This window comes from Chrysoperla carnea, chromosome 2, assembly GCF_905475395.1.
Source record: "Chrysoperla carnea chromosome 2, inChrCarn1.1, whole genome shotgun sequence".
Lineage (NCBI taxonomy): Eukaryota > Metazoa > Arthropoda > Insecta > Neuroptera > Chrysopidae > Chrysoperla > Chrysoperla carnea.
The window spans coordinates 40,684,709-40,812,504 of NC_058338.1; the positions used below are offsets into that span (position 1 = coordinate 40,684,709).

The window sequence follows — 127,796 nt, forward strand, 5'->3', positions numbered from 1 at the left end:
TTTACTGCAGATATAAAAAGACACTCAATACCATTTGTTTATACCTATAAACGGTAGGTATAAACAGTAGGTTCCCTTATACCTACATGTTGTTAACTCATTATTTTGTATGTGAAAATCAATGATAATTAACAATAATTAAAATTTATTTTAAGTAGATTATACAATTTGTATGTTGTGTTGGTAGTATGCTGTTCACACGTATATTGTAATTCGTTACATACACGTATCATGTCATGTTACTATGTATGAGCTACATACAGCACGTTATACAAAATCAATCTACAGTACTATTCTCAAATCAAACAAGCTCCTGTGAGTGCTACCCTCATGATCCATAGATTTAACTTCCCAGATGATGATAATTTTACCAAACTGTCTAGCATACAGCAATGTTATTAGTCCATTTTACCCGAGATATGTTGCTTAGAAGTTAAATATGCGCTTTCTAAGTAAGAGGTGGGAAAATATTTTTTTCAAGTTTTACAAATTCTTAATATAAAATATCGTAAATATTTAAGTAAATATCAGTTTAAGAAAACAAAAGTTAATACAAAAAATTATTTTTTAATTTACTTTACTACGAAAATAGATAGTTGTTCCTTATAGAATAGCCAAACACTATTGTAGGAAACCTTTTAAATTAGCTTGGTATGTATTTATGTAACGGAATCATTGAAAGGGATTTTCATCCGCTTCAAATCGTTGGATTGAATTGAAACTTCACAAATTTATCAAAGATGACCATACAATAATTAATAGACCGTTGGGTAGAAAGGGTGCTTTGTAAATTGATTAATACATACTTGAAATTTCGTGAGTGGTTTCCTATTGGTCAGTTTGCAAATGAGCACAATGAAAAATATTTAAGCTATCGGTCTTAAAAAAACACAGCAAGAAATTAAGCAAGTCGGACACTATGATCACTTGATAATATGAATAATTATTAAACAACTTTATTAGAATTGGTTCCTGAACAAATACCTCACTTGATACATAGAAAAATAATTAGCAGTTTTGCTACTTACAATCATTTTATTCATTGATTAGACATTATTTCATTCTCAATTCAATAAAGGTACTAATAAGTTAATAATTTTATTTTTCTGTAACCATACAAGAAGCATTAGAGGAAATAATATTCTCATTTCTTCAATGGACTTATTTTTTTTTTTTTTTAAATATTTTCTGACGTACCTTTTTTAATGTTATGTTGCGTTAAGTACTTATATTGCAAGAACAATGAAAAATATTATTTTATCCAAAGTTGTTTAATAACTCCAAAATTGTTCGTTATTTATCGATGTGCCTCCTGAGACAATTGTTTTCACAATTTAGTTGGAAGGTAATTCCCATAAGGTTTGTGTTGTGTTCATTTCTGTTTTTACTAGAAACATAGAGAAACCTAAAGGTTTTTGTTCACCTGTATATCTACATAATGATAATTATATTCCCATATTATGGTTAATATTATAACAAAGAATAATCACAGTTTTTATTTATGAAGCTTGGTGTTTGTGATTTGTTATAGCTAATACTTGTTTTAATAACTAATATTCATTATTTAATCTAAATTTGTTACGTAAATGTAATAGGATTGTATGAGTTAATCTCTTTGTACTGATTATAAACATAATAACAGGCTTGGATTATAGTTCATTCTTTGAAAAATGGTTTATGTTATTATTGACTATGGAAAAAGCCATCGGGAGTTGATACGTTGTCTAAATTAACTCATTGCAACTTGTTTGAATTTCGCTTTGAAGAAACTAATACGTGGCCGCCTGTTTTGATACTAATGCAATATTTGTGTTTTACAATCAGTGGCTTTTCATGTTTGGAAAAAAAGTGTTGAACCATTGACAATTAATTAAAAAAATGTTCTTAAGCGGAACAAAAAAAGACTGGTTACATGTGTTTCTTTTTTTTTTTTGAACTTGGAATAGTCAATCATTAAAAAAACTAATATTCGGTCAATTTAAGGGATGGTATAAAATGTATAAAGTATCAAGAAAGCAAAAGAAAAAAAAATTAATAGAAACTAATTACATTAGACCTGCAAGGTAGCGTACCACTTAACTAATATTTATAATTAATTACTAAAATAGTGATTTGTATAAAAAGAACATAGTTCCCACCGGGTGTCACGACTCCTCTCGTTCTTTTTGGTATTTGTAGGAGTTGGAAATTTTGTATCTGTATAAAATGTTCTATAGTCAAACCAATAACAAAAATGTTTATTAGGCAAAAAATTAGCATGGAACCAAAATTATACTGAGAATGACCCAGACCTTGAAATTCAATCGCATTAAATTACAACCAATACCAAAATTTATAGGGTGGTTACTTTAAAACAGAAAACAGAGTAAATAACAAAATACCTGTAGACCAAAGAAATTTATTAATTTCTTAAATGGATATATTTACTTCCAACATATCATTGTATATACAATACTTGTATATACAATGTACAATATATTGTAACTTGGGAACTTTGACAGATCATTTATAAATCCTGATGTTATCTGTCTACCTTTACCCATTTATACGTTTAAGTATCTACAACAGAAATCAATTACTCAGAAAAATAATTTAAAAAAAGAAAAAAAACCCAATTGAAAAAAAAAATTGACTGAGTTAATTGTAGCGATACCCTATATGGACAGCATTATTGGTTTTAAAAAAAGTATAAAATAATAAATAGTCGTATAAAAGCGAGCAAACTATCATTTATTTTGTATTTTTTAGTTTGGATAGCTAAAAAATCGTGTTTTGTTAGTTTTTGAGACTACTATTTACTAATATTATGGAATGTTATCTGCGCTTCCACCAGTGAAGATACCGATTTGGATAATCGGATAAACTTATTCCCGGTGGTTGATAAGTGTGCGAAATTTCAATTCAATGGAAAGTTTTAAAATTGGTGAAATTTACGCTCATTTTATTCCGTAACTAAGATATATACCAGGCTGGCAAAGGCGTGTTAAAAACGATTCATGTAGGATAAAACGGCTGCCATTTTTCTCCAGTTTGTCACTTGTTTTTATTTTTCACCCGTAAATAATTGAACCCTTTGATCCTTTAATGTAACCAGCTCATGCGGTACATTACCCACAAATTTTCAAATCTCTTTCTTATATAATTTTTGCGAAAGTAGAAAATTGAACCCTTAGGGAAAAATAAACATATTTATTTTTATCAGAAATATTTTTTACATTTATACTATTATTATATCTTTACGGTTTATAAGAAGGGTCCTATGGATCCAAGAGCCACTTGACCCTTTTGCTCATTTACAATCTCAAACTGATTTTTTAAATCCTGATTGATGAAACACCTATACCAAATTTTATTTTTGGCATCAATATTTCTAAGCGCTACAAACTGGAAACTAAAATTAATATACTCTGATATATTTCATTTATAGAGTATAAAAAATATATATTGATTATTTATATACCTAGTCTTTTATTTCATTAAAAATAAATAAACAAAAAAAAAACACAGTCAATGATTTTTTTTTACGTGAGGATGAGTAAAAGTATACATTTCACATCCAGTTTAAATGTAATGACTGTATAGATGATGATTCAGTACTTTGGTTACAAATTATTGTGTTTACCCAAAATATAGTCTGTTTTATCCTTGAAAAGTCTATACAGCGACTATTACACAATCAATAAAAAATATTGTCAATAGTGCTTAAAAGAGCATCAAATAAACGATCTTCATAATTTGGTATTCTATTAAATTTGAAAAAATACTTCAAATTGTTGATTTTGCTTATAAAAAGATACCAAAAATTTATTTCGAAAAAATACACATGCTTTCTTGCCAAAAACTTAAATTAAATTTTAAACTTTTTTTAAATTGTCAAAAACGCGGGCATCCAATTTGGTGGCGTAATATCGGTATCATTATACGAAATAACACAGATAAGTTTGACAGATATATTCATAGACAACTAATTATAATAAATATAAATATTTATTATCTATGAATATATTATACCCAGCTGTCTACACTGAACTAACTGATGGTCTATGGTTCCTACCGAAATGACATCACATCAGGGTTTACCTGCGTTTTAGGTCACGTGATATACAGTTTAAAAATTACGATTTTTAAATTTAAAATTATAAAAGAAAAATGTGCTTTTATGACTCGAAATCAGAATATTTAAGTTCAATATCAAATTTCATAATTTATTTTTCACTACCGAAAGTACCCTATTATATTGTCAATAAAAGTTGGTCCATTTATTATTTATTATTGGCAAAAGGCATTCGTGTGTACTTATGAAATGAATCGTTGAAGTAAGATTGTCAATATTTTTCTCAGACGTTCAATTTTTACCGTCAATGTACGAATTATTTTTGGTTTGCATTGGTGATGTTTTTATGTTGGCATATTTTTCACGGAGTCCATATTGGTAGTCTGGAATGTTCTGTGAATGATTTAAATAGTGACTAATAAACGTCTAAACCTATATGTAAAAGTCAATAAACTTATGAACACAACAATGATAATATTTTGTATTCAGTTATATCATTGCATTAAATATTATTACCATTCTTCGTACAACAATAGGTAAATAGTAACATAACAATGGGAACACTACACTGTCAACTGTTTGTTTATTGTATTCTTATGAAACAAGGAGAATATTATTCGTGTTCGCCACAATAGAAAAAGATAGTGTATATAAAATATAGTGTATATAATATATATATATATATATAGTTGAATATTTGTTACAAATATAAAAGAAAGTACTAAATAGCATTTGATTTGAAGAATTTTGCGACATGATAAAAATATTAAAAATCTGACAAGTATTCGGTTATGTATTAAATTTAATCTGACATTTACTTTTTTAAATTTTTACAGAAATCTTTAATTTATGTTTTATAATAATGAGCATAGATGGAGCAAAATGATCAATGGTCACCTTTTCTGACATACTCAATCAATTATGCCTATTTTACAGTTTAAAAAATTGAAAGTGGTGTATATCTTTTATCTGCGTAAAATTATCCCTTCAAGTGTTATGGAGGGAGGATAAATGAGATAAAAAGTGGTGGAGGCTATAAAGCGGTGGTTTTTACTTTTAAGTCCAGTGAAGCGGGCGGGTATCAAGCTAGTTTCTTTATATATGTATGTTTAAATGTAGTTTTGTTGCTGTAGAGTAAGGGTACATTCAAGCCACTAAAGTTGCAAATGTTATCAATTGTTACTTTTTCCATTTTTATCTTTTTCAGTTGCGAGGCTGCAATAATCTTTTTTTTTTTCAAATACAGACCTCGATTGATTTATCAATTTTATGCTTATTACGCAATTAAAAACTTTTTGTGCACCTGTGAGAGCAGTCTTCAGTTTTTATTCTGACACCGAAGAAAAAAAGTTGAATAATTGCTTGCAACCTTCGTGAATTCTACCTCTCTTAACCTTGATAGCAGCCTCTCAAATTTATTTCCTTAGTAAAAAGAAACAGAGCTTTCTTAAGATACAGAGGCTAAAGACGCTGTAGGATTAGGATCCGTAATATGATTGAAATCAGATGATTATAATATGAATGTTATCAAGTATATTAATATGTATTATTATTTAAACGTTTGTCTAAGTTAACGAATTGAATTGAACAGATAACGTTTTAGTGTTCGTTTTGTTGTTTCATTTACACAACGAAATTCAAATGCAGGTAACGTACAAACATCATCTATCCATCTATCTATACCTCCTCTTGCATCCCTTACTTACATCATCGTACCGAACCAAACAACAAACGACTCTGTGCTACTGTATGTCTCAGAAAATGAGTGCTACACTTTGATGGTCGGTTCAAACGACAATATTAAGTTTTTCACTTTAGTCTAAGTGTTAAAAATGGAGACGTTCACCAAATACTGACTCTCAGACTTTTTAAAAATTGAACTTTGGTTAAAAAAAATGTTTCCAGTTGTCTGATTTAATGGTTATATAACTATTTGGTAGTAAAAAGGAATCCTTTAAATCTTAATTAATTTTTAACGTTTTTATATTTAATTTTCATACATTTGTTTATGAATGGATTTTTGACGAGCTTCGGCATACACACTTGTTTTAAACTTCTATATTTTATCTGTTTTTGGATGAACATGATTAAATATGCTACAAATATCGAAAATAATTGTTTCGAAAATATTAATTCACTCGCATTTCAATATTATTAATAGTATGTAAAGATCGTTACTGGTTCTTGTCCCAAGAAAGAACTATGCATCGACTATTGTAGAGATGTTTATATTATGTTATATTTTTTATTTGATATTTTAATAATATTTCAATATTTTGTGCTAAAAAAGTTTACTTGGTTATAAGATCCAGTAATATAAGAATGCGCTTCCAAAGAAAAATATTCTCTAGCTGTACTTAAGACAAAAGCTAAGAATTGTTTAACAATCACATTTCATTTTTAATAACCAATCTGCTGACAAGCTACAAAACTGTTTTACCCTTACGAAATTTATAGGTTGTCCTTTATGGACGATATATTCTTGGAAACGAATATTGAAAGTTTTTAATAAGTATTAACCGCTTTGTTTTTATTTGGTACATCTTGTATATATACCAATACTATTTAACTTTGAAAAAAGTATTTTAGTATTTTTAGATTTTTCATTCTCCAACACTCTTCGTGAATATTTAATTATCTTTTATGGTTGTGAGTTGGTTTTTTTTTATGGTTTGTACACAAAAATTATGAACCACAACATCTCGTATCCCTTCAAATGTATACTTGTAACGATATTTCTTCATCATTTTCAAATTGTCCAATAAGAAAAGTGTCGGCATGGGATTTTTATTCCTTTTCAGTTTTACTTCCTTTATTGTCTTGGTTAGTACACGTTTTACATGTTTCATTACAGGTTTCATAATAATTTTGTTGCTACGTGATAGTGTATGGATTCTTCCCGACATTACTTGTCGATTTTTCTTATTTATAAATAAAAAATGGCATTGGTGTTGGTTAATACTTCAGTTTATGAGTACGCAATGTGACTTTCCTACTTCTACAAGGTAGACAGAACAACTTATTGCCTTATTAAAAATTACTCCTGAATAGATATTAAAGTTAATTATGGACTTTTATCAATTATTGCTCACATAATTTCTTATATAATATTTGCTGTTTACTTTGTTTATTTTCGATTCATATTCTTAATCTCATGTGGTTAAAAGTGTAATAAATATAGTTTTGTATCTATTTAAAGTAAATATGTCCTTATTAAAACATCAACCTGTATAAACATTCTTTGCCAGTGAGCAACCGAGGAAGGAAAGGTTGTTACACTCGGATAATTAATGATAAATTGCCAAATCAAAATGTATCTTTAATGTTTTGGTTGTGGTTTTTAAGTAAGTAGCCCGGAAAATTATTTTGAGCCACAATCCTTAAGTAAATGAATATTCGTTTTATTTAATTGATACATTCCTTTTGTGGCATGTTGAATAAAATGACTTTTGTATTTGTATATAAATTAAGCTTCAATTGCTCAGTGTTATTGGACTACACACGCCTACATATTTTTGATTTGTTTCCAATAATTCCTAAAAAAAATTATTTTTTTAGGCGTATTGAAAAATGTTTAATAAGTGTTTTTCATTGAAATGAACGAATAAATAACAAAGATTATTGGAATTTCAATTATATAAATACAACGTAATATTTATTCAACAAAGTTATTTAATATATGAATCAAATCAAGTTTCAATCTCAACATCTATTTTAAGAAATAGTATTCTTAAGAATCAAAGAGATAAAGTTAAATTGAAAATACAATCATAAAATAATACACACATTGTACTCAAGTGAATATATGTTATGCAATATTTTTTGTAGAGGAATATAATACGACCTTTCGTGAAATATGGTTCATGCTGCTTTTCCATTGCCAATTTTTAAACAAAAATACGTTGTAGAAACAAAATTGTAGAAACGAAAGTTGTTGCGAAAAGTAGACTCGTTGAAATTTACATCAGTCAACTCGTTGATAGCACCTTCAATGAGAAAACGATAAGTGGCTACCAGATTGAAATAACGACATGATTTTACAATATATTTTCTGTGTTTGCATTTATCTGCCAATACAAAAAATGAAAGTAGGTAGAAATTATGGGGCCGAAAATGGAAAATGCAACTTTTGATGTTGTTATTCACATGATGCATCAAAATGTGCTACTTTTTTATGATCTAAAGAAGGACACAAAGTCAGATTTAAGACCATATTATGTCTCTTACTTTATGAAAAAAGGAAACAGAAACTTTTGCTTGAAACATTTCACTGTATTCTTACTCCTAACATACTTTTCATTCAAAAATGGCTTTCCAGACAGGCATACTTTTTATAGTAAATACATAAAATTCATATTGGACAAGTCGTAACTAATTCAATTCACTGAAAAATTCTAGTTTTTACTCCATCTTCCTCTCTCGCTCTAAACTGATTGACTTACTTCAAACTGTTTGACACACAATAACAAAGGCAATTCTTTGACCGCTCCCAAGAATATAACTTAATTGGGTATAAAATTATGCCTTAATTGAATATAGCAACGTTGCAATTGAAGTTACAGCTTGAAAGAAACTTCTTTATAATGTGGCCAATAAAGTTGCTATGATTATTTATCTAATTTTGAAATGATACTAAAATTGGTTTACAACAAGCTGTTCATGTGAGTGCGACCCTATGTTACCCACATTGAACTACCAAGATGATGAAAATTATTTTCCCGATCTGCTTAAAACACCGCAATATCAATTATTATATTGGAACATAGAAAAAAAACCGAGATGACTATTTTCTTTCAGTTACGAGAAATCATGAACGGAAAAATTCCCCTCATCACAAACATTCACATGCGAACACACAGACATCAAACTTAAAGGGCCTTATTACAAGAACTTCACTATACTGGGATCCTAAAAATACCAAAATTTCAATTTGATACAACCGGTATACTTTCATTTCAAGTATTCGTAATAAACATTGTCTCTTATATATACATACATCGATAAAGACTGGTTAATATTTGTTTTAAAGTGAGAATAAAACAATTATTATAGAAGGCATTTCAATAGAAAATGAATATCTATTCAGAAATTAATTAACTCTTAGAAGTAAACGTCAATAATAATACGTTATTCGTTAGCTAACACATACAACGAACGATTGTTTCTCATCATAATCTTATACATGAATACATAGTATTATTATTCTAGGTACATGAATAATGTGTTTATGAGGGTGGGTGCACAAACGCAACGCATGAATATTGTACCTTATATTTGATGAAATATGCCTGATCTTTAATACTTATTGTTTCAAGGATAATATGAATGAAGAGCTGGGAAACCAAATTTTGTAACACACTTGTTAGTAAAATTGTTTAAAAAAAATAAAAAACACGCATTTGTAACTAGTTGAACTAAAAAGTACCAAATAATTTTTATAAGTTCAAAAACAAAAATAGTGAAATGGAAAAAAAGGTTCTTGATAAGTGTGTGAAATTTAATTGACTATGACGTTTTATAGCAGAGAAAACCACGTTCATAGAAACCGCCACGTAGCTACAAACCAAGCTAATCAAAAATTTATGACATTTCAGGACTTTTTTATGACTACTAGCTTGATACTTGCCGGTTAGCTGGGCTTAAAATTAAAGTCCTTGCTCTTACTTATCTCCCTTCCATAATATAAGATATAATGGTGGGGATTGAATTTCCGAAGTAAATGGAGCTATTGCTTTTGTACTAATGATTTCATCGATCCTACCTAATATATGTCAAAAATGACATTCGCTAAAATTTATATATATATATATATACATATATATATATATATAAGCTTTTACCCGTGGATTCTCTAGTGATAATGATTCATTTCAATGTATTACATAAATGATTCATTTAAAGAATCAATTTTAAAGACCCACATGATAGCCTTGAACCCGCTTTTTCTCGCTTAGCCCACCCTCTAAACATCAACGTTACTTACATCCCCTTGAAAAATATTCGTGTTATTCGACCATGGAAATTTCTATGCTCCTTTTAAGAATAAAATAAATCTATATGTTTAATATAGTATAATAAGAGTGTTTTTTTAGTTTTGGACACTAAAAAGTCCAAAATAACATCATTAAAATAATCAAAAACTATACTGCGTTAAATAAAATGTGAAAAGAAAGAAACAAGTCCAGTAGTTTACATAGCGACTTGAACATTCGGGGTCCATTAAAACCTACACCCTCTCAAATCTTCCCAATATTGGACCCCAGCTGTTATTGTTAGTCTGTGGAGTACTAGACTTGTTCCCCTGTTTTGAGATTTTATTTTACCCAGCCCGGTTTTTGATTGTTTTTATTAAATATTTTATCATTTTATTCAGTTTTGATCCAGATAAGTTTAGTGTTAAAGAAAATTGAAAGAATTTTTAATGTGTTTGAAAATATAGGCTTATTGTATATTAATATAACGGTTTTAAACAAGAAACCACGAATGACGATAAGGCATGAGGGTATACACTTCACATATATGAAAAAGGAATGAAAAATAGGCAATTAAAGTATACAAATAATAAGACATTGTGGTATGATACTACATTCTTCATCCTATAATTTGTGTGGTTTTGTATGCATCAAAATTTGTTTATATGGGAAAGTTGTCGAAGGCTTCCATACTTGCAAATTAGAAGACTTATCAGTAAACTTGCAAAATTCTAGCTAAAACGAAATATTTTTCTGTCGAAAATAGATTGGACCAAGATCGCAAGAATAAACGGCATGTTAAAAATGTAAAATTGATTTATGATACTGATATTTGATGATAATAATTCATCTAATAATTTGCTGCAATGATGGGTAAATTCGAGAGAGATTCGAAAGAATATAATCGCCGCTAGGAGTTCGTAACAGATATTAGGACTTTACCGTTACTCTTGAGATTCCTCATGGTCAAAATAGTGTTTCAAAATTTACCATAATACAATGAATTCGCTCGCTATTCTGTTTTTCGAAAACTTTTAAAATTTTAGTGACAAGCAAAAAAAAGTTACATTTACGGAAATATAAAAACAAACGAACTTCACATAGATGATTGAAAATTAAAAATAATTGCGGTGGGCCTACATAGTCGGCGGACTAACCTAGGAAACTCTCCCGTATATATCCATTATATTATCATTCAAGAATTACAAACAAGCAATTATCATTACTAAAATAGTATATTAAATAATAATAATTGATTTAATTTAATATTATGATTATAATTTAAATTATTATAAAATATATTAAAGCATAATTCTATTGTTTGAAATATAATCTGCTTATATTATAGGAATACATTATTATAGATATGTATATCATATTGTATATAAAATATATAAATCTATGATTAATGTATTTGTTAACTTTATAAATTAATATTAATATTTAATCATATTTTACAATATAGAAATCAAAGTTTTTAATTAAATTAGTTAAATAACTTAAATTGTATGTTTTATTATGTATAACTGTATTGCAGAGGGTGTTTCGAAGGTTGATTTGATTCTAACAGGCTTGCAAACCAAAAGAGAAGGTTAAGTACCTAGAGTAAAGATTTACATTTGTGTGTTTTTTAAAGCTTTGTATTAAAAAGTAATTCCTCAAATATTATATTTTTTTGAGAATTTAAAAAATAAGCAACCATCGCGGTTTCGATAAAAACGAGGGAACCAAAGTACATGATGTGAGAACCATGATCAAGTCATAATGTACCATAGCTCACACCGTAATCTACTACCTAGTTCTTGCAGCAGATTTGGCTCGTGTGAGTAGAATAGTACCTAGAATCTCCTTCAAGGTATCCCTCACCTGAACGATCTCTTCAACATGTAATCGTTTCAGTTCACTTTAAGACACAGTATCATATAATGTAATGTGATTGAACTATAGGAATCCAAAACTTTAATTAATACCAATACCTGCCGAGAAACACAGGCTTACAAAGTAAATTTAAATCAAGGTAATACATCTTACCCTACAAAGAAATGCTTATAATACTTCAATAAATGAAATTTGAAAACAAAGGTATAATAAAGTTCAATTTTCTGTAACTTCGAGGAGAAAAAGCAGGTAAATAAACTTATTTGTCTCATCTGATAAAAATTGCTGCGACACATGAAAAAATCAAAATATGTTAATAACTGGAAGCCCTTTTAATTGCAGTCTATAATAATATTTTTAAAATAATAAATTGTTAGATAAATTATTAATGTTAACGGCAGCAGAGCTATCCTGGTAAAGAATACATTCCTAAATTGCTTACCTATTAATCAACCTATTGAATGCTATTTTCATCGATCAACAGGTAAGGGGATACATTTTTAATACCGAATTGTTGAAAAACAAAAATAAATATCAGTTCGGCTCAGATTGAAAAAAATTATTGCTACAAGAGAATAATGAACACAAATACATATATTCCTCGTATACCTTTTGTATGAAATAATAATAAGAAGTAAAATCGTTTGAAGGAGTCATTGTGGCAGTTTTATAAACAAGTAAAAACACTCAACGGCTATTTAATGAAATACAAAAAATATATAAGATGAAAGAAACAGATGCTTTATTTATAATTTTTAAACAATGTTATTAAAAAATTGTCATTTACAAAGCAAGTACACACTTACAATGATGGTTGGCATAAACAGATATTTTGCAGCCATGTTGTCAAAACTCGACGTACAATAAAAATACTAATCATCACTACATAGTATAAAATAAAGAGGCCTTCCGCTATTATATGCTTAGATCTTAAAAACTACGCAATGGATGTATATGGGGTTTTTAATAGATAGAGTGATTCAAGAGGATGGTTTATGTATAATACATGCATAACATAGTAGAGAAACACTAATAATTTTAGTATTTTCTCTAATATGATGTCATAAATAATCATAAATAAACACATTTTTGTATATAAAGACATTCTGAAGTATTGCACTCGTGCGAATCCGTGGCGGGTCGCGAGTTCAATAATGAATACTTAAATTATTTTTTAAAAAAATACAAGTTGTTTATTAAACTCATGTAATCAAAATGGTATTCCAAGTAAAATTGGATTTCGAAACTAATTGCCCTGTTTATGGCTCTGTGCTGCGAAACAGTGGAGAAGAAATTAATGAAAGAGCAAGGAACATCAACAAACCGTTTTGAGAATAGAGATTATATATTTTAACAAGTATATCTTAAGTTCTCTTTTCGTAGAAATAGTTTAGAAAATTTAGCTAATTAAATTCCATAAAGCCGAAGTATGAACGATTGTACCAAAAATGTTACAATATTCATCTTGCTTTCCACAGAATTTTAATTTTTTCTAACCGCCATCGAGAAAAAGACCGCTAATGGAGAAAAGGGGTAATACCATTAGGAAACTAATTGAAAATTAAAGAATTTTTAATAATTATGTTACAAATTGTAAAATAAATAAAAGTATCTTACCTCTAAATATCACTAGGTTTAGCGCTCCAAGTTTCGATTTATTTACTAAGGATTGGAATGAAATAGTGTAGATATGTAAAGCTCTACAGAAGTAAACTTTTCCTTACCTTCATATTTTTTAACGATACTTAATTTTAATTTAAAATACAATAAGTATCCTTCATTTACTTACTACCCTTATTCCCTGACCCTCCATGATCTCCAGATCTTTCCTTGATCCTCAAGTCAAATGTAAACATTATGAAAGTATATTGCCCAGCAAAATATATTAAGGGAAAAAGAGGTTTTAAAAAAATATAAATATTTCCTTAAAAAACAATACATTTTTGGTGTATCTTTTATGACGTTTCAGTAAGTATTGTATATAATTACTCTTATGTTAATAATGCAAGACATTTCCTTTGATTGTTGCAACTTATATATCCTAACCATTTCCCATTTAGCATCATTTTTACCTGGATAGAGTGACTATCTCTCAGAACAATATATCTAAATTAATTGAAAATATTTCTTCAACAAAAAAAAATGAAAAAAAATACAAAAAACTTTTATCACAAAAGTGTTTTAATAATTATGTTTTTACGTTTCTCCTTACAACATTCGAGAGGGATGAATGCTGTCATCCTCGTATCCATCATCATCCTAAGCCTCTTTCCAAAGTTAAATGAGGAATTATTAAAATGTTAGATAATAATTATTAATTTATTTCAAATTTACATAGGACATAATTTTTAGTCATATTTTAACCGAAAATATAGACTTATGTTGTGTATCGAAGGTAGCTGGAAAAGAGTGGAAGTGTGTAATAAATCTGTTTTTTACAACCCCTTACAACACAATTTTTGATATTTTCTTTATGGCAAAATATCAAGTTCTTTGCGTTTTTAAGGCTTTGCACACCACCAGATCTCTTCAAAATTGAGAAAAAGTATTTAAAATTTACATATTTTTTATGGCAATATACTTTCCCGCTACTTTATGCATTTACAAAGGCATCTTTTCATCATAAAAATTGAAATTCGGAATCTTTTGTGCCTCGGCATATTTTATCGCGGTTTTAGGCTTTGCGTGCCCCAACATTCTGTCTAAATTAAGTTTGGGTTATTTTTATGTGTCTTTTAGTTTTGTTAACTCTCCCTCTCTTTTCCACCCCTTCATCTATATATTTTATGTTTTCAAACAACACAAAACAATAAATACCATTTTAATAACAATCATACAATAATAAAAAACTTTTATTAGGGGAAAGTTTAATCTTAGTGATGGAGTACTACGGATCGCGAATTTTTTTTCTTTTCTTAACAAAAGTTTTTAATTAAATATGAATATTGTTTTAAATGTTGAAGTGAGACAATTTAAAATTTAACATAAATCTGAAATCATAAAACTTTTATACAAAAACCTACTCAACTTTAAAAAAATAAATATTATATCTTGTTACGTTCTCTAGGTATATGTTTTAACAAGTGATTTACGTTGGTTTGCTTATATTCAAATTAATTACTGACCGCTTTATAAAAATATCACAAACTTGTTTAAGGTAGACAGTACACTCTTCAAAATCGTAAGATTCGTTATCTCATAAGTTACGTGGACATAAAAGTTTCCGTTATTATATAGCTTTCCTACAATCCAGTTATATAGAGGATAGATACTTAAATAAAAAGATTGCGGTAGTGGGACCTCCGTTAGGCACAAAGTTTCTTACGAAGCTGGACAAAAACAAATGTAAACGTTAAAAAAATACATACACGTAATTTGTTTGTGATTGCTCACCTAAATATAGTTAGTTATTAACTAATTAGTTATTATAATAAAAAAAATAATTAACACTTATAAATTGATGTTCGTTTGACAGCAAACAGAATAGCAATAGAGTTGGTTAGTAGATAGTGATCTTAGACGCACATAATAACAGTAGAAGAATTTTGCCATTTTTGTAATATTTCTTAGCCTTATTGTGGTTAAAGTTCATTAAAACGTAAAGAAAATACTAGGTTTGAGAAAAATTGTTCTTTTTACGCGTTTACCTCAATCAATTTTCTGTTTTCACTATATATGGATACGATATTAGCTTTAGTATAAACGTATTATATCAATGATTGACCCTTATTTTAAAACTCTTTAAAGAGTGCATTCTTTTCATCAACATATTTTTCTAGACGAAATATAGATAATATATTATTTCTATGTAATAAAGATAACATGACAGCAAGAATATGACAAAAAGTAACATTTTTTAATTTCTAAATGGAAACTATAATAACATTTTTGTACTCTGAGAATAGAAAAATGACAATATAAATAAAATATTATTGAAAAGATTATGTATAATTATTAATAATATTTTTTTGTTCCAGGTACCTATGGTTTAATTTTAAGTTTTAAAATTATATACATATACTCAAAGAGAAAATGGAGTAAGATTATTTGTTCATTCCTTAACTTGAATTTTGAATTAGTAATTGATACCATAATAATAAAAAAACAGCGGGAGGTGTCGTGGGACACCTAGTAGGAACTATATTACTTGTACCTCAGTACATTATAAATTTAGCGCTTACTTTTTTTATTAACAAAATAATTTTCTGAAAAATTAGGGTATAAATTTTAGAAGCCAAATACTTGTTTGATTCTTTAAAGAATTTGATTTTAAAGCTACTTTCAGTTTTTATTGTATGAATTCATTGTAGTATTAGTTTAAAAAAGACTATATATTTATATGGCATAACATAAACATCTCATTGTACTTACTTTTAAATTATCTCTGTAAGCTTTAACTGGTGATAAGTCACAAATCAATTTTTTTAAATGATAAAACATAAAATTTTGAGAAAAAAATGAAAATTGACAGTTATAAAAATATTTTGGTATTCTCTCTAAATTCATGGGAATCGATGAGAATAGTCACTTTTATGTCGTTTTGTTTTTGTTTCACTTTTTTGGTTTTACCTGTCCACGATCATAGGAAAAAGCACATTATGCTCACATATGCTAAACTTTCCGCACATGTTTTTTATCAAACCCACCTTAAATGGTTTTAATTATGTTATATTTATTATTTATGTATTTACTCATTCTATTAAAAGTAAGTAATGTCGCTCTTATATTCTCAAATTAGGCTTTTAGCATGTTATTTTAATTTTATGTATGTATTTTATTTCAACATACATATAAATAAGTACAAGTTGGCTCGAAATTTAAATTTATTTCTCTTACCAATTTAAAATCGTAACTACGCAAATACGCTCTCAATAATAAGCTCTACTAGGTATTCAAACAAAATTATGAAATCATGGTTCCACTTCAGAACACTTTTCCCATTTTCATAACATTATTTGGTAACCGAAAATTAAATGGACTTCAAACAAAAAAAGACTTCAAAAGCTTCTTATATCGAACACTTTTTATTTGCTTTTTAGAAACTTTGAAATTCGTACTTAAATATTGATTTAAAATAGACTTCTTTATGTAACAAAATAGTCTTCATAAAATTACTTATGTTTAATGATTTCAAATTAGATTTGAGTTATACATGGCAATGTCTTATATCTCATATTATATCCAGTGCTATAAAACGCGTTGCTATACATACATTCTTACAGTTATACTTTGCTAAGGACATTCGAAGCAAACCCCTCTCTCATCCTCCCGTTTTTAACATAAAAATTATATTATCATAAAAATTATTAGGCACTTTGAATCGCATACCTAGTAAATACAAATTTTGATTTCAAACTTATAAAACTTTATTTTTAAGTAAACCTCTTGTCAAATTTTTATACCACATATATATGAAATACTAGATTGATACCCGCCCGTTTCACTAGGCTTAAAAGTAGAAAACACCACTTTACAGCCTGCATCTCTCTTGGTGTGCACAGTTTTTATTTTTTTTTTTAATGTAAAGCCATAATTTATTGAGTTTATCAGTTTGGCCATGAATGGTTAGACATTTACTATTTTAAATTTTTACAGGATACTTTAATTTATGGTTGAAAATGATGATTTTAATCTGCTCCATCTATAATCATCTGCAAAATAGTATATTAAACTAATTTTTTTATTTTTTAATATTATAAATCATAGCTCATGTGTTATCCCGAAGTATGAACTATATTGCTGTACAGTTTCATTGTAAACTATTCGCTAGTTTTAGCGTGAAAGCGTATATCAAGATCAAGGTATCAGGATGTCAAGATATAAAGATATCAGATATAATGACATCAAGATAGACTGATTTTAGTCCCAAGTTTTTAACGCTTAAAAATATTGATGCCACCAACAAAATTTTAATTTTCAAGCAAAATTCACATACAGAAAACAATCGGTATAACACTTAAAGTGTAGTATCTTACCATATTTTACTTGATAATATTATTACTTATTAAAACAGAAATTATAAGTGCAAAACATTAAAATTGTATACAATATAGAACTAACCGTACAAACATACGATACCATTCATATATAAACTCCAGATAAATGTAAAACGAAATTTAATATTATGCTTCTGTAACATATTTAGGTGTAAATTTTCTATATCTAATTAAAGGGTGATTCAATTTGAGATTTCATACAATGATATTTTTATCGTCAATCGTAATTTTTTTTTCAATGATACAATTTTTATATTTATGGCAGAAAAAAAATTTTTTGAAGATTGTTATAATGAGTTACATAGGAAATTGCAAACCAGTTTTTTTAAGTAGAGCGTTTTTTTTTTAACTGAAAAAATAATATTAATCGGGAAAAATGCTTTGAACTAAAAATTAATACATACTATAGCATCTTATGTGTGCCCTTGTGAGTAAACAGTGATGTTTCCAAAAAAATGTTTCAAACAAAAGTTGTTAATTTTTTGATAAGGAATATTTTTTACATTTAAAATTTTGTTCTATCTCTAACGGTTTACAAAATGGGGCGTACGGACCCAAGACCCAATTGACCTCTGAAAATTTCAGCTTGATATCTTTTTTCGTTTTTGAGTTATCGTGTTCACAGACGGATGGACGAGCGAACGGGCAATGGACTAATTAGATGATTCTATGAACACCTATTCCAAATTTTTTTTCTTAGCATCAATATTTTTAATCGTTTCAAACTTGGAACTAAACTTAATATACTATGTATATTTCATATATACATGGTATAAAAATGGTCTTTATAGAAAACTTATGAAGTAGGGTACGATTTTCAAGTCCAGGTCAAATTTAATGTCTGTGTAAGATGTACAAGTATGAACTTTAAAATTTTCGTACAAATTATTTATCTCGATAAAAGCTAATCCAATTTAAAAAAATACCTAAATAATATAGTTGTGTAATTGTAAATATCGATGTAGTTCAATAAATGAAGATAAAAAAATAATGATGTGGGTGGACTCTGTTATAGGTGTACTTGCGAGAGAAACGGAGGTTAAACCCCATTATTATATGAGGTAATTATCTTTAATGTGTGCATCAAAATTTTATATTACGTTGAGATAGAATCGAAATATCAAATCAAATATTTTCCGTTGTATTGTTTATAAATTACATAAAAATTGCAGGGCTTTAAACGTTTATCGTAGACTTTACTCTTTAATCATCTCTTGGAATGGATGCAGATATTAATTATTTCATTGTTATTTTTAAAATACCCGTATGTCATAGAAAACTGACATTGAATCACCCGTTATAATAGTACCTATGCGGCTGGCGTTCGTTGTCTGTACCACAATCATACATATTAAGTGTATATGGTTAGAGTAATGTGGGTGTCAGACATAATTAAAATATTTATAAACTCAAATAATATCATACACCTACATTAGTGCAACCAGTAACCATTATCAATTCAAACTAAGTGTGAGGATGGGGTTAAATACATAAACCATAAACCAAACATCAAATCAAAAATTAAAAAAATTATTTCCATCATAATATAATCAATTTTTCATTGATTTCATGTTAATTTACAATTTTTCAGACATCATAATTATGCAAAAAATGTAGCAAGATTCATTTGCGTTAGGTAGCCTAAATATGGTAGTCTAATGGCTATAGCCTATCACTTTGTGACTTATAATATGTTACATCGCAAAATTCAACTAGTAATCCAAACCGTTTCCGATTACGTGATAGTAGCTACAAAATTTCAAATTTGTTTTCAATAATAAAAAATTATATTTTATTTTTATCAGATTACAGTGAATCAATTAAAAAATATAATGCATACATATACCATTAATTTGAACAATATTGTTTTTGCTATAAAATGCCTACTGTACAAATATATTTATTTCTCCTTTTTTCTGTGGATTCTTCCTTTTTCTTCTATAAATTTGCAATATTTTATCTTGATTTTAAAACTTTTCGTTCTAGCTAAAGACTAAAATTAAATCCACAGTCTTAAAATATACCGTATCGATTTGATAACTCAGATAATTTTGTTCTGTTTGTAATTCGTATATCATATCTGTAGTTAAATTGCCTATATTATATAAAAGAATCAATTACTGTTGATATTTGTATGATTTGGTTATAGCACTTCCGCACGAGTAAATTAGTTCTTGTTATTTATACAAATTTTTGTTTAAGTAACTTAATATAGACTTATGTTTCAAAAAGAAATTTCTAGTTGGCTAAGTTATAAAATGTGTGCTAAAAAAGTATCAATATTCAAAATTAAAAATAATTGTTAAATCAGCTAGATTTTTTACGGAACCCTAAGCTCGCACTTTAAATGTAGCTAAAAACACTCTCCATTAAATTACTTTCAAACGGCACAACAAAAATCAAAATAGATTCATCTCTTTTGGCGCAATGACGTCACAGACAGACAGACAGATACAGACAACCTATGTTTTGGTTCGAAGGTTACAAATAGCGCCAATAGTTTAAATCACTCCCTTTAAAATGCTTTTTGAATTTTTTTTATCTCTTAAAATAGTTTTACTATTTTAAATATTAAGTTGATTCCAGGAAATTTTACTAAGGGGATTTCGCATTCGCATGTGCTTGAATGAGCAAAAATTACACGATCTTAAAATTGGCATATCTCGTTTTATTTTCAAGCTAGAGAGTTAAATATAAAACGAAAATGTGCACATTAACTTGAGCCGAAATCTTTCAATGGAATTGTTTATTAGTTACATAGTTTTTGTGGTAATTTGCAAAAAACTAATTTTTTTTAATACCCGAAAAAAGATTTCAGTCCCCTTTCTAAGTATTGAATTGTTCGGTACGTAGCTGTTACAACCAAATAAACTACCTTTAACCATGATTTTTTAAATGATTTGATGGCACTAGGCATAAAATTTGAGAAAATGGAAGTAAAAGTACTTACCCCAAATCAATACTGAGTAAAAAAGTGGTCGCATGTATATAATTGAAAACTATTACCTGTTTTGATATAAATTACGTATAAAAGTCAATACATGTCATTGTCCTTTCCTCTCTCTTCTTTCCCTTTAAAAACCAGTAATATATATTTGAAAGCAAAATTGAAATACAAATTGCTAATACAATTATTTATTGGCTATTTTTAAAGCTTTTAGTGTTTATTTTAAATGATTTATTGAACATGTACTTAGAGAGGTGTGTCTTTATTTGCACCCTAATGATTAGTACTGATATTTCATGTCAGACTTATGCTTCCAGATAAATTAGTTGTGCATACCTTAAACTTTAATGAAATGTTAATTGTTAACGGTTTTTCCGTCTACAGGTACGGTTTTCATTACTGGTTAATCGTGTAATCATGTTATCAAAACTTATTCAGAGAATATAATAACCTACACGCAGTAATGGATCTACCATAACGCTGAGATGTCCGAGGCCTTGGCTAGCAGGTTTCAGAAATGGCGATGACACTATGTCTCATTTACTCGCTTTAGGGGTTGAATTGCGAAATATATGTTCATACTATAACAGTGTATATAAGCAATCTATACATTTGCCAGTTTTGAAATTTGTACATATATATCTTTAGAAACATCGTTTCCAATTTTTCGTATAATGATAAAATATACTGTCCAAAAGAATATATATTTTCAATTTTAAATTTATACAAACTACATAATATATTTATTTTTAAAATATTACTGTACCACGATTTGCGATATTGGATAAAATATGTAATTAACTTTTTTCGATTTATAAAGAAACATTCCTATCATAATGCTTGTGAGAAAAATAATTATAATTCTGTTTTGTTAATGTTATAAATCCCATGAAGTTAAGAAAACACTTTCAACAACATTGACATTTTAGCAAATATTGATCCTTATTTATCCATAATATTATTTATATGGGGCTTCTATGTACAAACTATCATTCCTTTTTTCACCACCTTAGACGTAGGAGGCGAAAAATACCTTACGATCGATTTTCATACCTAACGAATGTACAAAAACATTTCACTAAAATCGGTCAAGTCGTTTCGGAGTAGTCTATATACTAACACCATGACAGAAATTTTGTATATATTCGATTTACATTCGAGAACTTTTGAAGTTCAAGGTGAGTTTTTTATCAATTGCCTGAACTAAAAATTAAATAGTGTAGGACGTATACATGCCTATGGGTAATGTGTTTTGTTCCCTATAAAATATCTTAAAATATTTATATATAGATAGTATAACGAACATAAAAGAGGGTATAATAAGAATTTGATAATAAGTGATTATTGAACATGAATTTTCACTTATTTCATTGAAATATAATAAACATTTCTGGCCAACAGGAACCAACCCGTTTATTAAAATATTCAATTCCCCTTGGAAATTTCCTTGTTACATAAACATTATCGTGCACATTATGAATAGGTAGGTATATTATATAAAATGATGCCTTTATGATCTAATATATTTTATTTCTTTTTACTTTATAAAATATAATTAAATTATATTAAAAATTTCAATAATATATTTATTTAAATTAGAAATTAAAGCCGTCAGCAAAATATCCTAGATTCAAGTCATTAAGATTTAGTTGGTTTGAGTTTCAAATGGCAGCAATTTTGAGGTCTTAAGTAAGGTAAAATTATACTCCATTTGCCTGACTAATAGGTGTTCTTATTGTAATTTTTAAGAAAATTGAGAAATATTGAACAAAATAAAAATCAAAAAGCGCCTTTATTTGTAGGTTGTTTGATGCATACAAAATTATGTTCTATTTTTCTATTTGGTTTGGAATATAATTAAAATTGCGTTGGCATAAACTTTTTCAAGAAATTATTGACGCTCAAGTTATAGAGATTAACAAAAGTATTATTTGAAAATAAAATTATCTTAGAATTCCATTACCTACCTATTCTAAATAATCAAATTGCACAAATCACATAGGCCATAATAATTATTATAATAAGGTACGTAATTTTAATTACTCTACAATAAAGCAACTTTTATTATGATGAGACCGAATCTTATGAAAAAAACACAGTTTTGTTTAAATATAAGGGAAATGTTTGTTTACCAATGTTGAAACTATTGGAAATATATTCCTTATCGCGTAAAATAGTATTCTCAATGATGGCATGATCTTGGGGTTATGGTGGATGCGGAAGGTCGTCATTCCACGTCAATGGATTATGTCTTAAATTTTGAATTAAGACACACATACATACGTAAACACAGCCATCAATATTAAAATTGTGTTAAAACATTGCCCTAACCTTGAAACATAAGGATATGCTAAAAATTTGGATTTAATTTTCGGGTCCATTACAAGAAATTTCCTATTTTGGGAAATTAATAAATAGTTATTAGCTTATTTAAATTATTGATATTTATAAATTATAAATATTAATGAATTAATTTGAATTCGATTTATGTTTTGTATATCATTTCAAAATAATCTCATTAACTTTCAATATCAGATCAAAAAGCATAAACTAACGCTAATGAATCAAATACAAAATCCTATAAAATTACAAAATAAAACAGAGAGTCAATCCTGTGTACAATCCTGTATAAATAAATTACTCTTGAGTTTTTGTTTGTATATTTATTCATGCAAATAACTTCACGTATGACACTTGTTAATTAATTAATCTCAAAATAAATAATTATTTGATACATTTTATATGATGGAGAAACATTTTTTTTTTTACTTTTAAATGTAGATATATTTCATATTTACCAACTGCTTTTATATAAAAAAACAAATACCGACAATGAAATTATATAACAAGCACTGACTACTTATGTGTACATATTTTATTTAATTGCATAATATATAAACTTGTACACGTTGTTAGAAAAGTTTCTCTTGTTTAGAAAAGTAAGTATGTAGGTAATACAAATATTTAAAAAAAAATATTTTCTCTACATCGGATATATTTGAATCTAAAAAGTATGTATATATGACCAATTGTTTGCAAACTTTATTACCCCGTATTTTCCAAACGGCTCGGTGGATTTTGACCGTTAAGATACCATTATATACGTCCTATTAAGAACTCAAAGTCTACCGGAACACTACAAAATCTAAAATAAAATTAAAATTTAAAAAATCTTAAACCCGACTGCATTAAATAAAATATGAAAAGAAAGAAGTAAGTTCAGTAGTATACATACTTTAACACTCAGGGTACATTAAAATCTAGATCAGCTCAAATGCGTCCCACTGTTAAAGTCGGTATGTAACTACTAGACTTGTTTCTTTATCTTCAGATTTTATTTAACGCAGTCGGATTTTTGGTACAATTTTTTTTCTCCAGCTACGACATCATCTTGATATTTGCAATGCCCTATCTTTTGCTTAGATCTTGGTATCTGAAATAATTATCCTTTTAATTGTAGGTTGGTAGGTTGGTTACTATCACGTTTTTCATAAAAATTTCCGTGGCAATACTTGAGCTTTTACTGAAATAAACTATTTTTTTTTTGTAGTGGCAGTTTTTTTTAAGGCCTTTGAAAAACCCGAGTACGTAAAAACTAAGTCGTTAATCAAAATCTTCCGCGTTTTAAATCGTGGGAGATTGGCAAAATGATTGTTTGAAATGTTTGAAAATTTTATCAGTTTTTTATGAATGAAAGATTTTAATATCACTGGTAGTAAAAATTTTCTTTCGCTTCCATAATAAAAGTAAACAGTTTCAGTTCCCGACTCATTTCCGCGCTATAACACAAAGTGTCAGAAATCCTTTTTTTAAACTAATCTTTGTTCTGGTAGTTGATATATATACCTTAAAAAAGGGGGAAATAATATAATTTTGTCTATGAAAAACATAAATATTTTTTTGCATTTCTTGATTACGTGGATTTATTATGACTTCCTGTTTTAACAATTGTTCATTTACAGTCAATTTAAATTTTTTTTATAGAAAATAAATTACAAAGCTTTGAGAAGAAGTTTATCTATCATAAACTCTATATTAGCATCCTTTTTTTAAAACAACAAAGAATAAATTTTTTTGATAATCTTTTCTTTGTTTTTGTTAATATTTATTTTACAAATTCCATCTAAACACTAAATATATTTAGACTTTTTTATTTACCAGAAGTAAAACTTTTCCATTTTTATCCTTTTTTAATTTGTGTAATGTATCAAAATGTACATTTTATTGTATATGGCGTGTCTACTGGTAAAGTTCATGATATAGTATCTAAAAGTTTCGCAATAAATTTTTAAAAAGCAGTAGTGACTATTTTTATAAACAACTTCATGATAATAGAAAGCCATAAGGTATAAATATCTCAAAATTTCGGAATCCAGGGCACAGTAAATGAATCTTTAAGAAAACTGTTACATTGTTTAAAGCCTACTTAAAGAAGAACTTTGTGCGATCTTGCCCAGAGGATTGAAAAATTTATGTTAAAAATGACAACGGGAATCGATAGAAGAATGGATTCTAAGCAAAAGAAGTCATTCAAGCATATTTCCAAAAGTCAATACTTTCCGAGCGATTGAAATTCGTAGTATTTAAAAATTGCTCATACCTTCCTTTTGATGTTTTATTCAGCATCAAAACTGATGAATTTACCACCGTATTTTCCTAAACTTCAATTTTTTATCGATTTTTCCTTAGTAAATTTTCGAATTATTCAAAAATTAATATGCAATTTGTTTCATTCTACGCAGGATTGTGCTTTAAACTTCAAAACTCACCCAAAGTTTCAGACACAGCAATTATATTTACACAGTTGAAGTATAGTAGGTTGAGTAGGCTCACGTCGCTATAACAGTTACTGTCGTTAGGTTGAATTATATGAAGTGGAACCCATACAATTATTTTATTATTACTCTTATACCACTAGTTCGATTTACATCTGGGCATATAAATATCACGAGTATGACAGAATACATGCGTTAAGCAATGCATTCAAATGAGAGGTATTAAATATATGTGTTAACCCCCACTCCTTGCAGGCACACAACAGAAGAACTGTTTATAGCTTAAAAGACATCGAAGTCACTATATAAGTCACTTTTTCAATTTCATATAACATCTATAATACCTCTAGATGCAATGCTTAACGCATGTACTCTGTCATACTCGTGATAGTTATATGCCTAGATGTAAATCGAACGAATGGTATGCATATATGCACATATTCGAAATGTTTTTACAAAGGCATTGTTGCACAATTGATAATAAAGTTAAGTACGAGAACCTATTTATAGTTATAATTACGATTGTATTCTGTATCTTATGGTTACGTATATCTATGTGCCATGCGAGTATAATGAAATCATACGGTATACCGGATTTCAGTAAATAGAAAATATTGATGGGGCTTCTTTTATCTCCTAATACCTATAGAAACAAAAAGACACACCTACAAAAAAAGTGATTGCAAATTTTTGTAACATTATGAAATTCAACTTGAGAAAATATTAAAGTAAAAAGTATTTTTCTCGAGCGTATATCCTCGTTAACAGCCTATTTTTGAAGCCTGGGTTGTTTTCCGCAATATGTCATCACTGAATATCCTTACCTTTATTTAACACACTAACACCAATGTGTTTTACAAAGATAATCAAATACAGCTAACTATTAATATATTACTGAAAAATAAATCCTGTATTACCCTGTATTGATATATCAATTTTAGATAATTTTATTTATATTTTTCTTTAGTTTCCCGATAATGGCCAGCACGTAAGCAAATTGTTCAATCAAGGCAAAGTAATTCAACTTCCACACTGTCAACTGTTAATTGTATACATTGTCTGAATACCGCATCCTTTGGCTGATTCAATCCCATTCCCATTCATCCTTGGATGAGATTCATTTTTCGATTTCTGAATTTAATCTTTGATTAAGTTTTTGATCGAATATTTTCCTGACGTCATAGATCATCTTTTATGTAAGCGTATGATATCTAACATTATAATGAAATGTATAAAAAGTTAGATGAGACGAGAGTATAAACTCACTTTCGACAATATGAGTAGCAAACACAAGACAATATGATGAAGACAAAAATGAAATGAAGGCAACCACCATCAACCAACCAACCAAACAACAACAACAAAGAATGCAAGTCATGGTGCATATGCCTTTGGACAGGCAAACAACTTTCTGATTTACCAATTTTAGTCATATTTTGACAATAGTATTGCGTCATTTTTTAGTAGATTATTTAGTCATATTTTGAATAAATTATATTGATAAATTATATTAAAATTTATTTTCTACATCTTCATGCTACTTCAACCGAGATATTCATTCGATTTTCCAAATTGAATAATATAAAAAAATTAAGATTAATAAATAACTAGGCAAATGAAATATTAAGTATTTCGATTGCCCAGTAAATAATTCTAATATTTTTTAAATAACATGCTGTTATTGTACTATAAAGTAGAAAATAATTCTTTTTGGGAGTCACTAGTATATAACTATTCGTAAAAGCTTGAGACGTTGAATATAAAATTGAGTTGCAAGATTTCAACCGAACAAACATAGTTACATACAAACATTGAGGTGCTTCGAATCATTGTTGATATTTTATGTTGAGCACCTCAAGCTTTTACTGAGAGTCAGATATGATTCCTCAAAAAAATTTATTTTCTATTTTTAGTACCATAAAAGCTTGTGCTTTAAAAAGTTTTTATTTAAATTTTTAATTGAAGACTAAAAATTGCATGTATATCTATGGTGGAAGCGATGGGAAAACCATTCACCTCATTATGCATTGTCACTAAATGTGTACGCAAAATTTCAGCTCAATCGGATGAGGATAACTGCTTCAAAATTGAGTTGCAGGATTCCACCCGGACAAACATACATACTCATGGAAAGTTAAATAAATGCTTGTAATAAAATATTACTTTGTTGTACGTGAATGTGTATACGGTTTCCCGACGCGTAAATAAGCTACTTACAGGTGCGTGTGTATGGTGAAGACAAGTAGAACCCAACTCCAAATTTTTACATTCAATTTTTGGATTAATAACCTTTCTAGGTGTCCACAGAGCATTACAAAATTGTTATGTTATACATTTTTTTGTAACTGCTTTTCTTTGATTTTTGTATTAATTTCAATTTTAATGTTCAGATGGTAGAAACCTAAAAACGTAAAAACAACATAAAATTTTCGATTTCGTTTATCACGATGAAAACAATAATTTTTTGTCAGATTTTATGTCTATAATATGTGCGCAGAGAGCACAAGCACAAGCAAACTGATAATAATACTCGTTAGTTTTACTACTATTGTCATAAATTATTTTTACTCATTAAAGTGTATACCGAATGAAAATAAAGAACTGAAGCAATAATAACAAACTAAGAACAAAAATACGTTATGTATATTTAACATTTGTACATAATAAAATTGTTTTATTCATTATAAGTGTACTGAAACTTAAATAAGGGATGAATGGATCACTTCTTATCTCTTATCTGTCATTTTCTTATACATTATGAATATTTAGGTGCTAATCTTGGAAGAATGGTATATTCTTAATATGCATACATAAGTTTGCTTTCTTTCTTGGAATTTCGCTAAAAGATTACGGCAGGTACTTATGCTCCAATTCCTTAATTATTAAAAACATTTGGTTAATATGTAACTGGAAATTGTTACATTTGATTTGTTTTCATTTTCAATCAAAGGTGGCAAAGGTGATTATACAGGCTATTTGTAATGGTAAATAAATAATGGAAAACAATAAAAAAAACCCGACTGCATTAAATAAAATCTTAAAAGAAAGAAACAAGTTCAATAGGTTACAAACTGACTATAACAGTCGGGGCTCATTAAAATCTAGATTGGTTCAAATCTTCCAATGATGGACCCCGACTGTTTAAGTTGATTTGTAAACTACTGGGCTTGCTTTTTCGTTTCAGATTTTACTTAATGCAGTCGAGTTTTTTGATATTTTTAATTATTTATTTTATTTAAGAATTTTTAGTGTCCCAGACCAAAAACCCACTTATTATACTAAATTAAAACTTTTTAAAGCTATGATACTATAATACATGGTTTGCTAAATTATATCTATAATTATTTATTGGCGATCCCACCATAAAACCGCCAGTGTGTCAATATTATAAAACCGTTTTTCCATTTCCATTTAAATCGAATAAAAGATAATTTTTTATTTCGTACTCACTAATAGTATGACGCACACATATATACATACATACATACATACAAACTGTTATTCATTTGTTTAACTCTATCTTTTGTTCCTTGTTATTTTTCGTTTTTTTATGTTTTTGTTATTTTCAAGATCGTATTCATTCATTCATCCTGACTGACTCCTCACTCACTGAGCAAAGTGAGTTATTTTATTGTTTGTGAATGATGTGACAGACAAAGAAGACAATATCTTTATCTACCATACATACAAAAATACAGACTGCGTCGAAAGAAGAATGTCATACTGATTGTGCAGTTTTACTGTCATTCTAAATTTAAAACTACTTATGTCCCTCGTACGGCATAAATTTTAAAAATTATTGGGCACTGAATTATTTGAGCTGGTATATAAAATCTCCTTAAGGATCTATGCATATTTTACCAGAAAATTAGGTAAAATACGTATTTTATATAACTGAACAAGCAATACTTTGTCTTAACCCGTACGGTAAACATTTTTTAACAAAACAAAATTGGAGTGAACTATGTAGGACTATATTTCTCTTGCATAAATATCATTGGTCATTATAAAATTTTATTTTTATATCGGTTTAGAGAACAAAACGATTCTGACTTTTGATTAATTGCATCCAGTCAAATATTTTGGGAAATACGGAAAATTCTGAAACAAAATATATCAGAAAGTTAGTTTTTTTTCTACAAAGTCTAATGAAATTGACAGTAATACTCGCATCATTCAATAATCGCTTTCAGTTTTCCAATGTTTTTGCTATAAAAAATCATACAAGATATTATTACGTGATATTAAAAAAATACAACGCCCAATTACTTGGTGAACAATTTTGGAAAAATTTTGAAATGTGCGAGGAAACAAATTAAATTTTTAATTTAATTAAACGCGTTATAACTTCATAAAATTAATTTTAGAAAATTTTCTTGTTTAAACAAATATTAGAAGACATATCGGTCAAATAGTCAATAAGTAAATCGTCATAATCGTATTTAACGGTTAGTGAAACAAAAAAAAATTATTTTACAAAAAAAAAGGTAGATAATTTAATTATCTACAATAAAGATCATTACCAATTTTTGGTCTAAAGTGTACGGTTATGAAGATATGGCATACAACGGTTTTCCTTAAAATGGAGGCACTTCCCCGCCTATTTTTATAAGGATTTTGTGCATTTACATTCAGTACATGATATGGAACCTATTTAAATAATAAAAAAACTCCTGTAATTTAGTGCATTTTGGACAAGAGTAACTAGCTTCTATATAACCTGAAAATACACGTTTTCAATTTGAAGTTTACGGAACACTCTATATATATACTAACATGTTGTTTTGTGTTCAGAGCAATAGACTTTTAGTTAGAATCATTGTAGAAGGCTTTATCTACCTTAGTTTACGTATATATGTGAAAAGTAATAAAGAAATATATATTTCATATTGAATGATTCATTTCACTTCATATATTTTAAACAATACAAATAGCAATTCACACAAGCATAAATTTTTATGATACAATAGATTCGAAAATCAATACAAAGAACATGTGTCCAATTCAAAATAGATGGACAAAATGAAAGCTTCTATGGAAAAAGTAAGCGAAAACAGTATCTATAAATATTGAAAAGTCATTTTAGTGATTTACCAAAAATATACTACATTATGTATAATATATCTATTTATGGTAACAAATTCAGATATTATTTTTATTTTTAAAAATTAAAGAAAAAAAGATCGAGAGGTGTTGTGGGAGACGTAGCAGGAACTGTATTCTTTCGTTCATTGGTACATTGGACCAAATTGAAATGAGACTACTCCGGAAACACCAGCTTTCAAATAGAATTAGTGAAAACAAACAATTGACTGAGTTAATTATTAAAATGACATTTATAGACAGTGTTTATTACACTGTCACATTACACATACATACATGTCACACATATATAACTGATATTCCCATATAATTTGCGCCTAATTTGCGCTATCCGGGTAAACAGTGATGTTAACGAAAAAATGTTTCAAATAGATTTTTGTTCTATCGGTTTACAAGATGGGCACCACGGCCCAAGACCCAGTTGACCTATGTTGCTCATTTACGAACTTGACTCACATTTTATGTCCGAAGCACGCTATAAAAATTTCAGATGGATATTTCTTTTCGTTTTTGAGAAATCGTGATGACAGACGGACAGGCACACGACAGACAGACAACATGCAGAGGACAGACAAATAACCGGAAATGGACAAATTAGGTGATTTTATGAACACCTATACCAAAATTTTTTTCGTAGCATCAATATTTTTAAGCTTGGGACTAAACTTACAATGTATAAATGTATAAACTATACAATGTATATTTCATATATACATAATATGACATAAAACTGATTCATCCAAATTTAAAAATATTATCGAAAATTTTATCCATCCAATTGGAGCTCAGGGTACACCCAAACAATTGTGTTGAGCAAATAATTGTTTGCGTTATTCGTACAATATGCGGTTACTTTTGTGCAAGTGAATTAGCATATTTATATAACTTCTATACAATATATTCGATCAACTGTTACTATCGCTATATGATGCATATACACATACATGTGTGTAAGAAAATAAGGGATGATTAGGGTTTGAATTGGTATGACGATACTTAAGGGAAAAATGTCAACGAATATCGTGAATAGTGAATGCATGTTTAATGGACCAAATAGTTTGTGAAATATATTATTCAGAGTTGAGGATTGTTTTAATATTGTGTACATTATAGTACAGAGAGTAAATGTGATATTCTTATGTTGTGATGACGGAAATGAAAATAATAATAATAAGGGCTGTTATTATATACTCTTTGTTTTGTACAGTAGATGATGAAAAAAAACACACGAGGTGTGGTAGATATGATAATTGGAAGAGAGTCCAATAAGTTTCTAATTCATGAATCTGTTGTTTCGGAAACAAATGCTTCACTCATGTTTCTTTATTTTTAACCCCCGAACTAAAAAAAGGGGTGTTATAAGTTTGACCGCTATATATGTGTCTGTCTGTCTGTGGCATCGTAGTACCTAAACGGACCATCTGATTTTAATTTTTTTTGGTTTCGTTTAAAAGGTAATTTCACGAAGAGTGTTTTTAGCTATGTTTCAAGTGCGAATTAAGGGTTCCATCCCCGAATAAAAAAACAAAAATTGGCACCGATCTACAAAATGTTTAAATAAAAAAAAATTTAATTGAGAGTGTTCTTATATATGTTTCAAGTACGAGTTCAGGGTTCCGTTCCAGAAAAATTTGTCGGGGGTTTTTAAAATTTTGTAAATTTCACAAAGGAAGGCAGATTTGCGAACTTTAGGCCTACAAGTTGCATTTTGGTCTTTCTTTGATAATCAGGAAATCATTGGTATAAAAGGTCACTTTTGAAAACTGACTATAGCATTTAAATGAAAATTGACTATAGCTTCTAAAACCCATATACTGATATGAACATAAATAGGCGTAAAAAATGAGCCCCGAGATAACTTATATAATCTTTAAGTACTTTTAAAAAATTTTTTATTTTGTAAATGATCGATTACCATTTTAAGCAATTTTAAACTTATTAGTTTTCATATTTTTGAACAAAAAAATTAAGATTGGTTAAAAGTATTTGGGTTTCTATTACAAAAAATTAAATTTTATTATTTATTATGAAGTTTTCTACTAAAACCTGATATCGGGACTGAATTTTCCCATACAAATTGTACGAAATAGTTCTTAAAAGAAGAAGTTGAGATTTTTCAAACATTAAGATATCATTTTCGGTAGTAGAACAATTTCTTCCTACCTTAAAGTTACCAGAAAATATACACATGAAGCTTTACTTATTCACCATATATTTTCGATTCTCACAATGCAATGGTGTCGTTAACCTTTTATATTAAAGATGGGAATATGAAAAAAAATGCTTGGACCAATGTTAGGTGGATGATTATCGTATGAATTTTCCCTAGCACATTATAATTAATGGAGCATTTAATTGAATAAACTGAAACAGGGAGAATAAAACAGGTGAAATACAGGCATGACCTGCGGATATTCCTAAAAGGCAATTGAAATTTAAAAAAGTTTACTCGTAAAAACTATTAAACGATTTTATATCCATATGTGCTTAATCAGTGATAAATGAGATTGACTTTTAACTTTGTATATACCCTTATTAAAACTTTGTATTTAATGGTAACATGGCCACCAGAGAAAGCTCTTGTGAAGTTGACGTATTTAAAATAAATTAAAATTTTGAAGAGTCCCCAGTAAAAGAGGTCGTCTTGATTTAAAAAGGTTGGATAAAATTTGTACTTTGATTAAATATTTAACCAGTAAGATTACACTCATTTTTGCTTGTATTTTTTTTTTGGGCTACAAATCTTTAGGTTTTTCTTTTATTGTGAGATCCTAGTTATAAACGACGAACACTTTGGTAATATGTAAATTCTCAATTTAATTACACTTCTTTAAATTATTGCTTACATTTTTGAGATTCAAAACTGAGTAATTAAAATAAAAGCACAAAGTTAAAACCTCTTTTATGATCGAAAGTCAAAAGCCACGTACCTATGTAAATACAATATTAGATGAAAAAAAAAACCCTAAGCTATTTTTTATACATTAAACGAAAGAAAATCATGTTAGGGTAGAATAACAAGTATATAATGATTTATTAATCCCAATACTTTCGTAATTTTACACTTGCTCTGCCGTCTCTCATTTTTTTTTTCATAATCGTTTATCAATGAACTAACCCCTATTTTAAATATATTGCATGAATATTTCACCACGAGAACTGAACTAAGTGCTTTTCACTTATATAACTATATTTTCCCCTATCTTTCAAAGGTGGTTCTGTACTAATGACAGGGTGTTTTAGAGAAAACGATTACATATGTCATGGGATCATGAGGATGTAAAAATTAATTAAAGGAAGCGTATTAGGAGTTAAAAGCTGGTATCCAAATTGTTTAAATTAGCTAAAGGTGTAAGGATATTATTGTTAAATTAATAGAGCTTTTCCCTTATCATATAAAAGAAACTGTTCGAAACCTTCTACTTTTTATTATCTACTCCTTTTTAATGAAAACTATTTTAGACACGAACTTCTAGATTTCAATATTTACAATTTACAAGTTACTAATATTTTATAATTGTCTCCTTATTAAGCGACTTGTTATTTAAGTTTATTATTTAGGAAGAGATTTAAAAATGTACCTCTTTCAACTTCACCTTCGATAGTGCATTGATAATCTGATAAAAATAGGAAGACAATTTGCTTAGATTGATTGTCCAACTGACTGGATGGTTCTACCAAAAAGTAAAAATAAAAACTATTTTTGTTTTTGTCCTTATTTTTTCAAAACGTTTCAAATGGCCTGCCATAATATTAATATGCCTATTAAATTACATACCCATATGCGAGGTATTATATTAACTGTTTTATAAAATATTATAAAAATTAAAATAAACGTTTGTCTAAATAACTAATGCAAGGAAAATTTTAAATGTATAAAAAGGTCGTATTTGTTACTGACTCCTAATAAACTTAATTACGTACGTACTTAATTACGTACGTTAACTAAAAAAAGTTGTGAATCTGGTAGAGAGAAAATCGTTCGAAAAAAATTAAGAAGAATGATATAAATTTATTGAGTAAGTTTTTCGTAAGGAAGCATGTAAGTATTGCGTAGCAAATTTTCGGTGATTTCAAGCCGCCACCCTATCTATACCGAAGAATTTTTTTATATAAATCATCAAAATTTAAATTTAAAACATCAAAGTTTTTTACACAATAAATTTATACCATTCATTTTCGTACTTTAGTAAAAGAAAATTAGCAGTTTAATAAGTAACTTTTTTACTATAACCTTAAAAATGCTTTGATATTTTAAATTTAAGTTTTTGAGTTTCATAAAAGTTGAAAAAATTCCTACGTCTTATCATACGACAAACGGAATAATCTTTTAACTTAATTTTTGCTCATCTGAGAGACGAAGTTTTTGTACATGTTAGCGTGATTAAAGTTATTGCCGCCTCAGTAATCACGTTACGGATAATGAATGGTCGATTTCACATACTTACTTCAGCTGGATAAAAACCATGAATAGTACAAGGTACATTGAATTACCTGAACCATTTTGTAATTTAAAATAATAAATTTCCTATAGAGTTGAATGCATGTTGCATGTAATTAAAAAGATGAAAAGATATTTATCACGCATGAATAATAAGTTTTCTTTTTGCCAGAAAAACCTTTTGTGTTTGTTGTTGTGTAGGTACGTTCGTATTTACAGCAACATCATACCGTATCAATAATTATTATTGCAGTATACACTATACTCATGTAATATTTTATGTGCTTTCAAAAAATCCCTTATATTTATAATATTAATGGGGGTTTTGTGTGCTCACAAAAGTGTATTAACAACGATGCGATGGTCGTGTTACAATGCATTTTCTAGTAATGATGTTTGAAAAAAAATCATTATATTTGTGTTGAGAGCAGAAAAAAATACACATAAAAACATAAAAATTTGAGCTAGTATGGTTTTTAATCCTTTAATGCATTATTGAAAATTGAGGTCGGTAAAAAAATACGTTTAGATTGTCGGCAAACCGTGCAAGCTTTTGTACAGTACCGAATAAAATGAAAATAATTCATTTCAATCCCCAATATCAAAAAATGTATTGAGACAATCCAATTTCATCATTGGTGTTTCTTGTCGTGCTTCAATACTCGTTTCTGAATATACATTGGAATGATTTTTATCTAAAATTTGATAATAGGTTCAGTATTATGAGCTGAATTTAAATGCATAAATTAATACATATTCGAAGGGCAGAAATGCCGCTACTTTGAGAAAAGCCGATTTGACCTATACCTACGTAACCGTGCACTTTAGGCCAAAAATGATAATAATTTTTACTCTAGATAATTGAATATTTACGCTTCTAACGCGTTATAACGCTTTCAATTGCACTACCGGATACAATAATAATATAAACGAGGTATGCATCGTTTAATGATAAAAATTCAATTAATGTGTAAAAAATATTAATGGCTAGCGGACCCGACAGAAGTTGTCCTGTAGAAACGTAACTTAAATTCATTAATTAGCCCGTTAGCTCATCCCAACAGGCCAACTAAACCCAAATTTTACTCTTATCTATTACCTCTTTTCTATCCCGCTAAACCCCAACCCATCAGCCTTCGGCCTAGCTGGAGCCTTTAGTAGTGTAGCTCGCTGCTAAAAATGCATAGTACATAGTTAGTTGTAATAAAAAAGTAATTTTGATATTAAACAACACCTCAATAATAATAAAAATGCATAGTATACAGTAAGTCGCAATAATAATGAAATATATTATTTATATGCGCTCCCACCATTTAATGAAATTTAGTTTCTTTGGTGCGGAACCCACAAAAACAATTGTAGCGGACCTAATGGTGAATCTAAACCATCCTCGAATCCCCTTGAACACACACACAAAATATCATCAAAATCGGTCCAGCCGTTTTTGAGTTTTAGCGAGACTAACGCACAGCAATTTATTTTTATATATACAGAATAATGTCATAATTAGCAACAAATAATCTTACCTGCAAAAAACAGCAAATACACGTTGAAATTAAATCGTACTTTACTTCGAATCGCCCCTCGATTATTATCCAATAATTAATACAGGATGTTCTATAATTAATTGACCATAGATCCGAATAAGGTCAAGATCAATGACATAGCTCTTTACCAAATTTTATATTATATAAAAAATATAGGAAATTTACTTATTTACAATAAATAATATTAACGTTTTTGGAAAAGAGTGCACGGTTACAGACATATAACAGAAGTTATTGCTCTCGTTATTTTGAATGCCACTGTTACACCAGTGAGCATGTATCCCTTGGCAAAAGCAAATAGCGACCTTATAAAACCTTTGTTCCAAGAGGCATTTTTTAACTTCATCTATAAAGTCAAAACAGTTTCATAATATTAATGTTTAAAAATAAAAAAATGAAATCATAAGATTTATGCAATAAATAAAACTGTAAAATGCATCCACTGAACGTCCCACTGCTGACTGAGTCCTGAACAAGCTACAATTTAAAGTATCCAACAGTCAGCCACCTAGTTGTTACTTATAGTACGTAGCACTACAAAAATAATTGCATATTATTCACCTACGCTAGCAAGCTACACTACGCTACGCTAGACTACAACACAATACATAATAATAATAACAGTACAGTTAAAAGTGATAATAAAATTTATATACGTGTGAAATATGATCACAATTTACATATTAAATTTGATATTTAAGTGCTCTTTTAAAACAGTAATTTAACATTTAATATGTCAAACTTGAAAATTTGTTATACGTGCTTTGGTAACTACTACCTACCAGTAGTTCTATGACTATCCTATTATATAATATACTGGATGATTATTTAAAAAGTTTCTAGTAAATTTCTTTAAAAATGAATCTGAACATTAACAAGTGAAATTTACAAAATTTAAAAAACCTCCGACAACTTTTTCGGTTCCGGAACCCTAAACTCGCACTTGAAACATATATAAGAACACTCTCCATTAAATTACCTTTGTTCTTAAAGACTTTTAAAGATCGTCGCCACTTTTTTTAATTTTGTTCGGGTACGGAACCCTAAACTCGCACTTGCAAAAAAATTAAAATCGGTTCATTCGTTTAGGCGCTACGATGCCACAGACAGACAAACACACAGAAACACACACATAGCGGTCAAACTTATAACATCCCTTTTTTTAATTGGGGGGCTAAACAACTGGAATTTGAATTTTAAAAAGGAGTAAAATACTGGATTGATTTTTTTAGTAAGGAATGAAAATATTCTGGCTTTATAATTCGAAGGGGTTTTACATATAAACGATGCTCAACTTTGTTTTTTTAAATGGAACTATTTATTACAAAAAGCAATTTTGGTAAACCTACAGTAAAAACCGCGGTAAAATCAGATATTCGAAATTAAGGTGTAGGAAAAAAATTTCACTGACAAAGTTTGCTATTTTTGTTGCAAAGAATCAGAATCTTCTTTAAAAAACAAATTTGTTCATTTGAACTTAAAAAACTTCTCAAAAAATAATACTTGACACTTTTCTTACAGTCCAATCAGTTTTTTATTATTCTTTTTAATTAGCTGGAAACTTTTTAAAAGTCACACTGTGTAGTATACAATGTACTTTGAATATCAATATTATATTATACAGTCACCTTTCTAAGTTAAATTTGTATCATAGATCTTTCGTTTCACAGCCGAAGAATACCATTATACTCTTAGGGTAGATACTTGTTCACTCTCTAGATTTGGTCTAGCTAGAGAATAAGATTAGATTCAGCCCTATTTAGAGCATTATTGTGATAAAATGAATATACGTAAATATTTTTAAATATACGTAGTATATCTAGATACAATCTGGAATATTTTATGGAATTTATGCAGTTTCAATATGATTGTTTGGAAACTGTTTTTCGTCATTGTTTCAATTTTCGGTTTATTAATTAACTTGTAGGTATGCAATGTAGCTAGGTCTAGCTAGAACAGAAAAAACTACAGAGTGCAAATATCCTTAAGACACCTTCTAGCTAATCGGAACGCTAATCCGACCAGAAACTCTGTAGCTGTAGCAAATTACATACGACCAATCTATAGTTTCCCATTAAAAAACCCACCCTTATTTGACAACCTATTTTTGCAATGGCAAATGAAATTTGAATAATTATTTTCAAGACCGTCCTTAATCAAAATATGATTTTGAATTTTTTAGAGTGTGAATGCAAAATTCTCCACTTTGGTAAAGATAAATCCCACAAGAAAGCAGAACTGACTTACGTAAATTAACCACCTTTACTATTACAACTGTATATAAAAAGAAAGTTTTTTTTCGCTTCCGTTTTGGATTACTTATAGAAAAATGTATGTTTTGAAGAAGTCTTTTGAAAAATAAAAATTTTCGTTTGGCTCTTGGATGCAGATTTTCTCCCAAAATATTAATATTATTATATAATATATTTATTACCTTACTCTTCAACTGGAATCGAATTTCCGATTTGTTTACATATCAATCTTTCAAAAAGGTACGAAAAATTTTTTTCAAACATGTGCTTGTTTGGTTTGACAAAAACTTGTGATCGAAGCAGTATCATGTTTTTTCATAAAAATGTGGGTATTTTTCCATTAATAGTCTCACAACACAAATAAGGTATCACTTGGAGAATGTATTCATTATTTTCATGCTTAGTTCTAAACTAAGAGAACTCTTGTTAGACAACTACTACCTTTGGATACTTGCTCTTGACAGTAGATTGAACAAGTTGTAGTAGTAGTGATCTTTACTAGAAACTATCTGAATGTTGTGAATTCATCTTAGTTTTCTGCTATATAGCAGAGTTGTTTGTTGATTCGTTCTAGGTGTTGTGATGCCTCACAATTTCTTGATACAAAGTACTTTCATTACTAACAAAATACAAATATTAAACTATAGAAAAATATTATGTAATTTTGAAAGATATTCTTTTGCAATGGAATAACGAAGAAATATGTAAGTTACATGCTAACATATTGAAATCAATGGAAGATATGTTTTTTAATTCAAAAAGTAAAATTACAAAATCCACTTTTTTGTTTTGCAAATATCAATTTTTCAAAAAATTATGCAATAAATTATTGTGCTAATAACTAGAATTTTTGATGCTAATAATGGTTAAAAAAGTCTAATTTTGAAAAGTTGATGAGTTTTTGCCCTACTGGGTTTTATACTTGAACCTCTCTGTCCCATCGTGCAAAGTCAAATATATCATGTATTTATGATAGCAAAATGGCAACTATCAGTTTAACTTGTAGAAAAGTATTTCAATAACTTTTGGATAGCCGAAATTTTGGTTTTGAATATCAGTAAGTCATAAATAGTTTACATAAGCTATTTAATAAACATACGTTTTGTGTTGTCGCAAATAAACGAAACTAAACTGAACAGTCATCGATTCGAATTTAGGTGAACTATATTTTACTTAACTAACTAGTTAACAAACTACACACATTGGTAATAAGGTGAAACTATGTGTACATACCTTTTGTATACATAATTCAGTAGACAAAGTTTATCAAAAAAATGTTACTCCATCTATTATATTGAAAATTTAAGGCCGATAAAGTTACTATTTAGAACATACAAAATATATTTAATGTACTCCTGTACTGTTGATAACATATAATTGATGCTTCAGGGAGAGATCGAATCGTTGAAACCCAATTGCGCCGAAATAAATTGGTAATATTTGCCAGTTTGGCGATAAATGAAGTCAGTTTGGCGGTCATACTTTGAAGTAATCAAAAATGTTTGGTTTTTGTAAATAAATCTTCGAAAATGCTCATTTAAAAAACGAACCATGTAACAAAGAAAATATAAATCTTGATAAAGTTCGTCCGGCGAATAAAAATGTACTTCGAATCAAAAAATTAAAAACGAACTTCATACAATTTTTACTTGCCAACACACTCTTAAAATTTGGCATTTTATGAGGGTCATTTTAAATTTTTGTTAAAATTGCGCATAAATTTTTATTTTAAAATAAAAATCACAGCAATTTGTTTATTTCTATTTATCCATCAATATGTTCGCTAATTCTATAACAGCAACACGAAAAGGCAGCAAGCAGAAAATTTAACATCACCCGTGATCTCAGACAAATAAATATGTTAGTTATTTTTTTAACTCATGCATTTGTAAAATATAATTTCTATATTATAAAAAGTAATTCTACAATATGTTTAAGCTCTTATTGAATTACTAAATTTACAACAAAGAGAAAAAGTGGAAAATTTATTTAATACACCCAATCTGAGTACATTTTATAATGCCAGATATAATATTGTACAGCATAGAAATTTTATGATACATAATGGAAGTTTTATATGTATTAGTGTAAGTTTATGTAGATGTGTTTATGTATGTATGTATGTATTTATGTATGTAATTATGTATATGTGTGTAAGTTGTATGTATTGTATGTGTATGTGTGTATAATCTTTTACAGTGTTTAAAACTAACGAAGTTACTATCAGACATCATATATACATTATATCTTTATTAGAATACATAAAAACTAGGGTTGTACAAATACAATTCTAGCTATCAATTGAGAATTTCAAAAATGTTTACCTATATTAAGTACAAAGTATATGTAGTTTTTACGTTGAAGTAATATAATCAAACAATTATCTCAAAAATTCTGGTGAAGATCTGGCGAGAAAAAAGTTATTTAAGAATATAGACTTAAAGTCATTTGGATCAAATTTGGAAGTCATTCGTTACAATGTGTCAACCTATATTGACTTCCGTAATTATTGAATTGGGGCGGGGTCGAAAGGTGATTTAAATATTTTATTACCTGCAATATTTTATTTCATGCAAGTTAATGTTCTTCAACTAATCAATACTTTCCATTCCATTCCATTATAATTTTCAAACTCGAAAAACTTTCTTCGAAATAGTAAATAAAAACAATAAAAGTATGCCATGATTATATATAGCAAAGAAAATTATGCCTGAAATTAATCTTCTAAATTGTGCTTCGATCTTTGACGACCAGAGATATGGCCATCGTTTTTCTTTCAATCATTACGTAATTCAATCTATTAACAAGCAAATACTCAAAAAATTTACTTTTATAGCTACTTTCAGTTTTTACTGTATGAATTAATTGTAGTATTAGCTTATAAAAGACATTACGTTTGAATTTATCAGGATATTTACTATGACATAACATAAAAATTTCATTGTACTTACTTAAAATTATCTCTGTTATCTTTAACTTCTGATAACTTTCACCACTCATTTTTTTAAAATGATAAAACATAAAATTTTGACAAAAGATACAAATTGACTTACTTTATTTGGTTTTACTCCTCAACCTGCAAGCAAAGCAAAACAATTAAGAGCGATAAGGAACATATTTCCAAAAAAAAAAAAAAACGCAACAAATACAATCGATATATAAATATTGTCAAGTCCTATCTTCCAAGTTTTCTTTTTCTTAACAAAGTTTCTGCATGAAAAACAAACCTGTAAAACGTTTCGTTTGTATATCACTATGTTTTTCAATGCAAAAAAAATTTTTGTTTAAAAGGGCTATACTCATGTATATTTTGGGCCATAATAACAAATGAACTTAAATATATGTATAATTGACTCAGATACACAGTTATTGTTACATACATTTTCACTTTCAATATCTAAACAAGATGCTAAACCCTAATTTAATGCCTTATATTACATATTTTTTTAAAATATTAAAAAAACTTTAAATATACATTTACTATTTATTAACATAACATAAGCTTCTACTGCTAAACCAATTACAAAAGTGTGTAAAAAAAATAGTGCATATATTAACCTCGATGTATTCTATTTTCAAATTGAAGGAAAAAATAGCGTACAAAGAAAAAAACTGTGAATAAAATGCTTCAAGCGTTCAATATAAACTTTACTCATTTTGCTTCCTTTTTTTATATTTTATTATAATCATTCAAATAATAATGCTTGGCCATTTTTATTAAGCTCACTCCTTTTAAGTTTTTTAACTTCATTAAGTAATATAATATAAAAACTTTTTAAGTTTATTTTTATAGAAAATTTTTCATAGAAAATAAAATATTTTCCATAATTATTTTTATGAAATTAAAATGTGTTGCTTAATGCTTATAATATTAATTGTGATTTAAATACATGCAGTAGTTATATAGGGTGTCCAATCTTTATCTCCATAGATGAACATTCCTTCAACGGAACGCTTTTTGAAAAAAATATACCTATATGATAGAGTTGTTTTACTAGGAGGTTAAAAATTTTTTCACCCTGGCCTGGAATTTTTTCTTCGCTTGCAAAGTGTCTTATTAATTAATTTATGTTCGTGACTGATTAGAGATAGAAGAGAAGACAAAAAATTTAGAAGGTTATTTTTCATAAAAGTTTCATAAAAGTTGACGTTTAAGAGAAGTCTCTGCATCGTAGGATTTTATGCAAGAAATCAGCCTTCTAACATTTTACGAACTATCTTAAAAATAATGGCTGAGTAACAAAATGAAATATTAACCAAAATAATGACTTTTCTTTTTATCTGATTCCTAATTTCATATAATTTCTAATTACATCATAGTTCATTAGCAATTATGAATGTGCCTGAAGTTACTTTAACACGCCAATCGATATATTTTTTTTCATTTCTTTATTTTTAATAAAGTAGTTTATTAGTTGAAATTATATTAGGTTTTTGGAAGTACATGCTATATTATAATAAATAATTAAAATAATAAAAAATAATTTTATTATTAGTCTATGACTACAAGTTTTTTTATTTTATCTCAAAATATTTCGATCTTGCGTTCATTCTCAAGAAATTCCACCTTGAGATTGTTTTTTAACTAATTTTTTTAATACCTTGGGATGAATAACATTCCCTTTTGCGTTTAAACTTCGCTTACTTGTACCTGAAAATCTATAAAATAAAAAACGACTAACGCACTGTAATAACCAATGATTTCCGTTGAATATGATTTATAAAATAATATTCAATTGTCAAGTTATAAATTTGTTACTCTGCTCGCAAAAAATTTTTCATAATATTCGGCAATAAAATTACATTAACAATCAGTCATTAGCCAATTTACATTCCCACAATATAACCTCATTTCAATAAACATGCTGCCTAGTAAAAAATATTAAATGCACAAGTTTAATCGTCCCATACAATTGATAATTTCAACGTGAGAATTAAACTTTGCGCAATTAATTAACAATGTGCGGTTTATCGTTGTAGGAAATATCGGGTACAAAGAGTGTGCAAAGAGGAAACTTACCCATAAATAAATTAAACTGACCAACTTGCAATGAAATTTAAACTGACTAATGCAATTTTCTATCAAGTTTTGTACAAAAGAAATAAACATAAATTTAGTAGAGTTAATTATAGAATTATACTTTCTAACAAGTTTTTTCTTTTATTTTTACAGGAAAATTGGACAATCACGGATGAAACAGTATTTTGAAGAAACGTAGAAATTTATATACATATAACAAATAGCATACAAATATTTTGCAAGAATGTTGACAGAAGATTCAAATGTATAGAAAATTACAAACATACAGAAAGGCGAACGAACAAATATATAACAACTTTTGAAAGATAATTCTCAGAACATCCTCATTAGCATCAACCGGAAAATCTATTGGTAGCTGAAGATATATTCTCTTGTGTAGATATATCCTGTCACATAAGCACAACACATAGACACATTGTACTATATATCCTGTCCACGTTTCCGGTTTAAGTACAATAAAGGAAAGAGACACAGACAACTCACACACACAAAGAGAGTGAGACACTGTGGAGGGTTTTTCATTCTGTATGGAACGAAAATCTATTTATACAAATAACAATAATAATACAAATTAGAAATAAATATTTTTTGATAAATAACATTTTATCTTTGTGTGAGCAACGCAAAATATTATTTCATATTTAAATTCATTACCGTTTCATTCAAAATGTTGATTAATAAAATGTTTCCACTACGGCCGCTTTTCATCGCAGCATTTTTGGTGCTTGTTTCATTCAAAGGTAAGGGACAAATTTATAATTTTCTTCTATTTATTTTGTATGATATGCAAACAATATGTATACACAATCGATGACTAGATTGTCTTATCGTTAAAATTTGAATAAAATTTAGTTTTGTTTCGAAGATAATTCCTTGGCAACTCATCATTTGGTTGAACAATTTTTAGATATTCACTAAAGCCCAGGATACAATTAATGTGTAGGTACGTGATATATATAAAAAGTATCGAAATATCCTACTCATGAAAATACTATCAAAAATATCTCCATAAATTTACAAAAAATATCTTAAAAATTCTAAAAACCGGCTACTTACATCGGTTCACTATACCGGATTCAATTAGCCATTGCCATTCAAGAGGCTAATCTATGTTCTAAGTGCATGTAAAACAGAAGAAAAGTTAAGAAACACCATATCTGCCCCATTTAAACCACTTTCGCATCGTGAAAATCTAGTTTTTGGTAAATACAATCAATTTATCATCAGATTGCATCATATATTGTTAGAAGAAAGAAGATATTCAGATATTGTAAGATCTACAATAAAGATTTTTTTCTACGATAAAAAACTCAAAATTAAAAAAATTATTTCAGAGTGTTCTTAAAATCAGAATGCTTATAATTTGGTCAAAAAATAGGCGTTTCACATGACATTCCTTATATACTAAAATTAGTACAATTTCTAAATGGTTTACTACTCAAAAAAACCGACGTTTTTGAAAACGCTATCAAATAATTAAATCATTTGTAATCGCAAATGGTTAACAACTAAAAACTAAAAATTATGTCATTAATATGAAAGCTCGAAATAGCACGTTTGTAAATTTATAACATGTTAAATTTAAATTTGATATTTAATTCCATTTTAGATATAATTATTAAATTTATTTGCATTAATATCTTACAAAGTTATTATTAGCAGACTACTAATTTGGTTTGTATATTTTATTAGACTACTATCAAATATGTGTTTATATAATAAGATATATATAAGCTTGTCTGCCTATTCTAACTATAATTGTGTTACTAATTTAGATATGGTGTCTGTTATATCTTGGAAAACTATAGACACTTGGAAGTAGTCGGATATATCTAGTGTAGTGTATGTACTTACTACATCGATGCATCGAGTCAGTGTGGATAGGCTTAAACGTATTTCATTAGCTTTGGCTGCAAACATTTCTTGTATAGTTCGCCCTTTTTATTTGAAGCTGTTTGAAAAGTTGTCTCAAAACGTAATTTCGAGCTTAGCCCACTAAAATGTAGATATTAGTTAAACAGTTTTATTGCTTCTAAATTTTACACGTAGTTTTTTAACCAAAATAATTGAATTGAAATTTACCATTATCAAATATTTGACATTTTAGTTTATATCAAAAAATACAGATAAACATCCGTATTTTTTGGTTATATTTACCAGTATAATATCATCTTAAAAGTTGTTAATAATTATTAGTACTAGTCGAATTAATTTATATAAATTAATTTTTTTATTTTATTTCTTAAATAGCTATTTGATTCAATTTATAAATAATTAATATGAGAAAAATTATAGAAAAGATTGATATGGCTTCGATACTGCCATACTACCTGAATTCACAAATTTAATGTCAAGTTCAATAGTATTTATCCTTGGAAAACAATATCCTTCAAATATTCATCGCATCTAATCTCTCACAGAGTTTAATTTGAGTAATTATTTCAGGCATAAAAGTTTATTTGAACCGTTCATACCAACTTTACTTTTCAGATAAACGAGAAAAATATTTCAGTCATTACATATTACATTTAATGATGGCTTAAACCAAAAGTCGCAGAATAAAATACAATAAATACAAAAAGTTACGAAGCCTGTCGTCCTATTACCTCAGTTGGTTGTGGCGTAACCTATTCCGTCCGCGGTATGCTTAGGGTAGTTGGTTCGATTCCCACCGAAAACAAAATTAATATAATTAATAGTTGTGACGGGCTGGTGTAGTGCATGGTATATGCATGGAGGAGGTGCACTCAGCCTCTGAAATTGAGGAGCTGATAAAAATGAGACTATCAGCGGAAAGGTAGTAAAACACATATATGGTATCACAATGGGCTGTATGGGCAAAGTGTGTCCTTCGTGGATAGCCAATATAACCTAACCTAACCTACGAAGCCTGTAAAATAGAAGCACTTACTGGATATAACTATTTGCCCCCCTTTCGGATACTAACATCCGTTTTATTAACGTAGGTATTTTCAGTAAACATTCAAATCATTTTATTTTGTTGTTAAAACGAATATTTGCAACATATTCATGTTAGTTCATAGACAACAAAGTACTATGGTCGGTCTACACCAGTGTCAAAATAATCGTATATTTTGTGTGTTTACAAGTAATATCTTCATTGTTCAAGTCTTATAAATATAGGGTATCTACCATGTTTATAGATAGAATGACTATTAAAACATTTTTCATTTTTATGTAGATAATTCATAAAACTTGGCAATAAATACATTTTATCGAATCTTATCTTAAATAACATTACATAAGCAACCTTCAATGAAACCAATTCCGTAAATTTAACAAATGAATGTTTGAACCTTGGTCGCCTATGTATCAAAAACTGTTATTTTTCAAACACTGTATTTGTGAAGACTTTTGATCTATCATACTCAACAAGGATTACTAGAATTCACAGTTTTTGAAAACTTGACCGAAAGTCACTCTCCATAAGCGAAAAACAGAAAATACTTTTTGTTTTATATATGCTCAAGCAGCTTATATACTTTCCATTTAACAGTATATTTTGGTTGGTAAGACGTCATGTTTGTGCCAAAAATTATGATAACTGTGCAGTTCAGACAGATAATTACGCAATTATCAGAGAAAACACAGTTTCCTCCGTTTTTATTCTTTCAAAAATGCTAGTAAAACAAAGAACCAAAAAAATTTCTTACCAATAATCTTTAAAGTGTTTTTAGGGTTCAGTGTCACTACAAAAGCCACAAAGTTGAATGAGAAAAATAGTGGAGCTCTACTTCATTTCGTTAATTAATTTGATTTTCTGTCAGTGATATTAGGCAAGGTGTAACAGCTCAGTGAGAGACACTCAGGCCATAAAGCCTGCTATGAACTGAAGAAAAATCAGAAGAAATTATATTCCTCGAACAGATTGGATCTGTCCAAGAATAACAAAAGAGAATTTCACGTCCACAGATTCAAGCTCCAAATGTTCTTCAAAATCTTGCCTTTCCATTACCAAACCTAGGTAGTGACAGAGAAGATCATTGTCTTCTTTCTCCCATCCACTGCTTTGTTAACTCAAAAAGCTCATTAACGTATAACGACTTGGTGATTCTTATTTCTTTTTGATCTTATACAAGATGAATGAGATCTGTGGTTACCATCTCGCATATGTTACTTTGGTTACACTAAAAACCAAAATATGTGTTGCCTGTGCTACATCGAGTAGAGAAATTTTAAATCAGCCTGTATAAGAAAAACATATGATAGATATATGCAGTTGACATATTAAGATGAATTAAACAGCTTACATATTATGTTATATGGAAGGATATATGTGTGTTGTGATATACATATTATATTGTTGGTTAGTTATTATCTGATTTATATTAATAACAAATTATTATAAATTGTTATGATTATATTAATGGAACTTTAGGTTAAATTAATTAGTTTATGTATGTATGTATGTATAATGTATATGAGTGTGTTTAGCACACGGATTGTATTGCTTTGCTATTATACAGATTGTATTGTAAAATATTTAGTTTAGGTATTATTAGCCAAGAGGCTGTACTATTGTCTAAAGATTGCAATTTACCAATTATATTAATATATACTTTCTTAAATTTATTTTTAAAGGAGTACAATAAAAAGGCTTCGAAATACTTGAATATATCTGTGAGAGAACAGTTTCTCATAACTATTTCAAAATATTAGTTCTTTTCAAGTGGATATTAAAATGTAAATGTTTTAAAGCGATTGGGGGCACTTAAGGGCACAGAAATTTTCAGATAATTTCTTATATGCCTAAAAGTTTTAGCTAGCTTGATACTCGCCTACTTCTCTGGGTTTAAAATCAAAGACAATCGCGTTATAGCCTCCATATCTATTGATCTCACGCATGCCTCTTCACGCATAAAATTCAAAATAGGGATATTGATTGTTTTACACAGATAAAATATATGTACCGACTGCAATTATATTTAAATGTAATATAGTCTTGATTCATTGAAATTATCAGAACAGGTGGCCAAGAACTGTTAACTATTTTTACAGAAGTCTTCAAATTACGGTTCAAAATGATGCTCATAGAAAGCGAAGGGAAATGTCATAGACCAAAATTAATTTTTTAATTTATTATTACTATTTTCATTTGATTTTTTACTATATATTATTACACAACTTCATTCAAATCCGTTCCTTAATTTTAAATCTACTCAGTTGTCCGACAGAAATATTTCAAGAACCTGATTAAAGTCTCCTTTATGTAACTTTGTAAAATAGTTCTGATTCATTATTTAGTAGCTATTTGTGAGGTCACTTTTATAAACTAAATATGAACTTTTTTGTAAATGTTTTTTCTGACTTCGTGAGAACTAGTAAACAAAATTTAGGATTTTGGAAATTTTGAAAGTTGAAATAAAATTCTGGGTCATCTGCATATTCTAAATGTTGAATTGAGAAAATGCCTATTGAGTGTTACCATTTCTACATGAAATTCTTCGCATCTATCCTCAAATGATTCTGTTTACTTACTGTATGCGGTGTGTAGTATATAATTTATAATATTGTAAAATATAATGAATTGCTTTAAATTTGTGAACAAATGTTTGTTATTGTTATTATAACATATGAAATTGTTATTAATAATATATACAGCAGGGATTCAAATTTAACCAAAATAAACGAATGGAGCTTATCATAGCGAAGAATGATGGGATCCACCATGCAAAACGCACTTTAAAGATCAGGCATTGCAACTTTTCTAAAATATAAATATTTTCTCTTATCTTATATCATTTAACTCACAAAACTAACTGGTCGCTTGTTATTTTGGTTCAGTCATATTTGCAAACTTTGGAAAATTTTGCAACAATATTATAAATTTAGCTCAAAAAATTTCGATCATCATATACGAAGTAAGCGGAGTATTATTGTAAAAAATTCAGCGTAAAATGCCAAGCTTGACTCATAAAAAAACATTATAAAATCCGTTCATCAGATCTAACGGGGAGTTAGTATTTAGTGGTAGGTTTTCAGGTTAATTCGTTAATTGTTTAAAAGTTACAATTTACTTGTATCAAGGAAAGTTCAATACTTCTACTCTAAAGCAGAATAGTCAACTATTAAAACTTGAATTAAGGGACTGTAGTTTAAATTTTACTTCGAATGTAAAATTGAAGAATCAACCTCATAGATACCATTTCACATAAAATGTAAGATATGTTTGGAAAACATTATTAGTCATTTGGTCTGACATGATTCATGCAAATATTTTGCCCGTTTGTAACTGTCGAGTATGTATTACATATATTTGTTATGTATCTATTTATCTTAGATTCTAGTATACTTGGAACATTGCTACTAAAATATATCAAATATTTTGATGGTAGTATTCAAAAATACTCAAATTCGTACCTACTAAACTTCCATTGTATCTCTGCGTCACAAAATCTGCACAGGTTTTACCATTCTAAGTGATATAGCTATATGTACTGTAATAGTAATATCAATTAGAATTTTAAAAACCGTGCAAATTTTGTGACGATGAGTATACAGTAGACTTCTTCTATTAGTGCATTTCTCTTTATTATAATTAACATTCTTTTCAATTAATTGCTAGAAGTTTCTGAGTTAATCGTTGGGTTAAAATTTTATAGAGTAAGTTCATTATGTATAACCATACCAAGTGGTATCTTGATCGCTGTTTAAAAAAATGTAAGTGTTGATATCATTATTACACCATATTTTATTTAAATAGTTATACTTACACTTTTAAATTAAATTGTAAAACTGCATTATGTGACCGGTAATTTCATGCACGTCTGCGGCCAGGAAATACAAGTGAAATTCAAAAAATTTAAGAAACCTCCCGACTAATGTTTCTGATACGTAACCCTAAACTCGCAGTTGAAACATAGGTAAGAACACTCCCCATTAAATTACCTTTCAATCAAAACAAGAAAATCAAAATCGGTTCCTACGTTAAGGCGTTACGATACCACAGACGACAGACCGCCTCTTTTGACTCTGGGGTTTAAAAATCAATATTGTTAATCAAGCAATTGTTCTATTTGGATATTTTCAAAGTATGCCTCTTATCAAATGCTATTTTGTTCGAACTAGCCGGCTGAATGATATTAATTCCATTTTTAATCGCTAATTATACTACCGCCTGAAACATTATTATCATACCGGCTTTTTATCATCAAATATATAATCAATTTATATAGCCAATGAAATTTTGTCGTTGTTATCAACAAATATTGGTCACATATATTTATACTTCAAACTATCAATATTTAGATACTGACAATCTTTTTAGTAACGGAAACAAACTGCTTGTACAGCTTACTTGTATAGCTTACTGGTGATCAAACGTTCAACTTTTTCTGTTCAATATGAATATATTTTACTTTTCTTCAAACTAACCTAACAATATTTTACCTTTTAATAATCTATTAATACGTACCACGCTCAATAATATTGCCAATACACCAATATTTCAATGCATATTAGTCGTGTGAGTGGCGTTCAATATAGAAATTTTAATGTTGGAAGTTCAGAGCATAATGAAACTTGATTTTATGAACACTATAAATTCCGTTCATGAGAGTTTAAATGAAAAACTTATATTATTTTTTATTAAATTTGATAATTATTCATATGCAATGCATATTCAATATTTTTTAATGATGATGTATTTGTTTCATAAAATATTTTAAATTATCAATGTTTATAAACCAATAACCAATAAATGTAAGCTTCGATAATAATTAGTCAAAAATTACAAACATTCAATCACACAATGAATAGTTTACTCTAGAGTATTATTATTACATATCACATCCACATCACACACAACTAGCCAATATTTTGCAATAAATATACGTTAACTAGCATGATATCCGCCCGTTTCGCTAGATTTAAAAGTAGAGTCCATCGCGTTGTAGCCTTCACCTCTCTTGTTGTCACTTATCTTCCTTACATAGCACTCAAAATACGGGCAAGAATTCAGATATATGAGAACTATATTATTGTAAAGTATTATTAACGTCCTCTGAGTAGTTTTTACTTTAAAATCGTAACAAACAAACAAACTTACTTTCACATTATAACATAAAGGGATAGAGATGTATGTTGTATTCCCATAGTTTCAAAACTTTGATATTTTCCACAAATAATTTATATTTTAACATTTATGGAATATTTATGTAAATATATTATATTATTAAATATCAATACAGTCTAGTACAGTCAAAATCTGAAACAATAACTGTCCTAATTACCAAAAAGGTTAAAATCAGTCGTTCAGCAGTCAAATACTCGTTTTATTGAATTAAGTATTGAGATCGTTGACTAAAGAAATCTTTACTTGTAATAAGAAAAATTAACAGATAAATAAGCTTAGTAGTTTTCTTAAAAGCTATAGCTGTAGAGGAAACATATTCCTCATACACAACACGCAGAATTACAATTGTACACCAAAGCGCGTACGTTTATCTCTCAGACAATTTTTAGAATTTTTTTACTTGCTCGTTTAGAATAAATTAACCTATGAAATTTCCTGTTCTTTTAGAATTTAATTTCAAACTACGAATGAAGAATCGCTAGAAATAATACATGGCCAATGAAATTAATATCTTTCACTATTCTAAGCGCCTCAACATTTAAACATATATAAAATTCGTTTACAACTAATGGGCTTACAATCTAAGGTCTTGATTGAATTTTAGGTCTTTATCCTTTGAGATCTTGGCGGATCATTTCAAAATGGGATTAATTAAATTTATATTTCTCTTCAAAGTAATTCTTTATATCGTTGAAGTTAAAAGTTACATATTCCTTCAAAGCAATTCTTTGTATCGTTGAACTGAATAGTTTTGTTGATGCAAAAGAGACAATTACATTCAGATAACTCCAAAGTAATTACTTTTAGGACAGATTGTATTTTATTTATCAAACAATAACGACTATAGGTTTATATACATATTATATAATTTAAATAAATTGACATACATAAAATGGTATACTGGATTTGATTTAGTACCTATACTCATTTTATAAAAATATAATCATCCATTTTGTTATATTGTTATATACACCATATAGGTTTTCCAATAAAAATTTTAAACTCCAATTATAGATCACTGTTTATTTTCATCCCAAAATTGTTTTAAATTTTACATTTAAAATGAATTTTCGTCAAGTACCAACCAAATCAACTTAAATTATACAAGTTGTGTATGATAGATATACCTTGAAAATTTTGAGTTATTTCAACGAAGTATTTCATGCCCCTTTTTGTGATATACGACATTAATTAAAACATACCCATGGTTTCTCTGGAAAACGCTTCTTCTAAAAATACAATTATTAAAGTGAACCGCAAAGATCGATTGTAAAAAAAATTGTTTACAAAAAAAAAATAACAACGATCTAAAATAATAAAAGTAATAATAATAATAGGGGATCTGGAGGCGTCGCCCTCTACCAGAAGTTTTATGCGGAGCATATTATAATCATAATTGTAATATTAATAATAATTAAAATAATAATAAAATAAAAAATATTAAACTATATGAAATTTTTTAATCCTTTCCACTTTGAAGTTAGTCGTGTGGACCTTTCGGGTCGCACCCAGACCGCTTTTATGGAATTTTTAATTAGGTAAATACATCTGATGCAAAACTAAAGTGTAAATAATGAATAATATATTAATTAATCAATTGGTTTGTGCTTTTAATATTTGAACACCGCAATACAATAATTAAAAGCACATCGTTTATCAAAAATTTGGTATTTTCATAAAAATTGATTAAAACAATACCTAACCCAAGTTTAATTCATAATATTTTAGTAAATGAATAACCATACTTCGCTGAATCAATTAAATTTAATGAAATTTACATGGAATTACTATGTTTTTCATGATTGTTAATTTTTAGTTAAAATTTTATGCTTAATATAATGTTTAACAATTTGTTACAATTAAAGAATAATTATTTACGGTGCCTAAACATTTCATAAATATATATATCGGTAGTAAATGTGTAATGTATACATTTCTCTAATTATGTTTTATACATATACAATTATATTTGGATATATTTTAATCAAATTTGTTTGCAAATTAATTGTTTTAATTATTAATATTTGTATTTATATATTTTGTTATATTAGTATGATTTTATTCATATTATTAAATTTACAAATATAATCAAATAATTCATTCATTAATAAGACAGCTCAGAAGTATGCAAGAATTATTGCGAAAGTATTACATACTAGATTGATACGCGCCCGCTTCATTGGGCATAAAAGTAAAAACCATCGCTTTATAGCCTCCACCTTCTCTTGATATACACAGTTTTCAATTTTGTTAAATGTAAAATAGTCATAATTCATTAAGTATATCAGAAAAGTTATCCATGAATGGTTTGATATTAAGTATTTAAAATTTTTACAGAATTCTTTAATTTATGGTTCAAAATGATGATCACAAAAGTATTTTTGTTTGTTTTAAGTTGATCAAAAACTACGAGATATTTTTTAATTTAAAAAAATTCAAAATTTTTTTATCGCCCATCCCTTGTTTATTTTTCGATTTTTCTCATTAACGAACTTTCCTTCTTGATACCAAATTTTATTCAAATCAGACTTAAATTGCGGCCGCTAGAGAGTTGCATACATATATAATATTAACAAAGTTTCTACACTAAATCAAAAAGAAATTTTTAACGATAACTAAGATAATAGACATATACAGCTCAATTTATCTTCGAGCTTAAAGAGCTCTTTGTGGAGCTTGTACCTATCAAATTTTAGGCTTGTAACTTTCAAATTAATTATTTCAAGCTTATGTATTACTGCATCATTGAATACCAATATTAATCCACCCTTAATTAGGCTACCAATAAGATTTATTCATATTGCTTCAATTCAGCCGTAACACGTAATATACATTCACAAATGATTGAAGTACATTCTAATAGCTATATGAATAACATATCTATACCTATGTATCTATAGATATGTTATTCAGTCAAAGGACTTAGAGAAAACAATAGACTGCATAATTTATAAATTACCTGCGTCTTTCTGTAAGGGAAGATGGGGCACCGCCGTAAAATTTTTAATTTTTAATCGACTTCATACAAAAAAGGAGGAGGTTATCAATTCGAATGTATTTTTTTTAAATGTGTGTTACCTCATAACTTTCGACTAGGTGAACCGATTTTGATGATTCTTTATTTATTTGAAAGCTGGTGCTTATCTTGTGGTTCCATTTCTGGTCTAGTTCTGACAACGGCATCCATTAGAAAACCAGTTTAAGAAAACCATCCATTACAAAACCAAATTAAGTTTGCACGACAAGAGGACGAATAACTCAATATCACGCCATATTTTTCGATGATTCTTTTTTTAGTGACAAATTAGACAATGTACTTTTCACTAAAAATCACAAAATAAAAAAAAAACTTTAAAAAAAAAGAAAACCGACTTCAAAAGAAAAACTTTTCTAAAAGAAATAAATATGCTCTAAAAAGTAAAAAAAGAATAACGATAATATAAGGTAGTTAAAATTATTGTTATTTTTGGAGTTGGTGTCAGCCAAGCTAATGTAGTAAACTGTTCTGTCAGAGTCGTTTCCTTGGCTGACACTGACTCCAAACATAACAACAATTTTACATTAATTTGTTTTGGAAAAGTTTTTCTTTTGAAGTCGGTTTTCTTTTTGTTAAAAGTTTTTTTTGAAGGATAAAATTATAAACTGCATGCTAAATTCATTTCTGTTAAGTACCCTAAATAGACAGTATATTAATCTTTTTAAGTAGTGTTGGTAAAAGAAGGCAAAACAGAAATTTTCTATGAATATGGGCACATAATTACAGCTACATTTCGTGCAACAATATTTGGTACATTCATTTAAGTTAGGGGTACATTCATAATGTCAAATATACGTCATGAGTGAGATTGTACTAAATACATACAATGCGCCCCCATACGAACGAATATGCCACATTGTGTCATCAAAGTTATAATCTGACAATTCGTAAAACAATAATCGTCAGCGTGTATGACAGTCTAGATAAAGTTAGTGAACGTATGTGCCCAACTTTCTCCTATTTGATTATCATAATTAAGAGAGTCAAATAATTGATATAGTATGTCAAATTTGTTCTTAAAAGCCTCATCTACTTTGTGCATAGAATAGAGCAATGAGTATACAGTGTGCTTCACTTTGAATGTAACCGCTACCTTATGTTAGAGTAGAGAGAACAATTTGAATGGTTTTTTGTAGCAATATAAACTACTCAAGGAGGCGTATAATTATTGGGCTGAGCTATCATTGGATAGCCTTATGCAATTCAAATTGCATCGCATAATACAGAACGTATATATAGGCATTGTATTTATTTAGAAAATTGAAAGCATAAACTGTTTTTGTATGTTTGTGCAAATATAGCCACCCACAGATATCAAGTTTCATACAAAAATTATATACCGTGTGTTACTTAAATTTGTTGTTAATTTGGGGATAAGTCTAAAAAAACAGACTATAAGTATTAAAAACTGACGTAAAATTAGTTGCTAAGATAGGTACTCAAAAATTATTCTAGCAATATTCAAGAGGGTCTAATCGAATTATTGGAATATTAATTGGAATTTTATAAAAGGTTTGATATTTCCAAGACTTTCTGTAAACCCTTTGCAAATTGCTTGAATAATGTTCGCGAATTTTAACAAAACAATATAAGACCAACAATTCGTTTTTTTGCATTAAACTTCTGAATAGCAAGAACGGTTATTCAAAATATTAGTTTTCTATGTGTATAATTTATTCAAGGAAAGAATAATTTTTCTCTCAATTCGTACACGATATGATACTTAGCCCGCTAACGAATTAACGTTAAACATTATTTTTGAAAATTTTCTCCATAACCTTATTTACAGTATAGTTCTTAGTTCTTCTGTCTATTTCCGCCTGCTATGAATTTCATGTCCAATATTTGAAAAAATCGATTCTCTCTTGTAGTGAATTGATCACTGTTGCCCTTATTCATTTAAATTTTGAAAGTCGCTTTAAATATAACGAAAGTTTTTGAGTCACTAAATGACTTCTTATTTTTCCATGTATAATATAAAAATTGAATTAATAAATAATTATCGATATAAAAGTGTATACTAGAAAATATTGTATTTATTTGATCAAAAGAAAAACGATATTTTTTCACCACTTAAACACGTTTATTCTGGAGTTAATACAATTTACATATATAAAAAACTCTCGTTTGACATTATCATTAAATTCCATGCAGACATAAAATATTTTTCTATTGAATAAATGCATATATTTTTATTTTTATGATAAATAATATCCTTATTATTATTCTCCAATTAATAAAATTTTGTTATGTATAAAAAAAAGTTATTTATTGCTTTTCTAAGTCACTTGAGACATGTAAATGAACTATTGACTTTAAAGACCGCTATTAAGCATGAAAAATTAATCGGGATTTCGATACTAACGCAACTATTTATGAAATATTATACATCAAAGAGGCTTCATATATAGAAACAGGATATCGAGTATAAGGGAAACTTAGTATATTGCTTACTGGTCTATTTTTGTCTATCCGATTTCTGCATTTAATTTGATTATTATTATAAACTGCCTTTATTTATAAAACGTTTACCTACCTCCATTTAAATACAGTCAGTCACAGTAGTCAGTCTCAACACAAAGCTAGAACTTGAATTTGGGAATTTTTTAAGTTTTATAATTTTACTATTGTAACAATGTTATTACATTAAAACATAATATTTTTGTTTTAAAATGGAAGTTTAAAATAATTGGCATAACAACTTCCAACCCTTAGTAAATCTTTATCGTCAGGATATAACTTTCTGGTCTAGGGTCGTTATATACCATTTATTTTCTAGCTTAAATATTTGCAGTCTGTTTCTCAATGACATTTTAGAACTATAATGTATTTTCTAGTTAATTTAATGAAAACTTTGACTCAGCTATTATTCTCCGTTTTTTGTTTTTCACTCTCAATAAAAATTTTTATTTTATTAGAGTAGAAATTTGTAATAAAAATTTTTTTTGAATTGATTTATTTGTTTTCTTTTGTTCTTTATTTAAAAAAAAAAACTTTTATTGATAGAAAATCAATTAAATATAATTTTAAGTGAACTTTTTATCGTTTGTTTTTAATTTTTGTTTTTGTAATTCGTTTTATTTGTATCCAGTTTGTTTTAATAGAAATACAGTGACTCTTTTTAGTACAACATTTAAAAAAAAATCATTTCAACATCATTGTTACATTTAACTTATGAAAGAGAAAAGTAATTTCGAAATTAGTTAAGTCTTTTGATATTATATTGTCGATATTAAATTTCAGACAATTCGCTACCACTACCACTACTTCATTTCATACCATGTTTATGAAATATACCAAGGTATACTAAGTTAGTCCTAAGTTTGTAACGCTTAAAAATATTGATACTATGAACAAAATTTTTGGTAAAGGTGTCCATAAAATCACCTAATTAGTCCATTTACGGTTGTCTGCCTGTCTGTCGTCTGTCTGTCCGTCTGTTATCACGATTACTCAAAAACGAGAAGAGATATCAAGCTGAAGTTTAGCGTACTGAGGACGTACAAATTGAGTCTTGGGTCTGTAGGATCTATCTTGTAAACCGTTAGAGATAGAACAAAAGTTTAAATGTAAAAAATATTCGTTATAAAAAATTAAACAACTTCTGTTTCAAAAATTTTTTTCGAAAACATCACTGTTTACCCGTGAGAGCGCAAATTGTATAGTTTGTATTATATGGAAATATCAGTATATATGTGTGACATGTATATATGTGTAATGTGACATAATCAACACTGTCTGTACATGGTATTTCAACAATAAACTCAGTCGTTTGTTTGTTTTGACTTGTTTTATTATGACATGAGTTTGATATCTATTCAATATAAAGGCTGTAAATTTTAGAAAGCACAAATGTACTGATGTCTATCTGGTAATATATAATGTAAAATTGGCCCGTCTGAGTTTTTACATTAATCAAATTGTCTCTCTGAGCTTTACGATAAAACCCTCTCTCAAGTACACCAATATTATTTATATGAATGTACATGTTTATATATTGTCAAAAAATAATTGACAAGGATGTTTTCACAATGTAAGGGTGAGGTTGAATGAATATAAATAAATTGATCGTATATTGGTACATTGTGTCCAATTTTAGATCATTACATTCGTCTTTGTAAAACATACCTTATCGTTTTATTTATATAGAGTTTTTGACAACATTTGGAAAAATATCAGTGCAATTTTTTTGGTAATCAAATACATTTATAATAGGTTTATTTATTTATTTATTTTTTTTTTTTAATATATACAAAAGAAAAGAAAAATAGTCCCGTCATCCTTTAGAAGAACCAAAAACAAATAAAACAAGTCGTGGGTAGGATCAAATACGACCATTGAAAACTACACGAATAACTTCCTGGCATAGAAATAGTTTAAAAAATAAATCAAATAAAAAACTCAACCGAATCGAAACGAATCAACTAAATATTATGAAATTCGTATCATATTACCGTTAGTATGCTTCGATCGACACCTCAACAAAGGCGATATGATTTTTTGATTGCGCGTTATCGATCAAGGAAAAACCTTGTCCTGAAAACGTAAAACTATGTTGAAAATTTTGATTTCGCAAATCGGATCTATTACGATAACTTCCTATAATGGGAAGTAAATAAACTTTTAGTTCAACTTTTTATAAGCAATAGCAGTTAATAATAGAGGCGTGGTAAATTGCGGTTACTAATCGTTAATTATAGAAAAGTTATACGTTTAAAAATTGGTTGGTATTCAACGCCTAAAAATTCAAGAAGTTTTCCAAGTTAATATTAATTGATAGGTTTATGTTTTAGCTTTTAGCTGTAAAATTCTTTGCTCAAATGTATTTTATACGCTGTGAAAATATCAATTTGTATAAACATCATAGCAACAGACTATGGATGCACAGAATACCAATTCTCATTTTTGCTGAAGCATCTTTAGGCTCTTAGCTGCTGACGGTATTTATCCGGGCGTACCATTTTCAGCGAATTTCCGTAGGACCACTGCTTTTGTACTGATAATGGAATTTTGAAAAAATTTCTTCTAATGTTCATCGTACCTTCCTCATCATTAATTAACGATGGTCATATATTAGGTATGCTTTTGAGGATATTTTAATGTTTACACGGTTAAAACGATTTTTCCAACGAAATATTGTTAAGGGATGGATCTTTATAGACCCGAAATTTCCTGTATGAGTTTTGAGATACAGTAGAACTCCAATTATCCGAATTAATGGGGACCGGGACCCATTCGGATAATCAAATATTCGGATAATCGGAGTTTTTTTTAAAAAATTGCCATTGGAGAGAAAAAAAGCTACGTTTTGATATTGCACTATTTTTTTATTGAATTAAATGAAAGAAACATGATATTTTCACATGTTTTAAATATAAATAAAATGTACTTATGTACAAGTTTAGAAATAAAAATCATTGTTTTTTAAACATCTCCGTCAATGTAAGCTGTTTTGCGGTCTTCAGACTTTTTTTGGACAAATTTTTTTCTGAAAGTGATTCGGATAATCGGCGATTCGGATAGTCGGAGTTCGGATAATTATAGTTCTACTGTAAATTGAAATCGTCCACTTGGTACTTTATTGAAATAAAATTCTCGTAATACTAATTTTTCTAAGTGAACTCTGTGTATACAATAAGGATTATTTATTTCCCTCTATTTTATTTATCAAAATTCAATGTAATTCATATGTAAACATACATAAAAATAATTTCTGTATAAATAATCATCATTTGTAGCCGGTCCCCTTCATAACTACAACAACGGAAAAAAAAATTAAATAAATCCTTAAAATAATTTTTTTTTCTATATTGTACAGCCCATTAATTTTTATTGCCTAATTTATTTGCAAGGACATGTGTCATTATTTTTATCTTAATTGTTAATATATTTTCAGTGGATAAGAAATAATGATGTCGATAATAAATTACAAATTGTATTTCTAAATTAAGTTATTTTCATCTCCGTGTAAAAAGTTATCAAATTGGGGATGAAAATTTAAAGAATCAATTCACAAATATTTTTAAATTTTATGATACGGGGCAGTATGATCTTCATTTTAAGATAAATATAGTGTATTTTATTTATTACCTTAAATTGAAATAAAACAAAAAAAAAGAAAGTATTTTTAATATGAATGAAATTGGCTTAATTAGACAGATAATTTTATGTTATATTTTATATACCTACCCACCTTCGTTTAGCGTAATTCATTAAATTTTGTTTTAATTTTTTTTTGAAGGATATCCGGTTTTAAAAAGTTAAAAATTTAACTTTAATAAAAAATTTTTTATTTCTATTGTCATATATGCATGCTCTTAAATCTAAACTAGTAATTATGCTATGAGTTTTTACAATAAAAAAACCAAAGTTTTATATGTCCGTTTACTTATGCATGATTTATATCAAGCATGCTTAAGATAGAAATAAAAAATTTATTTCAAACTATCCCAAATCTGTAAAATTTCTAATAACTATTTATAATCAAAACATATTAGGCTTTCGGAATTCAACATAGTAAGCTAAATATTTGAAGAAACCTTTATTTTGATAGTACAAATTTTGTCTCAAATTTCACATGTGGTCACGTGTGCGCGTCTTTAAATATTGTAGGTCGCAGGACTCAAAAAACTTTTTTGATAATACTTATATCGTTTCCTTTGCCTTCAATCGTCATCCTTTCCCATTTCAATAACAGTCTCTATTCCAGTATAGCTTAACTAATCCCTAATCTTTTTCAAACATTGTAAAAGGTATCTCATTTCTGTAAAAAAATTTATACGAAAAAAAAAAAACAGAATCCATTGCTTAATAAATTGATTTTCTGCTTCAAATATTTTTGTCAGATTATACTTATTTTAGTGAGTACTACTGTTTATGTAATTAAATCAAGGATTTATGTCCCTAAAGTATAATATAGAAAAAAAAAGAATTATACATTTAAATTATTGTATATATGCATTGAAATTTTAGGGTCGAATAAATTTTTATACATAAATATTAGGGTGAGTTCGCAGATAGATTGTTATATATTAATATTCCCGAATGACAAATCATGATATTCAAACTGGTATCATCAAATCTGATTAGATAAAACTATTTTTTATATTCACCCCTATACATGTATATGTATTTTATATGTTAAATATAATCCATTCAATTTAAAATTGGATTTTGAATACAATCAATCGATTGGACTGTATGAAGGGATAAAAAAAGATTCGTTTGTTTGTAAGTTTCAAAAAAACATTGGTACCTACATCGAAAATTTTACCGTGCGTTGAATCAACAATGAAGCGATAACTTCAGACGTAGCCAACTGATGAAATAAGTTCAAATTCAAAGGAAAGAAATTCAGGTTATCGAAGTTATGAATCGATGTAATGAATCTCTATATATTATAAATGCGAAAGTAAGCATGTTTGTTTGTTTGTTTCTTACGCTTTCACGCTAAAACTAGCGAATGGTTTGTAATGAAAGTGTATAGCAATATAGCTGATATATCAGAATAACACATGAGATATAATTTATAAAGATATATTAATAAAAAAATAAAAAAAATTTAAAAATTAATTTAATTTGACATTACCATAAATTACAGATTTCTGTAAAAGTAGTCATTTGACATTACCATAAATTATAGATTTCTGTAAAAATAGTCTATATAAAATATTTCACGGCCATCTTTCTGATATACTCAATGAATAATTACTATTATATATTTAAAAAAAAGAAAACCAGAAATATATTTTACCTGTTTAAAACAATCCTTACCATTATTTCGAGGGTTATAGAAAGGAGATAAGCGAGAGCAATTTTTATCAATCTTTACTTTTAAACCCAGCGAAGCGGGTGGGTATCACTCTAGTTACTAAATAATTTTAAGAAAGCGACAGCAAAGAAACCAAAATAAAGCTTATAAACAGATAGCATACAGCTAGGCCAAAAGTCAACCGATAAAACATTTTTTCTTTTTGGTAATTCGAAACAACCACCTTGTTTCAAATAATTATTGATACAATCCTGAACGATGTTTAAGGAATTTTGGCATAACATATTGTTTTACAATAGAGAAACTCTAAAGCTCGAAGGTAACTTTAGTCAAAAATCTTACAAAATTCGCATACTGGTTTAAACTTATAAAACTTCTTTTTTTTATTGGTCACAAAACAATTATTTTTAAAAATAATTTATTACCATTCATTAATATAACCTCTTGGTCGAAAGAAATGGGTTGAAAAATTCTTTATTGAAATGAATTAAAATTGTTTAAAATAAAATAATTTTGAAGAATAAAATGTTATTTATTTATAAAATTTAATTTTTGGTATGTCACAAATAAATTTATTATCTGTACTAATGTCAAATAATAATAATGAAATATCATAATAAATTAAATTAAATTTATTTACTTTATATATGGTATAAATTCTACAGTGATGGCAAAACATGTTGTTTTTGGAATCTCTTAAGGTTGTTGTCGCGATATTTGAGTAGCGTCAGAAAATACTTAATTTTTGTGTACTTACTAAAGACATGATTATACAATTACCCTTCAAATTTGAATCTGTTTGACCGTCTAGAATCTGAGATAAATTTAATTAAAAGTTCGATATTTAACATGTATGGTATACACTCTTTACACTTTTGCATCAGTTATTAATTTATAAAAAACAAACTGTCAGATATTTTCCAAAAACTAACAGTCTATTAATTGATTTGTTTGGATTCTAAAAAAAAAATAAAAATAGTTATTTTTAAAAAATGGTTTAAAGTTCAACAATTTATAAGCAAGTATACATAGTAGCGAGTCAGACAGAAAGAAGTAGTAGCAAGTATAATATTGTATGTGTAACGTCTCCACGAGAACAGGCTTAGCTACAAGCTCGTATACTTTTACAGTGCGCATATTCCATTATATTTATATATATATATATATATATATATATATATATATATATATATATATATATATATATATATATATTATATGAAATCATGGATATTAAAATATAGATTCCGACAAACACCACTCACGCAGCGCTCTTAGAGCAAGTAGGGGCAAAAGAGTACGTATTTTTAATTGGAAAAGGAATTCTAGTTCTAGATATCTTGTTTCGGCTATGAGACATTCACGTGAGTTTTTTTTTCGATAATTATTCAATTTTTATTATAGATAATTAATTTTTACATTATTTATTGACTTTGCGTCTGCTTTTTTGCGATTAATATATCATAAATCTTATAACAGACCTATTCTATATCATGTATGCTCTAGAAAGAATGTCTCAGCGAGTTTTTTTTAAATATTTTGTTTTTGTCATGAAGAGGTCTTGATAATTATCTGACTCTTCGTTTCATTTAAAAAAGAAAAAAAAGAAAAGAATAATATAGTATTATGATAGTCTCTTTGAACTAAAAATTTCAGTTCTTTATCGCCAATCGAAATTAATTTAATGGTTGCCGAACTTTTTTCCCATGACTGTACATAGACATAGTACATACACTAAATATATACAGGATCTGACGAAAGATAATCACATAATTAAGGAAACGTACAAGTTGTGAGTATTTTAATCAATCAATAAATTGTTGAATTTTATTTTATTTTATATATTTTTTTGTTTTTATATGAATGCCATAATGACTTTTTATTAATCATATGAAAATACTTTCTTAGTGCTCTTGTTATTTTGGTAAGTTTGAACAAAAAGTGCATGTGATCGGGCGTTAAAATACTTTGAAAATGCTCGTTCACTAATTAAGACTAAAGCAATATAAAAGCAAATAATTATTTTTGAAACTGAAAGTTTGCCGAACATAATTTGATATTCATACTGTAGTTAAATTTAATTAATGGTTACAGTTATATATATATATATATATATATATATATATATATATATATATATATATATATATATATGAAATGTCATTCATTTAACAATGTAATACCTACTCCTGTTTTTGAAGTTATCAGAATTAAACCCTTATTGTCTGTTATCCTTGCTCAAAAATAACAATATGACTACAGATAATATAATATTAGCATTGTTATCAGTAATAATGAATGATGTTTTATGGTTGCCAATATCCTCAAGGAAATAACGAACCAGAGAATGTAAATTAAAAAAATTGAAAATATTTCAATATCTCTTACTCATACTTGTTTACGCATTATTTACATATTTTTAAATTTTTGTTGGTATAGTTTTTTGGTACTTAACTTGTAGCTCATATATATACAACTTGTTTTTTCTTTGGTGGAATGTTTTTTTGATAAATGTTTCAAACGTGGTAACCCTATTTATTTAGGAATACTGAGATGACATCGTATTCCTGGTCGGTTTAATAATAATGTCACGGTCATTGTATGTATGATCAAATATCAACAATATGTTATTTTATATCATTTCATTTATTAGATGGTTCAACAATTATTTTTGTTCCACACAATAAAAATAAGAAACTATTCATCTTCTTTTATTAATTGAAGTAAGAAATTGCGATTTATTCGAATTTATTATTTTTCAATTTTGAGGAAACCATACTTATTTTATAAATATGAAAGGTTATACGTTTGTGTATTTGCTTAGTTTTATCGTTCTAATATTTGGATCGATTTAAGTCCGTATCTCAAAAAACTATTTGTGAGAAATTATTAACATGGGTTTCCCATATACGAAATTCACATCAAATTTTAAAAACCTTAGGGGAGGAATTTCCAAAAATGCCTTCTTCTAGACCCCACGGTTTGATCTGTGCGTTGATAGATCAGATATCTCAAATCGGTGTGTCTTTTGACAGAGGCCTCCTCCAACTGTCTCCACTGTTTTCTGTCTCCTACTCCCATCTTCTTATTGGGCGACCATGCCTTCTTTTACTGTCTCTTGGGTACCATATAGTAGCCTGTTTGCTCCACTTATTTTTATTACACCGTAGTATATGGCCGATCCAACCCCAATTTTGGTGATCAATGCGGTAGAATGTATCGGTTACTTTTGTTCTGTTCCTTATTTCAGATTCTGTCTTTGAGCCTTAATCCAGACATACTTCTCTCCATAGCTCGTTGGCATCATGAGCTTCAAGCGATGCTTTTCAGTGTTCAGTGTCACTAAAAACATTACCTACAGCAATATTTAAAAAAAATATTTTATATCATTGTGTATTATTATTGTATGAATATAATAATAACATTCATATTTATAGTGATATTGAATTTTAATTTGACAAACATAATAATTATATTTGTTTTCTATATTAGTTAGTTTATTCTCTAAATAATATTTTACATATATTTCATTATTATTAAAATATTATATGCACAGTTGATTATCAAATAATTAAATCATAAATTAATTCCTACCATAATTAATCTGATTTTAAATAATATTATCTATGTAACAAATTCATATTTAAATACATAAATAAATGTAAATGCATCTTTAATATGTATTGTGCAGCAAAATAAAAATTACATACATTAAGAAAATAATATTTGTTGCAAACAAATAGCCCTCGTATGAGTGCAACCCTTATGGTCCACTCTTTTAACTTCCCATATTATGAAATGATTATTAATTATTTAACTGGCACAAAAATAAATAGCTTTGACCCGAAACACACGCTTTTAAGCAAGGCAAACCGCTTTTATTTAGACTATATAAATTCATAAAATTAATTATCGTAATAGTACAAGAGATAATAAGGTCGATCTTCACCCATCTGATAACCAGTTGAGACATATTGTTTATGAAATTTTATTAATTTTTAAACATGTCTATCATATTTTTTCTATTAAAAAGTGTTCATGGATATTTATAATTTAATTTATTTTTTCCACGAACGGCTTTTTTCAAGCAAGTCTATACCATTATTTTCGTTATAAAATTATCTTTCTTCCGATACCAATTTCGATTGGGTTACAGATCGGTGAAGCTTCTTATATTGATTTATCTGTTCATACCTGATGAGATAACTTCACCTATCTGTTAACTAATCGAAATTAGTATCATGAGAAAGATCATTTAATTACGAAATTAATGGTATAAGCTTTCCTAAAAAAAACCGTTCCTGGAAAAAAATAATTAAAATTTATTAAATTAAAAATATCCATGAACACTTTTCGATCGAAAAACTATGATAGGCATACTTCATAAAAAATATGTCTCATCTGGTTAACAGACGGGTAAAGATCGACCTAATAATGTCTCTTAGACCATAAATATTTCTATAAATGTTACTTTTACAGAAAAAGTGATGAGAGTATAAAATGATTTTCATAAATTTTATTATTTTTTAAATATTTATTTTCTACAAATGCCAATATTATAAAAGTTTTAAATTAATCCAAAAAGCATTGATACTATAGTTGAATATATTTTTCGATGTATCAATAAATACTTTAAATCCTTTGAAACATACTAATGAACACAATAATTAAAAATATTTAAAAAATCATGTGAGAAGCCATTATAGTGCTTCATAAAATTCATTTGATATGTGCCATACAAGGGCCTGGCTATATGTAAAATATTTTTAATAAAATGTAAAAAAGTAGTAAATTCCAATTTCAATTTATTCATTTTAAAATGATTTTATTTCAAACTGACAGATATTTTTTATTGCCTCACTTCAATCGATCATGAAAACAAGTTAGTGACGTAAAATTTAGAAATGAATTCATATTTATCTGTAAAAAAATGTAAAAATATATAAAAGTAATTTGTACCCTTTTTAACGTTGACATTCATATGCATACAAAAGTCTGTGGTACTTGTAAAAGAGAAAAAAAAAGTAATATACTCAAATAATTATTTACGGGTAAAAGAAACAATTTTTTATTTCATAATTTTAAATCGGGTTTATTAATTAAAACTACTTTATTAATTTGTTTGTTGAAATTAAATAAGTCAAGAGCCTACACTTGAGTAGTTTAAAATAAAAGTTACATATCACAAATCTGTGCTTTTTTTCAGTGCATACTTTGCTAAGTTCTTAAAATCGGTTTGTTTTTCATTTCTTTACAGAATAAAAAGTTTAAAAACGCGCATAATTGGCTATGAAAATGTTGAACTGAAAAACAAAAATTAAAATAATGACAACTCATCCCGAAGTTGGCCGTTTCATATTGATCAATAGTAATGCATATGTAGCTGGTTCAAATCTAATTTCTTTTAAATAAACCTATAAGCAGGTACAAAGCTTTTTTTTAAATAAAAGGTTTATACCTGTTCATGCAGTTGGGATATTCACATAAGTGTTTTATTATAATATTTATAAGTGGTAGAAACAATCAAAAAAATAAAAATTTAAAACTATGTTGCATTTCAAAACAACAATATTTGAAATTTGCTAGACAGTACGTATAGTAATTTCATACAAACAACTCATGCGTTTGTGTCAACTTTACCACTCAACGGTAGTTGTATCACATTCGTGGCACCATTCGCCATATTTGACTTCGCAATGAGGTTGAGACAACCTCATATCTGTTGGTTTTAAGAATTTTTTCAGTGTAAAGTTTTGTTTTTGAAAAAAATTACTTTAATTCACCTAGGATTCATCATTAAGATTATAGATCCTTCGAACAGGTGGCTTGAATGAAATACATTTGAAAACACGCAATATGCTGGTTTCGAGAAATTTTTATATGCAATAGCCAAGACAAATTCTAGTTTTTACGTGAATTAAAAATAATATTCGAGACACCTAATCGATAATGAAAATTACTTGTAAGCCGGTATATAGTATAAATAAAACGTTTGGTGAACACTATACTATTATACAGCAGTTGTTACGAAAGTATTTTTTTGTTATTTAAATGTCAAACTATCTATAATTAAAAATGATTTTTCCACACATTGAAATCATACCTACTCTTTTGCAATGTACTGATGTTTGTCAGTACTGGACATAATTGACATCTAAAAAATAGAACTATTAAAACTATTTGGAATGAATAGAGAACCTATTGTCGAACTGTAAATTCCATTAAAGTGCATTTATTGTAATATCTAACTGGCTTCAAAGAATGATAATTACTCTATTTCCAACAATTTTGTATTGATTTTGTATTCGTTGTAAGCAAAGTATATTGAGGGAACAACTCAATCGATTTTTGAAATGTTTACATGTAATTGGCATAGAAGTTATAGAATAAAAATTATTGAATAATAACAATTAATTAAGGTTTAAGTAAGACAATGTGAAAATAAAAGACGAAATTGCATAAATATTGTTTTTAAAATGTAAATTATAATACTTAATAACTTATTTAAATTGGTTTGAAAATAGTATTCAATTTTCAATTTAAACAATATATACAAACCATAGACTTATATGCCCATCTATAAAATTATATTAATAAAGTAGTATGTCGTTACCATAGAAACTACTGAAATAAAAGGACGGTGCAAATAGTCACTATCAACGACCAAATCAATTTTCATTACGTTTTATTGACTTTCAAACATTTCACGACTTGTAACAGAAGGCGTATTTATGAATCGATACAACTCTTAAAATTTTTATCATTCTTTTAGTTTGGTCTCGAAACGCTTGAATTGATGAATTCTTTTTATGATGAATAAATATTCTTTTTTGAATTTAAATATGAACAATCATCATGAATAATCAATGTGAAAAAAAATCAACTTAAAATAAATAAAAAGAAGTATAAACAAACAATTGACTGAGTTAATTGTTGAAGTATCATGTATAGACAGTGTTGATGATACAATCGTTTAATTTTTGACGTCACGTAAGTGACGTCATCTGAGCATAGCCCATATAAGCACTTGACCTTTTCGGAAGGATCGCAAGCATATTTATCATTTACTTGTCCAATACAATTTATACGAGTATTTGCGCAGTTACGTACCACAAACCATAAAATTTTAAGAATCGTTATTAACAACCTAAGCTACACTATTGATCAAGAAACTAATTGCTCCCTCTGCAGCTTAAACGAAAAAGAGAGTCTTGCTCATTTGCTTTGTATCTGCCCGGTTTATAATTACGAGCGTTTCATCTTTTTTCAAAAAGCTAGCTGCAACCAAACTGATCTGGAAAAGATGTTACATGACATGAGCATCGGACATATAAAAAGAGTTTTCTGGCTTGTTAGAACAATATTGTTGATACGTTCCTTCCTACTAGATCAATAGCGATTCCATCGATAACTTCTGGGCTGATCATGTTTTTCTTTTGCTTGTAGAAATTAAATAGTTAATTTTCGTTTTTCCCTCCTTCTTTTTAACATTGAGTTTATTTTTTTCTTATTTCTAAAACTTGAATTTCCTTTATAAAGAATTGTAATATTCTAAATAAAGTATTATTATTATTATTATTATTAATTATAGTAAAGAAAGATATACACTCTTAGATAGCTACACATTCATAACTGATATTCCCATATAATACATACTATAAAGTTTGCACCTAATTTTCGCCCTCGCGGTGAAAAAGGGAAGTTTACAAAAAAATAATTCAAACAAAAGTTGTTAATTTTTTATAAGGAACATTTTTTATACTTAAACTTTTGTTCTATCTCTAAGGGTTCAAAAGCTGGATCCTACGGATCCAAGACCCACTTGACCTATATTGCTCATTTACGAACTCGGCCTCACTTTTACGTCCTGAGTACGTTTTAAAATTTTATCGTGATATATCTTTTCGTTTTTGAGTTATCGTAAAGACAGGCGGACACACAGATAACCGAAAATGGATTAATTAGGTGATTTTATGAGCACCTATACCAAAATTTTGTTTATAGCATCAATATTTTTAAGCGTTACAAACTTGAGACTAAACTTAGTATACCTTGGTATATTTCATAAACATGGTTTAATAAGAAATATAGAAAGATAGTATTATAAATAGAACAAAAAATAAAACATATAGGTATATTTTTAGAACATTATATAATTTAAAAATGAATATCATGATATTTTTCAAACTATGTGAATTTAACAATATATCGTACGCAACAGACTTACCTCTCCCACACTTATACATATCATCATGAATATGAACTTTACAAAAATTTTGTTAAAAGTATACACACAAAACAGTCAAAAACACATCAATAAATGAAGCGAACAACAAAAAGGCGGATATTATATAGAGGTACATTCAAAAAAAGTGACTAATAAATACATAAAATACTGTTCCTTCCATCTGTTTATTGAATTTGTTTTATTTATTTTGATTTTTTTTTATTTATTTAGTTGGTCTTAGTACTCATTTTTTAGTTTTGTTTAAAATATACAAATTTCTGTCTGGAAAAATGAAGAATGAATAAATTGTAGTTAAATAACCACAGATTTGTTTCTTTCAAAATATTTTATTTATTACTTTTTTTTTTTGTTTACTTAAAATCATGTATACGATATTTATTTACATCATGGGCTCTCGATTATAATATATGATTTTTAATATGATACATACAGCGTAAACTAAATATTGATAAATATATTGTCTAATAATCTTGATTAAAGAGAATTGAAAAAATAATAAGTGAATAAAGTAAAATAAAAATTCAATGAGTTGAAAAAATTGCACTCTGTGTTTAGAACTCGAATGGCCAAATTGGTAGGGCGCTTGACATGAATCCAAGAAGTCTGGTTTCGAATCCTGATTCGAGTCCTGGTCGAATTTTTTCAAGCCCTTTTAATGAAATATCATTTAATTTCTATTGATACATTTAATAAAATTTGAAGCGAAGAGCTCTTCATATTCTTCTTGTAGAAATACTCGAATTGATTCTCTGTACGGTGCTAATACAGAATTTGTCTGACCTTCTAAAAATTTTCATAAATGATCACAAACAAACGTTTTTTTTTTAAAATCTTCCAACGGAGTACTGAATCGATCGCAATTCACACATCGATTTAGAGAAAAATATTCGAGAAGTACTTTAGAAATGCAACACATACCTAGAATATGGTTGGAAAAAAGTAGTAAGCGACGACTTTTTATGTTTTATGTGGTTTCTTCCGATTTTTAATAACAAGCAGCGGCTTTAATAGAAGGCGAAAAAATTCTAACTAAGTTTGTGAATTCCAATACAAGAACTTTTGTAACGATCATTTTTTTATTCCTAATCACTGTATCTAGTGGAAAAATTGGCCATTTCGATATTTTTTAGTAGTTTTGAGGATACTTCTATAAATTCTTGAGTAGCTGAATCATGCATGCCTACTACATTTTCCCTAAGTAAATAATTGAAAGCTTAGTGTACGTAATTCCCAACCTGTTTGTTATTGGTAAAGGAAAGTTGTTTTGTTATTCCAAAACATTCGATAAAACGGTTCTGTCCATAATCTCAATGATTTTTCTTTTATTATGATATCTTCCTATTACAAGATTTTTCATTTTCCAAAAGGATGGTGATTGTTATAACCTTGGCAGCTATACTAAAGGGCCTAAAATGTTATAACTGCCAAAGTTGATTTGCCAAAGTTCATTTTGTGGATCGCCTGTTAGACATTCACGTTTTGTTGTGAATAATCCTGTACACTAAATGCACAAAAACATTTCGTCTTTTTGTAATATGGAATTGTTGTGAGTTCATTTTTGTTCAGCAATATTGCTGGTTGAGTTAAACTACACTATCATACAAACATGTATTATATACAATAATAATAAATATATAGTTGATGTTGTTATTATTATTGTGTTATTTGTAAACAAAATGTTTTTTGGTGGTTATTTTTCTATTGTTATTGCTGTTGTTGTTGTTGTTGTATTATGTATTCGTATACAGTAGTTTACGTATTCATAATATCAAAAAAAGTTTTTTTTTTTTAATACTATTATGCAGGGTCGTATTTATAGGAAGGAAGACTGGTCAAGTAGTTCCCCTTTGTCCCTTTTGGTTTCTTTAATCATTAAAATGTTTCAAAAAAATTATTGTTTTCTTTTTTTTGTGAAAATGTTTTAGTCTATGAATTGATATAAAATATGGGGTAATAAATTATCATGAAAAATTTGATAAAACATACTTATTTCAATATTTAAATTAGCAAAAAACTCAAAAATTTATTTTTCAACAATCCACTTTCGAATAAAAAACTCAAGTTCATTATGTTCATTTCTTAGCAAATTTCTAAATACGCCACTGCTGTTATGCCTTTTTAATGATTTTTAAATATGAATAACTATAAAGAATGACTCCAAAATTTCTGGAAATAACTAGTACGATAAACAAAAGCAAGACCACGAACCATTTACTTCATATCATAAATTATAACTTATTTCCAAGCACCTTTCTTATTAATCAAGAAATCCAGAAAGCAGTATAAACCAGGAAAAACATTTTATATGTCCCTTTCATACCGTATTCCGACCGAGATTTTATATTGAATGAAGCGGAAAAACTACTCCCGGGCCCTTGAAATATCCGGTCTAGAACGCAACCAACTTCCTTACTCCTGTTCTATGTAAGTGACTCAAATGTAATATCTTCGTGTCAAAACTATAAATTTGCCAAAACTAACGTCATAAAGTAGCTTCATCATGTTCCTATACTTAGTTAATCTGCTTTCATCGTTAACTCAAAACTTTTTTTTTTTATAATTGGCGTCGTGTCAAACTCAAACAAATTACTAAAATTATATTCGATTCTTCTAGTTATCCTATAGCTCTATTTCAACGTCCGATGTAATGAATACTTGGACGAATTAACAATATTTATATTCTCTATTTTTATTAAATATTCAGATCTAGATTGAGCTACAATGAAAGATATTTATGACAAATGGAAAGTACTCAAGGAATATTTAAAGACAACGTTTATACTATTATGAATTATGACAAAATTGTACTTGGTGTACAATTTTCCATCATATTTTCAAAATGAAGAACTGTTAGCTTGTATATCCTTACTTTTGAAGCATCCTGTATATTATAAATATGTTCAAAAATATGTGCATGATATCACGCGTAAAGAACATGAAAATACATGAATATATTTTGTATACTTTTTATCAGTGTTGTCAACTTAGTAGTTTTACCACTAAAACTAGTGGTTTTTTTCTACTATTTTTCTACCTTTAGTGGCAAATAATTTAAATAATTTTATATTTTAATATCATTTCTGGCAATATTATTGCTCTCTACTTGTTTTTTAGTGGTTTTCTATCGCCTGTTTAGTGGGCCTTAGAGTTGAAAGTTGGCAACACTGCTTTTTATGGTAAAAATGAAATAAAATCAAAAATTAATGTAATATTAAATGTGCTATTATTTACCATTGACTTGAAATAATTATTTCCTGCTATTTTGTTTGAGCGAATGATTAAGTTAAATAACTTATTTGTAAAATCCAATTTTCATATTTTTTGTCGAAACAGAAAAACTAGTAGTAAAGCTTCTATTTCTATGACTTTTTTTATATGAATTAATTGAATGCCATTTTAAAGAATAAAAATTATGGAAAATTTGGTTGAAGTTATGTGCTACCAATGAATTTATTTAACCATGGATTTTTCTCTAAAACTTTAATTTACGAAAATCGAATTTTATGATAACGAAAGTTTTGAATATTTTAGATTTTAATAGAAATATATCTTTATACCCCTGAACTTAGAGGGAAGTTGTACAGTAAATGAATCAGATTTTTATTTGTTCTCATAAATTTTAAATCTGAAAATTTTATATAAATTATTAAAATTATAAAAAATAAACATAGAGGTAATTAAATAATTATTAGGTTTCCAAAAGTCTATGTATATATATTTAAAATAATTTAATTCACTTACATGTACAGGTTGATTCACTATAAAGTAGTGCATTTTTAACACGCTTTAATAAGCTTCATACGTATGCTAGTATGTTGGTATGTTATTATGTTAGTATGTAACGCAAAATTTGAACATTATTTTGATAAACATTATAATTTTTTAAAAAGATAAACGTAAGAAAATTCTTTTCAAACAAAAATTGCTTATTTTGTTGCAAAGAACAAGAATTTAATATAAAAAATATAATATTCCCTTAAAAAAATTAATCCCTATTTGACTACGAAGACCGCCCTGATAAAATAGATAAGTACTATTTTTCATTTTACGTAATTTATCCGCTACGTGTTTTTCTGATTTCTCATTCTTATTTCGAAATGATAACTTTTTAAGAAGTCACTCTGTATATGGTGTACATATAACTTAGAGTTTATACCTAGGTAGTATTAAGCAATACAGTAATGTTTTACATTTAATACAATTTATAAATTATTCCATCTTAATTCTATACTATAGACGCAGTGCAATCAGTATTACCCACATAGCTACATGAAAAACGGATTCATCATTTCATAATTTAAATTTCATACCAATATTCTACTGTTTAGTAAAGAATACTTCACATTTAAACCACCACATATCATACTTACCTACATTTACGGCTATACCAACCATAGAGGTAATACTCTGCTTCAAGCAAGATATAAATGAAATTGTTTGACTTATTATTAAACTTCAACCTAGTTTTCAATTTAATGAACAAGCTCATAACATATTTACTGGAAATTGTTTAGAATACGAACAGAGACATATTATGTGGGGTATAGTTAAAAATATAGACTATATTAAACACAAATTGTAATATGGTTATATGTCTAAAATATATATATATATATAAAATTTTAAAAAGCATCATACAAATTTATAACCACATAAAAATCCTGACTTTAATATCAGTTTCTCATATACCTTTGGCACAAATTGCTGTTAAGTTTAAGTTAAGTTAAGTTTTAAGTTTCATTTTTTGCATATTTGGACCCAAATTAAAGAAATTAAAAGCAGAAAACAACTTGAAAGAATTTAAGATAAAATACATTGAATAACAAGTGAAAACAAACAATTGATTGAGTTAAATGTTGAAATAGCATATATAGTCAGTGTTGATTACTCCATCACATTACACATATACATGCCACACATACATAACTGACAATTCCATATTAATACATACTATAAAATTTGCATCTAATGTGTGCCCTCGTGAGTAAACAGTGATGTTTACAAAAAAATGTTTCAAACAAAAGTTTTTTATTTTCTGATAAAGGACATTTATTACTTTTAAATTTTTGTTCTATCTCTAACGATTTACAAGACCCAATTGATCCTTGTTGCTCATTTACGATCTCAACCTCACTTTTTACGTTCTGATTGCGCTGTAAAAATTTCAGCTTGATATCTTTTTTCGGTTTTGAGTTATCGTGTTCACAGACGGACGGACGAACAGACGGAAAACCAGAAATGGACTAATTAAATGATTCTATGCCCACCTTTATTAAAATTTTTTTCGTAGCATCAATATTTTTAAGCGTTAAAAACTTGGAACTAAACTTAATATACTATCTACATTTCATATATGCATGGTTTAAAAAGCAGTCAAAAGTTTTATTATAAAGGAACTATGCGAAACAGTTATTAACATAATAATATTATTTATAGAAAACAAAATCGAACTTTTTACAAATTTTTCTTTAAAAGGTTATTTCATAGATCCCTGATTATTCGAAAAAAAAGCTTTCGATATCTGGCTATTGGAGTAGTTTATGTTCTTTAATTCCCTTTGCATTCATGTTTATTTAATGCTATCCTTCTAACGGAATCCGTTCTAATTAAAATTAAATTTTCCATAACATCAATAGTATAATAAAAACAGAAATAATATTTCTTAGAAATTAGAAATTTATACTAGTTTTATCAAATTTTAAGTTAAGAAAAAATTTTCTCAAAAAATGTTTTATCTTATTTATTTTATTTTATTTCTTTTGTTCCAGGTGAGTTTCAAACTTTGTGCCAGCCAAATCGAATCAATTCGTCGTAAGTAATACCTATAACTACACAATGCGTGATTTTTATTCAGTAAGATTCATCAAAAATTTTATATCAGGAATTATCATCTTGAGTCTTTCATTCATAGATGCGATATTACAAAAGCTATTTAACTATAGGAAAGCCCGTCTTCAAAATATAGCTTTAATGTGCTGACCTTGGGCCTAGCATGTTCTACGTATGCTTATGTTAAAAATCTCAAATAACTCTATCTTTAAATATGCTACATTTCTTTAATTTCTTTTTCTAAATTAATTTCTTTTTCTACTTTATTAAGCATTTTAAATTAAAAAAAATTATTAACATGATTATTTAAATTGCGAATAATTTGTCTGAAAATTGGTTTGACTAAACAATATTACAATATCACATTTACATTCAAATTTGGTGTTTATTTTCTCGACTTCCAGTAGCTTATAATTTATTGTAATTCGAGAAATTAGACAATATTTTGCTTATAGTGAATGCTTATCGAATATTACGCATCTAAATAGATATATTATATAATTTGCTATAATAAAATAACCAATAGAATATCAGGAAAATGGGCAGAGACATCATTTCGGATTGCAATAATAATTCATTTAAATTATAATTTGGAAATTAATTAGATTAGACACTAAAGCAATAACAAAAACATGAAATTTAATATCCAACTGTATATAATCCTATCATCAACTGTTACATTTAGTCCGGGTGCCTAGCCACTTTCCGTAGTAGGTGGTGTGCCAAGATCATGTTCAAAATATATGTTCTTTTTTTTATACAATTTAAAAGGTTTTGGTTGTTAAATGACTCAAATTGTTTAAAACAAATAAACAAATTTAAAAGATTTTATTATTTTTTTCGTTCTAAAATACAAATGATTAAAAAATTAATGTTTCCAAAAACACAAAAGAGTTGAATCAAGGAAGAAAAACATTTTGCGTGTTTCGCTTAATACCATCTATATATATATATATATATATATATATATATATATATATATATATATATATATATATATATATATATATATATATATATATATAATCTCGGTGCAAGCTCCAACGAGTTGCATGAGTACCTATGCAGGGAGTTTTTGGGAGAAAAATCGATCTAGCTATGTTTACTGTTTAAAAAATTTGCGTTTTATCTGTGTGTTCTGGAAAAATCATGAACTGCGAAACATGACTCTTCCTAGCATCTATTGGCGTACATCGTAGTTAAAGAAATAAAGTACATTACCGGGACATTCAAATTATTATTTGTGTGGAGATATTTAAAAAAGGGTCTTAAATTAGTCATAAAATTTGTGTTTTTAAACTCAAAAAATATCGAGCAAAGATATCTATTAGCTATGTAAAGTGGCATGGCACCTAGGGTAATTAATATTACAGATAAGGGTGGGTGTACCACTGATCGGATTGTCCAACAGGCGCCCAATACCATAAGGCATGACTCTGATTTTCATGTAAAATAGAATAATATTATTGTTTATAGTTTACAATTACTATTTTATTGGCACCAGTCAATAGTCAGTAGTCAGTCAATGATATACTCCTCCGACGTTCTATTAATATTTATTATAAATGGTAACAAGTTTAAAATTACAATTGGAAATGTTATTGTTTATTAGAGTAGAGAGTGGTTCCATGGACCACAATTTAAATTTATGTATTAATTGAACTATTGTTTAAAGTATAACAATTGTAATAGTTTCCGTTTATTGCATTGTTTTTCTCAATACTATGTAATTTTTTCGAGAATTAAAATATTGAACACTGTTGATAAAAACGTGTTCGATTTTTGATAAAAGATCATGGATTTACACTCGAATCTACTTAAAACAACCACCATCGCATTTACTACAAGATACAATCTTCAATATGTAATATATACAGTTCACAGTGTGATATTTATACATTGAAAACCTCTTTTACAGGCAACGTCTTCTTTCAGCACCAAGTAACAGCTTAAAATTGTGTTGAATATCTTTTAGAACAAATGAGAAAATACCCTTCAAAGTTAGTGCGCGATAATTATCTTTTATCTGCCTTTTCCTTCTCAACTTGATCTTGTCAGTATTTTGCGTTATGTATAAAACATAAAGTATAACAAATGCCCACCAATAAGAAATAGTGCTTAAGGTTAGGCCAAAAAACACAACAGCCTACTTGTGAATAAATGAATAAAAAATCAAAATTTGTTCTTTGAAACACGGTTAGGTTATATTGGCTGTCCACGGCCTAAGGACACACTTAGGCTATGTATATACCATGCACCAGCCCATTACAACTATTAATTATATTAATTTTGTTGCGACGGCGGGAATTGAACCCGCTACCCTAAGCATACCGCGGACTAAATTAGTTACGCCTTAACCAACTGAGCTAATAGGGCGACTTTGAAATATATTATTATATGTTATTCTGCGTTGCTTGAAAAAAAATGTATAATTCTCTCGGCTACTTGTCTGCTGATAAGAAACTCTCTTCTATATAGTTTCTATGTCAAAGATAGCAATATCATTTGAAACCGGGCTACATCTTACTCAACTATGCAATTATTATTTCTATTTTGTACATTACTAAAAATAATGATGAATAAGTCAAATGTAATAGAATACTTTTTAAAATAATATAAAGGTTTATTTTGATTATAATTATTCTCAACTCAGTGTCTACATATAAGAGCATCTAAACCAAGCTAAGAAATAAAATAATTAAAAATAAATATGTTATATGTAATATACATTTATTGTGCGCAGAATCGAAATACTAAAGCAGATTTTGCACTAAAATTCTTTTTAAATTGATTAGGTTACCAATGGTTAAAAATTACGCAGAAGGCTAAAAATATGGCAAACAAGACGCCGATATAAATGTTTAGAAATTTATGTTACTATTTATCAAAGCCGCTTACAAATAGTGAAATTATACATGGATATAGGAAAATCAAATTAGCAATTTCAAATTATATACCGTGCGAGAATAATGAAAGACGCTGACAAACCTTGATGTTGTCATGGTCGACCCAGATACCTTATTTGTATGAATACATGGTGGGGATAAATTCTCGTAAATAAAAAGAATAAATTAAGACTATCGTTAACTAAATATAAGTACAATGGTAATAATAATGGTAACAATCTTAAAAATTGATAAAATATGTAGTACTATTCAAATAAAAGCATGATCGATGATCGTATAAAACCAGCTTTATTTTGCATAACATAATAAATTAAAATTGAATGATGTGAAACAAAGGTGAAAAGGCACACAAACAACGGGCTACTCTTTCACTTATTAATTTGGTTTGGATTGTTTAATAATCCGATTTATATCTTTAATCCGAAATAAAAATATTTAATACAAGTTTCATTTTTGTTTGACAAATGTTTCGTATACGGAACCCATAGTTCGCACTTGAAACTTAGCTAAGAACATTCTCCATTAAATTACCTTTTTCCTTATAGGTCTCTTCAAACTGAACAAATTTTTAAGATAATCGCCTATTTTTTTTTTTTTTTTTTTTTTTTTTTTTTAGAACGTAACCCTAAACTTGAACTTGAAACATAGTTATGAACACTCTTCATTAAATTACCTTTCAAGAACACTAAAAATCATATATGACCTTTGAAAACTTCGATCGTTTTGTCCAAACAACTTATGATAGCTGACGTATTTTCTTTTATTTAAATAGATGAAATCTCTAAATGCATATTCGATTTTAGCAAAATTATATTCAATAAAAAATGTTCATCTTTCTACTAGGAACAAATAACAAATGTTATTCTATCTCTTATCAATTTCTGTATGCATTTTTAGCTTGTGTATTAGATTTTATGGATGGTATCTTAGAGTTTCAGAGTTGTCTGTTCTTTGACAATGTAGTTTTAATAAGAATTCATAAAATAACCAGCTTCAAAAAAATATATAATAATCTTTAATCCATTGATTCAACAGTTAATAAACAATAATGTACATTTAAATTTGGTTATAATGTCATAATAAAATAAATAATTTATTTACTACTATCCTTCGTATCAAATATAATAGTTTATTTTATATGAGAGAATAATATATAATAATAGGAACATGAATGCGTTGTTAACATCCCTATTAATACGTAATATCTACTAAATTTTATTAGGTGTATTTTATTAGGTTATAAAAAAGCAAGATTTTCGTTTAAATATAAATTACTTTTAATGGTATTTTAATCATATTTTATTATATATTACTTACAGTGGCTTCAATAAACTGTTTATGACTTTCAATTTTTAATGATTTTTAAATGTTTGCAACAAGTTATTTTAATCTAAAACTGTTGTTGTTGCATGTTTTATAATACAAGAAAATCCATAATTAATTTTAAGTTTTTGTTGGTTGTTCACTAAAAATCTTAAAACCATACAAATTTATTTTTAAGTTTTATTGTTTTACTAGAACCTATGCTTCACTGGGTTTAAAAGTAAAGATTGCTCTTGCTTATCCCCTTTCTATAACATTCGAAATAATGGCAAGGATTATTTACATAGCTAAAATATATGTGTATGGTTTTCTATTTTTTTAAATGTATAATAGTCGTAATTATTCATTGAGTATATCAGAAAAGATGGCCGTGAAATATTATATATTGACTATTTTTACAGAAATCTATGAACTAAAAAGCTATTTTACCCATATTAAAAATACTCTCATTTATAAAAAGGTAATGTTCCACACCAAAGAATTAAAACCCATACAATTATGAACATAAACCTGATGTGAAAGTTAAATGAATAAGTTTTTGAGCAATAGTGTTTGTCGAAAGTCTACCAGAAAATGATTAGTGAACCACTGTGAACCATAGAATTACCACTTGCGCCGTGGAAAATCAAACTCAGATACTCTCAGTAATAAAAGTTTCTTTTATCACGCGAATTGATCTTTTGTCATGTTGTGTTTGACCAACAAAAAGTCAAAATATCCACCATATACTTATGGTGTTTATCATTAACCCTTGAGTATCTTAAAACGACCACCAAAATGCATGATTTCCGATTTTTTACACTTTTAACGGGAAGTTTTGTGTGTATGGAGGCACATGATAAAAAATCTGTTTGTGATAGGATGAAAAAACAAAAAAGATCAGATAGTTTGATCAGTATGTACGGAAAATGTTTTTATATAAAACGACTTCAGACCAACACGTTTTGTAGGATGCCTTGTTTTACTTCTAGCACAAAAAGGGGGATGTTATAAAATTGGCCGCTATGTGTATCTGTATATCTCACTGTAGGTCATAAACGGATGAGTCGATTTGAATACAGTTTTTTGTTTGAAAGGTAATTTGATAGAGTACTCTTAACTATGTTGAAATTAAATCTAATGGAGGGGTATCGGAGATTTTTTAAATTTTGTCAACTTCATTAGTTATAGGACCATTTTGTATACAAGTATTTTAGAGTGCGACAAAATGTTTTGGCTCAAAAAGTTTTGTATAAGCGAATTGACTATAACATTAAATACATAGATTCTAGGAAAATTTTACAATATTCATCAAAACCATAAAAGCAATGGAAGTTTCTACCCTTTATTATTAGTTGTAGTATTATCAATAAATTTTATAATCGATAAATACTAAATTATAAACCATATTGAACTAAAATTAAAGCGGTTGCTGTTATTCAGTTCAAAACAATCTTCATTATCAAATATTTATTTCATAATAATACATAACTTTCCGCCACCAATATTATTCCATCTACACATTAGCCGCACACCTTTTACAAATCCAAAAAAACTTTGAGCAGCAGACCTCCATCACCAAGTATTTATTTCCTCTGTCGTAGATGTTTTTTTATTACTAGATGCTTTTTATACAATGTATATATGAAATGTGCCAAAGTATACTAATATTAGTCCCAAGTTTGTAGAGCTTAAAAATAATGATGCTTCGAGCAAAATTTTGGTGTAGGTATTCATAAAATCATCTTATTAGTCCATTTCCGGTTTTCCGTCTGTCTGTTTGTCCGCTTGTCAACACAGTAACTTAAAAAAGCGCTAGATATAGAACAAAAATTTAAATACAAAACATATTTCTTATAAAAAATGTACAACTTTACTTTGAAACATTTTTCGTAAACATCACCGTTTACTCTTGGAGGCGCAAATTAGGTTTTATATAGTATGTATGTATTGTATTGTATCAAGTACAAATTTATTGTATATATTTTAAATTTATACGTTACATATATTATGCATATGTTTGTTTGTTTTTAGCCAATTTGTTTTTAGTTTGTTTTTAGCCTATTGTTTGATTTCACTTGTTATTTTTTCTCTTTCATATTTTTGAACGTATTTAATACTTTATACTGACATAAAAGGACGAGGTGAAGGCATTAATTATACCGACATTCAGAACTTTTAGCTCAACTTGGAAAGCATAATGAAATGTGCAAGTATATTTCGACTGAAAACAAGTAGCGGACTCGGAAGTTGGAATCCTTAATCCCATCCTTTTAGATTGGTTTTTCATTTTACAACCAACATAGTAGCATTTTCAATACTCTACTAAAATTTCGAGCTGCTCTTTACTAGCCCAAAGCCTTCAAACTGTCAAAAATGCAGCTTATCTTCTTAAAATCTCCTCCAAATTATTGAAATATAAGTCTACATTTTCACGGAATGATATGACTAATGATCAATTTGTACAAATACATTCATTTTCATAATGTGGTACTACCCCCAGCAATTCGATACGTAATCATTTTCACATATGAAATATATACCAATGATATACACCTACACTATTATATTATTTAGCATATTTTGTAAAGCTACAAATATGTAGACAGACATATATACAGGTGGTCTGTTATTGAATGCAGATCGTTGCCCTAACGAATAAGCTCAAAAAGACGGGGAAATGTTATTTCCCAATTTTCAATGTGAGGCCTACTTTGAGCGATCATTAATCAAATAAATTAATATAATATAAAAAACAAAATGTCCCTCATCTAACTTTGCAACTTTTGATTAAGGTATTTTTTTTATTTGTTAGGTACAAAACGAGACCTTTAGGTGTATAGATTAAAATTTGTATATAATCACCATGTATATAATTTATTGGTAATTGTAGATATGGTTGGTGTAGCTTGCATATATAATGTGGAATATATAGCCATATAATAAATACGGCGAAACAAATTATTGGTTTCTATTATTTTCACAACGATATCGAATAGTATCGGATAAAACTGCATAAAACGGGTAGTCACACGCAAACTACTGCGAAATTTCGAAATTCTGAGTCTTTTAAATCAATAAGTGAAATTTGCGAAATTTTTGATTTGCAAGAAAAAAAAATTTGAAAACATAAAATTGCAAAATTAGGATTATAAAATGGCACAAATTTAAAACATGGATAAAAACATATTTGTCTAGTCTATGACGATTTTAGATTGTCAATAAAATTTTCAAACAATATATACAAGAACCTATTTGTTTTAGGACTAGCAGGTATGGTTTAATATTATTTTATTTAAAATATGAATATTTTATTACTTCCGTATATATAAACATTATTTATTCATACACGTGATGTATTTGATATCAGACATCAGCATTTACATATCTTAATAGAACTTTTTCATTATTTATGTCTCTTTAAATATGTATGATAATTAAATTCTGTCATTTCGAAATAAAATAAAATATTGTAACATTTAAATTTCTTATTTTGCATTTTACTTAACAAAAAATGTCCCTTTAAATATTTTATCTTTTTTTGATAAATTAGCATGTCTGTCTGGTAAGACGCTTGGCCAGCATCCAAGAGATCCAGCGCACTTGATTCATACCTAAGAACACTACCTAAAATTATTTTTTTCCTTAGAGCTTTCTCCAAACTGAACCCATGTTGAGTATGATCGCCTATTTTCTAGTTGTTCCGGGTACGAAAACACGGCTAGAAACTCTGCATTACATTACCTTTCAAACGAAATGAAAAAAAATCAAAACGGTTCATCCGTTTAGGCGCTACAATGCCACAGACAGACAGATAGACAGCACACACACATAAAGGGATCAAACTTATAAACTTATAACACCTCTTTCTTTGGTTCTAGGGTTAATTTAATAAAGTTAATGTAATATTTTTTCATATTATTTCAAGTGTAAAAGGCATATGAGCTGTTTCCTTTAATTTTTTAAAGCCAATTTTTAGAAAGATTTATCCTATTTTTGAAATGTTATTAAAGCTACATTTTATGTTTTAAATTATAATTTAATTAGTAAGAGTCTCAGCAATAATACATACATGTAACAACATATTACATAAAGATAATAAATGTGTATATATTTGAACTGATCTATAATATGGTAGCATATAATATAAAAAATGTCTATGTTATTATCTACTTTTAACCAAAAACCTATTCATATAAAGGGCCAAGTGTTGTACCCTGGGGATGATTAACCTTAGAACTCTCTTCACTTTCTAGACAGAAAATCTTTGAGACAACAACTCAGTGTATGATCACAAATTTTAATTACACTCAGCAACTGAACGAACAAATGTTCATATATTTTTGTTTCTAAATTTTTTTGTTTATTATTGTGTTTTACTTTTAAAATGATATTCACTTGGAAATCACTGCTTATTGGGAAGAATTTTGTTAATCCATTGAGAAGTAAACTTTGAAAAAATCGCAATATCATGTACCTTGAATCAAATCAACTTTGTTCACTTCACCCCAAGTATGATGCTGTTCACTAGGTTGTAAAGATTATATGTTGAAGAGAGTGTCTCCAACTACCAACGTACATCATGGTATTCTACCATGGATCACATAATTATAATAATATAGAAACATGATTTTTGCCGAAAGCTTATTCAATATTTTTATTCTTAAAAATTACAAAGTGATATGAAATAGTGGTGCTAAATGTAGAGACTATTTGCACTGTTATGCAACCTAAGTTAAACGTTAAGTTAAAAAATGCCTTCAACAAGCGTTGAAATGTGAATTTTGGAGAAGGTACAACACTCCACCACACATATAACCATAATGTACAGATACAATATTATATGGTCGTACACATGAAATCGTGAACTTGCATATATTTTATCATCAGTATATATAGAGTATATATACATTATATACAGAGCTTATATAACCTTTCATAGTCACCAATGACTATACACTGTAAAGATTATTATAATACGGCTACAAATACATCACAACTAGACTTAGGATCTTTATATTTTTAATAATTTCAACATTGAAGTTCAATGGCTTAAGAACATCCTTCATTGAACACAGTCATAGTAAGTTGTCAGGAAAATGCACATAAATGAACCTGGAGCTTCCGAGAAATTTTGACGCAAGATTTACATTCATTTCTTGCTAAACTATGAAACATTTTTAGGATTTTTAATTTCTTTCGCAAAGCAAATTTTGTTAAAACATTTAATACATTTTGAAAATTAACTGTTTTTTCCCTAACGAATTAAGACAAAGTTTGAGAAATCATTCAAATGAATTTTACACCTTTATTTGAGAAGATCTGCTAATCAGTATTACAATTGAAAAATAGGTATTATTGGAAAACTAGTATTTCCAAAAATTATGAAATAATAAAATCATGGGTTTATAAATAACAATTGTTGGTGGTAGTTCAATGCAATGGGTGGAAGCTAGAGATAATAATGCTTCAGTATGGTTGTATTTGAACGACGAACACTTTTATGTCTACCTGGATTATATTATAATGGCCATTAAAAAGTTTCCGAACTTTTTTCTTAATTTAAAATTATACAATATAATTGAAAATATATAAATAAATGCTCAAACAATGCCACAAGAATCATACTGGTGACAAAATTGAGTAGTTTTTAATACCCGCTCAGTAAAGAATAAAAATAGAGAATTCCTTGGAACAAACAAAATTGAGTTAAATTAAATCAAATATCCAAGAAAATATGAATGAAATATTTTTATAAAATATGAATTTTTTATTTTTACTTTAGATATTTGAATCCAAAAGTGTCCTCCTCAAAATAAAACCAAAAAAGGTACTAATGATTTGGATGATTTGGTTCGTTTTGATGAAATATATCTGTAAATATATTAAAAAAGAATTTTTATTTGGACGCTATTGTAAAATATTAACATTAGAATCTTTTTGTTGAACCTATTAAACAGAAAATGTTCATAGGTTCTTGTTCAGCATTATATTGTCATATTCTATATCCATTACCATAATTCGTTGTAAGTTGTTATATTTCCAATATATAACAGAGTAGGTAATAATCTATATATTCGAAAAAACAGTTAATTATCCTTAATTCTAATACAGTCAACATAGTCTATAATGATACATGGGATGCGTCAACCAATATTCATTGGAATTATCGGCTATAACGACCCAAACATGTAGATGGATTATTTTGTTATATATACAATATTTTTCAGTTAAGCAAAAAACATCCTAATAGTGTTTTGAACCGTATAAACTATATTTTGAGAATATTATCTTTATTTTAAATCTAATCAACTCATACATCGATTGTAGCGCCCAATTGTCCAATAACGACAGTTATTTGTGCATATGCATATTACTTTAAATTATCCCTGTTTACTTTGACTTCTGATAACTTTCACAACTCAATTTTTTTAAATGAAAAAACATTAAATTTAAAAAAAACAAAACAAAAACAAAAACAAAAACAAAAACAAAAACAAAAACAAAAGCAAAAACAAATTGACAGTTATAAAAATATTTTTGCATTTTCTCAAAATTCATGGCAATCTGAATCGATTGAAAAAGTTTTAGTTTTCTTGGTAACCTAGAAGCGTTTGGTGTTTCTTGCAGTTTTTTTGGTTTTAACTCCCAACCAGCAAACAAATATCGGGCGTTAAGGAACATAGTTTCAAATTTACTTTGACTTATGCATTTAGGAAGTAAAGGTATATTTGATACCTGAATAAATTATGTAACGTCGATCACTGACTATATCTTCTTTTTTACCTACCTTACAGTCGAAATAACATTTAGCAGAATAAAACCTTTATCATAAAATCATGATGTATACTCCAAACAATAATAAATGTTAAAACACTTACACGTACGGGCTTGTAAACTTTAAATGAATAAAACACAGATAAATATAAAAATGACATAAGTCACTCAAAATGATAAAGGTTTTTTTTTTTTTTTTGGAAAAAACTTGAAACTACCCAGTCAAGGAAAAAAATTTATTCAACAGAAATATATACACAACATCCATATACATTTATTACGAATTTTATACGAATAAACATTCAATATATGTAATGTAAAAATTAAATTATAAATTTGTAACAATATGGAATATTTCATTTGGAGAATCCTAAATACACATTTGAAACATGAAACACACACCAAAAATAGGAAATAATGGAAAACAAGGTTAAAAAAATTATATGTATGAAACAAAAACATGTATGATGATACTTCTGAGATAATACAACATGTTAAGGGATAGTGTTTTGGAGTAAGGTTAGGTTACATTGGTTGTTCACAAGAGACATACTTAAGCCATAGGGGCCATATATGTGTGTTTGAACACCTTTTTGTCGATAATTTCATTTATCAGGTCCTCAATTATTTCTAGAGTCTGTGTTCATGCATATATCATGCGCCACACCAGACCATCACAATCATTAATTGAAATAACTTTTTTTTTTGTGACCACCGGAATCGATTTCGCTACTGTAGACATACTGCGAACGGAATTGGCTACGCTTATGGAGCTACATTAAATGTTTTGGTAGTTAATTGAATAAAAGCCATCACTTCTTACGCGGTGGTATACCTAGGATAGCAGGCTCGATTCTCGCCACGACAACAAAAATTAATTCCGGTAGTTATGATGAACAAGTGAAGTGCATGAGATTTGCGTGAAGCAGGTACACTCACTATTCCAAATAAATTAAAAAATGAGTTAATTCAACAGGTGGTATTTCACTGGGCTTTATGACCTAAGTGTGTCCCTTGATAAGTGACACTTCAGCTGGCCTTTTTCTGTTCTTATAAAAGTCACTGTCTTTTATACTAGGTGTCGTAAAACTACCATTGTGGAAGACAGCAGTAGTATGTAGGGTTAAACATTACTCATGAACCTTTTTATTCTGTACCACTTTTTATTTTCTATATTTATTATTTACTGAAATATTTACGGTTAAATTTTTAGAAGTACAAAGAGTCGGAGCTATTCTCTTCGATGAGCCTACTATATCGATATGTACCAGACGGCCAGCGCACAACGAAAATGAATCAACTGAAAAAATACGATTCAAACATCGGTGTGCTACTGAGCGTGCTATGTATCATGCTTATATGTGTAGTTTCATCTCTGTATTTTTAAAGAGTGACTGCTAATTTTAAAAGAAGTATCAGTAATTAAATAGTAAATTACTCAATCAAGTGTTTTGAAATAACACACTTGAACGTGTTACACAACGTACTAGACAACATTTAGATGTGCAACTATATTCCTCAACAATAAGTATCGCTAAAAACGTGTGAACCATGGTAAATCATGTGTGAACCATGGTACAGCATCATATATACCTAAAACTCTCCCACCAATTATACTGAAAGATAATTCTTATACGTGTAATCGTACTTCATCTTCAACATGTAATCGTTATAATTCATTCTAGGAAATATTATCATTGAATGAATGTGGTTGAAATATTGAAAACTCCAAATGTTTCTCTGTAGGCATCCACTACTTTGAGAGATCAGCAACAAATTCAACTGATATTTTACTGACGCTGGTTGAATGAAATTTCTTTTTATTCCAGTTTATACTTTGCTTAACCCTCAAAAACAAGATTACAATTGCGACATTAAGTGCCAACGACCCACGTGCCAATTTAGTGTGTCAAGATGTACCTGGTGTTAGATTTAAAGTGTGTCAGCTTGCATAATTGAAACTTTTCTCTTACAAATTTAACGTTATGGTAAAAACTGGAATATGGAATAACAACTATTTACATAAATTGTGTATGATTTATACATAGGGCAATATGCAGTGGTCAGCTAGTAAATAGACAGTTAAAAGAATCAAATTTTTTATTTTTTGTAAAAAAAACTCTAATTTAGTTTTTAAAACAGTTAAGCACTGTTCAGTTACTATCACTGTTCAGTTAAAATCACGGGAATTACAGAAGATTCGACGTACATTTGACTCTAGGTACTGTATCTTACCCTATATATTATCCGAAGCAGTTCATAGAATATATCATATTGGAGGTATCAAAAAAGAAACGTAAATTCCAATTATTCAGTTTTTTTTATCTTGTTCTTTTTTCTTCTATAGCCCGCCAGAACCAGAGCTGAGTAGAGAAATAAAATCATATAACAATAGTAATACAATATTGTCAGTTCAATATTTTGTTATATAATTCACTTTTATTTATTTAGTAACTTATGTAGCTACCTACTATATGTACAATATACAATGTACGTACGTTTGGTATGCATGTATGTTAGTTTGGTTTTGTGTGTTCATACTAATTTATAAACTGTACGAATAATATTGTGACCAATGCTACACATGCGTTACAAAATCACTACGTGACTGAAATAACTTATATCAAATGTTGGTTGTATAATAGAATCGACACTTCTGTAACAAAAGCTCAAATCACAAATTATTTTCAAAAACTTTTCGACGCGACATAAAAGCTACACTCCACTTAACCATACGTAACAAAAATCATTAATATTGACACATTTAAATTGATAAAGTAGTACAAGTAAAACTTTTTGAAACTGTTAGCACTTGTTTTGCAGAAAATTTTGGGTGATTAGAATAGTAAAATCATCCTTTCGTTTTTTTAAACCGTTGTAATAAGTGTTAATATTGAATATGGGTATAGGCAACAAAATTGCTAATTATGGTTGATATTTCACCCTTTCGATTCCCGTCAAGCAAATTGAGGCCGGATAAACACTCAGACCTTTTTTTCAGACTTTTAAGTTATAGAAAAACATCTAGGGAACAAAAAATTCCATAGAACCAGTATCCTAAAGTGCACCATTTAAGAGTTATGCCACTTGCAAGGAAGCAAAACAAAATTTACAGCATAATTTGTCTAATAACTCCGGCCGCCAGGTTCCGCGCGAGTAGACTCGGCAGGTTTATTGTATGAGTACCTCCCTCCCCAAGAGATTAAAACACCTTCTGAACTGTAGCCGAAAACAACACTTAAGACATATTTATTTCCGCTATTCTATGGGCCTATATGTTTAATCACTATCATGACATATGATAGCATATCTTCTAGATATCTTGGATATGATTTTTTTCATGCCCCTTCATGAATCTTTAGAAACCAGCATTTCAGCTTTGAGAAAAATTGTTTTGTGTTTTGGCAAATGAAAGAAAGTACTTCTGCCTGTAACCATATTTTCACCCAACCGAATAATTTTAAAGGTCTAGATTGTAATCGTTGGTGCTTTTGTCATAAACGGTGTCGCTGAAAAAAGTGAAAATTGGGGCTGAAAATATTCTAATTTTATAGGTTTTTTAACAGTAGTGTGAATGTGTATATATAAATACAATGACTGTCTAGGTAAAGTGTTTAGTTTTCAATCTCTCCCCACTATTTCCGCCACCATAATTACGATAATATCTAAAACCATCACTCACTTAAAGTATCTTCATGTATATAATACACAGTAATACCTCTTTGTTTTAATATGTACACAAACAACCAAGAAATAACTATTTATAGTCAATACAGTTTTGTTTACTTTTTGAATTATTGCATTATAGTGTTTCGTGTAATTTACTAAATATATCATTTTTATCATTCGTCCGTCCAGTTACACAGAATGTACAGTCTTTGAGCTACTTATCGTTTGCTTATTAAAGTATTATTTTTTGTATAATAATCAATTATGATTATTTATTTGGTTGACATAAATATTTGTTGAATAAATATTGTTTAAGAAAATTACTAAAATATGATGTAAATAATGTTTATACAAAGGTTCGTTTTAATCTGTCAGCCATATTGATAACAGATTTTCATGAGGCTGACATACTGTTATTTAAATTCCCAAAATTGAATAACAAGCGTTTAAAAACCTCCGAAGTAAAATCAAGAAATAATAATAACAGAAATGTTAATACTGTTAAACTTCTCATCTATTTCTATGCAACCATAATGTGCCACAACAAAGCGTGATAGGGTACAGATATTTATTACTAAAAGCAATCTCGTATCGTAAAATGATATTTCGAAAGCTACATTTTAACTATGGGTTCAAAAGCTTCATTTTTAATATTATTGGGTCAAAAATTTAACCTTTGCGGTAACTACAAATTTAGTATAAGAATATAGGTTTTTACGCTTTTGAACTTATGGCGTTTAATTATAACATTTACTATCGAATTTTTGATTGGACTAGAGAGCACAAGTGAAATCTAAAAAATTAAATAAAAAAAATTCGGATGCGGAACCCTAAACTCGCACTTGAAACATATATAAGTACACTCTCCATTCAATTACCTTTTTCCTTAAAACGTTTTGAAGATCGGCGCCAATTTTTTATTACTATTATATTTAGAACCCTAAACTCATTTTATGGAATCCTAAACTTTTCTATACATTGACCTAACGATCTGTCACTCTTTTTCCAGACATTATGCGAACCACGATCAGGGAAAATTTATCTTACTTGAATTGACCATTAATTCCACATAGCCTATAAGTACTGTAGATGACAGAGTTCATTTAAATAAAGTATTTGATAAGATATTACTATCACACAACACAGGCAAGTTTGGAAAAAAACTAAAAACTACGACGACTGTTGTTATTCCCAAAGTTCTAAACATAAAAAGAATATATTTCCACACTTCACTAAATAAAATAAAAAAAATGTTTCTAGAAATCTAGACAATAAAAAATTATTTATATTTATTATATTACATATATTTATTGATGTATAAAAAAATTAAATAATATTATTTAAAACTAAATGAAAATTAATTTCTTTTCAATTAATTTCATTTTATTTTTAGATATTACACATATACAAGGTGCGTCATTTAATCGATATACCCAACATTCTTCTAAAATACATAATATAACAATGTAGTTTAAACATAATTTATTGAGTTTGAAGGAAAGCATCTTTTTCTGGTAGGTATTTAAGAGTCAGATAAAAGTCAACGCTAGTTCCTCATCGATAACAGATAAAAAAATACTTTAAATTATTTTTGAAAGAGAGTCTTTAATTTTTGATTTTTGAGAAAATAGTTTTGTCTCATAAAACTATTTTTAATTAAATTCGAGAATCAGCTATTATTAAAATCGAGAATCAGCTACTATCGCAGAGAATTCGATTAAAAAAGTCATTCATGACTCAATTTAAACCACAGAAAATCAGTTAGCTACGGAAAAATCATTTAGCTAAAAGGTTATCAAGGCCAATATCTGTGTTAGTGACCAGATCAACTTTCAATTGCAAGTTATTTTCTTTCGATGACATTGGGTTATTATTGACTCCGAATGAAATTTTGAATTATTGATTTTTTAACTCCGAAAGTTTTTGATTTTCGTTTCGTGTGAAATGTCGTTCTCTTCAAACTGAATAGTTTTTGTTTGAACCATAATTTAATAGCTGGTGTACCTCAGATTTTTGAATGAATCGATTAAAATGACTCATCTTGTACAAAAATTCTCTTCGAATATAATAATCATATGGTACCAAATGAATATATTTAGAATATCATTTATCATATAAAATTATTGATATCAATGTTGTTTTTTTTTTATTATTATTTTAAAATATTTTTGTTTTTTATTTTTATTTATTTTATTTGTTTATTGATGTATTTTTTATAAATTTGATACAAAGCTGACATATGTTTTTCATTTAATTTTTATACACATCATATATTTTTATTTGTATAGGTGATTTGTATCATTAAATTCATTTTTTTAATGTAAATATTTATTTATGTATAATATACCTACATAATTTATTAATTTATAATAATTTAAAAAAAACATAATTATTTTTCACAGCTTTTACAGCATTTAATAATGCTATTATATTCTGTCTTTTCATCATGTTTACCTTTAATTAACAGTGCCACTTTTTTTTTTTTCTCAGTTCACTAGTATTAATACCTATCACATGGTAAAAGAGCTACCAAAGTTGACTTAAAGATGGCTATTTAGGATATTTCTTTTTTAATTGAAAATTGATCCGATATAAGTACATCTGTCAACGACAAAAGCTGCAAAGTATGCTGATTATGAAATCAATTGTAGACAATTTTTAAACCATTTTCCATGCCATCAATATAAATTATAAATACAAAACAATTCTAGCGTTGATAAAACCTCGCCAGCTATTTTCTAATAGCAAGACAACAAACCTTTTCAAAACATTTTAGTGGCGCACTTTTTTAGGCCAACCTCAACCGACTCAAAATAAACCTTCGAAAACTTTGCTAGCTCTCATAACAAATATTAAAATATTAAATAAATCTACATTTTTATTGTCAAGTAGCATAGCGAATTGTAAATGTACTTATTTTTGTGGCAACTACATGAACAAATTAGTAAGGAAAGGTTTCTAGCTTAGCCAATGAAGCATTTCAAGAGGATTGTATAGACCGCAATTTAAACTTATAGTAGAACCAACAACATAGTGCGTACCTAATAGTCCGAAATATCTATCCTCTAACCTACTGATAATTAATTTTATAGAAATAACTTTGGATAAACATTAAAATTATCAAAAGATAAACTTTTAAAAGCTCATTTTCTTACTATTTACTTTAAAAATACATGTCATTTTTTTAGAAATTTAAATTACTCAAGAAACTACAATGCTTCCTTGAAAAAATTGAATTGTCAAACGGTCGAACATTCGTCCTGTACAACATTTTTATTTATTTATAGATTAGAACGTTTGAGAATGAATATGTATAAAATAAGTACTGTTTTTTTTTCATCCAGTATACAGATTTTTCATTTTGATACATTTTTTTGATTAATTGACCATTTACAGTGAAACGATAATTTATTTGATTTATGTGTTTATAAATAATGATAAATATATAATGCCTGTCAAAAAAGTTCTGATATGACAACTTTATAAGCGTAATATTTATTTTATTTGCAGAAATGTCGATAGTCGAAACATTTAACTTTGGCTCTAAAATAACATGATTTTAATTATTATACTAATTATATCTGTTTTAAATATTTATAGTTAAATGAAGCCATATGAATTTCGATTGATAACAAATATCAGTTATATTTATAAAGATATTTTAGTTTATAATTATTTTAATGTAGTAAGCGTTTTCAAATTCGGTATTTCGATATACATCGATATTTTGAACTCAAAGTGGAGCTATGAAGAGTTAAATTATACCGTCATGAAACAAGTTAAAACTGGAATTTAATTGAATAAGACACAAGTGAAAACAAACAGTTGACTGAATTAATAGTTGAAATACCATGTATAGTGTTAATTACGAAATCGTTTGTTTTTTTTTACGTCATGTAAGTAAAGAAAGATAGCCACTCTTACACAAACAGTAATATGACTATGATTATTCTCACTTCCTTAGTACATATAGTTTATGCGATAAACAAACAAACATACACATTCAAAATATATGTAACGTAGAAATTTAAAAGATATTCAAGCGTGTTTTTCTTTTCCGTCTGAATTTCTTTCCTTGCTTAGTCGCGTGGTTTTTCCTTTCTTTCAATTTTTTATCAACATTAGCGTGATAAATATTACTAAATTTATAATATTCAATACTTGTTTGTTATTTCCTTGCCTTGCTCTATCTGGAACCTTTAAATTCCTTAAAAGTAAGTAAACAAGTAAGTATATTGATTCAAGTAATGAAATGGCATAACTAATTTAAATGACATACAATTGAGAAAGTATGGACTTTTTGGTGAAAATATTTGAATAATTTAATTAAAAAAATAGCCAATCTTATACAGAAGCAAAATTTTTCCACGGTACTTTTGTTTGCGTTTCTCGAGGATTGGTGAAACTAGTAGTTTGATAATAAATAAAATAAGTTTTAAACATGGATCGAGTATCAAATTCAGGGACATTCTGGGTATCAAATTCAGTGGCACTGTTTGTTAACATATTTTTTGAACTAACTTTATTAACTTACAACATTTTTATTAAAGTAGGATGAGAATGCTGTACCATATTTCCCATTCGCTAGCACAAAAAGCACGACAAAACATTAAATTTTCTTTTGATTCTCTAAAAATTTTAAATATATGTTAATTCTTTTAGTACCTATAATATACAAACTTTCAAATGATATCACGTAGGCATACAATATTTCTGGAAAATATGTGTCTAACGGTATTTGGGAAAAACGCCATATGCTAAATATTTCTTATACTTTATGAATATGTGTATAAACAAATGGATAGAATTACAGACCACTTTGTTTGAAAATTAAAGATGTTGTTGGGATATCATTTACACCAGAATTGTTTGCGTTATTCTTAACTGTTTATTTGTTTGTCTAGATGAGGCAATAAATTCGAATTCACATGTTTACAATTGATTTGTTTGGATATTCAGTAGACGTCCTTGCAAAGGATCATCATATCAATTTTTATACCATGTATATATGAAATATACATAGTATATTAAGTTAAGTCCCAACTTTGTAACTCTTAAAAACATTGATGTTACGCAAAAAATATTGGTGTAGGTGTTCATAGAATCATCTAATTAGTCCATTGTCGGTTGTCCGTCCGTCTGTGAACACATCAACTCAAAAACGAAAACAAATATCAAGCTTAAATTTTTACAGTGCACTCAGGACGTAAAAAGTGAGATCAAGTTCGTAATTGAGCAACATAGGTCAATTGGGTATTGGGTTCGTAGGGCCTATCTTGTAAACCGTTAGAGATAGAACAAAAGTTTAAATATAAACAATTTTCTTTATAAAAAAATAAACAACTTTTGTTTGAAACATTTTTTGCAAACACAGATTAGATGCAAATTTTATAGTATGTATTAATATGGGATTATCAGTTATGGATGTATGACTTGTATAGGGTATATCCGTAATGTGATAGAGAAATCAACACTGTCTATACATGGTACTTCAACAATTAACTCAGTTAATTGTTTGATTTCACTTGTTTAATCGCATGTTTTTTACAATCGAAAATTTTGATTTGTTTGCCAAAACAAACTTTTGTATTACTATAAAAATAAGGACTATTTAATAATTTAACGTTAAACCTTTATGGTAAAGATAGATATATATGCGGTTTCTCGATAAAAGTTTTGTACAGAATATTCTAAAATAATTATAAAAATTTATGGGGTAAAGCCATGATAATTTTAATAATAAGTTGAAATGCTCATGTTTAAAATCGGGCTAATAGTCTTAGAGTCGGGCTAATAGTCTTAGAGTCGGGCTAATAGCCTTGTCATTTTTCGGTTTTTTCAATTATGAAGCTATAAGTCATAATCGGTCAAATGTTACGACAGAACAACTTTCTAGATTTTCTAACTTTAAGAGAACCTAAAAATTTGCACACTTTATTCACTGACCCCCCCCCTACCTTAAGTCTTTAATGATTCGGTATGCTCTTGCTTTTCTTTACAATTTTTTCAAGGTCTACTTAATGACTGCATGCCAAAGTAATAAGAATTTTGTGCATGGAAAAGAAACTGAAAATGAACTTTTGTATGAAAAAAGTTTAGCAAGAAGTGAAGAAAAGAAAAAGTTAGCTATTTGCTTTTAACGTCTTAGATCAATTAACATGAGATATCAGACATTTGCCAGGTGGAAAGTGGCAACTTCGTTTAACACGAATGTTTAACACGTTCGAAAGTTGTCACTTTCTGCCCGTAGGTGAGAAAACATAAATTTAGCTTTTCCTGTTGGTAATAAAAAGCCAGCTCCCAAAATTTGGGTGGGTAAAAAGAGACTACCGAATAGACGAAAACAAAAAGTGATAGTTTTCCTTTCTATGTGCCGATTTTATTTCCAGTGTAAAGTGGCCGTTTCATCATTTTGCACGTGAAAGTAACTCTCAATGTATAATGTTTTTTAAAACCACTTGTATCACTTAGTAAAGTAGGTAAAAGACGACAAATTAAAAAACACAAATAGTATATAATCTATTACGCGTTATAACAACACTTAAAGTGACAAAAAGGACATCCCTCAGTATATACCTCTAATAAAATTATTATTTATAAAGAATTAAAAAATAAAAATTTTTTTTTTGTATGTATGAAAATAAAATCAAATGTTTTATACACGTAATACTTTTTTTTGTAGGTATATCATGTCGACAAAAAAATATTAAATCAGAAATATGTAACAAATATAACACACGATTTTATATATAATTCTTTTTTCCCTATTTTAAATTCTGTGTTCGAAGTCCATGTCATATGCATATTTATACATACAATACACTCTGTGCCAAACAAAATGAATTTGGGGTTAGACAAAGAAATTTTTCAATATTTCCATGTATACATGATCCGATAGAAATAAATATAGTCAATTTGAAGTTATTTCACGTTTGGTCGTAGTTTTGAATGAAAATTTATTTCATTAAATGGCCAAGGTAGGTCTATTGATACCAGTTTCAGAATTGCATACATGCGCGTACAGACTAAGAATTTTTTTTAAAAATGCATAATAGAAAGTCAGTTTATCATGAAAACTAAAAAAAAAATTAACAAATATCAAGACACTTCTAGGTAAATTTTTAAAATTGTTAATTTCAGACCGTGACGACATACTGATGATATCAACTTGGTTGTTAAAGTTTTCATATATTATTTTTGATGAAAGGTAATCATATTATCAGTGGTGTTAAATTGATTATTGGTTCTAAATTTGTAATATTTAAAGCTAAGCAATATTTAAAAGAATAATTTTATTCAAATCCCCCCCCCCTTCCGATATTATACAAGATATTTTCGAAATATGACATGAAGAAAAATTCGTAATCCACTTTTTAGGCTCTTAGTCTTGGTCATTCGCAGATTTATGTCTCGATTTTACTCTTATATTTTCAATTGGTAAAATCAACAGAAAAGATTTAAAAACTACGGTTTCATTCAAAAATGGTCTTTCCGTTTCCGATGTTTGTTCTATTATAAAATCTAATTCCTTGAACAAGAGTAACATAGTACTCAAAGAATACAGATATACCTAAAAGATTACTAGCCCACTTTGTTGCCCCCAAATTTTTGTTACTTAATACTCTCGAAACTGAAGAGCAATGATTTAAAAGTTGCGTTTATCTACTTAGTTTTAAAACATTCACGAGCATTCCCACTGCGATATGTTTCAGATGATAGCTTGCCAGCGACTGCTGTAGAATTTGGAGTTAATCTCGTTAAGGAAAACTACCTCCCCTGCCCCCTGGTTTTCAGAGTACTAAGTAACTGTGGGAATACGAAAAATAGACTTGTAAGCTTCTATGTATATCTGTATTCTTTGCTTTGCTTTCGGTTTATCTGTATTCTGAAATACATTTCGGTTCCTTCGAGGGAGACTTCCGAAAAAAAATCCGTTGTGCCCGACTAATTAAGCACGGTTGTGGGGACAGAAACTTCAAATATCTATATATTAAATTATTTCAATTTTGAGTGGATAATGTTAATGGATAATATCGTAATAATAAAAATAATTTCAAGACGAAAAATAATAATAAAATTTTTCAATATCTAAAGTAATTTTCAAATTATTGAAAATGAAAATTTTGTTTAGTTATTAAGCTTTCGATATTTCGAAAACCAAGGCGCTCGTACTATCTTAAATAATTTACTTCTGGATATTATTCATTTAGCCTTTTATACAAATTAGATCGATGGCAAATTTTACTTTATTTTTTACTCTATGGCGAATATGAAATGGTTAGTCTTTATACTTTGAAATAATAAGCATATTATTTGAAATAAACAATATTTATACAACTGATTTCACAAACAGACGAGGTAAAAATAGCATGACACTTGATTGTAAAAATTTTATGTAACATTCATTTAATATAACACCCATGTGAATTGTGTGTGAGAGCAATATTATAGCATTGTTGTATGTATGCCTATACCTATATACATATCTAACGATGAGAAAGGGGTCTTTGTATAATAATGTTACATTACAAAACGAGAGGGTTATATAGTATTGTAACTACCCTGATATACACATCATATCCTTGAGTGTAAGAACAAAAACGTTGCTTATTTTGACAGTGGATACTTCTTAAGCATAAGATTTATTTTATTTGCAGAATTGCCGATAGTCGAAACATTTGACTTTGGCTCTAAAATAACATGATTTTAATTATTATACTAATTATATCTGTTTTAAATATTTATAGTCAAATGAAGCCATATGCATTTCGATTGATAACAAATATCAGTTTTATATATTAACATATTTTAGTTTATAATTATTTTAATGTAGTAAGCGTTTGCACATTACAGCGATATTTCGAACACAAAGTAGAGCTATGAGGAATTAAATTATTCCGTCATGAAATAAGTTAAAATAGGAATTAAATTGAATAAAACGATAGCGAAAACAAACAGTTGACTGAATTAATAGTTGAAATACCACGTGTAGACAGTGTTAATTTCGCAATTGTTGTTTTTTTTTACGTCATGTAAGTTAAGAAAGATAGCCACTCTTACACACACAGTTATAAGAGTATGATTATTGTCACTTTCCTCAGTGCATTTAGTGTATATAGTTTATGCGATAAACAAACAAACACATTCATAACATATGTAACGTAGAAATTTAATAGATATACAAAACCTATATACATAGTATATAATGTGCCTAACCAAAACCGTTGCTTATTTTGACAGTAGATACTTCTTGTTTTATATCCAATCAAAGAATAATAATTATCATGTATTAATTTTCAAAACGATTTTATTAAATTCTTCCCTGCACCAACACCAGCAGTACTTAAGGCTTTTCGAAACCAAAACGAATGTGTTACCAAAAAATTGAAATTTTGTGTGTCAATTAACGAGAATTTAATACACCTTCTGTATAAATCATTCCTTGCCATTATTTTTTGTTACACTTTGTATTACGGATTACTTCATTTGTCATTATTTTTATTTACATATATACAGTGTGATAGAAAACATCCATATACCCTTCTATTTTTAACCTACAAAGTAAAAAAAAAGGGCTGTTATAAGTTTGACCGCTATGTGTGTGTGTGTGTGTGTGTGTGTGTGTGTTTGTATGTCTGTCTGCCTGTCAGTGGCATCGTAGTTCCTCAACAAATGAACCGATTTTGTTTTTTTTTTGTTTCGTTTGATAGTCAATTTAATGGAAAGTGTTTTTAGCTATTTCAAGTGCGAGTTTAGGGTTCTATACCCGAAAAAACTATAAATTGGACGATGACCTTCAAAATCGGTTCAGTTTTGAAAAGGATTTAAGGATAAAGAGTATGTAATGGATAGTGTTCTCAGTTAGATATGTTTCAAGTACGAGTTTGAAGTTCCGCACCCGAAAAATTTGTGGTTTTTTTTTTTTTAATTTTATAAATTTCACTTGTCTGCTATCAGTTCCCCTCTTTAAAAGTAGAAATATTCACAATGTCTTCCTTTAAGTGCTGATAGAATTTTCGCAATATATTTCGTTCAAATGAATTTGTTTTTCGATAATAAAGTTTCTAACGAAAGTTATAGATTATTATTTATCACTAGTTCTAGTTCGGTGCTAAGTGACTTTATTTGGTTCAAAGACGAGTTATACAATTGTTCGAAAACACCCGGTATATATAATTCACATTGTGTATGAGTGATCACGTGGATGAATTAGAAAGAAGGAATGGGTCCATCGTACATTGGTACATATCGCAAGCATATTAGCTCTGACCATTCTCCGATATACTAATAAATTCTCTGTATGGATCAAATTACAATAAATTTATGTATTACTGTATGGGTATATGAATATGGTTGTATGGTATACACCACATACGTATAGGTATTAGTGATGGCACGAGTATTCGCGTTCGCATTCGCGAATATACGCGTATTTTCAAATATTCGCATTCGCATTCGCACTCTCAAAAAATGATGTGAATGTTTTTGATAAAAAATCATCACCATTTTGTATCATTAATTGCAAAATAACCTCAATCTTTACTAATATTTTTGGATCACTTTTTCATTAAACTAAAGTCAAAGAAGCTAACATGAAAAGCTAGAAAATGAGGGGTGAATCATGGAATTTGATAAAGGGGTGAAGAAGATAAGGTTTGGACATAATAAAACATGCCGGATATATAAGGGTTAATTAAGTTAGGTTAGGTCAGGTTATGTTGGCTGTCCACGAAGGACACACTTAGGCTATAGAGCCCATTGTGATGCCATATATATGTTTTACTATCTTTCCGCTGAAAATTTCACTTATCAGCTCCTGTATTTCAGAGGCTGAGTGCACCTCCTTCATGCATATTCCATGCAATACACCAGCCCAACACAACTATTAATTGAATTAATTTTGTTGCGACGGCGGGAATCGAACCCGGTACCCTAAGCATACCGCGGACGGAGTTGGTTACGCCTTAACCAACTGAGCTAATAAGGCGGCATTAATAAAGTTACATTAGAATTTGTGAGCGCTAAATTTGAAAGTTAACATTTGCATTCGCGAATATTCGAAATAAACATTCGCATTTGTCCTATCACTAATAGGTACATGTATGATCACGATGATAACCTTTTTCTCTGAACCTCGAATTATGGAGGATAATTGGTTTTTTGTGTTTTAACTATATAGATATGTGTGTGTGTGTATTTATTTATGTTCGTTTAACTGTCTTTGATAAAATGATTAATTAAAATTGAGAGATTATCAAATTTCGTTTATTAATATATTTTACTGCACAGTTAATTCCAACATTATAGTTTTAGAAAATATTTCGTGAATAATACGTAAGATATCTCGATCTGATTCAATCACGACATCAAAATCATCGACAACAAAAATATTAGATTTGTGGATAATAATTTCTCTTAAAACAAGTGAAAACCAACAATTGACTGAGGTAATTGTTTAAATATCATGTATAGAGAGTGTTGATTACGCAATCGTTTATTTTTTCTTCCTGTCTTTACGTCATGTAAGTAAAGAAGGATATCCACTACTCTTTCACACAAATACAATACGTGTATTCATTCTATAAGTTCCTATCCTAATTTGCTCCTTTTTGTATGTTTAAGAAACATTTTTTACATTTAAGCTTTTGTTCTTTCGCTAACGGTTTACAAGATGGGTCCTACGAATCCAAGACACAATTGACCTATGTTTCTCATTTACGAACTCAACCACACTTTTTACGTCCTTATCACGCTATAAAAATTTCAGCTCGATATCTCTTTTCGTTTTTGAGTTATCGTGGTGGGACAACCAGAAATGGATTAATTAGGTGATTTTATGAATATATTTATCAAAATTTTGTTGGTAACATCAATATTTTTAAGCGTTACAGACTTGGGACTAAACTTAGTATACCTTGGTATATTTCATTCATTCATGGCAAAATCAGTGAGCGTTTACCACCTATTGTAATGTTGACTAGAATTCAGAACGGAAAAATTTGTTATAGGCAACTACCTTACAGACAAAAGAAAAGGGGGAGGATAAAAAACTGTAATATTTAAGGGTAATTTTCAATATTTTTTCACTCAAATTTGTTTTGTAACTACCCATACATATATTTTTTAACATGAATGTATTTGTGATGAATCGGATATCCTTGTAGGTAATCGCGGATATCCACCAGAAACCAACAACCCCAAACCGGATCTTTATCCTTTTCTTTTTAGCGGCTCTATGTGGATTTTTTGTAGGATTTTACTTTATTTAAAAATATTATAGCAAATACAAGAAGTCAAAAACTAGATTCACAAAAAGAATACTTTAATTAGACTATTTTAAAGTATGTGAATATATTAATTAATTAAGTAATATTTTAGCTTTTATTAGCTTCAATAAGTTTTTTCGTTGACTTAATGACATATTTATAAATTAAAATCTAAATTTAAAACCAAAACCAAAAATATTTTAAAAATAAATTATAACAAGTGAAAACAAACAATTGGTTGAGTTAATTGTTGAAATACCATGCATAGTCAGTTTTGATTTCTTTATCACATGACACATACATTATTGTGACACATACATAACTGATATTCAAGTATAGTGCATACTATAAAATTTCCGCCTAATTGGTCCCCACACGGGTAAACAGTGATCGTTACGAAAAAATGTTTCAAAGAAAAGTTGTTTATTTTTTTAAAAGGAACATTTTTTACAATTAAACTTTTGTTCTATCTCTAACGGTTTACAAAATGGGTCCTACGGACCCAAGACCCAATTGACCAATGACGCTCATTTTCGAACTCGACCTCACTTTTTACATCCTGAGAACGCTGTAAAAATTTCAGCTCGATATCTTTTTTCATTTTTGAGTTATCGTGTCCACAGACGGACGGACGGACAGCCGGAAATGAACTAATTAGGTGATTCTATGAACACCTATACCAAAATTTTTTTCGTAGCATCAATATTTTTAATCGTTACAAACTTGGGACGAAACTTAATTTACTATGTATATTTCATATATACATGGTATAATAAACAGTGAAAGTGATTTTTTTATTTCAACAATAACCAAAATATTTATACATTTAATTACTCAGAACAATTCCGTAAACTAAGAAATCTTACCTATTACGGACATAGATATAAATTAATTAATTATGAAACTACTAAAATTATAATAATTTCTCTAACAAAAGTTAATTCCTTTAATAAATTATTATTATACATAAGAATATTACTACACAAAGTAATGTGGTGTATTTTTAAAACAATGAATAATCACATAAGAGTTAAGCTAGTGCATACATTAATACTTTAAAATTTTGTTTTATTCTCAACTTTTATTTTAAATACAGATGATAGTTCTTTGTCATAATATTATTGTGAAATGATTGTTAATAATTATTTATGTTTATTATTAAAGTTTGTGAAACGCGTGCTATTATCAGTATTAAAATTACTGTAATTTCCCAGCATAGTGGTTTTTAAAATGAACATAATCATTGTGATTATAGTTACAGAAATATGTTATAACAGACCTTTATTTTGTTTTTGTTAGTTTTTAGAAACATGTGAACTTTAATAAATCTTTGTCTTATAAACCACCATATTTTATTTTATTTCTAAAAGCAAAGCAATCAGGATTTTTTTGAGTAACTTTAATTGTCCTAATGTCATAGTCATCAACAGCTTTTTTCGCTAACAAAACTTGTCTGGCGAAATAAATCATTTCTATCAAATGCATATAGAAACATAAAGAAACAAAATTATAAAACAAATTCCTATTATCTTAGATTTTTTATTTGATTGACATGATTTTGCTAATCTTTGTAGGATTATGAGTAAATTACTATATTTAATTACTCACCTTATTTATTTCTAAGTGCACATTAAAAAAGTGCACTTAGAAATAAATAAGGTGAGTACGGACCCAAGACCCAATTGACCTATGTTGCTAATTTACGAACTCGACCTCACTTTTTACGTCCTCAGCACGCTTTAAAAATTTCATCTTGATATCTCTTTTCGTTTTTGAGTAATCGTAATGAGAGACGGAGAGACGGACAGACGACAGACGGCAGAGGACAGACAGACAACCGGAAATGGAATAATTATGTTATTTTATGATTTTTTTTTTTTTACAGCTATACCCAAATTTTGTTCATAGCATCAATATTTTTTGCGTTACAGACTAAACTTAGTATACCTTGGTATATATGATATACATGGTATAAAAATTTAAATTTATTTGCTGTCTCACCTCACGTTTTGCCAGTACGTGGAGGTAATATGAATGACCAAAATTTTGAATAGTACTTGTAATCTAAATTGTGTTTATGAATGATTACTCAATTTGTATTTTAAAATTTCAGAATTTCTTTAGAAAAATGAAAGTAATCTTAAGTTACTTATTTTATCAATCACATGCGAAGTATTTTTTGTTCTATTTTCAAAAATATGTTTTATTAATTGAATGGGTGGTATGCCAAACTTTGCTTGAGTAAAATATTATAAGAACAGGCTTCACACCTTACCTTTGCCCACTTATAGATATTTATTCTGGAAAAATTCAAAAGGGCAGCACAAGAGTATAGAAAGCTTCAATTTTAATACGTGAATATTATCATAACTCCTTGACTTCCCATCTCTTCCACCATTTTTTTTTTTTCAACAACTTAAGCCAGATGAGAAAACACAATTAAAATGTGTGAAATTTATGTCTTTATCAACCCTACTCATATGAACTTAAAATCAAAGTTTTTCAACGATAATTACGCATTTAATTTCTCTTAATAAAGTTGTTGTTTTAATGAAAACTAGGAATACAACAAACATGAAGTTAATAATGCGGCATCGATCAAAATGTTTTACTGTCATATTGAAGCTAGCTAGTTAATTATTATTTGAACAGTTACTGGCATATAATGAGAAAGTGCATATTTTAAAATATTTGATTTGTTTGATCTCACAAACTAAATAGGAAGGATGAAGGAATAGGGTAACATAACATTCATATGTTATATGTAGGTATCTACAATACTGCACCTATTGGATGAGTAAATTACGTTTCAATAAAAGCTAATCAAGATTACTTTCCAATCAACTACACAAATTAACATATAAGTTAAATTCATGATAATGTTGTATTATTTAAAACATTTCATCATCAATTCAATGCAACAGCGAAACAAACACAACATTCGGGATAAACAAACAAAGCCTCAATTACAGTTATGTTAAGTCAGTTGTATTCAAACGTTATACATATTGTGTCTGATCCACAATACTTTTACTTCACCGAATTACAACTTAAAATATATTAAAAGTTGATATTCTCAAAATGCATTCCCACAAAATCTACTACTTTTAATCTCATGGCTTTAATTGTATGATTTATCCCATTTTAGGAAGCATATACCATCATGCCTTATTCAAATATAAAGTCAGCAGGGCTCGAGTATATATTATAATACATTTTGATTTGAATAAAGGAACCAATATTTCATTAAACACTGGATAATGTGGAACAGACTGATTCATTTGTTGTGTCTATCTACATATAATAGAGGGACCAATAATAATAAACAACAATAAACGAAACTAAATAAAATTGATGAATACAAAATAGGAACATACAAACATCAAAACATAAAATGGCTCATTTATTGCTCTATTGTCAACAAAATAACATTGAACGTGGAACGTGAAACGTGTTGGTCTGTTACTACTACTACTACTACACTATTATACTATCTAATCTGTACTAGTATATGTAACGTTAATGCATACATACGTAAGCGTTTACATACGTATGTATGGTACAATTACAAATAAAATTCAATGATTCACATTACACATTGAAGCCATAAAATATACACCATGCAAAGTGAACTCATTAAAATTTCATCTGTAATCCCCTTATTTGATGTAATTGGATATATACTATGATTGCCATGCTTTGCTCTGATATGCTATGCTATCTGCCTCTATTTGCGAACATTATCCAGTTTTCATTTGATAGGCAAATGTAACCTATTTAACGATGTTCCAGCATGGTATTTGCAGTTTCTATGTTAAAGCAATGGTACAATTTTTTTTTTCGACAGAATTTAACGAAAAATTAAATTTAAGAATTTAATAATGCTTACTATTAATTCCCAAAGTTTCAGAAATTTTGACCGTTTAAAATGGGAAATAATTATGCCAACGTCCCAATTTCGATCAATTTACGTCAAAATTAATATCTCGAAAGTGAAAATTAATTTCTAAATTTTTTTTTTAGAATTGTATTGTATAAACATTTTTTTCTACTTTTTCTTCAATATATAATAATATTATAAAAAATAGTTGGAGAGACCGGACATTTTACATGCTTTAAATGGGACATGACCCTCAAAATCACGAACTTTGTCTTTAAATATCTCGCGATCTAAACGGTCAAAAATTATGAAATTTTAGGAATTCATAAATAAAGCTATTATAAACCCGAGAAAAAAAATTCGGCCAAATCTGTCGAAAAGTGATTTCATGCTGGTACTACCTTAACATTTACTTTTCTACTATCTATCTGTGATAATAATAAGATTAAACATTTTGTAGTTATTAATAGTTATTAAACTTAAGAAGTCTATGTGAACATATTAGATTATTCGTGTAAAAAAAATATTGAACAGTAAAGCAATTCTGCTACTTAGTCATATTTATTTAAAAAAAAAATATTCAGCTTATGTTTATCAAGGAACTGCGGCAAGGGAACGCTGAATTGTATTTAAATGACGTCAATAGAAAAAACTCTTTCCAATAATAACAAAATATTAATAACTTTAGAGAATATTGTAAAATTTTGAAATGGTTGTCATTAAGTACCAGCACCCTGTTTTGAAAAGAAACAAATACAAAAAAATTTGCATTTTTACTCTATGACAATTATATTTCTGACATTTATTAATTATATAACAGATACATAAAAGCATTGTAAAAAAGCGAAAAATTTAAATCTTCCTAAGTAAAAAATGTTTCAGATAGTCATTGATTGATTTCAATGGAGTATGGCCATTAATAGATACTATAACTAAAACAAATTGTCACCAATATGTTCAAAAAACATTTTTAAAATGATGTTGCCTACATGGCAACATATATAAGCTATATTTAGATACCGAGTTTCTATAACTAGATATCGTTTTCAGATTAGGCTGGATGAATTATCTAAATTCAGGATGCTTTGAGAAATAGGATAATTTTATGTCGTCTCGTCTTACAACAACGTTATCTGTAATATTTAGCAATCATGTGCTATATAGGCTTGAAATTAATCTGTTTTTGGAAATGATACTTTTTTCTGCTATTCTTAATTTTAATTTGATAGATAGACAAAGCAACTTAAATAAAACTTTTTGAATCGAGTCTTCTTTGAAATTTTATACTTTATTTCTCTAAGGTCAAGTTAATAAGTTTAATATCTGGATGACCGAGCTTTGCTCGGTTTTTTTTTACTTAAAAAGACAAATTTTATCACTAAAATAAGAACCGTTTAAAACTCCACATAACTACCAATTTGAATCCCTTGGTACACCAATAGATGTCAGGAACAGTCCTATTTTACATTATATGTAAGAACCGTTTAAAACTCCACATAACTACCAATTTGAATCCCTTGGTACACCAATAGATGCCAGGAACAGTCCTATTTTACATTGTATGTTTCAGTTTTTCATGAAAAGGCGGATAAAACGACATTTCTGATAAATGAAACCTTGTTAGATCGACTTATCGCCCCAAAAAACCCCTACATACTTATTTTCATGAAAATCGTTGGAGCCATTTCCAAGATCGTAAATATATATATACAAGAATTGCTCGTTTAAATATATAAGATTTTAGAGAAAATTATGAATTTGGAAAATATGCATACTTACCACAATGCAAGAAAATGGCAAACTAATTGGAAAATTATTTCCAAACTAATTAAAAGACAAAAGTTATTTTTTGAGAATTTAGCAACAGACTTGAAGTTATCTCTTCTCTAATGGTGGGTCCTCTCGATACAGACTATTGTTTGTACAGATATCTGAATAGACTGAAAGTCTGAGTAATAATTTTCATGTAAATATGATGACGAATGTATGTGCAGACTTATCATGGGAATAGATCATGGGAATAAGATGACTTAGTATGGAAATATTTCCAACTTCCGTGCGCAGACTTTTTTAACTCAAACTTGACCATCGTACCGACTTTAGTTTGCACTGATTTGTTGCGCAGGCAAAATTGTATAGAAGTCTGTGTGAGGTTGGTATCGTGTGGACCTACCATTAACTATTTTACAATACCAACCTAATGGAATAGATAACAATAAATATACATAACATAGTAATTTTTAAGTGACAGTAAAATCCTGTTTTTATACGCCATAACAAGAATAAACTACTTTATTAATAAAATATTGTTTTAAAAATCGAAATATTGTGACCTTGTCAAAGTTCACATACATAATACTAAAATTTCAAAATACATTAACCTAATTGTGAGCACCTACATGGATACATGATAACTTACCGGAAATCATAGCGGAAATGTTATTATCATCTCTAAACAAAAAATAATGATTGCTCTTGTTATAATATTTTAACAGTTGATAGGGTTTGAGTTTAATAATAATAATAATGATAATAAACAAACCCCAGCGCACAATCACAATAATTATCAAGGTGGTGGTTTTGTACCACCATATATTTATAAAATTTAAACAGGCTGTATTTTTTATAAATGCATGTAGGAAATCGTTTAAAATGTCCATTTTTAAGTGATGAACACAGAAAAAAAAAGTATAATGAGAACATCAATATATGACTACGAGTATCAATATTCTGTAAACGCAAGACTTGGTTCACCAAGTTTTGATACGTTTGATACTATGCTACTTTTTCAGTTCAAAAAATTCCTTTCATTTCTGTATAAAATAACCCTAAGCCTATTAGTTCAAATAGTTATTATTCACATAAATATCCATTAGTCTTTTCGATATTTTAATATAAAATTATGAAAGGGATCGTTTCTGGGAGATTAGTTTTTCCTTTTTCCTTTTTCATTTGAAATATATTTAATAGGTCTAAAATTTTTCGTGCTTTTCCCAAAATACGTACATTATCTCAAAAACCTTTAATCGTTTCCTGGGAAAAATACACAAATGTTAGTAGGTTCCTTATTTATTTTAAATTCTCCGTTCTTGTCATTCATTCACCGAAACTTTTCTGTAGATACTTTGTACATTTTTTAAATTAATTTTTTTTCTAGGCAGTAAAGACCCAAAATTAGGGCAGTAAAGACCCCGAGCTTAAAAATAGGGGTGTTATAAGTTTCACCGCTTTGTTTGTATGTCTGTTTGTATGTGTGTGTGTGTATGTGTGTGTGTGTGTGTTTCGTTTGAAAGGTAATTTAAAGTAGAGTGCTCTACTTAAAGTATTTATTTGAGTGTTAAGCCTTAAAGAAAACAGTAATTTTAGTGAAGAGTCTTCATAGATATATTTAAGCGAGTTAAGGGTTCCGTACCCGAAAAATATGTCGGGGGTTTATTTAATTTTGTAAATTTCACTTGTTTCAATAAAATTGAAACTATTCTTGAAAATTCCAAGGCTCATTTCTAATGTTTATTGATCATACCACAGTTAAAGCTCACATACAGTTTAGTAAAATACATTCCTAATTGTACTACTCTGCATGTAAAGTTTATAACTCGTATCTACCCAATACATCCCGTACTCGTAAAATAAAACGGTTATTTACTACATAGCCAAACCTAAATAAAAACCATACCCAATATACATATATTATGTATCGGGGTAGATAATTTGTATAGATATTTTGTAAATAGCTTTTATAAATACTAAAAATCAATCATAATTATGAATTGTTTACGAATGTTAACATATTGACTCATTCACTCGCTTATTATAATGTTTTTGGTGTATGTTTGTATGATAATAATTAGGCTTTGTATATTAAAGCCTCTTCAAAAAATATTATTTTGAAAATAGTAATATATGTAGGGTAATTTTTTTACCATATACAGAGTGTTCCCTTATTGTCTGCAGAACTATTAACAGATAATTATCCTACTCTTATTATATTCAATTAATAAAAAAAAAGTTCCTCAAAATCAAATTCATCCAGAGAGATTAAACAGAGGATGTGTTTTATCATGGTGGAAGGCGTCTCTAAATGCAAAATTATTACAAAAAAACTATATTTGGTACTTATATTATTATAAAAACTAACCCATAAAAACCAAGTATTATTACACTGCCTTTCCTTGTAAATTAAGTGTTGTACTCAGCCTATCGTGCGAATATCACATACCCTAAGTATATTTTAAAGAGGCCAATATACACACACATACATAAAAACATGTACATCATACAAACCACACTATGTATATTGTGTTGAAGTTGCAAAGTAATACAATATTTAAGATTTTGTGTTATGCATTACACAATTTAATCCCCTCCCCCCGTACCTATATTGATATATAATTTGATACCTCCCACATCTAAGTATCTCTGAATTGGTTAATTATTTTTTGTTTTCTTTATAAATAACGACAACAAAATATTTTTTTTTTAGTATTCACTTCCCAATTAAATCAATTTACAATCAATTATTGTTTTATGATAGTCCCTTCTATATTCTTAAGTGACACCTACTAATTAAATGAATTTGATAGGTCTGTGAATTCATAAAGCTTTTAATTTTTTCCATAGTTACATTTCTCGAATCAAGCCTCAGATCGAAATTTGGTAAAGAGCTTTTCTATTTGTCTTGATAAGCTTATTGGTATAATTTTCTGCTATCAATAACAGAATACCCTTTATATACAGAATAAAAATAGCTTTTTCATAAATGGTTCATAATGCTAGTAATAATATTAAGGTATTAATTTTTGGTTGTTATATAAACAATGGCGAACATATTTAAAAAAAAATTTTTTTTTAAATTACTTTTTAAGGAACAAGCTTTTATTCTACTAAAAAGTAGAAAATTATTGTTTCTATGATAGTCATTCATACATGACTTTATATGTAAAAACTTGAGGCGAACAATTTAAAATACCAAAAAGGTATCGGAGCGCCTCATCCACTCCACATGCCTACTTATTTTTCAAGTATTGATAAAATATTTCGGCTTAAAACAAAAAAATTATTTGTTCGTTTAATCATTGAGCATTCCAACCTTTTAAAAGAGCATACAAAAATCAGTTCAGCAGTTTTAATCAAAAACGATTTGTCTAACAAACTTTCTGCTGCGTCACGGCTTCGATCCACACCACCGTTTTAAATGTATTCATAAATGATCATGGTTATTTGAAAAATATTTGAATAGAAAAATTGCAAATCTTCTTTTGTTCAATGAGATGTTAGCACATATATGGCAGACACTTTTTCTAAATAAATGTTTCTATTCAAATTTTTTTAGCATCCTCGGTTTTTTAAAGTTGGGATAGTTTGGTTGATTTTACATCAGTTGGTAAAATGTCAATGAGTAATTTATAACAAAATATATAATATGAATTTTTTTTAAATTAAAAATTACTCTTATATTATGTTCTTAGAATACACGTCTCCATCATTTCAGTGCTAACATCATTTTGGGCTTATTGTGTTTTCCACTCAAGTAGTAACATGTAATTAAACAACTCTGTATTATGTATCGTACAATGCGCAAAAAATCAAGGCCAAGGCAAGTTTAGACTTGTGGTTGAAATTATTTGTACCCTATTTTCAACTTTGATGATCAATTTTGTATAACTTCATGAATGTAGACAAAATAACAGAATAAAATTTTTCGATATGTGCCTAATTAAACAAAATTTTCAATCATATATTTTGAAAATTACTCCAGATATTGAAAAATTATATTCTTACTTCTCGCCTTATATTGTCAAGTTATAACATAATTCAACATCAAAATTGAAAAAAAAAGTATATTTTTTAATTTGTGTCCCGACTACCGTGTTCATAATTAGTGGGGGACAATGTGTTTTTTTATTTTCAATAATTTATTAAGATTTTATCTTTAGTTTATATAGATTTTTATTTTTAATTTCCGTCTACTAGCATTGGAAAAATCTATGTAAATATATCATTCATCTACCGTTTTCTCATAAGACCAATGTCAAATATGACTAGGTACTTTTGAAGTCATTTATTTAAATAAAACTTTCAGAATTGATTTAGACTTTACCTACATAAAAAAAATCACGTTTGATTATCATTTTTAATTACATTCTAAACCCTTCTAACAAAGTTTGTACACCAAATTTTTGTAGACAATCGAAAATTGGAACGATAAAAGTTTTTTTTTCGTATTTAAATGTACGTACCAAATTATACAAAATTATTTTAATAAATGTTTGATAGCAAGGGTAGTAGAAACAATATATTGCATAAAACTAATAAATTAAACAAAAAGTTTATAATGGTCAAATTCAATATGATATGAGAAATTACTTAAATCAACATAAATTGTTGTTTATCTTGAACAAAATTTTAAAATCAATATATACATAACAATATTATTACATCATAAATACATAGTGGTACCATAGTTGTATTAACAGAAATTAAACAAATAGCATTTAAGTCCAAACTGTTCAAAATAATCACGTGTATAAACTTATAGCTTTAGACAACAATGTTAACAAACTAACTAATATTGTATAATAATAATAATAATTGTTGTTCTAGAACTCAATGGTGCAGTATATACAGCATCTGGTGGACCAATCTATGTTAATCCAAATGGTGGACAATTAGCCCAGCAATTAATACAGCCAACAGAACAGCAAGCTGGAAATTATGTTACACAAACTGTATATGGATTTTTAGATTTTACCACAACAATTGGTAATACTGTTATGGTATTCTCACCACAAAGTGTTCCACCAGGTAAATTTGACACGTTATTTGTTGTTTAGAATTTAAATACAGTGTGATAATTAGATCTCAAGTCATGTATTTACATTTAAGAAGCTTTTTTTTATATGGTCAAAACATATTTGACTTCATCAAGGTGTCAGAATAACAATATTAATACATGTGAATGCGTCAACATTGTTATTTTAATAAGTTCGATTAACATTTCTGTCGTTATTGAGCAATACGCTATCTAATGGATTCAATGCAATGAAGTCTATTTTGGTAGGGAAGTATTGGAGAATTAAAAAAGAGAGAGATATGCAGTCTGTCAATAAACATCAAGCATTTATTTTTCACTTCATTATGGATTTTTCATCATCGTGAACCTTAGAAATACGCATATTGAAATTTGATATTTTTGTTTGGAGTGCGAGTCAGTTCAATTGATCAATATCAAGCATAGCTCACCGAAGCCATTGACTCACCATTCCAAACAAAACAAGAATACTCGGATATACGTTATTCTAACTTCATGTTACAACTTCAAAAAACTTTCAAGTTCAACTACTGCATTGTATTTTTTGTAGCATTTCTTTATTTCTTAATCTCAATTAATTATATCTATAGCTGTTGTAAAATATTTAAATTTTCTCATAAACAGACCATTAACCTGCAAAAAAATAATAGTTAACTACATGTTTCTATCTATTAAATAAAATTTATAAAGGCAACAATCTCGGTTGTTGCTGTTAAATCTTAAAAAATATTCCGAAAAAAAAACCGCCGAAAAGGAATCTTGGGGAAGTATTTCTGGGAAAATATTCGTTTAAATATGCAAATAAGAAGTAAATCATGGTTCTAATGCAAATATCAGAAATAGTCAATCGTGTTATCTTTATCTTTTTTCCAGGTATCTGTTTTAGTAGATTGTCTTTACCAAGAACTTTTTATAACAGATACTTTTGTGGGGTTTTTTGACATCTGTTATTTCAACAACATAATTTTTATTTGCTAAATATTTTGTTTTGCAACAGTTTTTAGCTTAATTAAAAGCAAAAAAGAACTCATTAAAATGAGCTCACCCTTGCAATTTAAGATAGCGGTCTAAGCAAAGGAATTCAAGTGAAATGTTCTGGAGACATTTCATACCCATATTGGCCATTTACATTTTCCCAGACTTGTATCTTTTTTAAAACCATTTTTCAGTTTTTTAATAACTGAAACTTAATTTCGTGGCTCGAAATAGAAGTGGTCACACGGTAAAAATAGTTTGTTTGATTGCATTATTAATTTGACGATTATATACTTACCAACGACAAATAACATTCGATTGTATAACTAAAATTATTTAATATCCGTTTTTAGATCCCAAACCTTCAGTTGCTGCTGCACCACAAATACAAGTTAATACAGTCATAGAAACCAAAGCTAATGTTCCATCATCTATTTCACAACAAATCAAACCTAGTAAAACAGTTACACCCAACACCGAAAAGAAAAAAGAAGCACCAATACAATCTTCTGCAAAGAAACTTTCATCAGTAGTACAAGTCAAAAGTGAACCCAAAGTAGTATCAAATATTGTTCATGTACAAAATGTTCCTCATAGTGCTGTTAACATAATAGAGGGAACACAGAATGTGGTAACACCTAAGAAAGTTATCACAACCAAAGTTGAAGTGGTCCCACCAAAATTATCATCTAAAGTAGCAACAAAAGTGAATGTTAGTCCACCAGTAGTTTCCAGTCATGTAGAAGTAGTTGAAGGACCTGCAGCAAGTGTTACAAAACCTTTAGATGCTGCCAAATTTTTCACTTCTATTGTTGACATTAGTACAGACGAACCAATTGGTGTATTAGGTAATAATATTGGAGAGCCTGAATATGATTTTCTTTCACGGCAACCATCAGAATTTATTGAAGAAACTTTCCGTGTTGTGAATTTAAAACCAAGTTTAACTAAATTCCACTTAAAACCGCGGTCATCTACAACACTTTTACCTAAAAATTCAGACAATGCAGGTGCTCATCCCACTGGGCTTGTTACAAAAATGGGTGGTACTGTTGTTAAAGACGGCGCAACAACTGTACATGAAACAAGTGTAATTGGAACATATATTTCAGGCAAATATGCGCAAGTACTTCAAAGTACATCACATATATATCAAAATAAAGTAAAACCCACACCCACAGCAACTGGACCACGCATTTTAAAAACAGCGGCACCAACATTAAATAAAGCTCCAAAATACAACACAATTTTAGATCCTACTCCAGCGAATACATTACATGACGAAACTCTCAATTTACCATTAGAAGCATTATTCAGTTCAGCGCAAAGTTCTAACTTGGTTCGTCCATCTCGTCGACCAGCCTTAAGTGGTCCCGGCAATTTCAAAAATCGTTTTAAGGGGCGCAGCAATCATTTCGATACACGTGAACAAGAGATTGAAGACATTGATGAAGATCAAGATTTAGCTCCTCCAAACAATCAAAATCATTTCAAAAAACAAAACAAAAATCGACCTGCTGGTGGCAACCGTCAAAATTTCAAGTAAGTATAAACATGGTTGACTGCCTAGTAAAAAACGCTCCAATAGACTTATTATTGAAATTATTCGAAAATAAATCTCACAATGAACCGAATGTTAAGTTTCCACTTCAATTCAATTCACGATTTTTAATCGAAATGATGAATAATGTTAAATCGGAAATGATAGTTTTAATTTTTTTATTCATTCTGATCGAAATCTATTCAAGATTTGGAATGAATAGGAAAGAATTACAGAAAAATGTTTTTATACGATTGGAAATATTTTATTTTTCGATGGGAATAACTTAAGTTCGAATTCATTCCGACTGATTTTCGGTTCACTTAAGTTCTATTTGAATTTTTACTACGTCTCTCTATATTTTTAACTAACATTGGACCTGATGACTAAAATCCTTCCAACGACGTAACAAGTTTGAAATTCCTGACAAAATCCTTCGTGGTTTTTATGACAGAAAAATGTAACCTGGACTTTTCTAACATTGGACAAACTAAAATATTAACACAAAGCTTACATTAATGTGTTTTTGTCAGGAACAGCAAATTTGGTCGATCATCATCTAACCACCATGAATCAATTCCAACTGTTTCTGTATTCAGTGAACAACATATAACTCCAACTGCAGCTGGTAAACGTCATTATCAAACCTCATCAAGGCGTAATAGTTTCCGTCAACCAACGCCAAGTAGCTCTGTTGTAAATGATCAAAACAATGGTTATACTCGACGTGGATACAAACCTCGCTTACAAAGTTCTAATGTCGAACCGATCTCCGCCAGTACAAGTGTATACAAATTCAAATTAAATCGTTCACCAGGACGTTGGCAATATAAAACAACACCAAAACCACGAGTTACAATTCGTAAACAAGTTGATGACGATTTGGATAATGTTACGGTACCTTCTTTGAGTACACCTACTGGATCTGGGGATGCTAATCAAAATATTGAAAGTCATATTACGTCACAAGCACGCTCTGATGATTTAGACTTGGAACCATCAGGATCTTCAGATGGAATTGGAAACATTAATGATGATGAAAATACTACTGATAACAAGATTGATCATCAACCATTGCCCGTATTAGAGACTATTAAAGTTGAAATTTCCACACCAGCTGATTTTAAAGATATTTATTATGAAATTGCTACAATCAAATCACCTTACACTTTCCAGGTATGTACAAATCGGAATATTCATCTTAAACAATTTTGAACAATATTAATGCAAACCTTTTCTTTCAATTCTTTTCACGTTTTTTTTTTGGTTTGTTAATTAGATCAGCGCAAGATTCGAACAGCATGTAGAGTCAATTTTAGAATCGTGAACAAAAAGAAAAACAGAACCAAACCTGGGTGCTTGATCAATAGTATCTGTCCCGTTTTTTCCTCTTAAATTCGGTCAGATTATTTATTGCTCTATTCGATGACACATGATTATCATGTACAAGTCATCAATCAAAATCAGACGAACGGACTTGATTATGCTCATTTTAGAAATAGTAATAAAGAGCACAAACCTATCGTAAACTTTTCAACTTCCTCTCGGGATATAATTTTAGTGAACCATATTTGCTACCAACGACATACACACAATTGCTTTCAATTTTAATAGCATTGTTCAATCTAAAAATAATAATTTTATTTGTCATAATAAATATCCATTGCTCAATTTTCCATGTGCATTCAAATATCATAAAAATAAATTACTCACTACCTACATAGTTGAATTTTATTTGTTTAGGTTGGCAGTGTAAAAAATACTCGATACATAACAGTTACATCAACAATAGAAAAAACATTTATGGATGCAACAGAAGCACCAACAATACAATCAAACGGTGATTTAAATACAAACAACATTCGACCTACCGAACCATTAACTGAAAATATATTAGCAACAACATCACATTATGACGATAAAGAGCATAATTTATTGGATTCAAGTATTGCAACATTACCACCATTACAGCTTGCATACGACATGCAAACACCACCATTAGAAACCTTAACAGAAACATTTAGCACAACACAAGATATGTTGAAAACACATATATTACCTGTTGTGCATGGCATCAATGATACCACCAGTATAACATTAGTTCAAACGTATCACGTGACACGATTAGTAACAGCAACGAAAACTTTACCACCAATGGAAGTGTATCAATTTGTACCAAGTAAAACATTAAAAGAATTCAATTCACGTTTAGATGAAGCTGGATCTGAATTACATTTAGAATTAGAATTTGGTGATGATAATGAAAATGATGAAGATGGCGATGGGCCAAAACGTATTAAATTTCCATCAGATTTGGATCTTGCAAATATTGGAAATGATTTTAATTTTGCCGATTTATCAAAATTCCCTGAAGCACATTTACGTTTGAAGAAAGCTCATCTTACTACACCAAAACCAGAAACAACAACACCAGCTTTATCACCAGAACAGTTGCAACAGTTAGCATTATTACGTTTCCTAAATCCAAATGCACAATTACCACAACAAGTGATCACCACTTCAAAACCTGTAGTGAAACTTGAAACTGTATACGAATCACATGTAATTCCAATTTTCAATGGTGTCAGTACATCCTTAAGTACATTGAGTCGTCCAGTTGCCACCGTTAGTAAGACAGAATATGAATATGGAACTAGTACGCTTGCATTACCACAAATTCCACAATTACCAACATTACCGCCAAATCCTTTATTACAACCTCAATTGATTTTGACATCAACACCTGTTGTCACCCAGACTATGGTCACTAATACGGATAGTAAAGTATTAAAACTTACATTTGGTGCTAAGACTGCGTACACCACATTATTCTCTACACGCGTCGTACCAACAGTATTAACAACTTATATAACGACACAAGTGCCCGTTCAACCTACAGCAGCTGGTTTTCCAGGATTTTTCCCAGCGCCTTATGCCCCTTACCCATTTGTTGGTTAAAATATACCGATAATGCTTTTTTTGTGTAAATAAAATGTGCTATTGTATGAGAGTGCAGTATTATGAGAGGATAATATGAACGAAGGACAATATTTATTATTCTTGATTCCTTTTATTTTTTTTATAAAAAATATAAAAAAAATATTTCTGACTCTTTTAAAAAGAAAAAAATATGTTTTTTGTGTACAAATTCGTATAATTTAAGATATTTTAATAACCTTAAAGTGTGTCGAAAAATGTTGTGAAATATGAAAATGAATGACATTGTTCAAAGTTTCGATTCGAGTATTAAAAGTTTTTAATAAACTTCCAATCCCCTCGATGATGAACAAAGAGTATTGGATTGACAATAAAATTTTTGAGTATAAAATTAATTTTCAACGGCGCCATATTTAGCCAAAAATTACTTTCATTTATACAATATTTAAAAAAAAAAGCTTACTTTATGATGCCAAATAGAATAGTTCATAATAGAAATTTTAAATTTGACCATAAAAAAATAGTCCTCATTCTCTCATTAGGAACTCCCACACAAAAAAAAAATGCAATTACAGCGCCACTTTGCTCAAAAACTTAAATTGTTTTACTTACTATGTAGTTGTCCCTTGATCCTTAAAATCGAAAATATTATTTTCTTTAAACATTGCAGGCAAGGAAATAAGCTCGTATTTTAATTTCACTGATTTATCACACATATCAAATCGAAACTCAGAGATTCATCCTCGGCTTTATAATTCCGCCAGCAGGCAACGCATATCAAATCTAATTTTAAAAAAAAATTCACTCAAAATTGTCAACAATTTTCAGACACACTGTAAATTAAAAAAATGTAGAATTAAGGAAAGAAAAACCAAAAATAATTTTTGTTAATAACAAGATTTAATCTATATGTTACTATGGTATTATTTTCTAACAAAAAAACAAGGATAAGGGGTGATAAGCAGAAAAAGTGCATATGTATGAGTTAAGACAGGATAGAAATACTATGAATGAGGTAAGACAGGATAGCAATAAGGAACAAAATATATTTTCTATGTATAACCCATAATAATTCATAGAATATCTTTCATATGTCTTACAGTAAACAATCGAATAAGATTAATGCTGGCACGCTTTAACAATAAATAAAGAATTGTACAGAATGTAGAAAACCACAATAAACTTTTTGGTAGTTTTTGTTTTTTTGATATTGGCATGGCTTGACTGTTGTTGTTACGCAAAGAAAAAAACTAAAGAAAAAGATTGGGCTGGAAAAAAATAAGAAGAAAAACTAGCTTGTGACGATCGTTGGCGGTCGACGGTGGCTATAGTGAAAGTGATTTGTTAACAAATGTGATTTATGTATGTGGTGAAAAAAAAACTACCACCATTACAAAACGAACTAAAATGGTGGGTGATGATTATTTTCAACAGGAAAACTTGTTACGAATTGACTAAAATGTAGTAAACTCTAAAAGGAAAATACTTTTTACTAATATGTGTGATACTCTGTTTGTTAACAAAGAAAACCACTTTTTAAATGAAAACTTTCTATGTGATTTTTCTTTTAGCTTTTTTTTTGTGTTGCTTTTAAGTAAGTGTGAATTAACTTCTTTTTCTAGTTTTTCCTGTAGTAAGTCATATATTAAATACTGACGTCGATTTTCTTTTGATACATGAGGTTTCTTGAAAAGGAACAGAAATAAATGAACAAAGTTTGAACAATGACAAAGATTTTATTAACTTTTTGAATAATTATAAATGAATATTTTTCTTTCAATAAATCAATACTACGTACCAACATGTCACAGCTGTATGCTCAAAACTGTTTCCTAATAAAAATCTGATCGAATGATTGAAAATCGATAATACTTTCAATAATATCGCATGGAAATCTAAGTGTTATTAGAATTTCAATAACCAGCCACTGTCTCAACTGGTAATGTTACTGGAACGATATCAAACTAATTTTATAAGAGCAATTTCTTGCATCAATATAAGGTAATTTTCATAAGCCATTTCATGGATTATATAGGCCCTCTCACTTTCGGTTTAGATCATTTGATCTGATGGAACTTACATTTGATTGACTTACAACGGGCATTTTTTTTACATATTTATTTAATTTTTTTCATATTTTTACATCCTCCGAAAATCAAATTACCTATAATAGTTAATTCCGACTTTAAATCTAAAAACCGACCTGGAGGAGATAAGATACGTATTTTTAAATTTAAATACAATGCGTATGCCCACCCAATAGATGGGCCAATAAAAAAAAAAAATTTCGTCAATGATCCGTAGACAAGAAAATAGTTTCAAAAACTGAACACTTCTCAAGGAGAGGTGGCGATTAGCTGATTGTTAACTCTTAACATCCATGCTCGAATATTTTTCAGTTTAATTTTTTAATATCCTGGCTAGCCTAATTATAATTAAATAGTTTTGTTTTATAGCTGTCACTATTAAAAATACTAGTTGTAATAACTAACATTTTCCTTAACTATATTGAAGGTTCTGTATTATTCCATCCTTTTTAGAAGTTTTTACATCTTCATGTCGCTAATACAAATTTTATTTCCCTAATAGCTACCTTTATCGAAAACCATAATTTTGATTTCAATAAAGTCATAATTTTAGTTCTAGTTATACATAAAAAAGTAATCAAAAATTTTATTAATTTTCTGTTAACAAATTTTTTTAAATAAAAATTCACATACCAGAAATATTTAAGTTTTAACTTTTAGAAATCGAATTTTTTGTTTGTTTTTGAAGGCATAAATAAATAAAAAAAATTTAATCGTCTATATATATAGAAACCAATTTTATGATTTACGAAAATAACATTGAGAGAAACAAAATATTCAATGCTTAACGTTTAAATAAAACAATATCGATAATAAATTTGTTATTAACTTTAAAATTGAAAACAATGTCGATATATTACTTTATTCATTCGTCAAATTTTTTAAATGTTCAAAATTCCTATATCAAATTCCATTTTTCAGATACTTTTTGCGGTAAAAGTATGTAACACTAATGATTCTGTCACTAAAATAAAATCTTTTTGTGATAACCTAATGAAATTATGACTTTTGTGTAAATAATTCCCTAAACACCATTTCCCTTTAAACTAAACAATTATTTAAAATTTGTTAGATTTTGTTAAAAATATTTGAAAATAATATCCTTATTTTGTCAAATAAAATTTTAACCGACTACAAACAAACAAAAAGGAGGTTCTCAATTTCACTGTATTTTTTTTTTTAAAGGTTCTTACCACTTAACTATTATTAACTTTCGACTGGGTGAACCGATTTTGATGATTCCTTATCTTCTTGAAAGCTGGTGCTTCCGTGTAGTCACATTTTGGTCCAGTTCTGACAACGGCATTCATGAGAAAGTCATAATAGCCTTAAATTTGCATTAAGTATGCACGACAAGAGGACGAATAACTCAATATCACGCCAACCGATTTAGATTATTCCTTTTTTAGTGACAAATTAGTTAGTGTACTTCAGATTCACTCAAAATCACAAAGTTAAAACAATTTTTAACAAAGAGAAAACCGACTTCAAAAGAAAAACTTTCCCAAAACAAACTTATATGCACTAAAAAGTAAAAAAATAACGATAATATAATGTAGTTAAAATTATTGCTATTTTTGGAGTCGGTGTCAGTCAAGCTAATGTAGCAAACTGTTCTGTCAGAGTTGTTTCCTTGGCTGACACCGACTCCAAAAATAACAATAATTTTAACTACATTATATTATCGTTATTTTTTACTTTTTAGTGCATATTTATTTATTTTGGAAAAGTTTTTCCTTCAAAGTCGGTTTTCTTTTTGTTAAAAGTTTTTTTGTTAAGTTGGTATTTTGATTTACAAATACAAATTTTATGATTCAAATATCAAAGCACATAGCTGGTTTAAAATTACTTTCTTATGAATAACCAGCGAATTTAAACAAATTTAAGCTTTGACTAATGTACACAAAAGTATTCTTTAATATCATATTGCTTTTCATTATTTTTAGAGAATTCCTCGGTTTCTTTTCAAGGTATGATGGAAATTTATATAACTTGATAAAAACAAAACAATAGTTTTTATTTGGGTTTTTCCTAATGTATAAAATTTTGGTGAATAAGCCCATTACTGACTAACAAATTAGTCATGTTTGTGTTAGTTCATTTATTTTATGAGTTTTTTTAATAAAATAGTAATAAAAATTATATATACTCCAGTAAAACCAAATCGACGTCAGAATTATTTTAAAGGAAAATAAAATTTTAAGAAAAGAAAAAAAATATTTCAAACTGTTTATTATATTTAAAAAAAATTAATTTTTTTTAGTTAACAGTTTTTTAAATTAAAAATGAAAATATTTTTTTTCTGCTTTGATAGATTAACGAATGATTGGGGCTGATGGTTCTGTGCATAGGTAAATAATTAATCTTGTTTTTAAGATGTAGGTAGTAATAATTTTTTCTAAATATTACTTACTTTTTATTAATTATATATTTTAAGATGAAAATATTTATTGCCCTATAATTTTGTATTTATCTGTAAAAAACAAATCACTTAAAATATTAAAGTAATTTTTATTTTTATTATTTTTTTTTTTTTGTAAATATTTAGTAAAATTAAATTCTTCTAGTTTTAATTTCTTAGAAAATATTATTTTTTTATACTTATGAAAAACTGTAGCTCAAATGTGTATGTTTTAATGTATATTATTGATTTTGTATTAGTAATAAAACTTCTAATAAAACTTTATTTAGAAAATTTTTCTATGTTATCTTTGACTGCTTATATCTTTATATATATTATACATAAATATTTATTTTTGTAGTTGGAAAACAAAGTTTCTAACAGACGTAACAATAAGCGCAGAAATAATTTATTACATAGGTATTCCATGTGTTTTTATAGGATATTTTCTCACATATCGTATAAAAAGTGTGGGAACCATTTAATCTTTCAGAATGATAAGTGTTTTATATTTCCATGTGGTTTGAAAACATTTCAAATTGAATATTCTTCAAGTACTTACTAATCTATAAGGTTCTTCTGTTTTAACAAGAATGCATTTTTGTTCACTTAAATTTGAGACATAGTTATTTAAAGTCGACAAATTCAAATTGATGAAATATAGAAATAATGGTCGTAAAAATATGCGGGATAGCTTGTTGGATTCGGAGTTTTTTTTGGAAACACCAATTATTTTACATAAATATAAAAAACGTAAGCATATAGGACATTATTTTTATTTTAAGATCCAGTTGTCCCATTTCAAAAATTTTATATGGTGGTGCTCCTGTAGTCGATCTCTTGGAGGTTCTCCATAAAAGATGTCCAGCGGTGAGCTATATATCTCTGGGTTAGATTATGTGAAATGAAAAAATCCAGAAAATATATTACTATAATATTTGTTTAGCTTTGATCGCACGTAGCTAGAAAACTAGTCGTTAAAAATTTTTGTGACCGTGAGAGCTTTTTATCAGAATGATCCAATGAACATTTAAGGGTGGGTTAGAAAAAGTTTCACAGAAAGCCATTTTCCTATTTAATTTGATTTGTTAATAGCATGAAATGTGATTGTACTGTCTTCGTTCTATTTGGTTTGTGGATGTATTTTCAGCGGCTGTATTATCGTCAGGTGAATTGTTGTTACGAATTTATGGGTTTCTTTGGTTTTATTTCTACCACCACATTGCCGGATTATATAATTGAACAAATGTTAAAAGTGAGATGTATTTTGTTATACCAGACTACTTAGTGCCAACAACTGCTTAACATTATTTAAATTAAGTTGTCATTTTTACATAAATTTTTTGTATTCAAAATGGATGATCAAACAAATAAAAATAGTATTTTGATATTGCTATTAAATAAAGTAACTTATATATGAAAAATAAAACCAATTATGATACATCAGTTGAAGTTGAAGAAGTAGAATAAAAATATTTAAAAATTGATTCAACAGTTTGATTTGGCAATATTAGTATGCAAGTAATGTATTCTACTTGAGAAGTATCTACTATCATTGCTACGTTCATTGCATACAATCACGTAACAATACCATTATATAACCAACATTTTATTTCAAGTAAACAACCAAGTATCGGGTTAGTTGTTACATTTCTATGAATTCTTGAAATATAAGTGCATGCTTCTAAATAACATATTAATGATAATCGTAATAGGCAAACACAAATTGTTTATCATAACACTAACTAAAACTCTGGTAGAACTCAATACAATATTAATGTTACAATATTTCAGAAAATCGATGAAATACTGCTCTTATTAATTTGGATGTTCCGGTAAAAAACAATAAATTATGTGGATTATCTTGTTCTTATAATTGCCATCGCCAACCGATATGAAAAATATTAAAGAGAGCAATACTGTTATTTATTATTTTACAGAACATTTCTAAGGAACCATGTGTTCAAAACTAACCCCGATACATTAAAATACGAAGTTCTAATTTTAAGTTAAATGGAGTTTAAAAATAAAAGTAAAATTTGAATTTAAATATTTTTAATCAATATTTTTAACAGCTTTTTCTTTTTAAATTTTCAAATCTGATATACATAATGGTAATTATTTTCGTTATAAAGATATTGGCACGTGTTACCGAAGGGCGATTCTAAAAACGAGAAACCACAGTTTTACCATTTCCACTTTTCCACAAAAAACAATTCTTCTCAATTGGCTATTATGTTTTATTGATCTACAAAGCTGCGAAGTATGGATGATGGCCCTAAAAACAAAAAAAAACTTTAAACTCAATTTGAAATTTTAAGAGCAATCATTTCGAAATCAATGATTGTAAAGAGCAATACGCATTACAATTTTTGATCAAGGGATTCGTATCTTCCTAAATTTATAATTTTAACCAAAAGAAGCAGTAAATTTTTCTTCATGGTATTTTGTCGAAATGAAAGCCTATGTCAAATATCACTCGAATTATCGTATTAAATTATGAAGTATTTAAGTCAATTTGAAGGTTATTAAATTTTAGATTCTGCTTAAACCAGAACAATTTGTCAACAGATTGATTGATTTTTGCAGCTCAAATAATAAATACTAAAAACATCTGACCAAGGTATATGCATTAAAAGCTTCAAAAACAAGCCATTTATAAAACTAATTTAAGAATTTATTTGTTTGATGTGTTCCTTTGGTTGATATCTTTGATAATTATTAATTGGTCCAAATTAGTCAATAATAATAAAATTTCACTTAAAACGAAATTGAGAATTTTTCATTTCGGTTGTCAAAGCTGAGTTTATTTTTGGCTTAATTTACTTAACATATTTTTTATTACTTTATTGGAAATTTTAATTGTCCCCATAAATCTTTAACTGTTGCGTTATGGGCAGTTAAACGCTCAAAAACGCGGTTATTATGAGAGTTCCACTTAAGCTTTTAAAGAAAACCACTGGCAGGTAATTCAGAACATTTTTATAATATGCAATTTTAGTTAAAAAATACACACAGATTTTAAAAAGGCGGTTACCTTTATTTTATCAACAACTTCTTCCATTTGCATAAGCTACAGTTGTTTTCATAACAAATCACATTGTAAATAAAATCAAAAATAGAAAATGAAAATAAAAGAAGAATGCATACCTTCAGATATCGCTCGTCGTATCTTTATAACCATATATATAAAGTAGCAGTCTACATAAAAACAATTGTGATATTTTTCTGTGATGTTGTATCTCTTTTATTAAGGAAT

General features: G+C 28.1%; 1 protein-coding gene across 1 annotated transcript; it reads left to right on the forward strand.

Moving 5' to 3' along the window:
- Window positions 1-44,688: 44,688 nt before the first annotated feature.
- On the forward strand, window positions 44,689-120,174 carry LOC123291717. The gene is made up of 5 exons (XM_044872109.1): window positions 44,689-44,746; window positions 114,390-114,590; window positions 115,926-117,114; window positions 117,646-118,288; window positions 118,856-120,174. The coding sequence occupies exons 1-5, from the start codon at window positions 44,689-44,691 to the stop codon at window positions 120,068-120,070; spliced, it is 3,306 nt and encodes a 1,101-aa protein (XP_044728044.1). The 3' UTR covers window positions 120,071-120,174.
- The last annotated feature ends 7,622 nt before the right edge of the window (window positions 120,175-127,796 follow it).

Coding starts and splice junctions, on each gene's coding strand:
- LOC123291717 (XM_044872109.1), top strand. CDS start 44,689: ATGTTTCCACTACGGCCGCTTTTCATCGCAGCATTTTTGGTGCTTGTT. Junction 117,115..117,645: donor GGCAACCGTCAAAATTTCAA/GTAAGTATAAAC, acceptor TGTTTTTGTCAG/GAACAGCAAATTTGGTCGAT. Junction 118,289..118,855: donor AATCACCTTACACTTTCCAG/GTATGTACAAAT, acceptor TTATTTGTTTAG/GTTGGCAGTGTAAAAAATAC.